Source organism: Simochromis diagramma, unplaced genomic scaffold (genome assembly GCF_900408965.1).
Source record: "Simochromis diagramma unplaced genomic scaffold, fSimDia1.1 OVJJ01000302.1, whole genome shotgun sequence".
NCBI lineage: Eukaryota > Metazoa > Chordata > Actinopteri > Cichliformes > Cichlidae > Simochromis > Simochromis diagramma.
The window spans coordinates 5736067-5857962 of record NW_024386792.1 but is presented as its reverse complement, the minus strand read 5'-3'; the positions used below and the strand labels follow the sequence as shown (position 1 = coordinate 5857962).

At 41.2% G+C, this 121896-nt stretch overlaps 5 protein-coding genes across 14 annotated transcripts; 3 read left to right on the top strand and 2 right to left on the bottom strand.

Annotated features, from left to right (window-relative positions):
* Window positions 1-6368: 6368 nt before the first annotated feature.
* Window positions 6369-27092, bottom strand: papss1 (3'-phosphoadenosine 5'-phosphosulfate synthase 1). Of its 3 annotated transcripts, XM_040024026.1 has the most exons (13): window positions 26826-27092; window positions 24267-24381; window positions 23933-24168; window positions 23594-23732; window positions 22060-22178; window positions 21634-21747; window positions 21400-21511; window positions 19194-19399; window positions 15258-15393; window positions 14578-14846; window positions 11457-11686; window positions 8779-8780; window positions 6369-7388 (listed from the first exon to the last, which is right to left on the bottom strand). In XM_040024026.1, the coding sequence occupies exons 1-13, from the start codon at window positions 26883-26885 to the stop codon at window positions 7282-7284; spliced, it is 1845 nt and encodes a 614-aa protein (XP_039879960.1). In that variant the 5' UTR covers window positions 26886-27092; the 3' UTR covers window positions 6369-7281. The 3 variants fall into 3 exon arrangements, with proteins under 3 accessions (XP_039879960.1, XP_039879958.1, XP_039879961.1); XM_040024024.1 differs by lacking the exon at window positions 8779-8780; XM_040024027.1 differs by lacking the exon at window positions 8779-8780 and having other exon boundaries at window positions 7291-7388; window positions 11453-11686; window positions 26826-27091.
* Window positions 27093-27457: 365 nt separating this feature from the next.
* On the top strand, window positions 27458-40085 carry sgms2a (sphingomyelin synthase 2a). Of its 2 annotated transcripts, none has more exons than XM_040024021.1 (6): window positions 27458-27713; window positions 33341-33844; window positions 34493-34610; window positions 36746-36899; window positions 37892-38058; window positions 39370-40085. In XM_040024021.1, the coding sequence occupies exons 2-6, from the start codon at window positions 33396-33398 to the stop codon at window positions 39553-39555; spliced, it is 1074 nt and encodes a 357-aa protein (XP_039879955.1). In that variant the 5' UTR covers window positions 27458-27713; window positions 33341-33395; the 3' UTR covers window positions 39556-40085. The 2 variants fall into 2 exon arrangements, with proteins under 2 accessions (XP_039879955.1, XP_039879954.1); XM_040024020.1 differs by having other exon boundaries at window positions 27459-27717.
* A 713-nt stretch (window positions 40086-40798) lies between these two features.
* Window positions 40799-45447, top strand: LOC120728819 (cytochrome P450 2U1). The gene is made up of 5 exons (XM_040024019.1): window positions 40799-41300; window positions 41988-42638; window positions 43128-43289; window positions 43447-43614; window positions 43696-45447. Exons 1-5 carry the CDS (start codon window positions 40904-40906, stop codon window positions 43893-43895), a joined length of 1578 nt encoding a protein of 525 aa, XP_039879953.1. The 5' UTR covers window positions 40799-40903; the 3' UTR covers window positions 43896-45447.
* A 732-nt stretch (window positions 45448-46179) lies between these two features.
* Window positions 46180-54184, top strand: hadh (hydroxyacyl-CoA dehydrogenase). Of its 2 annotated transcripts, XM_040024023.1 has the most exons (8): window positions 46401-46517; window positions 47269-47397; window positions 47495-47652; window positions 49132-49258; window positions 49668-49757; window positions 53308-53380; window positions 53480-53596; window positions 53697-53815. In XM_040024023.1, exons 1-8 carry the CDS (start codon window positions 46401-46403, stop codon window positions 53813-53815), a joined length of 930 nt encoding a protein of 309 aa, XP_039879957.1. The 2 variants fall into 2 exon arrangements, with proteins under 2 accessions (XP_039879956.1, XP_039879957.1); XM_040024022.1 differs by having other exon boundaries at window positions 46180-46517; window positions 53308-53596; window positions 53697-54184.
* Window positions 54185-61535: 7351 nt separating this feature from the next.
* On the bottom strand, window positions 61536-106318 carry lef1 (lymphoid enhancer-binding factor 1). 6 transcript variants are annotated; one of them, XM_040024017.1, is made up of 11 exons: window positions 105062-106316; window positions 102993-103059; window positions 101679-101806; window positions 81876-82008; window positions 78906-78996; window positions 77660-77779; window positions 76719-76881; window positions 75751-75858; window positions 73876-73918; window positions 73249-73290; window positions 61536-64965 (listed from the first exon to the last, which is right to left on the bottom strand). In XM_040024017.1, exons 1-10 carry the CDS (start codon window positions 105257-105259, stop codon window positions 73256-73258), a joined length of 1086 nt encoding a protein of 361 aa, XP_039879951.1. In that variant the 5' UTR covers window positions 105260-106316; the 3' UTR covers window positions 61536-64965; window positions 73249-73255. The 6 variants fall into 6 exon arrangements, with proteins under 6 accessions (XP_039879951.1, XP_039879952.1, XP_039879949.1 ...); XM_040024018.1 differs by having other exon boundaries at window positions 73876-73915; XM_040024015.1 differs by having other exon boundaries at window positions 73876-73924; window positions 105062-106314.
* Between the last annotated feature and the right edge of the window lie 15578 nt (window positions 106319-121896).

Sequence of the window (121896 nt, the reverse complement as noted above, 5' to 3'; positions counted from 1 at the left end):
AAACGGACTCATGCTGAAGCAAGTGACAGGTTTAGTCATTTTAAAACATATCCAAAAAACAACTTAAAAACAGAGCGTTTCCCACTACCGATTCCAATCACGTCTGAGCCAATGTTTGTTAAAAATTTAAACACTTAACACTGAAAGACAGAAACCAGAGTAGTTGAGGTGACAGTCTGACACAGACAAGAGACAAACCTTAGAACTACATCACAGGCCACAAAATGAAATATCTGGATACAGAAATATAGAAATGGGATTCTTCAGTGTTAAGTGGTTTGGTTTTCCAAACAGCAGAATAACCATGTGTTCTAATGTGAACCAAGTCATGTCCCATCCAGCTTTGCAAGAAAAGGTTTAATTAATTTAGTTGAATAGAATTATTTGTGGCTACTTTTATGTGTTTCAGATGTTGCAATAATAAAAATACTTTGGTCCTTACCAGATCTTAAAGTTGGGTAAGTACAACAGCAACACATGACATATTACAGCACGTAGTTATTTATTTACCAGAAACTGAGCAAAAATGCAGAAGAAGTGTGTGAAAAACTAAATAGACTCTTACTGCCTCCATAGTCTATAATCAAATGCAGTCAGTTGGTCATCAGCAAGTGTGAGCTCTTGTAAAAAGCAGAGGTTTTGGCAGTTTGCTGGTCTCGAGCATACAGGGATGCCTGTATGCTCGATGCAAAGGAGGAAAGACATCAGTGATGATCTTAGAGAAACAATCTGGGAAGTGTTATAAGACTATTTCCAAATAAATTCGAAGTCCATCACTCTGTGAGAAAGAATATTCACACCATGTGGAAAAAATTCAGAACCAATCTTCCCAGGAGTGAACGTCCCAGCAAATTCACCCCAAGGTCAGACTGTGCAATGCTCAGAGAAACTGCAAAAACCCAAGAGCTGCATCTCAGACTCTACAGGCTTCAGTTTGCATGCTAAATGTTAAAGTTTGTGACAGATCAATGACAAAACGACTGAGCAAGTATGGCTTGTTTGGAAGGGTTCTTCCCTCTATAAAGAACATGACAGCACAGTTTGCAAACCTGCATCTGAACAAGACACTACACAGGCAAGACCATAGTGGAGATTTTTGGTTTCTGGTGAAACCATAACATAGCATATCAGCACATAACAGCCTCGTGCCAGCTGTCAAGCACGGTGGTGGAGGGGTGATAATCTGGGCCTGTTTTGCAGCCACTTGTAACTGAGCTCCAATAAACAGCTCTGTATATAAATTATTCTAGACTAAAATGTTAGGCCATCTGTCCAACAGCTAAAGTTTGGTTGAAACTGGGTCATGCAACAGGACAATGACCCCAGGCACAGGAGCTAATCTAACATAAACTAGCTAAACGAAAAATAATCAAGCTGCTAAAATGTCCCAGTTAAAGTCCAGACCTCAACCTGACTGAAATGGTGTGACATTAAGTCAGATGTGCATAAACAAATACCCACAAACCTCAATGAACTGAAGAAAAGCAGTACAGAGTGGGCCAAAATTCCTCGACAACCATGTGAGAGACTGATAAATTCTTACAGCACATTTCATTATTTGTTAAACAAATAATAAAATGGTGAAAATTGTTATGTGTTGTTTTACACCTGGTTAGATCTCAATTACTTTAGAAGCTGTTAAACGTCAGGTGACTTTTATTTATTTAATACCTCAGAAATGATAGAGTGTACTGTGTGCATTCACAGTGTTGGGGAGTAAATGGAATACATGTACTGGTGTCGTGCCAAACCAGGTATCCCCGACAGAATTTGTTTCCCCTGTGTCGGGAGCATGAACTGGCCTTTCAAAATCATAGACAAACTGTATCCCACATTTGTGATTTTTAGTTCATACACATTTCTTATAATGACTGACTACTCCAGAAATTTTGGAGATGTTAGCTCTTCATACAGTAAAGTTACAGTGGGATACAATTAATATCAAGCTGATCCTGCCACACTTTGTTCCCCCTGTCCAAAGACTTATTGCTCCTGAAATTTTGGAGGTTTTAGCTCAGTACAGTTCTGTACAGCTACAGAAGGATACAAATAATGATCAAAATGTCATTGGTTTATTTAAATAATCCCGTCCGATGTTGTGCCAAGGTCCCAACGCAGGGGAAACAAATTCTGTGGGGGACACATAATTTGGCACAACACCGGAACCCGATGTATTAGCCAGAGGTCCCTTTACTACGGTTCAGAGCCGCGGACCTGCTTTATATACACGCGGAACAGTTTTCTATACGAGATCGCTGCTCAAAGCAGCCTTACCTAATGTCCACCCTACTGTTACTCATTTTATATTAAGATTTAAAAATGTAGTTGGTATTGGTATGGCGAGTAACCTTCAGTAATAGTAATAAATCACACAGCAATAGTACAGTCATGTAGTTGTAAAAAGCATGACAGTATATTAAGCAATCCAAAGTATTCAGACTACATTACTCTCATTGAGTAATGTCACGGAATATGTTACGAAATAAATTTTGGGGCATGCATTCTGTAATCTGTAGTGGAATACATTTTAAAAGTAACCTTCCAAACACTGTGTATTCATTATGGCATCCTTGAACAGTGGGGCCCATGGTACGTTCCCACCATACAGATTAAACAGGTCAGTAATCCCAAGTGGAGGAGGAAGGAGACCACCACTATAGTAATCCCCATTAATAGTTATATAACCTGCCGTGCAGCCTACGTTATTGCACATATAGCATAAAAAGACTAAGTGAACTGGACATAAACAATGATTTAAAGAATCTTTACCTTGATTTTCCTGATTAGACTCAATCAACTGTGGCTTTACTGTTCCTGTTCATTGATCAAATTTTAATCTACCCTACCGTATTCATACAGTGGCTTAATTTAATAAACAAAACCTTTCTAGGAGCATCATAGTCCAGAAACATATTGCTCCTAAATACGAGAACAATGCAGGATGCTAACCACATGTGAGAACTTCCTAAAAACCCACTTCGTAAAACAATATGTGAGAGAGCTCACTCCACTGTCATCATCACCATCCAGATGGTCATTAAAAAAAAGTGATTTCTGCCGATGATGACCGACAGCACACAGTCAGAGCCATCACTAAGGAACACGACTCTTCTTGAATTTTAATAGCGCTGTATTGCTGTGTGACACTTTTCAAAGTAAAGCTTGTTTTTGTCAAAGCTGCCTTTGAATGAAACTCGAACCAGATGGATGTAAACTGGAGATGAATGCAGCTTGATTCTATATAAAAAACAGAACCTTTTGGTGGTATAGGATGACATGGTGATGATATTACTGCATGTATGTATGCACAGGAGAAAGACTACACTGGTACAGTCTCTTAAGGCAGAACCAGGAATTTATATGGTGTCAGTGTTCAGTTTTTAGGCAGTTGTTGACATATATCGAAAGTCTTAAAGACACAAAAAGTGATGAGAGTTTGTTTGTTGTGTTTTAACTGTGTAGGAAAAAGAGATTTGGAGGCTGACACTAACATAAACTGAATGAATTACAGTTTTCTTTAGTCATTTTTATTAGTTCCATCTGAAATACACTCACTTTATTAGATACACTTGTTCAGCTGCTTGTTAACGCAAATATCTCACCAGCCAGTCATGTGGCAGGAACTGGTTAAGCTCAATCAGAAGAAGGTGATAAAAGGTGAAAGTGACTTTGAATGTGGTATGGTTGTTGGTGCCAGATGGACTGGTCGGAGGATTTCAGAACCTGTTGATCTATACTGCCATTTTCCCACAGTAACCATGTGGAGTGTTTCCAGAGAAACACTGAAAAAGAGAAAACATCCAGTGAGCGGCAGTTCTCCGGGAGACAATACCTTGCTATTGCCAGAGGTTAGAGGAGAATGCCCAGACTGCTTCAAGCTGTTGCATCCAAGGTATGCAGAAGAGCATCTCTGAATGCACTACACATCAGACCTTGAAGCAGAACACCACACAAGGTATCACTCAGGAACATGGAGCTGATGCTACAATTCACACAAACCAAACGATGACAATAGAAATATGTTTACTGGTCTGAAGAGATATTTTCTTGGGACACTTTGGGCCCCCTAGTACCAATTGAGCATCAACGCTATAGCCTATCTGAGTGTTACTGCTGAGCGTGTCCAATCCTTCATCATTACAATGAACCCATCTTCTAATGGATGCTTCTACCAGGATAACACACCATGTCACAAAGCTCAAATCATCTCAAACTGCTTTCTTGAACATCATAAAGACTTCACTGTACTCTAATGGCCTCCACAGTCACCAGATCTTAATGCAGCAGAGCACCTTTGGGATGTGGTGAAACTGGAGATTCACATCATGAGAGAAACTATCAGCACATTTGCACTTCCTCGTACTGATTCCCTCCAAAACAGTACAAACAATTCAGTTGTCATCTTTGTCCCAGATCTTAGTTCTAAGCAATACATCAAACATGCAGCTAAGTCTGAATTTTAATCACTGTGAGAATATTGCCAGAGTACAACAGTTTCTCTCTTGAGCCAATGCAGAGACATTGTTACACATTTTTATTTCCTTAGGATTGATTCGACCCCAGCTACCCCAGTAGTCAGCTGCATGGGTTCTGACCAAGGCCATAAAGAGAGCACATGTAATACCAGCTTTAGAGTCTCTGCACTGGTTTCCTGTCGGAATAGATTTTAAGATTCTTATACCGGTTTTTAAGGCTCTTAATGGTTTTAATCCTGACTATTTATCAGAACTGCTTTTTAATTATGAGCTTATTAGAACCCCCAGGTCCCAAAAGTCAGAACTAAAACTTACGGTGAGACAACTTTCCATGATTATGGCCCACGTCTGTGCACCTAAGGACAGCAGACTAAAGCCAAACCAAAGACCCACATCTTTGAAACAGCTTTTATTTTAAATGATTTCCCCCTTTTACTTCTGCTCACACTTTTTATCTTGGTTTGTTTTTTTATCCTTTATTCTGCTTTTTTTTTTTTTTTTTTTTTAAACAATGTTTAATTTATACATTGTGCTTCCATATTTCATGTATTTGTTTAACATTTTTCCATTGGTGCTTTTTGGTCATTGATAGTGCTTCCTCATTTGAGTTTTTAATGTTTTGTATGTGTTGTTCTCAGAGTTTTTTCAGCAGTAATTTAAGAACATTTAGTGTTGTGAACTTTTATACATGTAAAATAGTTTTGGCATATTAAAAACTGCTGAAATGATACAACCATACATGATCACTACACTGCAAACATATTTCATATTTACACAGCAGTGAAAATGCTTACCTCGGTTCAAAAGAATATATTAAAGTATGCTTTAGCACATTAAACATAAGTGTACATATTGCAAAATCTACACCTCCTTTGAAGATGACACTAAATGTGTGGTTTAAAAAAAAAAGTTGTACAATAGTCCTTCAAGTCATACGAACAGCAAGTCACTCTGGCAGTTTGCCATGTAGTAACACACCTTCAAAAGGGTGAAAAATTTCAAAGCAAGATCTGATTATGGTGCAAGCAAGGTGAAAATGGACCCAGAAGTAAAATACACTGAGCATCCTACAACTGAGATAACATCAAGAGGTTATAGATACACACAGTAACAGACACCTGCATCACCCAGAGAGCACTGATCCTCTCCAGACAGTTAAAAGGACAACAGAAATCATAAGGCAATCTCCTTAAGAGAGGGGGAAAAAAAATCATTTGATCATTTTCTGTGTGAAAAAATAGCTCTGCTTTTGAAGTTGCCCCAAAGTCCCAGCTTGATTACCATTTGAGATTAAACAAGATCTGGTGAAAGGTGGAAAAATTTGCTGCTGACAGGTCTCTTCATTACATCTTGGAGCTGGGTTAGATGAAATATCCAGGGTCTCTCTGACAGATCTACTCTTCCCGGGTCTGGACTTAACCCTGCAGGTTCCACTTTCACTGCATCTGGGAGCCAGCTGCAGATCATTGTATACAGCGTGGAAGTGTGTTTAAGTTTGATTGGGGTCACTAGAAGGTCTGTCTTATTCAATATACAGCTCAATATACATAATGACCAACTGGGAGGTGAACTGACGTTCCAGCAGACAATGCTCACTAAGGTGGAGAAATGTAAATCTCCAGAGTTCATTGTTCATTCAGATGACCGAGTCGATTGAAAGTGAACGCATTTAGCTGCCAAAATATAAACAGCCACGGTGAGATAACAGTTAATTTCTAGAATAAACCAAATTCCTAGCTGTCAATTAAAAAAAAAAAAAGAAAAAAAAAAAAAGAAGAAGAAGAAATCTTTGAGAATATTTTATGTATATAAATCTCTTTGGTGTGCCTTAAGACGTGTTCCTTAATGTATCTAACAACTTAAGTTTAGAGAAAGAAAAAGGTACACAAATTGTTCTTTTGGCTAAAAATGATTTATTGGACAAGGAAAGATTACAAATCTGATCCCATGGTAAAGCACAATAAAATATTAGCAATACATGACATGGGAGAAAAAAAGTAAATAGATCTCAAAGCAGCAAAGCTACAAACACAACACACAAAAAAGCAAAATTAAAATGGAGTGATACGTTTTTCTACAAGTTTAAGAAAAACTGCACTATACGGTAAAAAAAACAAACAAAAAAAACATAACTGCTGATCTGTTTTTCACAATTTTCTTGACATACTGGACCATTTCAATGTAAAAATACAACCAGTGATAGAAGAGGCAGGTGTCCAACTTCAATGTGAACATGTGAACTGACTTTGAGGACCAAGGCACTCAATTTTTACTTTAAACACTTGTGTACAGTAACATTTGAGCCACTACCACACCTGCGTGTATGCATACAGTAAAGAAGGAACAGCGTTAAGTCGACTCTAGTGAGTTGAGTAACATTTTAAATACTAGGACAAATTGTAACAACTTCTCCCGAATATTTGAGTACTGGTCAACAGTGACTCTTCATCATCATCATTTGGATGTTTAAAAAACAACACTTTTAACCACTGATCAGAACTTACAGTTGTCATGTTAGTAAAGAATATCTACTTTGTTCTCTTGAACTTCTTAGTATACTGACCTGTGCTTCTACATTTCATAGTCAGAGGAGAGGTTTAGTTAAATAAAGCACATACAGCTAAAACACAGATAAGACTAAAACCATGACAGAAGCCAGAGTGAGTGAAGTTTGTGATAGAAATGAGTGAGTGGTCCCAAACCTCAGTAGAAACCACCACTGTGTTCCCATGTTTTTTGTCACGTTTTTCCTCCCCCCAGCTGAGACCTGACCTTTAGGCCTTCTCCAGTGACTTGTAGTACTCTTTCAACACGGCCCAGGCTTTGGGCGCCATGAAGCCGTCGGGAGGGTTCTCTCCCTCGCGAGCCATTTTACGCATGCGTGTGCCTGAGATGAAATCGTAATCTTGATGGCTGTAATTAAAAACAAAAAGACAGAGAGTGTGAGAGTCACACACAAAAAGCAGGGGAGCTTTGAATAACAGATCTACTTCAATCAGTGAAAAGATGCCGATCAACGGCACGCCCAACAGAGCCAGCTGCTCTTTTACAATCAGTTGGATCAAGGAGCAGGCCAGTTAACATTTCTGCAAACCAAAAATGAAGCTTTTATGACACTCTCTTGTGACACATCCCACCCTGTGAAATTTGACATGATGATTGTTTGCATATGAGAATATATTTATGAATGACATTTCATATGCTGACCATTTCTCACAGCATGACATTCCTGCAAAATCACTCTGTGGCAGGAGAGATAATGTCACACGATCCGGCAAGCACCAGCATGCCATAGCAGTGGTGGCTGGAAAAGGAGGCCAATGCAGCTGACTGTCAACATGTTGCGCTGTGATTTATGCGCCTGTGTTGTGCTGCTATCTGCCTCACGATAGCTGTTGCTGCAAACCATGACGAAGTGAGAGAATCTGCATTTCTTTAATCCTGGGTTTAAACTGCAAAAAGGCAGCTATGCTGGGGAAGCTTTGCAGAAAATACCAACATATAATCGCAGCTGCTTGATAACAGCAGTAACTGAGAAACGCTGGCTTTTATTTGGAGTCATATTTGTGTCCGCCTGGCCCATTGTGTTCATCGGCTAGACGATCTGATATTTGCAGTTAAGCCAGTTACAGTGAAAACAGTGGTTTTCTACAGTGAAAAAGCTCCATATGAGAGCAGAGAGAATGAATAAAAACAGCTGAAACCAGGAGGAGCTGGTGGGAACTCTCTTGACTAGTGTATGGACAAACGCCGTGCGTCCAGCGGGGGAAACATTTTGTATTTTATAATCAGATTTGATAGACCCTGTATTTGTGATCATGCAACATTCTTCAGTGATTTGATTTTAATTGAAGCATCTTCTGAGTGAACTCACAGACCTCAAATGCATTTCCCACTGTTGCAGGGCAAACTGTGCTTACTGAGGTTCTAGAGCTAGATGCTACATGAACAGTATTAACAGTGTTTCCCCTGAGACCGCTTTGAAGGGAAGCACTGCATAAAACCTGCAAAAAGCCTAAATAAACAGGTATGTCAGTAAGCTGGATATATAAGGAACTCTGGGTGTTAACCTAACTTGCATGTTTTGGACTTTTAGAGGAAAATGGAGTATCCTGAGAGAACCCACACAGAAAGATCCCAGTCGGCTGGTGGACTTAATTCAGAAACCCTTTTGTTGGTTTGTTCTTCCCATTCAAGAGCAAAAGGTTTAGTTTTTTTAAAACAACACTGTCAATAAAACGTTTTATGGTTTATATTATGATTTTGTTATTAGTTTAAACTTTTTTTTTCATTTCGTTTTGACTTCTATCTTTTTTAATTCAGTCAAGTTTCCAGAGTGCATTTTCCTGTTGCAGTTCAGTTTTTATTGTTTAGAAAAAGTTTGGTTTTAGTGTTGTTTTTATTAGTTTCAGCACTAGTTTTAGTTTTTTTTAATTATTATTGTTGCAGGTTATATGTCAGAGGCAAGATGTACATAAAAACTAACCGTTTTACCTCAATAATTTTATTGGAGTCTTCCAAGTTCACAAATCATTTTTAATCTTTTTCAGTAGTCAAGTTTTTATTTTTATTTTAGTTAGCTAAAATGATTTTTTTCTCTCCTAGTTTTAGTTTCAGTTAACTACAATAATCACGATTTGTGGCATCTTAAAATGACAGTTATTAAACTTTTACGGTTTGCAGTTTAATGCAACCTTGACTGATTCTAATACAGATTTAAATTATTACAATTAAAGAAAAATAGTCTTTGGTCCTGGAATCCAGAGCCTGCTTAAGCATTCCCGTATTTCAGTCCAAAGACTGTTATGCATGTTAGGGTGACTCTAAATTGGCTGTAGGTATGAACACTTGACAGACTGACAGCCAGTCCAGGGTGTAGTCCTTCTTTTGCCCGATCACAGTTGGGATAAGCTCGAGTCCCCTCAGGACCCTGGACAAGAGGTTAAGAAAATGGATGGATAATATAAAATAAGCATCACCACTTTTGGGTAACACACAATACAATCAAACTGTCAGACTCACTGTCTGCACAACAGAAATGTTTTCTAATATTGAGACTGAATTCTCCTCTCCAAACGTTTTTTTAAGTATCTTTCACACGTTCTGAGATCCTCTCCTTTATATTTTTATGATTGATGGTTTCTCGCTGCACATTTGAGGTCACATGAAAAGTTCTGAACAGCGTTGTGTGAAGCAGTCAGCCAAGGACAGTCTTCATCTTAGACCAGTGCCAAGTGTAGCCCAGGCTATCCTCATTTATAAATTACTCTGAGGGATAATCAAGACTTTAAACATCTTGTTAGCAGACATTCACACTTATCTGAAGTGGGCTCACATTCAGAGAGGGTCAAAGTTGTGCTATTTAAAACGCTAAATTGTTATCACACGAAAGCGCACATCTTGAGGCTCTGAAACATTAAGAAACAGTGAAAGTAAGGTAAAGGAGCTCCAGGCAAATTCTTCAGAGAACAAGTTATACAGTGTCAAATTAGAAACAGCCTTCTGTGGTCTGAGCCATTATGCTTCAGAGAAAGACTGAGGGGTGTTGTGATTAAAATGAGCGCCCATATTAAACCTAAAATGTGGCAAGGGCACCGTGCTTGAAAGAGTAGAAGATCATAAATCTAACTGAGTGACGACTGCAGATTTTAGAAGCTGAGTTGTGTTGAATGTCTGGCATTAGCATTAATATAAAAATGGACAAAATATAAAATATGAGGTAATATTTTGAAAATAAATAAATAAAATAAAGCCCGTTTGCTCGAGGCTTCAGAGAACAGTCAGCAGTATGGTTGCTGGAGGTTCCTGACAGTCATCAGGTAAAAATGCACTGTGTAAACAAATACACAGTGCTACTCCAAAAACCTCCTTGTCCTTGCACTGCTCGCTAACAGTTTGCTGCAGTCCCACATAGTTTGCATGGAAGATGCACACGTTTCTGCAAACACCCGCCAGCTACTCACTGAGCAGAAAGTGCAATTTTTCTGCAGACAGCGTCAAAGTCTGCAGCAAACTTTGACACGCTATGATGCGTACGGAATTGTTTCCATACATGTTCATTTAACAATATGTGGCAAGTTATTTTTTTCCCTTTGGTTTTTTTCTGTTTAGGTTATAATCTAAACTGTCAGATGCTTAAAATAATTCAAGCACACATTCCATTTTAACACAAAACCTCACATCCTATTTATATAATCAGACAACAGAAATTTTCTGTCAAGTAAATGTTTCACATGCAGAGCACCAAGCCAGTGGTGTCACTTCAAAGCCAACGATTGCTTAACGAAATCTGCTGATAACATTTTAAAACAAACTATTTCAAGGAGGCAGCGTACTTCGATTCACAGAAGAACTAGATGTGCCTGATCGGCACTTCACTTTGGACTTTACATCATAAACATGCATCATGGAAAACAAAGGCAATCTTTTGATTAGTGCTGCAATATTTAGTTTTAACGCTGCTGGCTGAACACAACCCAAGTTGCACAACCTGATGGAACAGGCTGCATCAGACTGCAGGAAAGCCAAATAAATTGCATGATTGTTGTTAGTCACAACGTGCAGTGTCCATATACAGACTGTAATTAATGGCAGGTCTCTGTAATTTTGAGCAACATCAAAGCCCGTAGTGTTGCACAAAAGCTTTTAACTGTATACGAATGAAAAACAATTGCTGTTATTCTTGGCTCAGCTTTTTAGGGCACAGAGAGAAGAAGAAAGCAAGAAAGAAAAATGAGGATTTTTTTTTTGCATACAAGACAGGCCTAATGAGTAATTAATTTAAGGAATATAATTTCTGTTTAGGCTGCTCACTCTAATTGGCCTAAATGTGAAGTATTACTCTAGACAAAATCTACAAATGTAATTTAATGTGAGTGAGCTCTGCCTGTGAACCATCTCTGTAATAAATTGATTTAAAACAAAGGAAACAAAATGGAAAAGTTTTTTCTTAAATGAAAAACCTTCAACAAAAGTACTCACTTTTTTGGATCATAAAAATCCATTGCCCTTTTGACCTTGTTGTAAGCAGCAACCTTAAATGGAACAATTTCGAGGGTGATGAGGCCCGGAGCCATGGTGAGCACCTTGGCTCCGTGAGTGGGCTCGTACAGGTCCTTTCCTGTGGCAGGGTGAGGCATGCCTGCAGGGTCACGACCAACAATGTAGAAATTGGCCCCGGCCACCATTCGTGCTCTGCAATGCCACTGAACCTGTGGACAGAGAGAACAAAGAAAATGCTATAGCTGTGAAACTAACACTGCTCCACTTGTGTGGGATTTATAAAGACACACAATATGTCTTTATGACAAGTGTGCAAGACTGTACTAAAACACAGCAATCTGGGTAATGAAAGCAGCAACAATGACACTGTTAATAGCTCAATCACACTAGAGTCAAAATAGCACGGCAACCTTTCTGCAACTAGGAAAAACTGTTGGTTGCCAGGTGATTCTGGCAACCACAATCCTCCATAGCAAGGTGCGGGACGACTGGTTGGAGGACTGCAACATGTCTCCAAATGGTCTCAATCTGACAGAGACTGACTGCATTCACTCTCATGCAGGCTGATGAAGGTTTGCAAATATCTGCATTTATAAATGCAGACAGACTGCCAACACATTTCAATCCGAGTCAGTCTACACCAGGGGTCAGCAACCTTTAACACCCCAAGACCCAGTTTCCACGCAAAAGAAAACAATGGGAGCCGCAAATATCTTCATTTTAGATGTCAGAAAGTAACACTGTATATACTGTTTTTTACTTTTATGCTTTGTGTGAACAACTAAGGTGTGTTGCTTATGAAATCCATGAAGTGCTACAGAGAAAGTTACATTTTATCTATGTAATTAATACATTTTGAACTCTTAATGAAATATAGCAAAAGGAAAGACACCCAGCTGAGCTAAAATGATCCATGTAGCAAACAAAAACTGTTATATCGCCTTTGGGCTTTTGGAGCCTTGACCTGACTTTTAAAAAAAATAATTGGAAAAAAGCACTATGCTGCTAAAAAAAAGAAAAATAGATATTTGCAAAATTCTGCCTAAATATGTATTTTACTTGGTTAATGTGTGTGGCGGGGCGTGGTCTGCAGCGCCGCTGCAGGGGAGGCGACGCACCTGAGCGGCACCCGCAATCACACCTTGCCGCCTTAATGTCTGTGCTCTCTATGCTGTTGTGTTGGTATGTGTCGGCTGTATGCGTACAGCAACCATGTGTGAAAAGTGGTCAATAAAGAGATGCTGAAAAGCGTGTTCATGCAAACATCGTCGAGTCTGCCGTGATATGTTTACAATGGGACTTCTGGTCCTGCACCTCTGCGCACAGCGTCTGCAAATCGGGGCTGTACGAAGTGACTTTCATCTTTACGCAGGACTGTAAGCTGTCATCTGTGAGGCGTGAGCGGTGTTTGTCTTTAACATAGTTCACGGTGGAGAAGAGCTGCTGACATAATATAGATCCGAAGATCCATAATTGGCCTACCTGGGGTTGAAAGTCTCAATAAATGCACGGTGTTTCGGCGGGTACACCGGCTTCCGCGAGTGTGACGCTTATTTCAAGCAATGAAAAAAATAATAGAATATAATTTTATATTTCAATATCACAATAATCTTCCAATTTAGAACTATAAGTTAAAAAAGAACTAACATAAATAAAATAAAATACAATACACTTCAGCTAAATACTTCTAATTTATTTTCCCAAACCACGCGGAGCCGCACTAAGGACTAAAGGTTGCCGACCCCTGGTTTACACCAATAGGCACAACTCGACTCTCTTTGCTTTCGGGTGCTCAACTCAACTAGCTGCAGATTTTGGTTATATTCTCATACAAAAGCAATGCTGCAGAGCACCATTTGGAGGAATTTCTAAATTATCATTTCAGAACTGTGAGGTTCTGGATTGACTCTGAACGTATCAAATGTCTGTGTATGTAGACAGCAACAATTGGTTGTTTTCACTGATTTATCATGCTTAATTGGTATATTATCATCACAAACAGATTGCATGTAATTGCCAACTTGACCCCATTCCCTAACTCACTGCACTGAAAGCAGACTGAGTGCAACACATTTTATTGCTGCCTTGATGCACCACAGTTACTTTGAAGGTGGCAACTGACTGCAAGTGATCACAAACCTGGTCCTTGTCTTCAAAGCAACCATTTCAAAGGTGATGGAACTGCACGTTTATTGCACACGGTCACATTAACTTTGGTTGTTCCATTGTTTTTTCCTAGAGTGTGACTGTAGCATAACAGGATATAATGTGCACATCTTCAGTGTCTACCAATTAGCAATAATTACTTTACCAAATATGTCAGATATATCTGGGAAAGTTTAAAAAAAAAATTATTTAAAAAAAAAAAAAAAAGCTACTTTTACCATTTTCACCTTTAGGCAGACATCAACTCCACACAAGTTCAGCCAGCCTGCAATAATTGCTCCCCTTAGGACTTGCTTTTCTCCTACGCTGTTGCTGTTTTTCCATTATCAATAACATCAGAAACTGGACTTTTTGCCTTGAAAATTACTATTACTACTGCCATTAGGTTTCTACATGTTCTACATGATTTTTAGATAAGACTGAGGTAACAGCAAGCCTTTAATGGGCTAAAGAATACTTTGAAAATTGTAATAATGAAGAGGAGGTTCTACATCTCTGTGGAAAACCAAGTCAGAAAAACTATACTCAGGTTGCAACCGTGCATAGTTTTCAAAAATCTCTCTTTCAGAATTAGAAACTGATTAAATTCGCAGGCTGAGATCCACCATCCTGCAATCTGCTCTCAATAATTTGTAACATATCTTTCTGATTATCATAAATGAGTGATTAAAAGATTCTCAGCTACGATCAGTCACACACAGAGGTTTGTGTATGGCATGAAAACGTTAAACAGAGCGCCTCAAGACAACTGTAAATTTCCTTTCCTGCCATTTTTCACTCTCAGAAATTTGCAAAGAAATCATGCGACAGCCCACTTCCTTTTCTGCCTGTTGTTATTATTCAGAGCTGCAGCCACGCTTTTGTTCTCTATCACTTTTGAAGCGAACCTGATGCCTTGTTTGAAGAAACCTCAAACATTCTTGATAATCATTACCTCAGTTGGCCCTGCATACATCATGGGTGAGGGAAAAATGGCAACAATGGTAGATTCTGGATTCAGAACGCCCTCCTCCAGCACAGCAGCATGCTGCTTCATTCTCCAAGGCAGTGGCACGTCATCATCTTTGGTCCAACCTCCTAGTGGGTGGAGCAGCAGAACAGGCCGACGGTAGCCTCGCTCGATCAGACGCTTGTGGGTGTCCTGCATCAGGAGAGCATGCCCGTTGTGGACAGGGTTACGCAGCTGAAAGGCAAATACAGCATCTAGACAGAGAAAAAGGAGGAAACAAGTTTGTTAAACGACAACCAAACACATCTGCAAAGCAAAAGCAAAGCAAACAAAAGAAAATCATTGACACACAGAAATCATCTAGCTGCTTCATGCACATGAACCACATACAGTCTGTGTATTATTGATGAAGTGTTGAATAACACTGTAGTCTTTTCTCTTGGGACCTTCCTACTGTGATGCTCTTATTTATTTACCAAATAAACAAACAAGTGAGTGGACTGAAGGCACCAGACTGCTTAAAGTTTTCCTCTCCTTTTAAAAGAGAAGGAAGGTAGCTGTTTATAAATACTGGGGCATTACCATCACTCTCCCTGGTTCAGAATGTCATCACTGGGTTAATTTAGCTCTGACAGAAAATAAACAAACAGATATTGTTCCAATACCTGCATTCATTTCTTTGAACTTCTGTTTGAGCTCAGTGGGTGTCAGTCTGTATTGGTCGAGACCGTCATTCCAACAGATCTTGTCCAGAACCTGCAGGTCACCACCGACCAGCCAGTCCCCGCTTTCCATCACCATCTGAAATAGGAGCCACAGTGATCGTGACGGTGAACGCAACACAAACATAAACCAGATTTAAGACACCGCTCTTTAAAAGTCTCACTCTGTTGGAACCACTCCAGGGTGAATTCAAATAAACCCCTGAGTTATTACCCAGTTGCAAAAGGACAAAATGAAATAAATCAAAGTCTTGGTGAGTTGTTAAACAACCAACAAAACTCTGCTGTGCTTTCCCCTAAGCATTTGTTAATTTCAATAACAGACAAAAACAGATTGCATTCCACAACGAAACCTGGGGATGAGCTCATGACCACAGCGCAGAGAAATTTTCCCCTCGTGAGATTCATCCAACAATGTCACCAAAGTGCTCAGGAAGGATCCAGGCAAAGGCTGCTATTGTTTCAGGCAATATCTTCCGCCTGCTTCCTGTGGCACTTTTGAGACTGTAGCTAGAGTTACTGAAAGCACTGGCCTGCACATTGTTAATGTGATACAAAGTGACAAATTTCAGACCAAGCAGCAAACGCATCACAGCTCCAGCATTTAGACTGTGAACTCAAATAAGACCAAAAATAAAAATGAAAACAATAAGTGGACAAAAAAAAACTGTCTGTCATTATTTTGTTGACATGTAATTTATCATCTGAATACGCTTTGATATCCATACTTTACAAACACACTGATTCCAGTTTGAGCTGGCAAGCTATATATAGAAATCTGAATCTTGTCAGCAGAGGAGTGTCTACGTGATGCGATCAATAACCACCTGCCCTCAAGTGCTCCAGCTTGTCTGCTGCTCACCCGATAAAAGTCACGACATACGCTTTACAGCACTGATAGCGCTGAACAATAGGATAGGCAAATCACCACCGATTTTGCCAACATAAGTCAACAGAAAACAAAACGTCTACACGGCTGTATGAAAGCAGGAGGTCTAAATCCGCGATGTTTACTCATTATAATTTCTCTATGACTTCACTTGTAAAAGGGGGCCCTAGCCAAATAAACCACACCATAGCTTCCAGTGCCGTGGATTTCATGTCTGAGTGACAGACAGGCAAACAGGAAGCGTGTGGATTAACAACATGTTCCGTGGAGCAGAAAAGAGCCTGGATCAGAACGTCGTAGTCATGAATGAAGGGGTGTGCTGACAGATTGGTTCTGGTGTTGGGAGTTAAACATTCACTCGTGTATACATACATACATTCTAATGAGTGAGAGCTTAATTAGAGCAGGCTGAACACATGATAAGTTAAAGTGGATAAAGAACGACGGTTCGGGAAACACAGAGCATGTGGCATGTGCCTAAATCCAGAAATGAGACATCAGGTGTTGACACTAAGGAGTCACAGTATCAATTCATGAAGCCTGCAGCTTCTAATACATCTCAAAACACATTACCATGCCAGACTCCATTATGAATAAAGTGAAAGAAGGAAATCTTTGAAAATTAAAAAAAAAAAAAACTGCCAATAGTGGTGCGATATTAAGAGAGATGTTAAGCCAGAGGTTAAAAGTAAGTCTGACCCAAGAGAGCAAAATCACTAGATACCACAAAGACTATTAATTTTGACTTAAACCTTTGCCAATAAGCAGACTGCACTAATCCACAAAACAGCCACTTTTAAAAGTTTACTAAGGTGAAATTAAAAACAAACTGTGTCACCAACACCAAAAAGTTCTGCTGCTTTCCATCAACCCATTGACACTTTAAGCCAGATCATCTCAGGACATTAGCACACCAGAGCGTCTACCTGAGCCCCACAGTGCTTGATAAGAGACACATGGAAACAATTCCTCGATCTACTTGGAGATGGGCTGGGTGAGCAAAAAGGTGGAAGCTGGCAAATGAGCAGTACAATCTCAAACACATTTAGTTGGAGGCTGAGCAAGAGACTCTGGATCCAACTATAACACCTGCAATATGAGGGTGTACCAAAAAGATCAAGTGATTACACTGGGCGTCCTGACAGACTGAGAAAAACTCCACTCCTCCGCCTATTCAGTCTTTCCATAAGCAATGCGCAAAGGCCAGCTGGGATCTGTGTTCTATCAGTGCCGAATCCAGGGAGGCAGTTTGCTTTCACATGCAGCATGTTTATCACACAGTACTCTGAGACAGACAGTCTGGAGCTCTGCAGATGGTCTTCAGTAGTTTCGCCAAGGCTCAGCTTCTATACCATTTCTAACATACTAGCCCATATTGTAAATTCAATCTTCCCAGCAGGAGAGAATTCATTTAAAAAAAATGTTTAAAAAGCCTGAACAGCCAAGGAATGATCTTTGCATTTGTGCCTTTTTTTTTCATAAAACATGTACTAAATGTTACGTGTATGCATTTAATAGTTGAGTGGTTCATGGGGTGTGAAATAGTTCTGGATTGAATTATGAAAGTCTCTTCATCTCTAATATGAATAGTTACACACTAAAGCTTACAGGATGGTTAGCCTACTATAGAGCTCTCAGTCAGAATGCCTAGATTTTGCAGCCTATCATTCAATCCAGACGGACAGGCTAAAAAAAGACTGCACGCTAATCTGAGCTCTGTTTTTGTTTGTTGATGGGATATTACTTTTGGCTGTGAGATAAGAAACTGTGGAAGTCAAGTGAACAGGGTGTGTATCCCACATTGTTCAGGCTACCCCTGCTGGAGAGCAAGTGCTAGCTGTCTATGGATATTTGGCTTATGTCTTCTTAAAACAAACCGAGGTCACCCTTGCTTTTCCTTGAAAGTGATGCCATCCCTTAGCTAAAGCACCTGGTAGTGACAACCCAAGCTTCATGGGGTAGCCTTTTTTCTTTTGACTGTGTGCAATATGAGGATACCTGCACGAATAGTACAGGTGCAGTCTATTGGCACAGGCCCTGGAAAATATCAACAGTTTTACAAATAGTGAATGCATTTACCGTGTGTATATTACACTATTTCACTTCCAAGGAAACAGTGTTGAGTGCCTGACGATGGAAGAAACTGAAGTTCCACAATAAATTTTGAGAACTGCTATAAACATCAAGAAGTAAATCGAATTAATCCTGGCTGCTATTGGAGGTGCGTTTCACCTGTCTCCACTGGCATTTATGAGACAGCCCCTGGACTTACTGACTGGGCTGTGCAATGCTGATGTGATACAAAGAGACAATTTTCTACAGACTAAGCAGCAAACACAGCAAAGCTCCCATGCCGAGACAGAAAGAACCAAAACAGAAAGGCCACAAATGAAAAGCTGAAGATGACAAAGAGAAAACCATGTTGCTTATTTTGTTGATATGTAATTTATCATGTGAATATGCTTTGATATCCATACTTTGCAAACACCCTGATTTCAATTTGGTCTGGCAAACCATACATACAAATCTGAATGTTGTCAGCAGCACGGGTGTCTACGTGAGGCGATCAATAACCACTTGGCTCTGTTATAAGACGTTTTCAGGATCATGTTGTGATTTGTTTTCCACACTCTAATTACTCCAACCTGTCCACTGCTGACCCGATAAGAGTCACGAATGATGCTTAACAGCCTTATTCTCTGGAGAGATCAACAGCATAGGAATGTCCGTATTGATTTTCCTAACAAAAGTGAATGGAAAACATGATGTCAATGTGGATAAATCAAAGGAGGGGGCCAACATATACATACGTATCCACTCTGTTTAACCCTCTTAACTGCCCCATAATTTCACATGTGAACACAGAGTTAGCCAAATAAACAGCCACTACAACACCACAATTCAAATGAATTCTAGACAGGAGATATCCCGCCCTTCTTCACTGAGCAAAAACTGGAAGGTTGAATGCACCACTCCTCACAGGCACTGACCTTGATGTAAGGGTGGTCCTTGCAGGTGGTTCCCCACTGCCGAGCACAGCGCTCTTCTTTTCGATGTTCGTAAAACTCGGGATTACGAAGGATGGCCACTCGCCTACCCTCGTAGACCAGGGCCATAGCTGTCGCGCCATCCAAACGCTCTTTATCTGAAGTTGACACTGGCAGCACGATAGGCACAGAGAGGTTGATCACGCCACCTATGGGGTGAAAAATGCTGATTCATGGAAAAAGAAAGAATCCAGAATCTGAAATAGCCTGAAAACATTTCAGATCATTTTTCTCGTCAAGGAGTTCAAGTGTGTCCTGGTCAACTGAATTGTTGATGAAATTATCAGTGTTAATAGTTTCCCGAGGGAGTTTTTCAGTAATTACAGGTGTTGTAGAAACCTTGTAAATGACTGATTTTACTTTGGGTTTTTGATAAATTTGGAACACAAATTCTAAAACTATTTTTAAATTGCCAGAAATGTAAATCGTATCTGCTTTAAATTTTTTTGAAAAGTCCAAAGACACTAAGATTAGGCAACACACAAAAGGCAGGTTAAAATGCCCAGAGACTGGGAATGTGCAACAAAATATCCCGACCATTCTTGTAAAGTATAACGTTGTACGGCTTCAGGCTAAATGTGGAATATATGTTTCAACCACTGAATACAGTGAGTCTTCAAGGCTGCAATTTAAGAAGCTGGAGAATAAATATCCTTACTCTACACTGGAGCCAGACCCCCTCTCACTCACGAGTTAATATGGTTAGTCACAGCAGTCTTTTGCGGCATTTATTTCACCATGCACATTGATGAAAATATTGAGACAGCACGTTTTTCACAGATCAGCTAAAAAATATAAAATAAAATAAAAATATAAATTAAAAAAATTAAAAAAAAAAAAAAATGTGGAACTGCGACTGCTGCTAGCCCCAACTCTCCCTGGACCCGCCTTTGGTCCCCTCTGTCACAAAGTAGAGCTTACAGATGGTTCCAATAAAATGCACACACAAGCCTGCCAAATGTCCAAACGAGGGAGACACAAAATGAATATATTGGGGTTTCTGTTTTGTCAACTACTTGATTAGCAGAACTTGCAGTTCTATGCTTCTTGACCAGTTGTAGCATAAATTGTGTGTAATCAATCCTCCAACTGTCAGACCTCTGGAACATGGTGACAATGGGAAATGGCTGTGTGTAGTGTTGATCAATGCACAAGCTTTGTCCTCCACATTCCAGTCCTCAGGACTAACAGCAAAGTGACTCATAACTTCTAATCTATACACAAACGTATACAGCATGCTTAAAATATGTGTAAAATATGAATATTGTGAGCATGCATAAATACATTTACTACCCACTTCATTACATACGCCTTGCTAGTACTGTTTGGATCCCCTTTCCACATTCACACACTGCCTCCACCAGTGTGTGAATGTGAGAGTGAATGAATAGTGGCATTGTAAAGCGCTTTGGGTGCCTTGAAAAGCGCTATATAAATCCAATCCATTATTATTATTATTATTTTGCCTTCAGAACTGCCCTAATTCTTCGTGGCACAGATTTAACAAGGTGCTGGAAACATTCCTCAAAGATTTTGTTGACATGATAACATCACGCCGTTGCTGCAGATTTGTCGACTGCACATCCATGATGCAAACTTCCTGTTCCACCTCATCCCAAAGATTTGGATTGAGATCTGGTGACTGCAGAGGACATTTGAGTAGTGATCTCACTGCCATGTTCAAGAAACCAGTTTGACTGGTCATAACAGGATGGTCAGCAACAACATTCAGGCTGTGGTGTTTAAATGATGGTGTTTGAATGATGCTCAGTTGTTACAAAGGGACCTAAAGTGTGCCAAGAAAACATCCCTCAGACCATTACAACACCACCACCCCTATGAACTGATGAGTAGACACTTTCATGTTGTTTATACAAAATTCTGAGCACATCTGCTTCAGGTTTCCACATGTTGTGCATTCAGAGATGCTCTTCTGCACACTTTGGTTGTAATGAGTAATTATTTAAATTACTGGTTCCCTCCTATCAGCTTCTGATCCAGAGAACTGCCACTCACTGGATATTTTCTCTATTTCAGTTCAAACAGAAAGCCCTTTTCTGTTTTGGGTAATTATTGTGTCAGCATTAAACTCCACCTAATGCCCAGCCACATGTTTAATGAGTTTCCTGTGAATATATAATAATCTTACCATCCAACAGGCAGTCAAAATGAAGACATTGCAAAAACTCTCTCTCTCTCATGAAACCATTGAGAGGAGTGGCCCAGCCTTCAGCCAGCACCTGTACCCACTGCATGTCCACCTGAGGATTAAACAGTCACATAGAGCAGAGAAAAGGTAAATCTATCAGAGGATACTCGGATAACAAAACGATTATCATTTAGCTTTACTTGTTAAAATGCTTTGTGATATTGAGATATTCACCTTCCCAATCTGTACAGCAGGAAGTGTCTCTGCATCAGCTTTGGCCAGATCCAGTTTGTTCTCTTGAACGTACAGCTCTTTCACTTCATACGAAGCATCGACAGGAACTATATCCTGCAAAGTTTAAAATCAGGATGTCAAATTAATAGGTATAAAGAAATTATTCCAAAACATCACACATAATGAAGATGCTGGTAAAGGAATTTGTATATGTATATATAACAAAGGGGAGATGCATTAGCATCAACATCCATACAAATGTGATACTTTCCTGCCATCTAGTGGCTCACAGAAAAACAACAGCACTGTAATGCATTAAGTCTGAATTTATAGGCTCCAGCTTAACCTGTGATGGTGGTGTAAAAGATGAGGGAGCTAATTGGTAGAAGAAAAATAGCATCAGCACCAGATATTTCCTCTCCTCACCCTCTCCTGAAGAAGGTCAACAAGCTGCTGTATGCACTCGTTCACGTTGCAGGAGTCGGTCTTCAGCACCAGCTCTGGTGCCTCTGGCTTCTCATACTCCGAGTCAATGCCAGTAAAACCTGATTACCAAAAAGAAAAAAGAAAAAAAAGCACAGTCTGAGCTCTGTTTTGTTTTTAAATAAAATATATTTACACCTAAGCAACAGGTTATTTTTTCCTATTTTTGTATTTTTATATGTTTGAGATGAACACAATATGAAATACAGAGCTCCAATTTAAAATTCATACTATTAAACACATCTGTGTGATAGTTTAGCTGTCAAACAGATCGATTAACCTGATAAGCTGAATCAGATCGTTTCTTATTTCGGTGTAATCAGAAGTGATAAGCCTCAGTACAAACAAAATGCAAAAGCAAGGAAATGAAGTAGATTGAACATATTTCACAAGCAGTAGTCAGACTGTTGAAATATGTTGCATGCTTGCTTGCCTCCTGAGCTAAAGAATAGTTGAGAGCACATTTTGACCCAACATTTTAGCTCTAAAAAGGTAAATGCATGAAGTGTTTCACACCAACCATACACATAACATACAATCATACAGACAGGTAAAAAATACATAAATGTAATATATAAATTCAAAAATTTATATCACTCAGTTAACATAAACCTCGTGAGCTACAAAAACAAGATAAACGAGATGTTCTCCAAGAGCGCAAAGCTCACGCTTGGTGCAGAACTTACTTTTAAAGGAACAGTATTGTATTTTCTAAACATGTATTCTTTGTTCATTTTAAATATACTTTAAGAATTTTGTAGCGCAGTAAAACTCTGTAAAGAGTAGCATGCTAGATGTTTACTGTATAAACATGTAAGTGTAGATCATAGATAATAGGTAATGATTTGTAAATAACTGGACATTAATAAGTTGAGCTTATAATAAGATGTTATACTACATTATGATATTTTATATTTTATACATTTTGGAGGTCAACTTGAAAGAAAGCCTGGTGTAAAATGTAAAAGTGAGACCAGAGGCCAAATGTGACATGATATTTGGGTGCAAATTATAATGTTATAATTACAATTCCCATATATCATTCCCTATATGCCGGTCTGTTGTCAATACAAACAATGGGAGTAAGAAACATAGGTTTCATAAATAGCTCTTTATACTATTATCATTTTGACCTTGAAGGAGAGGTCAGAGGTCAAATGTGACGTGATTATTTAAATCTTTATATGGTACTTTCTGTACCAGCCACACTTGTAAGTCACACAGTTTCTAAGTTATAAGTCTTTTTAAAAAGTTTTCTACCAATTAATCATTAAGTGGACCTTAACTTGAATTAATTTGAATTTAATTGACCAAAATTTATTGGACTCTTGACATGACGCAGCTCTACATCTGTACAAAGTTTTTTCTGAATTCATCCAAAATATTTCAGTGCCCATGTTTACAGACAGAAATACACGTATGCAAACGCAACCAAAAAAAAAAAAAAAAAACTTCCTTGGAAGTAATCATACTGTACCTGTTATCTCCCCTGCTCTTGCTCTCTTGTAAAGCCCCTTCACATCCCTCTGCTCACATACGTCCAGTGGGGCATCCACAAACACCTCAAAGAAAGGTAGCCCAGCAGCCTCATGGATCTTTCTGGCATTGAGGCGATCCTGATGGATGATAATAACATACAAAACTATGTATAAATAGGAAAGACAAAAAGTGAGAGCAAAACTTAGCTTGGTGTATTGATGATGGTGACAAATTAAGAGCCTAATTTACTGAAATACCACTGAGATCTAGGCACGCTTCTCATTGTCATCATCTCTTTGTCTCATTCAGCTAATGCCTTCTTTGAGGAGCTACTCACCCTGCTGTAGGGAGAGATGAAACTGGCGATGCAGACGAGCCCTGCATCAGCAAAAAGCCGGGCCACTTCAGCAATACGTCTAATGTTCTCTTCACGGTCCTCTGGGCTGAACCCCAGGTTTTTGTTAAGCCCCTGACGGATGTTGTCCCCATCAAGTGTGTAGCAAGGGATACCATGACACACAAGGTACTCCTCCAGAGCCATACTCACTGTGGTCTTCCCTGCACCAGACAAACCTTTACACAGAAGAAAAACAAAGGGTTAAACTAAGAAAACAATGACATCTTCATTAAGTCCAACTTAAAATCTCTACAAATAACATCTTTCAGCCTACCAGTCAGCCAAACAGTGCATCCTCTAAAGCCTCCTCTTGTGCCCACAACCTGCCCACGCTTGTTTCGGCTTACATGATGAGCTTGATAAGTGACATTAGTTGCCCGTTGCATTCCCTGAAATAATACAGATTTAATGTAAAGTCAGTGGAGTGAATACAAATTTTAAAGAAAAACTATTATTTGAATAATTTTCAACACCTTAGATTATGTCTTAGGCAGCATCATTAGAAAACATATCATAAATTTTCACTGCTATGCAGATGACACCCAGCTCGATCTGTCCATGAAGCCAGATAACACACACCAATTAGTTAAACTGCAGGAATGTCTTAAAGACATAAAGACCTGGATGTCCGCTAACTTTCTGCTTCTTAATTCAGACAAAACTGAGGTTATTGTACTCGGCCCTGAAAATCTTAAAAATATGGTGTCTAACCAGATTCTTATTCTGGATGGCATTACCTTGGCCTCCAGTAACACTGTGGGGAACCTTGGAGTCATTTTTGACCAGGACATGTCCTTCAATGCACATATTAAACAAATATGTAAGACTGCTTTCTTCCATTTGTGCAACATCTCTAAAGGTAGAAATATCCTGTCTCAGAGTGACGCAGAAAAACTAGTTCATGCATCTATTACTTCCAGGCTGGACTACTGCAATTCATTATTATTAGGATGTCCAAAAAACTCGCTGAAAAGCCTTCAGCTAATCCAAAATGCTGCAGCAAGAGTCCTGACAGGGACTAGAAAGAGAGAGCAGATTTCTCCTGTTTTGGCTTCCCTTCATTGGCTTCCTGTTAAATCCAGAATTGAATTCAAAATCCTGCTCCTCACATACAAGGTCTTAAATAATCAGGCCCCATCTTATCTTAATGACCTTGTATTACCATATCACCCTATTAGAGCACTTCGCTCTCGCACTGCAGGCCTACTTGTTGTTCCTAGAGTATTTAAAAGTAGAATGGGAGGGAGAGCCTTCAGTTTTCAGGCCCCTCTTCTGTGGAACCAGCTTCCAGTTTGGATTCGGGAGACAGACACTATCTCTGCTTTTAAGATTAGGCTTAAAACTTTCCTTTTTGCTAAAGCATATAGTTAGGGCTTAGTTATGCTGCAATAGATGTAGGCTGCTGGGGATTCCCATGATGCATTGAGTTTTTCCTTTCCAGTCACCTTTCTCACTCACTATGTGTTAATAGACCTCTCTGCATTGAATCATATGTGTTATTAACCTCTGTCTCTCTTCCACAGCATGTCTTTATCCTGTCTTCCTTCTCTCACCCCAACCGGTCGCAGCAGATGGCCCCGCCCCTCCCTGAGCCTGGTTCTGCCGGAGGTTTCTTCCTGTTAAAAGGGGAGTTTTTCCTTCCCACTGTCGCCAAAGTGCTTGCTCATAGGGGCTCATATGATTGTTGGGTTTTTCTCTGTATCTATGAAGCGCCTTGAGGCGACTTTTGTTGTGATTTGGCGCTATATAAATAAAATTTAATTGAACTGAATTGAATTGTCTGCAGAGCAGGAGGTAAGGATGATTTACATTATTAATCAATGCAAAAACTTTCCTAATTTACTAAAAACGGTGTGGTCTCAGAATCTCATCTCTGCTTTTCATGGATGATGTGGTTCTGTTGGCTTCATCGGGTGACTGTTCTTGTTTATCCATTATTATTGTTGCCACATGTTAAGCTGCAGCTACAGGATACACACTGCTAGTACCATGCTGTGACAGAGCTGCAACAGTGTGTGACATTCAAACCAGATAAACCTGCGACACACCTCCACCTCGCTTCATTTTGTCCACATTTCCTCTCAAAACTTCTTATTTCATCTTCAATACATCAGACATTTTTAAAGATGAAATATTCATGCTGCAATTCATTTCCCAGGTTGTCAATCAATCCAGTCCTTTTCAGCCACTTCAAATATCTCTACACGACTGTGACATTTTATACTTGTTGCAATTTCTGCTGCCCTTTTGGCTAGAAAGAAAGGTGTTAAGATTGTTCTTTCTGGCTCAAAATAACTTTATAGCATTCATGTTTGAGACATGTTTGACAGATTATAAATTATTTGCAGATTACAGATGACAGATTATTTAGGCAATTATTTAACAATTCAGAAGCTTTAATAGAAAATTTCGGGTTGTTGTGTTTTTCTGAAATTACATTGTGTGTTCAAATGTGGAAGACTGTGATGAATGACAATACTGTGCTGCAGCGTTATGTAGCAGAGAAATTACACAAAGAAGCACAGCACAGTCTGCCTGTACCACCAAGGTAATGTTATCACACCTGGAAATGCTGTAACTCAAATCAGTCAAAGCCCCTGCATTCATTACCGGGGGTGGTAGCAGCTGATTCGTGATTACTTTTATTACCCAAAGCTTTACCCGTAAGACTAGCTTTAGCTTGCAACTAACGTGTAACAAAAGTGTCGCTAACTAGCTTACTGAGCCTGGTTAGGCAGTTAGCTCAGAAGAAGCAACTTGTTTGTGGATGTGGACGGATATAATGAAACGGTGCGTTGAATTAACACATCTTGGGAGAGAGAAAAAAACTCACCCAGCTTTCAGCAGTGTTGGTTAGCTTCTGTTTCTTGTTCGAGTTGCCGAGAGTCTCCATGCCTGGCAGCAGTCAGCAGCTAATTCAAACGGTACCTCTTTAGAAAAACAACCAAAAAAAAAGCAAATACAACACCTAACCCGGTTTATTTACTTGTAGAGGTATCTGTTCGTGGGTCAGGTGCGTCTAGCGGATGGAGGAGACCGGAGCTGAGCAGCCTATCTAGCACAACAACCGGGAAGAGGTATTTTTCCAAGCTGCCACGTCACCATCGAAGAAGTGACGCGTTTCCTCCGTTATTGGTTGGTTCCAGAAAAACTGACCTGGTGTCAGTTCTGCTTCGTCATCGTCTCCTCTCGTGCAATAGCTGACTCGGAGACGTAACTGATCCGCAACCTGCAAGTGTGAAAATACATTTAAAAAACCGCTGTAAAAATAAATAAATAAAAGTAAATAGATGTTTTCGAGGAGTCATTTCAAATATTTATGTTTAAAAAAAATAAAATAAAATCTGTAGGTTATTATTACCAACCTGGTCATGTGTGTAATTATACAAATAACAGCGCTGGCAACTGGAAAAAAAGAGGGGTTTGTAATTAAAAAGGTAAACTTAATAAAAATAGAACAGCTATTTGCAGTTGCAATCAGCTACAGGGTGGTGCGTACGCTGATTACAGGACTGCTGGTGTGATTTGAAGGGGATGCTGGGCAGGAAGCTGCTTACTGAGGCTAAATCAGTGTGAGAAATACGCGCAGCATCAGGGAGGAGCGCTCCCTCAAAAGCGAGCGGCTCTGTGGCGTAATGTAACAGACCAGACCGAGAGGAGCGGCGAGCAGACAGCAACGGGGATTTAAGGAACTGCAACTCCGGGAAGAGGCCCGAGCAAGGCAGGTATGATGCTATGAACTGTGCAACATGTGAATCTAAATACAGAGAGATCGCATTCTCATCGTTAGCCTATATGCTGTCTTAGATGTGTTTAAAAGGCTACAGTAATTGTGATGTTAACAAGCTATGTGGTGTTGGAATAAATGAATATTGCTTTAGTGATGACATTTAACTTTTCCCCTTTTTCTTGTTTACAGCTTTAGAAATGTACTGTAGGTATGACTCCTAGTAAACGTACGTGGACTGTCTCTGATGTTGTATATAGTATAGATTTCATTTATTTGCATATATTAATGCAAAAAGTTATTTTCCGTAGATCGTTTTGCATAAGCTGGAAGGATCCGTTTTTATATGACGATGAAACATCAGGTGACATAGGCTGCAGTGAAAAAACCAAGTCCACACAATGCAAATTAGGCGGCCTATTTTTGAAGTATACAAAGTAGTTTTGGCCTCCTTGCACCCTTGGCCTTGCTTTAATTCTATTTTTAATAATTCACTTCTCTGTTCCAAGTTGCATTAGCTTTGATTTGAAACGACAAGGCTTAATTACAGGACGTGTAATGACCTGTTGCCCCACCCAGTAGCCTTGTGTTTTAACCTAGTGTTTCAAACTGTGTGTGGGGCCACTGTGCTACACCCCAAAAGTAAACTTCAAAAACCAGCTGTGCCGCACACATCACATGTGACAGACTGCCACCCTCTTATATATATGGGAAGCTTGGGAGACACTCAGTCCCAAACCTGACATTACTGCCAGTATCCACCCCAAATGTGGTCAGGCAAGCCAGAAAAGTACTCTGAGGCTATTTTTACATGTGCTCTGTGGAATAGGATGTGTTATACCAGAAGTAAAACAACAATGGCTTGTTCTGTTAGTAAGAAATTAATACTTACGTTTCTCGGTGAGCAAACTGAGATGTTAAACTAGTGCTGTTTAGTAGTCGTGAGATCTATTACAGGACAGAAATGTTTCAAACATTTGCTCTGTGATTAACATTATTGGGATACCATGTTTACTAGGAGTCAGGGAGAGAGATACAGCATAGTATCACAATATTTATCTTATTGGATAAAGTAAATACTGTCAAAGCTTAGCTTTAAGGACGTTATTTGCAGTTAACAAAAGGTGATAAATCACAATATAGGTTATTGCTATGCTCCGCATATTGCAAAATTTAAAAACAAATGGCAGTAATAAGATATCATGAGTGAAGTATTGTAAATATTAAATACTGTAGCGTTGGGTCTCTGGTGATTCCCACATCTAATGTTTACTGGTTACAAAGGAAGACACAAGAATAATATAGTTAATTAAACTACTGCCAGTATATGATCAAAGTGCATTGTCTCCAGCTCATTTCATACACACACATATATATCTATATCTTTATATGTATATGTATATATATATAGATAGATAGATAGATAGATAGATATGTACATGTTGTTAATAACTAATAGTTTACAATAACATCGTTTATTCTAAAGAAGCTTTCTTACATTTTTACAAACTTTCATTTTCCCTTCATTTTGATTGTATTTCTCTTACTTCCCAACAACAGTCATCTTAAAGTTTTTTGTACTATAAAGTAAAATCCCTACATTCCCCTGTGAGTAAGCAGTCAGCAATGGTGGGGAGGAAGAACTCCTTTTTAGCAGAAGCAAACTCAGAGAGGTGCAGCAATCTGCTGTGACAGGCTGAGGGGGAAGAGAGAAAAAAGAGGAGAAGAAATGTTCAGCACATCATTGGAAGTCCTCCAGCAGTCTTACCCTGTAAGAGCACAACTAAGGGATGGTTCAGGGTCACCTGATCCAGACTAAACTCTAAACTTTGTCAAGACTTTTTTAAGGCTAGTTTAAGAAGTAGAGAGGGTGTCTATCTACCCTATCTGAACCCATTTGATATTTACTTTACTTATTCTCTCTTACTTGATGTTACACATTTCAGCAACAGAGAACTCAGTTGTTTTTACTTTATTATTTTTAGTTAAATTAATTTAGCTAATAAGAGTTTATGTTACACATTTTGTTACTTCACACATTATGAATTTGTATATTGACCGTTGCAAAGCGAGTTTGTTTGGGGGCACAGGTACTTCTGAGGCTGAAGAAGCCCAGTTACCCATTAATGCATCAGTACTTACAATCAGATAAATATTAATATTAATAATTAACAATTTGGGACCATTTATCTGGAACAGCAAAGACTTGAGATATGAGAGTGAGTAAATACTTAAAGAGCTAGCATTTAAACATTAATTCAGTTTGCTCATAATATTTATCTTGTTTTATCTAGGCATGATGTTGAAGGCAGTATTTCTTTTACTTCCAGTATTGAATTTTTACTCTGAGTCTGTAGTATTTCTACTCTTTTTAAAGAGCAATGAATTATTGCTATTCCAGCTACCAGTACTAACTTATATTAATATTAATTATTGTTGCAGTGTTATTATTGTTGTTTTTGTTGCCATTATACATCAGCAAATACCTTGGGAGTTTCATCAGCAAGGGAAACTGGTATAAAAATAAAAACAAATAAAATATGTAGAGTTTGCTGTAGATACCCCCATGTGAATGATTAGCTTTTTTCCCATCATTGCAAGCCTATCTGGACATTTCTTTTTTATCATAGATTACTACTACACACAGATTATTACAAAATCTCAACTATATGAGATACTTCTTTAACACATTTTTGTGTTTATGTCCCGAAACAGTAAAGCTAAAACTCCAGAAATGCTTTACTTCTGAACACAGAGAAGCCTAGCTGGTTTTAGTAACTTCATAACATAAAGTTAACTCCCTGGTCTCGTCCCTTCCTACAAGGCAGGGCCGCCGCTTTCCTTTAATGAAGGCTAGCTACATGATGCACAGACAGAAATGATTGGACAGCAAGGCAAGCATATCATTATGACGGGCCCAAAATGGAGTTGAAAGCCTGGTTCCCCTGGAGTAAAATACAGCCTTTGAGGCAACTGAGTGACTTGTCTTGAAATAGCTTGGGTGAGTACTGGCGGCCAAGTTATCCATCATGGCTTGTGACCATGTGGAATAGTTTTTTGATGCCAGGTTTCCATCACCACCCATCCCATGAGTGTTCTGGTGCTCTCTGGCCAGTGGGAAAATACTGTCCTTGGCACACTGGGGAGGGAAGGGGACAGGAAAACGGGTCCGCTGACACCCGTGTGCAGTGTATATAGTGCAATCGTCTAGGAAACAGAAAACCACATAAAAACACGTGTCACAGATAACCCCCCCCCCCCCCTTTCATTCTCATAACAAGCAAACAAATAACAATAACAACAGCATTTAATATGTGTTTACATTGTTGTTTATTGACACCTGAGACTGCTTTAAACCAGAATGAATGAATGGTTCCTTAGGGTTTGTGCTCAACCACACTGCCTCTAAATGATACAGTGAATCACGTCTTGCATTATACCAAACCAAAAGATACATAAAGCCTTGTCACTAACATTACGATGGTCTTATAATGTTTGCTTTCTCGTGTTGACCTTGTCCAGAGTCTACATTTTAAGTTGCAGGTTATTTTTAGTGCAGTGTTTAGTGAATATTACCAGACAGGCTAAAGGTAGAGCTCACTTTACTTAGAAAATAAATGCAAGAAAGAGAGGACAAGGGAGGTAATGACTGATTGGGGGAAATTATAGTACTACTGTGGATAATTAACTTTACATGTAAAGTTCAATATAGTTTACCCATCCGCAGGAGCGATGATCGAGTCTCCTTGACCTCTCAGCAACTTTTAATCATCATTAGTTTGTGCAGTACAACCAGCCAAAGACAATGAAACTTATAACTTCCTTTCTGTACTTCACACATTACAATATCATGTGAAGTGTGACAGATCGTGAGCCAGATGAGTCAGTGTCTTTGACATTCTGGCTTCAATCAGGCGGTGAATTCATACATCGCGTGTCGCTAATGTGACTTGGTTATTTAAAAGTGAAAAATGCCGTTAAATGATTAAAAACACATTTAATGTTAATCCAGGACGATGACCACAGACTAAACTCGGTAGTTTGCATAACTGTGATGGACTCTGGACTCTTGTATTTGTGGACGCTGCTATCTTAGGTCCTGGGTAGCAGCCGAAATATTGTGAGGGAGAAAGAGGCGGAACTGAAAGAATTCCAAGCTGAAATATATGGGATCATTTTTTAAGAACCAAAGATGGTGGAAAAATATGACTTCCAGAGGGTGAAAGTTTTTTCAAGACATGCTGTTTTACGTTCCAGTTAACCACTGAAATGACAGTAAATTTAGCTGTAAGTGAATAGCTGTGTTTAAACTTTCAATTTGGATGCTTTGTTTTAATAGAGCTTACTTCTAGCGGGACTTTAATCCTTTGAATGTAAGCAGATGATGTTCTTTACTGAGACTTGCCAAATTCCACATTTATGCTAGCTTTACACCAGCTAGGGGCTGGAAAGCAGCTGTGATAGGTCAGGTAACATCTGCTTTTATAGAGCAGCATCCATTTGGCTAAATCCACAAAGAGAAGTAAAGCTTAGAATCACCAGTAGCAGGTGAGCTGACCAAAGCCTGTCCATGAAGATCACAAATCTAGTGGAGCTCATAATACAGATTTTTATGTGACTTATTTGTGCTGCACAGCAACACCAGAATTTAGGGTCCCCCCAACCTCCAACTGTTAAATCCCACTATAACCCTTTATTATAAACCATTAAAGCCTGTTAGACTTTGTGTTCTTCAGACCTCCATCAGTTACATAACACAGACTGAATCCTGTGTGGGTTAGTCAGAGGGCATTCTGCTCTAATGCTTTCTCTCCAGCAGTAATGTTTTCCTCAAAATTGATCTGAGGAAACTGATACTTTGGGTAGGCCTCCTGTATCCAGCCACGCTCTATTTCTATCCCATGTTTTATCCTACTGATAGGTTTCTAAGTAAACATAACATCATGTATGTATCCCAGATGACTTTTATTGTGATGCATTTCAGGGCTGATTGCAATAACCTCCACGTCCATTAAAGGAGCTGTTACCTTTTGGATGTCAAAGGATGAAAATGATCAGTGCTGTAGTGTACTCTCACAGTCATTAAGTGAAAATAGCCCAACAACAAACACTTCACTAACTCTTCTCCAGTTTTGCAAACAACAAGGTAATGTTTGGCCATACACTGACTGGAATGACCATAGCAGTTGCTCGCTGAGAAAAAAAAAATCTACAGCAGTGTAATGGAAAGACTTTAGAAGTACTAAAAAAAAAAGGATGATTGAATGTCCAAACAGAAAACTGCCCGAGTGCTTCTGGTGAATGTCCAATAAATGGAAAGTATAACTCGCAGCATTAACTCATACAACCACATTTGGCTTTGTGTCGCAAACTCCAAAATAGCTTTTCAAGATTAAAATGGACGTTTTATCCAGTGGAATCCAAGACTTTGTGTCAATAAAACATTCACGTCTTCATTGATTACTCCTAAAATAAGGAAGAGCAAAAATAAACGTAAACCCGAGTGTTTTCCAGCTCTCGTTACTTGTTTGTACTTTTCTGTCTTGTACAAATGACAGTTGCACACGCTTTCCAAACCTAACCGCTTGTCAGTGTAATCCTTTTGTTTTCTCTCATCACAGCTATAAAGCCTCAGCCCAGAGCCACATTGTCTGTGCATGGACAGTGCAGGCACCCATGGCATCACAGGAGCTCGTGGATGCGAGAGACTCAGCCGCTGATAATACGAACCCAGGAATGGAGGGTGCCGCGGTGCCCAACGGCGGTAAAACTTGCCCCGTCCATGCAGCGGGTGGAGAGGATACAAAGAGGAGCTTTCGGAAAGGCATAGGCAGGCATAATGATTACGTGAAGATCTCCCTGCCGGAGTCCAAGGTCAATCGTCTGCCTATGGAGTGGTGGAAGACAATAATCGCTTTCTTTTATGCTGGTTTTAATTTGGTCCTGACAACAGTTGTAATCACAGTGGTCCACGAGAGGGTTCCACCCAAAGAAAACAGCCCGCCCCTCCCTGATAAGTTCTTTGACTATGTTGACAGAGTCAAGTGGGCATTTACAGTAACAGAGATCAATGGGATGGTGCTGCTGACCATTTGGTTGATACAGCTGTTCTTCTTTAGATACAAGTAAGAACCAACAGCATTACCTGTATGTTGTTTTCTTTTAGTTGTTTTCTCTTTTCAATTTGTTCACGATTGCTGTGTATACTGTATGTGATAACCAACCCTTGAAACTTGTCAGTGATCTGCACGTCTGCATGTGTGATGAACTCAGGAAGTTCATCAGATTACTGAGCCTTCTGATCAAATCAAAATCATTTTCCGGCCGTTTCAACACTGGAGTTTCCTCTTGTATGGCTGTTCATTTAGAAAGCAGTCTTTGTGATTTAAAACTGAGTACAGGCTAAGTACCAGGCTATAATCATTTTAATGCAGCTGAAAAATGATGAATTTACATCATGTTGTCTTCTACATGAAATTACTTGTGGGAACTAAGACATAATTAAATTGACAGTGCAAGTAAAATCACAAATTTTACCGTCACGGCTTAACCTCAGTTCAATTGGCTGAACAGGAGCTATCATAGTTGATGCGTTGACTGATCATACGGAGTTAAATTGCCTCCAGTCATTAGCATTTTGTATACTTTGATAGATTTTTCATTTTTTATCAAATAAGTTTACCTTTTCACAATTAATACCAGTGACTGTAAAAACTGTACGTATCAGGCAGACGCCATCATTTATACCTCTGTGTCACACTCTCTTCTTGTAGGTCAATAGCGTGTAGACGGTTCTTCTTCCTCATTGGCACCCTGTATTTGTACCGCTGTGTCACTATGTATATTACCACCTTGCCTGTACCTGGCATGCACATGACCTGCGCTCCGAAGGTAAGAAGCATGCAAGCATCAGAGTGTTACTCGTCATTTCTCGCCTGTGCACTCTGATGCACTCTGGGACTAGTTGTCTTGCACAGCCACTCTGGAAAAGCAGCTATAAAATAAAGAAGTCATTTTAGGTTTTTATTGCCTTGAGACATCAACAATACTGAAGTGCATTAGTGTCTGAACAAAAACATCTGCTCCTGGCAGTCGTTTTGGTTGGATACTGCAAAAAGGTTTGCAGGTTAGACAATTTAGTAGTTGTTCTTTTCCTAAGAATTGGGAATGTTGTGGATTGAGGGTCAAAGCTGTCAGCTGTCTTTAGGAAGGGAAACATCCTGCATAATTTGAGCAGCAGGTCTAACAGAAAAATCTAATTTACATTTACATTTATTTAGGTGTGGTTGTTGGTACTTCCTGGCTTGTGTAGCCACTAGGTAACAAAAGCTCAACACTGCGCCTAGCATCCTGGAGCACTTCTGTTGTGTTTTTTGCGTGTTTTGGAGTTTGTACGTGCTTTGGAGTTTTTATGTGTTTTGGAGTTTTTACGTGTTTTGGAGTTTGTACGTGCTTTGTCTCTAGGGGCCACCGTAAATATACTTCTATTTATTCACTCCACATAAAATGTAATAAATATATCACATAATATAAAAACCAACTTTTTACATTTCAACTTTTAACTATTTACATTTTCAGCTTTTTCCTTTTAAACAAATTTAAAGTGAAACAACACAAAACACTGCAAACCACAACACAATTAAATATAAATTAAAATGTGAAAACAAAAAGAGCATGCATATTCTCTGTCATATGGGCCTGCATGAATAAACTTTCTGAATCCTTTATCATCTGCAACTGAAAATAGTTGTGGATGATTACTATACCTTTCTAATGTGACATTGTTGTCCCTGGCTCTCTCTCCCTCCGGCTCTGTTCCTGTGCTACTGCGAGTGTAACTACCGTCCCTCTGACCCTCTTCCCAGCGCAAAGCACAAGGCTCGCGTGCGGAGTGAAGTGGGGGAAAAAAGTGCGAGAGAGAGGGTGAGAGAAGGAAAAAAAAAAAACCCACGGCTCGCGTCGTTCACTTCAAAGAGTCAGCTCTAAGAGCCGTTTCGTTCGCGGGTTGGTTTTGGAGAATTTATCCAATATTTTATCTATCAGAAAATATACTCTCATTGTTAACTTTGTTGGGTACACCTAGCTAGGATCAGGTTGGACCCTGTTTTGCCTTTAGAACAGGCTTAGCTCTTCGAGGCACATATTCAACTGGAAACATTTCTCACAATTTTTCATCCACATGGACTAGATAACCTCACACAGATGCTGCAGATTTGTGAATCTTGTGTCCCACCACATCCCAAAGGTACTCTGCTGGATTGAGATCTGGTGACTGTGGAGCATGGTTGAGTGTAGTGAACTCACTATCACGTTCAAGAGATCAGTTTAAACGCCAAATTCTGAACTAACTGTCTGAGAAATTTAGACTTGCAGACCAGGCTAGATTTTTCCAATCTTCCGTAGTCTCCGTTTCCTGTTGTTACGAACAGGATGATCTACAGCACTACGAGAACAATGGTCTTTAGTGCAGTAGCCAATGAAGTTGTAGCGCATTCGGAGATGCTCATTTGCAGTCCTTTGGTTGTAGAAGGCAGTTATTTAAGTTACTATTAGCTAGAAGCAGTCTGGTCATTCTCCTCTGACCCCTTGCATCAACAAGGCATTTTCAAAAAAAATCCTATAGATAGTTGTGTTGAAAAGTTCCAGTGGGTCAGCAATTTCTAAAATACTCAGACCATGCCATTTGGTCCTATCAACCATATCATTTAATCACCTTTCTTCGCTATTCTGATGCTCAGTTTGAACTTCAGCAGGTTGTCTTAATCATGTCTACATGTCTAAATGCACTGGGTTGCCTCTATTTGATTAGAAGATTAAACATGGGTGTTAATGAGTAATTGAACATGTGTACCTAACATAGTGAATGGTGAACATATATTAATACTAATAATAACTCTCTTTTTCTAGATTCTCAAATGTGAAGATTAGCTTATTTTTCCATTTCACATTTATTCTCTAGTGAAAATAATTCCTCTGTCTCAATATTACCTCTGATCCCGTGTTTATCCCTCTCGTTACATCATCAGCTTCACGGAGACTCCCATGCGAAAATTCAACGAGTCCTGCGGCTGATTTCAGGTGGAGGGCTTTCCATTACAAACTCCCATCTCCTGTGTGGAGACTTTCTTTACAGTGGGCACACTGTGATGCTCACGCTCACCTATTTGTTCATTAAGGAGTGTAAGTACTCAAAGTAATGCTTGTTTGCTTCCGTGTGTGGGAGAATTTATGGGATTTCTCTGTGAATAATACATGAACTACATTGGACTCATTCAGTTTTTATGAAATAGAGCGCTTTCTTAGCAGGAGCTAACAGGCTACATATAACTGACAGTTGCTGATTTGTTGCTTGCTTTAGTGTTTTATTAAAAAGTTTGACCACAAAAACAATCAGTATATGTTTTATTTTAAAGCCGTGTATTTCTGGATATGTACTGTATTGGTAACTAAAGGTCGATAAAAATGTGTTTAGCCAAAAAAAAAAGGGGGGGGGGAGTCAAATGTTTCAAAATAGCATGTGTCTTAGTTTTTACTGTTACTAAGATTTTACTTATGGAAGCAAAATAAATAAAGTCATAATTTTAGCAGGACAATGAAAAGCTGTTCTGATATTAAAGTCACAAGAAAAAACTGCAACCATACTTTTCAGCACTTTGCAAGAGCAGATCAACATCATTACATTCAAAGACATTAGTGAGGAGGTGCAACAGTATACTAGATGTAAACAGTGGTATATTGGCATTTGTCCATTGCAATTTGCTTCCTAATGAACAAAAAGCTACCATGTCATCCATCTCAGTATATTATTCTGAATAGTAATCTCTCTTCAGGCTCTGGATGTGTATGATAATATGGTGATAAAGGCCCGTTATTTCATTCTACTGTAAGCAAAATATGCAACATGCTGTATCTTTGTGGTGTGATGATGTTAATTCAGCCTTGCAAAATGAAGCAAAGATGTTCTTTGGTGGGAGGAAAACAAAAGCTTCTCCCAAGTTAATTGCTTTAAATTCACGGAATATGAGAGATCTTTTTAACCGAATACTATCCATCACCCTTGGCTCTCTAATGTTTTCCTACATTATCTTTGATAAGACTTCAGTAAATTGAAAAAACAACATTTTACAAATAAATACTGACAGCAATCTTGTCTTTGCTGCTTCCCCCGAAAGACTCGCCGCGGTCCTTTTGGTGGTACCATCTCGTTTGCTGGCTCCTGAGTGCTGTGGGCGTGGTGTGCATCTTGGTGGCTCATGAGCACTACAGTGTGGATGTGGTTGTGGCATATTTTATCACCTCCCGTCTGTTCTGGTGGTACCACACCATGGCTAACTTACAGGTTTGATCAAAAGACACAGGACTCCTCAAGCATGGAGGACTGTTTTCCTAATGGCACTGGGTCCACTTTGTTGTGGGGGGCAGTGGGGAGCTATTAGTTATTACTGCTTTTGTTTATAGGAAATGATCTATATTATTATATATGCTTACAATTCCTCAAGTATTTTTAAACTGTGTCAAAAGCATCTGGGTGTAATTCTATGTCATTGCACCATTACAATGATACATTACACCCTCTAATGGACAAATTTTAAGCACTGTTGATGGAATTGATTAATATGCTTGGCACACTGACCACAATTTATTGTTGTTGTTTGGCTTAAGCATTATGCTTTCTCCCTTCAGGTCCTTCATTTATTTTATATATATATATATATATATATATATATATATATATATATATATATATATATATATATATATATATATATATATATGGAGCAATCCGAGTTACACAAATCAAACATTTTTATTCTGAAGGGCAGCCTTTAAAAAATCCCTTGTTATTTTATAATTCTTCAACAATAGTAGAGACTTGGAAAAAAATCTATCTGCTGATTTCTTGTTTCGAAGTTTATTCTAATATTTCTCGTTTGAACTCACACTCAACCCCCAACAATCTTAAAGACATCTATGGAAGCCCGTTTCCGCCACTAAAAAAACAAAAAAAAAACAAGTATCCATAACTCGATATTTCGAGTTATTTTCTTGAAATTTTAAGTTATTTTCTTGAAATTTCAAGTAAGCTCTGCCAATCAGTAATCTACGTGAATGAGGTCACTTTCTTGTTACACGGAAGCATATGGCGCAGAGTAACACGGACTCAAAACCGGATCGCAACAAATTGGCGCTTTCGCGAGTACGTTTGCTGATAGTAACGCCATGTGATTCAGCTAATAACACAAGGATTTCATCATTTTTGAAGCCACGCTGAAAATACTCAGCAATCTGTTCATTCATGACTGGATGTAATACTTAGCTTAGCTGTAGCATTTGTACCTGAGGGCTTCAGCTTCTGGGTAACAAATGACGTCATCCACGTAGATTACTGATTGGCAGCGCTAACTGGAAATTTCAAGTTACTTTTCTCAAAATTTTGAGTTAATAACTTGAAATTTCGAGTTAATAAGTCGAAATTTTGAGAAAATAACTCAACATTTCGAGAAAGTAACTCGAAATTTTGAGTTATGGATCCTTTTTTTTTTGTGGCGGAAACGGGCTTCATAGACATCAGACAATCTTCTGTCACAGACATTTGGGTGACATAATGATATTACTCTAATGTGAACTTTTTTTTCGGTCTTCTTTTCAGACCCTGAAGTGCTCACCCAATAACTACCTCACCAACACCTGGTGGAACCCACTCTTTAACTTCTTGGAGAGGAACGTCCAGACCGCAGTGCCGTGTTCATACAGTTGGCCCATAGCCTGGCCTCCTTCCTGCCTGAAGAATCCCTGTAAGAAGTACTCCATGGTACAGAGCACACGAGAGGAGTAATATGACCTGGATATGGCAGCAGTGTTGCTCGATAATCCACCGAGGTGGTATTCATTCATCAAAGTCTTGCCTACTGGGCAGAAACATTGATACCAAATGTGTAGATACGTATGTCTAAGAAGATAATCATACCATCTCTGTTTGTTGTCACTGTGATTTATTTATAAGTTCAAGTCCTGTAAGTTGTTCTTTTTTTTCCGTAAATGATAAAGTTGATTTTGCTCCTGGTCAATTTCTTTTGATAAATGGACAGTTTTATGATGCCTACTTGCAGTTTTGTTGCAGTATTTCATTTATATGTACATTTTGTCAGGGTTTCTCTCATTGTGATATTAATGTGCTCAAGTCACAAGGTGCCTTAGTTTGTTAAATGTCTATAGGTGTACCAAAGCTGCCATTATTGGTCTAGGTATATTTGGGGGGGGTTTCTCTATTATTATTAATTTTGTATTAATTTAAGTAGCATTGACTGTGTATCCCAGCTGTAGTCTTATCATTGTAACTTTGTATTAAAATGTACCCTTACCAAAGCATAAGAGTGTTGCTTTTATTTCACTGAACACTTCATCAGAGGAGATTGTTTAAAAACTCCAGGTTAACAGAAAATACTTCCTCTGGGCACATGAAAATTAAATCAAATCCACATTAAAAACAAAAACTCTCTTGCTTTTGCAAACATGAAAAATTTGAAGTTCAACTTTCTGACTGATGAAAAATTAAAAAGAAATAAAATTTTTACTGTCAGACAAAGGCTGCGAATACTTAAGTACATGTTGTGTTTTTATTGTTTAAATTATAATTTTTTTAATAAATTTGAATTACAAGAATTCCTTCTTTTACTTTTCATGATGAGGTAGTGTGTGTAGAATCTTGAGGTGGAAAATGAATTGAACTCACTATGGCATATGGCTGAAATATGAGACTATCCGGAGCTACTTTCTAGATGCCTTGTATATAAGTGTTGACAGCGCAGCTCTTTGTATACATTTGATTTACTGGTCAAAAAAGTGAAAAAGTATTTTTTCTTTTTTTTAAGTAAAAAAAAAAAAAAAATAAAGCCTGAAAATGGATAAAACCGAGAATTGTGCCACTTCCAAACCTGGAAGACAGAATTAATGGCTCTAAAGGCCAATGACCGCTGGCCGCCAATCAAAATAGGAGGAAGCACTGTCAGCCAATAGGAAGCCAGTAGCGGTACCACGTTGTTCTTGGCCTGCCACAACAACACAGGAAGAGCGTGAGCGTCTGTCTGTAAAACAAATAAATAGCAGCTTCGTGGTGTCCGAGTGCTCAGTCCTGGACATGTATTATCAACTAACAGTTTTGAGTTAATTTGAATGCTGACGTCATGATTTCGCTCTCAGGCCTGAACGACTCCGTGCTGTTAAACGCAAACGTTGCGGCTTTAATAATAATCGCGTTGGCGCTGGTTGCTCTTTATCAAAAACAGCGGAATTTAAGATATAAAAACATTCCGCCAGGTCCGAAGCCATGGCCAGTGGTCGGAAACTTCGGCGGCTTTCTCGTACCCTCTGGTATCCTCAGGAAACGGATCATAAACCCCACTGACGGTCTGGCAGAATTGGCTAAAGTTTATGGTAACATATACAGCCTTTTTGTAGGGAGTCAACTTATCGTGGTGCTCAATGGCTATGAAGCGGTCAGGGATGCCCTCTCAAACCATCCGGAGGTGTTCTCCGACAGGCCAGACATCCCTACCGTCACTATCCTGACTAAACGCAAAGGTAAGCAAGTTCTTGTATTAAATTAAGCAACTGTTATTGTAGGTTATCGGTTGAATAAGGCTATAACCGTGTAATAATAACCCATAAAAAATCTAGTAATCGGATAAGCGTTAGAATAGAGAGGTTTCACTGCCTTTGGTTAGTGTAATAAAAGTTTTTGTTTTTTGTTGGTTTTTCTTGACAGCTGGTACAGTGTTGGAAAGCCTCACTGTCACATTCATATGTGTATGTAAACTTCTGAGCACAACTGTAATGTCTCCCCCTCAGTGTTATTACATTATGCCTAACAAAAAGTAATTACACACTGTGAGATTGGGTGCTAGTTGCTTTATTCATAAAATGATAGAATATAGCTGATCAGTTGTCTTCAAATTGAAGTTTCTCTTTAACCTTTAGGATTCACTGGAAGTATATTGCATTTACTGCAAATCTACAATTAATATGCATGAATGCACATTTGAACTTGATAAGCCTGTAACTTAAACAGGCTCTATTTACCACATTAAATTCTCCAAGCAGGATTGAGGGTCAGTCTAAACAGTAGATTTGATAGTCTCCTCCATAACTTACGAGATGTAAGTTTTTAGGTATTCTACAATTTTAAGAGTCTAGTTAAGTAGCTAAAATAACAATGGCATACACGCTGACATAAGCTGTCCTTTTTTTCCTGGTATAACTGAACTTCAGGGATCGTCTTTGCACCTTACGGGTCAGTATGGCGAAAGCAGCGCAAGTTCTGCCACACCACACTCCGCAGCTTTGGTCTGGGGAAGCTAAGTCTGGAGCCTTGCATTAAGGAAGGCCTTGCTACAATCAAAACAGAGCTGCTGCGGCTGAATGAGGAGTGTGGTGGCGCTGGTGTGGACCCGAGTCCACTAATTGGCAACGCTGTGTCAAACGTCATCTGCACACTGATCCTGGGTCAGCGCTTCCACCACGAGGATCGCGAGTTCCGCACCATGCTGGACCTGATGGCGCGAGGACTGGAGATCTGCATGAACAGCCCGGCAGTCCTCATCAACGTTTTCCCGCTGCTCTACCGGTTGCCTTTTGGAGTTTTCAGAGAGTTGCGTCAGGTGGAAAGAGACATCACCGTGTTTCTTAAGAGGATTATTACAAAGCACCGTGCAACACTAGATGCCGACAATCCAAGGGATCTCACAGACATGTACTTGATGGAGATGCTGGCCCAGCAAGATGCTAGAGAGGAGGACAGCAGCTTCACAGAGGATTATCTCTTTTATATCATAGGAGACCTCTTCATTGCTGGCACTGACACCACCACCAATTCGGTTTTGTGGACTCTGCTTTATATGGTCATATACCCTGATATCCAAGGTAAAAATGGCAGCAATCAGTAAAGTCCATCCTTTGCAAAGTGCGTGTGTTTGTGAAATCAAATCATTTCATTTGGACTCCACAGCAGTTTTGGGAAAATCACATTTAGTGTCAGAAATACCACTTTAAATGTGATTTCACTGATTTGAAACACGTGGATTTTGATAAATGACAGTGGCAACATATGTAAGTATTGTGACTAAATTTTAGGTTGCCAAACAAACTTTTATGTGGGGGGAATTGGGAATCTTCTGCGGGAACCCACGTCTGGGACTCTTCTTGGTTTCAATACATGAACATGTCTGGCCTCCTTGTGTATTTAACTACTTCTCCAATTGTTGCACGTGCACATAGATTGGCACATGAAAATATGCATTTACTGCTGCATTTTACTTCAAGTTCTCCGGAATCAGACCGTTTTTTTTCCTGGCTTGATGTGATGTGGACTTCATCCTTAATCCTCCCTTTCTCCTGCTGTGTTGATTCAAGACAAGGTCCATGCAGAGATTGATGACGTAGTGGGCAAAGATCGGGTGCCATCTCTGACTGATAAGGGAAGTTTGCCTTTTACTGAAGCCACCATTATGGAAGTGCAGAGAATGACTGTGGCAGTTCCCCTGGCTATTCCTCACATGGCCTCACAAACAACAGGTAAACAGTAACTGTGACCCTTAATCTCCACATAACCTTCATACAGATCTGCACATAACTGTTCAAGCACCCTGGATCCACCCTAGCAGATGCCTGTTGCCAAATTTGTCTAATTCCCAAGCTCTAAACAAAGTGTTCTTCTTTTTTTATTTTTCAGAGTTTAGAGGCTACACTATTCCTAAAGGGACTGTAATTTTGCCCAACCTGTGGTCTGTCCATAGAGATCCCACTGTGTGGGATGATGCAGACAGTTTTAACCCAGAACGCTTCTTGGACAATGAGGGAAAGCTGCTCAGGAAAGAGTGCTTCATACCATTTGGGATTGGTATGCCTTCTTACTTATATGATCCATATGAGTGAAACATAAACACTGATCCATAAATTTGATTTCACTGTTGTGTCTCAGGTCGCAGGGTATGCATGGGTGAACAGCTGGCAAAGATGGAGCTGTTTCTGACGGTCACCAGCTTACTGCAGGCCTTCAAATTCAGGCTCCCAGAGGGAAAGCGTCCACCTCCCCTGCACGGACGGTTCGGACTGACACTCGCACCTTGCCCATTCACTGTGTGCGTGACTGCTCGCAACAGTGAAACTGACGTCCTGTAACAAGGAAACTCTGATGAAGGACTTCACAAAAAGTAGAAAATATTTTGATCTTATTCTCCTGGAGAGATCTAAATATTTAGGAAGTTTATAGACACATTTTTTTATTAGAGAAGGGTGCTCCTGTTTGACTGAAATCCCAGATAATTTATTTTTTCATTACCATCTGGATTATGTGGATGATTTAAGCTGTTGCTGAGTGAACAGAAATTTGAAAAGTAATAACTGATATTGAGACTGCAGTACTAAGTGATGGCTTATCTCATTTGAAAAAAAATATTTAAATAAGGTCAGTGTTGCGAGATGACTCTAATTTTAAAAGTCATAAGATAATAACTGTATTAATATTTATCCTTTTATTGTATGATTTGATTTGCATCATAGAAATTAGCAAGCATAAAGCAATGTGCAAAAGTCTTGAGCCACCCCCCATTTCATTCTATTTTGGTGGGGAAATGGATGCAAAGATTTAATTAGAGGTGTAAAAAGAAAGTACATGGAACAGCTGTTTATATGTAATAATGTAATATGTACAATTCTAGCATCCTTGAAAGTCAATAATTGACAGGACCACATTTATTCTTCAACACAGTCTGAACTCTCTTAGGCAGCTTTCTTGTTATTTCTTTAAGTAGTCTTCACCAGTCTTCTCCAGGCTCCTTGAACGACATTCAGAGCTCTTCTTTGGATGTTTTTGCCTTTTGTTCCATTCTCTGTAAAGTTGTATATCTTTTTTGACAACCTCATATTGGTGATGGTTTGAACTAATTATTTCAAATTTGTTACCACTGATTTTCAGTCCAGTTCTTGTGTGATTTGGCATATGTGAGCCTATTTCCTTTGTTTCTATTTCATAAGAATGGCTTCTCGACAACCAGCTTTCCACTGACAACATTTCTGATGAGACTATGGCAAACAGTGGATGAAATATGATGTGCCGCATCCATCTCTCCTGTGTCAGGTCTTAGCTGGATTTGTTTCCTGTTTCTTAAAAACATGACTTTCAGATACTGTTCATCAGATGTTTTTAGACCTGCTGCTTTATTTGTTTGTCAGTTTGTCCTCAGCGTGTTCATTTTCCTTATATTTTTTTTAAGAATACACTGCACGCCATGCTACGATATGTCAAGTTTTAAGCTAATGGCTCTTTGGGAATCACCTTATTGATGGAAAATACTATATCTAATGTCTGTCAAACTCTTTTACCCTTTCCATTTTTCATAGATTCAGCTAAAGAAATGGGGAAAAAAATATGTATTGTTAGTAACAGTGCCTAAACTTAGGAGAGAACCAATTTAAAATGTATTTTTAATAAGTCGTCTATTACATGTAGCTATAACACTGGTTCGTTGAATAAGTTAGATGCTGTTTTTTTATCATTTAATGATACATAGGTGAGTGTTAGGTGGCTTAACAAAAATAGAAAAACACACACACATACACACATTCCACTGAAAAAGGTCGGGTATAAGGACTGTTTGTTCGAAAACCACAAACTCTGGACTCAGGAAAACACAATGTGAGAGTTCATTACATATTAAATTGCTAGCTGGTGCCTTCTTCTTCGTTTGCATAAATTGAGAAATTTCACCCACAAACTGATAAACAACATGTAGAAATTAAGAATGAATGATACAGACCGAGATCGTTTCTAATGTAATCAAACCCAGAAGATGGCAGTAGTACAACTCCACGATTGCAAGTGGAACCGGCTGTGATCACGTGACCGTCAGCACTTCCGCTTACCGCACATCTCTTTGGAAGGATGCGTTAACACAGTCGCCATATTAGTCAGGGACAATTGCTATTACTGATTAACACAATATAATTTTCAATATTTTTTTTCTGACATAGCTTTAATTAAAATACACAATTTATTTTTATGGCATAATGCAGCTTTAAACTGAGGCACGTTTCCACCAAGAAAACATCCCTAATTTTTTTTTTTTATCTTGAATTAATATAGTTGAAATTTAAGTCAAAAGTTTAAAATTTTATGTCAAAATTTCGATTTACAAAGTTCCTTGGAATTACAGGGTCTCTAGCTAGTTGAATAGGATACCTAATTCGAAATTTTGAGTCATTAACTCGTCGAATTAAGTTGGGAAATAATTAACAAAAAAAATAACAAATAGAAAAAATAAATAAAAATGGATGGCGGACTGGCAGTTTTGTGTGCGTGTGTGTGTCACTTAACAGAAATGATCGTTACTTACTGTAATGGGTTACTCACCCTAATAAATCTAATTGAAGACTAAAATGTGCTTAGATACTCTATAGACTTGTGAAATGTATTAACTGTTGCTTAGGTTTCGCATTTCTTTTTTTTATTTTAAAAAAACAACCAGCAAACGCACAAAATTTTGACATCAAACTTCTGAAATCCACAGTCTGACCCCGGAGCAAGATGGCGGCGGTGCAGACGGATCTCACTAGTCCAGCTAGGGGGCTCCTGTGCACTGATATTAGTGTGTCCTTCACTTTGGACCCGAGCGGACACCGGTCAACATGGCTTTCGCAGCTTCTCAGATCGTCAGAGGCTTCTCGTCTTCAGCTGTCCGAAATGTTGTTATTAAAAATGTAACGATCATCGGAGGTGGACAGATGGGTGCTGGGATTGCACAAGTGAGTAAGCGAAAAAGGAGCAGTCTGGCCCGTGTTTAGCTAAGCTGCTAGTTAATTTCAATGGGTTAAGGCCAATTTGGCTGTCTGCGTTATACGTTCGTCATATTCGCATAGTGGCACTGTGCAGGTTGTCTAGCACTAGTTATTCAAAACTTGTTATTGTCCTCTTTTATCGCCACTTACGCTTACAGGACACTAGTGCATGCAGAGTAAACACACCGCTTTGAATTTCAGTTTGTTGAAAATATAAAAATCAAAGTGGACTTTGACTCTGTGCATTAGAGTTTTTTCCATTCTCTCATGTTTACTCTTAGCTGTGCTGTAAACACAACATCCTGCTTACGTGGAGTTATATAGCTTGAAATAAGGTACTGGGCTCAGAGCCACCTCTTGGCAAGATTGTTCATGAACTGTTTAGACAGATGCAACTTGGTGGAGAGCATGCAAAGACCCTGTTACGTTTTTGTTTGATCACTTTTCTTTTAGATTCTGTTTATGTAATTTGGTGATAGTTTTCCGGGATTTTTCATTTTTATGTTACACATCAAGGTCAGTAAAGTTACCATATAAAGGATCCTGGTGGCCATTAAGTGAACTTTATATTTGGGTGTAGTTGGCAGGTGTTCAAGTATGTCTGCCTAGCCTAGTCAAACTAACCCACAAAGAGTTTGAATGTGTCGGATTCAACCAAAACCGATCCCCCATTGGTGGCTGCGTTTGGAACAATCTTGAAATATTTTCTTTCTTTAAGGTTGCCGCATCAACGGGCCACTCTGTGACACTGGTGGACACGTCTGACGACATCCTCAAAAAGTCCATCAAATTAATTGAAGGGAGCCTTAAACGAGTGGCGAAGAAGAAGTTTTCCGATAAGCCAGAAGTGAGAGGCTGTAAATTTACTGACAAAATGAGCAGCAATATCAGCCACACCATGAAATTTGAGCAGTTTCTTAAAAATGTTGTTTGGTTTGTTTCAGGCAGGTGAAGAGTTCATCAAGAAAATTGTGCAGAAGGTGTCGACCTCGACAGATGCTGAATCTGCCGTTCAGGGCTCGGATCTTGTGGTGGAGGCCATTGTTGAAAATCTAAAGATCAAGCAGGATCTTTTCAGTAGGCTCGACAAGTTGGCACCATCGTAAGCTCTACTTCAGTTCTGTTTATTTGTGTAGAGTGTAAAGCTTTTAGCTCTTGGGTTAGATCACCTAACATACAATGATGTGCAAAAGTCTTGAGCCACCCCTCATTTCTTTATATGTTGCTTCCAAGGAGCCAGACTTTCCTGTCATTTATTGAACTCTCAGTCTGGTGTTCAACTAACCCTGTGAACCCACGATCAAGGAGACGTAGGGTTTTCAGATTCATACTATAAGGCCTTTGACCTCAAGATGGGAGAGGTCATGATTTGCATTTCAGCCAGTGGTGTTGGAGATATTGTCAAAATGAATTATGAATGCAGAAAAGTACCTGACTGGCACCAACTTCATTTTTCTGCATGGCAATGATCCCAAATACACTGCCGTGCAGTAAAAGCATACCTGGATAAAAAAAAATACACAGTGGAAGACTGTCATGGATCGGCCTCGTATTATTGTAGCAGTGTGGGATCATCTCAGCAGAGTACAGAACAAAAGGCAGCAAACCTCCAAAGATGAGTTTTGAGTTTCCTTCAAGAAGCCTGGAGAGCAATTCCTGAAGACTACTTAAAGAAATGACAAGTAGTGTATGCACGTATGAAGACTTTTGGTGGCACAAATGTACTTTCATGGCATTTATTTTTTAAATTAAATATATAGCCAGTTTGGATCTAGTTTCAACTCCCAAAGGCAATTACGCAAGCAAACTTGATGACACCTCCCACCCAGATCCAGCAAAACAAATTGGACCAGACTGATTTAAGATTGTGTGACCAGACTTTTTCATGATTGTGTGCTGCCTGTCTTTTCTATGCTGACTTATCTCTCAGAGTTCAGCATCAGCTTGCACACTCTGCCTGAATGTGAACACCTTTTGGCACAGTCAGAAAGACTTGTAGGATAGTGATCATTAAAGTGTTCACCATTAGCTTACCATGGCCAGTAAGGGGGGAATTATTCAGATGTATGCTTTAGGAAAAGCAGCAGTACCACCTTATAAAGATACACCCCACTATAAATAAAATGTTGTAAATATTATTAGCAGGTTTTAAATAAAGTATAAAAATTAAAAGAGAAAAATATTCTCCATTAGTGTAAGAAGCAGGAGTAACTTCACAGACAGCTGATTGTTTATCCACACTGTGTAATCAGTCAGAAAATACTTGTCTCCCAGCTTGCCAGGGTCTACTTTTGTTAAGAGGACTTGGAAATGCTCAAAAAATGACAAACTGTAGACTCCAATGGCTTGTAGTCAAGCCAGTGTCCAGAGACAGTACCCAGCTGTAGCCACAAGATGGCAGTAATTTACATAATGGACACCAACAGGCAACATGCCCAGACGTTGCTTGCCTTTCTTGTAGTGACCATGTTACAGATCAAGTAAGTTAAGTAAGTTGATTATGGCCTTGTTAAAGGCAATAAAAGGCATATTTCTGCTTTATCAACTGATGTCTGTGATATGTGTTGATTTCTTTCTTTAGGCACACCATCTTTGCCAGTAACACGTCCTCGCTGTCTATCCGTGACATCGCCAGCTCCACCAACAGGCAAGACAGATTCGGTGGCCTTCACTTCTTCAACCCAGTTGCTATGATGAAGCTGGTAGAGGTAGGGTCTTAAGAAAAGAATCATTATTAGCATGCTCATTTTCTTTATTTAACAAGATACAACACAAATAAACATCTTCAAATACCAGGAAGTAATATAACACATTTATACATATATATCATGTATAATTGGCTCATATTGCTGAAACCTGTTTGCAAGAACAATAAAAGAGTTACTAACAGGATCTGTCTGAGTTTTTTGTGTATTGTACATCATAATGCACGTAGTGGCATGCAGGCACACATGTCTTTATAGGATTACTATAAGTAGCCTATCCTATAGTTACGATAGTATAGTGATCTTTGTTTAACTTTACTATAGTTATAGAATTACTATAACTTGGGCAAACCCTGTATTATTAGAATTGTACTATTACAACAAAAGCTGCTAAAGTCTCCATCTTCCACAGGTGATTGGAACTCCAGCAACAAGCCAAGACACTTTGGATTCCCTCCTGGACTTCAGCAAAGTGCTTGGAAAAACACCAGTGTCCTGCAAGGTGAGGAGTTTTTGCCTATAGCTTAAGCAATAAAGTTGCTCATTTTGTATCAGTGGCTCACGTTAAGGTCTGGGATGTGTTGTATTAGATGGCTTGCACATGCTCAGTGTATTGGATTGCTGTGGCCGTCTGTGTTAAATCTTGAAGTCTTGGTACCAGATACTGCAGGTCTGCTTCAAAGGTCGGTTCTGAGCTGCTGTGTTGACACAAGAAACATAACCTGTTTTCACTACACTGCACTAAACCTTACCCAATATTACCCACAGAACTATGAGGTTTGATCATAAAATTCTTCAACTCCACCCATTTAAAAAAAGACAGTCAGACTGTCAGCACTAGTGTAACTTCATGCAGCTGCTGACGGAGAACATTTGGCCCACACAACCTGAGCTGTGGTGTGTGCCACTGTGTTTTCGCCACTCCAGAAGCAAAGCTTCGCTCACCACCCTCGTTGAACCAAATCCAGCATGCATAGCAGACACACAAGTGCAAGTGGTTACGATGAGGCCGACAGCAGCAGCTGGAAGTGGTGCAGAATTTATAGTTTCCCAAAATACTGTAAAGCAAAATGTGGTTAAAATTCAGTAAATAACAATAAGGGATTCAATCATGTCAAGCTATTTGCTAACATGCACACTGTAGTAATGTGCATGCCATCTGCTGCGACAGGTTGGGGTGAGAGAAGGAAAACAGGATAAAAGACATGCTGTGGAAGAGAGACAGAGGTTAATAACACATATGATTCAATGCAGAGAGGTCTGTTAACACATAGTGAGTGAGAAAGGTGACTGGAAAGGAAAAACTCAATGCATCATGGGAATCCCCCAGCAGCCTACATCTATTGCAGAATAACTAAGGGAGGATTCAGGGTCACCTGGTCCAGCCCTAACTATATGCTTTAGCAAAAAGGAAAGTTTTAAGCCTAATCTTGAAAGTAGAGATAGTGTCTGTCTCCCGAATCCAAACTGGAAGCTGGTTCCACAGAAGAGGAGCCTGAAAACTGAAGGCTCTCCCTCCCATTCTACTTTTAAATACTCTAGGAACAACAAGTAGGCCTGCAGAGCAAGAGCGAAGTGCTCTAATAGGGTGATATGGTACTACAAGGTCATTAAGATAAGATGGGGCCTGATTATTTAAGACCTTGTATGTGAGGAGCAGGATTTTGAATTCAATTCTGGATTTAACAGGAAGCCAATGAAGGGAAGCCAAAACAGGAGAAATCTGCTCTCTCTTTCTAGTCCCTGTCAGGACTCTTGCTGCAGCATTTTGGATTAGCTGAAGGCTTTTCAGAGAGTTTTTTTGGACATCCTGATAATAATGAATTACAGTAGTCCAGCCTGGAAGTAATAAATGCATGAACTAGTTTTTCTGCGTCACTCTGAGACAGGATATTTCTACCTTTAGAGATTTGTTTGACAACTACTCTTTCAAGGATTTTTGATATGAAAGGAAGGTTGGGGATTGGCCTATAATTAGCTAAGACTGCTGGGTCTAGAGATGCTCTTTGAGTAAAGGTTTAACTACAGCCAGCTTGAAGGCCTGTGGCACATAGCCGATTATTAGAGATAGGTTGATCATATTTAAGATCGAAGAATTAATTAATGGCAGGACTTCTTTGAGCAGTTTTGTAGGAATGGGGTCTAAAAGACACGGAGGCTTGGAGGAAGTAATTATTGAAGTTAACTCAGAAAGATCAATTGGAGAAAAAGAGTCTAACTTAACATCAATGGTACTAAGAGTAGCTGTAGATAATATTACATCTGTGGGATGATTATGGTTAATTTTTTCTCTAATGATTAAAATTTTATTTGTGAAGAAGTTCATGAAGTCATTACTAGTTAAGGTTAAAGGGATGGTTGGCTCAAAAGAGCTCTGACTGTTTGTCAGCCTGGCTACAGTGCTGAAGAGAAACCTGGGGTTGTTCTTATTTTCTTCAATCAGTGACGAATAGTAAGATGTTCTGGCTTTGCGGAGGGCTTTCTTATAAAGCAGCAAACTATTTCTCCAGGCTAAATGATGATCCTCTAAATTTGTGACACGCCATTTCCTCTCCAGCTTACGAGTCACCTGCTTTAGGCTACGTGTTTGAGAATTATACCACGGAGTCAGGTACTTCTGATTTGAGGCCTTAGTTTTCACAGGAGCTACAGTATCCAGAGTCATACGTAGTGAGGAGGTGAAATTATTAACAAGATAATAATTTGGTTGGTGGGGTAGTATTCAGATAGCTGCTCTGCTCTATGGGTACTGAAGATGATAACAGTGGGTGGATTATATTCTTAAACTTAGTTACAGCGCTTTCAGAAAGACATCTACTTTGATAAAGTCTACTCTCCACCGCTGTGTAATCAATTATTGTAAATGTAAATGTTATCAGGAAATGATCAGACAGGAGAGGGTTTTCAGGAAACACTGTTAAATGTTCAGTTTCTACGCCATATGTTAAAACAAGATCTAGAGTGTGATTAAAGTGGTGGGTGGGTTCTTTTACAGTTTGAGAGAAGCCAATTGAGTCTAATAACAGATTAAATGCCATGTTGAGGCTGTCATTTTTAGCATCTACATGGATGTTAAAATCACCCACAATAATTATTTTATCTGAGCTGAGAACTAAATCAGTCTGAGAAATCAGACAGAAACTCTGTGTAAGGCCCAGGTGGACGATAGATGATAACAAGTAAGACTGGTTTCTGAGTTTCACAGCTGGGGTGGACGAGGCTAAGCATCAGGCTTTCAAATGAATTAAAAGTCTGTCTTGGTCTTTCATTAATTAATAGGCTGGTGTGAAAAATTGCTGCCACACCGCCCCCTCGGCCTGTGCTTCGAGGTTTCTGGTAGTTAGAATGACTCGGGGGTGTTGATTCATTTAAACTAACATAATCATCCTGCTGCAACCAGGTTTCTGTAAGGCAGAGTAAATCGATTTGTTGATCAATTATTAAGTCATGTACTAACAGAGACTTGGAGGAGAGAGACCTAATATTTAATAATCCTCAATGTTTTACTCTTTGGTTCAGATGTGGACACTGTATTGTTCTTTCTTTGTAATTTTTTTATGTTTAAGTTGTTTGTTGCTGGTTTTTAGTTTGTTTTTTGTCTTTTTGGGAGCTGACACAGTCTCTGTGGAGATGGGTTTTTGGGGGGGTAGCAGGAGGAGAGAAGCTGCAGAGAGCCATGTAAGACTGCAACTCTGCTTCCTGGTCCCAACTCTGGATAGTCATATTTTGGGGGGTTTAATAAATTTGTCCATATTTCTAGAAATGAGAGCTGCTCCATCCAAAGTGGGATGGATGCCGTCTCTCCTAACAAGACCAGGATTCCTCCAGAAGGTTTGCCAATTATCTGTGAAGCCCACATCGTTTCTGGGACACCACTCAGACAGCCAGCAATTTAAGGAGAACATGCGGCTAAACATGTCGCTCCTGGTCTGATTGAGGAGGGGACCAGAGAAAACTACATTGTTTTGGCAGAGTACACATGTGAACAACTCTGCTTTCTGTCTTTAGTGTGGAACTAAAACCTTAATCATGTTGAACCTCTCTTCATTCAGGATACCTCTGGATTCATTGTAAACCGTCTACTTGTTCCATGCATGATGGAGGCCATCCGGTTGTATGAGAGAGGTGTGTGTACCTGCTGTTTCTACAGCTCCTTCAAGCATCCTTCAAGCTTTTCACTGATTCCTCTAACTTTGTTGGCATTCTGTTTTTCTAACCTCTCAGGCGATGCATCCAAAGAAGACATTGACATTGGTATGAAACTCGGCGCTGGTTATCCCATGGGGCCATTTGAACTTGCTGATTATGTAGGACTAGACATAGTAAAGGCTGTTATTGAAGGTGAGTAAAAATCCATAGACACTGTAGTTGTTTATGTGATTTTGATTTAAACATGTGACAGCCTGTGATGAGATGGGACCGTCTGTCTGTATGTCTTTAGCCTTCAAGACAAAGGATCCTAAGAACCCTCTCTTTGATTCGAGTGACCTGCTGAACAAGCTGGTTGCAGAGGGCAAACTTGGCATAAAGACAGGAGAGGGATTCTACAAGCACAAGTGATCTGCTGTGAATGTGTGCATTCATCACTGAAACTAGCTCAACAACTGATCAGACACTGGAATAGATAAGTGCCTTTGCCGTGTGCATTAAAGAGCAACTGTTTGCTAAGTCAGCCTGTCAGTTTCCTTTCAGTGTCCAGCGAATTTTAAAGCTGAATAAATAGATTTTTAAATACTTGCCGTCTGTTGTTATTTTTAGAGAGATATCGATGACTTATTGGATGTGCAGGTATCATATTTATGAGCATCAGTTAAAAAAAGGAAAACATTTTAATGGTAATAGAAGAATGATGATATTGTTAAGACAAAGACTAAAATGTAAGTGGTTGTGCCATACAAGGCAGCGCTCAAACTAAACTTTTGAAGTTGCTATGATGGATACTTTCATACTGGACTTTCAAGTCAACTCAAGTGGCTTTATTGTCATTTCAGCCACGTGGAGTGGTACGGTACGCAGTGAAGCGAGACAGCGTTCCTCCAAGACCACGGTGTTACATATAACAGACAATCGGCACAGGACTACGTAAAGTGCAAGTGTGCAAAAATTGCAAACTGCAAAAAAAAAAAAAAAAAGAAAACCGTGCAACACAGTCGTGAGTCATCAAAGTGAACAGCAGTGGGCTGAGCACACAGCCTTGAGGGGCTCCAGTGCTCAGTGTGGTGGTGTTCGTGATGCTGTTACCGATCCCAGCTGACTCAGGTTTCTCTGTCAGAACTTTTATGATGTATCCAAAAGACAAAAGGTTTAAATAAAGCTTTGTTTGCTAAAAAGTTCATAATATCATTTTAAAAGTTGATAGCATAAAAGTGTTGTTTTCACACGGTCTTTGACACTATTACTAGTGATTGCTGTGTGCACAGAACAATGAAATAAATTATAGAATGATTATTATAATAATTACAGTAACACTGCTTTTAATGTATTTTTTTTTTTTAGGTTTTGGGGTTTGTTTTAGTAACGGACATAAAGCCACTCAACCTTTGAGCAGAGTCTGACTCTGTCTGCCCTGACTGGTGCAGAATTCATATGAATTCATACTTTTGGATCCTCAATTCTCTTTTATGGACTGATTTACGTTTTTCACAGCAACTTTGGGAACAGAAACAGGTATCTGAGATGCTTTCAGACATTTGCTGTTATGACAGCGGCCAACTCTCATTAGAAATAAATGCTCATAATGTGCAACTTTGCTCTGCGCACACAGGAATTACATTATGCACACTGATGAAAGAAAGACATAGGACTTTTTAATTCTACTTTTGTTTTGGAAGTTGGATGAATAAAATATACTATTCACAGAGAGGAAATTTTGTGTGAAAGAACTAAATTATTTTTGAATAATTTCATAAAACGTGCCTGAAAGACAGCTTCAGGCTGGAGAACTATTCCTGAATACTGCTCGAAGAATAGAGGTGATCATACCAAGCAGTAAGTCAGCATTGGGTAAAATATAAAAAAAATCCTGTGTTGCTCAAGACTTTTGCACACTACTGTATAGTGTATAGGCTATTCCTACAACAAAACATATTCTGGGAGCGTGAGTCACTGATAAGTGGTGAGAAAGGTGTCAAGAAGAGAAGAAAGTTGTGAACACAGCACTTCAGTAGTAACTTTTTTCTTACAGCTAGTCCCAATCACTTGCGTTTTCTTCCTGTTGTGTTTTCACCACTAAACAGCTTTGAGTTGTACTATAGATTTATTTAATTATTTGATTTCACCAAATGTTTCATTGATCCCTAATCATGATCAGGATTTGTTTTTCAGACCACATTTCTTCGTCCAAGATAATGGTTCACTTGCAGGGTTTTTTGTTTCCAGGTAGGCTCTTTCTATTGTTGTTTACCCAGTAAGCAGCACTGGAAAATATGTACACAAGAATGAACTGGCAGTGTACAACTTATCATGTCTTTGCAGTTCCTGTTGCTTTCTTTTTTAAGAAAAAGGAAGCTATTTTTCCTCTTCTGTGTGTCCTCTGCATTCTACAGAATTTAATCTACATCATTTTTCAGTGCTTACTCTTGTGTTCTTATGCTTTGCCTAAAGTAAACACTCCACATGGTGCTTCAGTTGAGTCTTTGCATGCTATGTTTGCACAGCAACCTGCTTACATGGCGTTTTGTATATCTGCACAGTGCCTTCTGTCAACAAGGTTATGTAAAAACAACAAAGACAGATTTAATGTAAAGGAGCCATGAACTTATCATCAAGGTCACTTTTCTTCAAAGTTTTATGGTTAATGTTATATTAATATTTATGTTGATCACGTCTCCTTCCAAAAATAACAAGCAGCGATGGCTTTAAAATGATCTTGAACCGTTTTCTTTAAAGGTTGCCACATCAATGGGCCACTCTGTCACACTGGTTGACGCGGGTGACAGCATCCTCAAAAAGTCCATTAAAACAACTGAAGGCAGCCTCAAGAGTGGCGAGAAGAAGTTTAAGATAAGGCAGAGGTGCAGTTAACAGGCAACGTCACCACTTCATATTCTCTACTGTTCACTGGTTTCACCAGACTTAAGCTACTGTGCAGAGGTCTGGGGCAACAACTATAAAACAACATTACATTCACTTTTTACTCTTCAAAAAAAAAAGCAGTTCGAATCATCCACAATGCAGGTTATAGGGAACATACAAACTCACTATTTTTGCAGTCTGAAATATTGAAAATTGCTGATCTAGTGAAATTCCAAACAGCGCAAATTCTAGTCAAAGCAAAAAAAAATTCAGTGTATGTTTTCTTTCAAAGAAGTAAGTTATAATTTAAGGGGTTTTTGTGACTACAAAACAGGGAAGGTACGTGCTACAAGAAAAAGCTTTTGTGTTTCTGTTCATGGAGTGAAACTGTGGAACAGTCTGAATATCAAATCAAATCAAATCACTTTTATTGTCGCATCACATGTGCAGGTACATTGGTACAGCACATGTGAGTGAAATTCTTGTGTGCGAGCTTCACAAGCAACAGAGTTGTGCAAAATACAATAATGTAAACAAGCAAAATACAAGAATGGCTACATCTGAAACTAATAAATATATGTACAATATATAATAGTATATGCATTTCTGGATGTGTATACTAAATATTTTTCTACGTGTGTGTGTGTGTGTGTGTGTGTGTACACATATTTTACAAATTAAATAGAGTAAACAATAAATAAAATATATAAAATAAATAAAATAAAATATACAGAGTGAGACATGTGCAAAACAGTGGCATTACTGTACAGTATGGAGTGCATAATGTTAAAGTTCCAGTAGTGAAGCTGAGGTGTCTATGAAGTGTTCAGCAGTCTGATGGCCTGATGGAAAAAGCTGTCTCTCAGTCTGCTGGTACGGGACCGGATGCTGCAGAACCTCCTTCCTGATGGAAGTAGTCTGAACAGTTTATGGCTGGGGTGACTGGGGTCCTTGATGATCCTCCCCGCTTTCCTCAGGCACCGCTTCCTGTAGATGTCTTGGAGGGAGGGAAGCTCACCTCCAATTATCCGTTCAGAGCACCGCACTACTCGCTGGAGAGCTTTGCAGTTGTAGGCGGTGCTGTTGCCATACCAGGTGGTGATGCATCCAGTGAGGATGCTCTCAATGGCACAGTGATAGAAGGTCCTGAGGATGCGGGGGCTCATGCCGAATCTTTTCAGTCTCCTGAGAAAGAAGAGGCGCTGCTGCGCCTTTTTCACTGTTTTGTTTGTGTGTACTGACCACGTAAGATCCTCAGCCAGATGTACTCCAAGGAACCGGAAGCTGCTCACTCTCTCCACAGCAGCGCCGCTGATGGTGATGGGGGTGTGTACTTCTCTGCACCTCCGGAAGTCCACTATCAACTCCTTTATCTTTGCGACGTTGAGGGTGAGATGGTTGTCTTGACACCAGTGGGTCAGGGCGCTGACCTCCTCCCTGTAAGCCGTCTCATCACCATTGGTGATAAGACCCACCACTGTAGTGTCGTCCGCAAACTTCACAATGATGTTGGAGTTGTTAGTGGCTGTGCAGTCGTAGGTGTAGAGTGAGTATAGGAGAGGGCTCAGTACACACCCCTGTGGAGCACCAGTGTTCAGTGTGACGGGGGATGAGGTGATGCTGCCCAGTCTGACCACTTGGCGTCTGTCAGACAGGAAGCTAAGGATCCAGCTGCAGAGGGAGCTGCTCAGTCCTAGATCCTGCAGTTTCCTGTCCAGCTTCGAGGGAACGATGGTATTGAATGCTGAGCTGTAATCTACAAACAGCATTCTCACATACGTGTCTCTCTTCTCCAGGTGTGACAGGGCAGTGTGTAGTGTGGAACTAAAGCAATGTCCAAACATAAAACAGCTCAAAAAGAGTTATAAAAATATGATCTTCTCGAACTATAAAGAAAGGGAAAATATTGAAATTGAGTGAATGTCTCTATTTAAAAAATTTCATGATGTGATATTATAGTATATAGTATATATTGTATTCAGATATCTGTTCACTATTTTTATTACAGATTATATCAGTAAGGAAGCTGACTAAATATTAACTGATAACTTATGGCAAAGGGGTGGGATTAAATAAGTGTGTACTTCTTCCCACTCCCTTTCAACATGTAAATGAATCAGAACGGTAGAAATATTGAAATGTATTGATTTTGTATAGTATTTCTTTTTTTTTTATCTCTTATTTTCTTTACCAAATGTACCTGTATATTGTTTACATGTTTGAAATAAATTAACAAAGAAACAAACAAGCAAACATGAACAACCAGATCAGCAATCCTGTGAAATGTGTGCAATATCTGGATAACGTTGGGTTTGGTTTGTTTCGGGCAGGTGAAGAGTTCATCAAGAAATGTCGTTGCAGAAGGTGTCGAGCTCCACAGACGCTGCATCTGTGGTTCAGGGCTTGGATCTTGTGGTCGAGGCCGTTGCTGAAAATCTAAATATCAAGCTTTAGATCTTTCTAGAGATCTTTCATCATAAACTCTGTCTCGGTTCTTTTTGCTGTTGTAAGCTTCGGCTCTATTGAACACACAAGATATATGGACTGTTGCAAAGCTGCAGATGGGCCTGTTTTTGTTTTTTTAATTAACATCTCTATATTTCTATCTGTCTATCTTTGCTGCATGTTTAGTTTGAAAAGAAACACAATAACCCAGGAAACTCATTTTTTAGGTATACTCTTTCAGTTCTAGGAGGCAGGAATGTGTTGCATGCCATCCGTTGGAAAGAAAGTGCAACACAGACCGATGAGTCTGTGTGTCTCTGTGTCTGTGTGTTAGACGAAGTGTTACCTACAATTTACTAGCTGGGCTTACATCCTCATTTTAAGTTTGACAGTGTTTCAGTAGGTAAAGATAAATGCTTGGACAAGAATTGAGCTGCAGTTTGGGGAAGGCCTCGAAGGGGGCTGGCAGATCCCCCTGTACTAAAAAGGAGTGAAGAAGTTAAAGAATTGAGAACAAGGAGGGACGGAGGGTGGGGCACGTAAATGAGAATGAACAGCTTGCAGAACTGAGGGAACCTATATAGATGACAACCGGAAGGAGCGTGTTTGGAGGCGTGGTCCCACTCCTGAAATTCCAATACATAATCTCCAATAGTTAAAAGACATGATCATAAAGTGTAACTTTGGACCGTTACCATTTTAGTTCTGGCTACTTGCAAGTGCACTTCTGTGATTCTTTTCTTTTTTTTTCCCCACTGTCCTGTCTTAAAAGTTTTACAGACTGCAATCATCAATTTGCATGGCCTTTATGTTGAGGACTCAAAAAAAGTTGCCTCAAGGCTCTTTACACTGTAGGGTACGGACTCTAGAATATTAGAAAAAGAGTCCTAAGACTTAGACAATCCCCTACGAGCTAGCACTAGGTCACGTCAAAGGAAGAAATCCATATCTAGTATAATTTAGTGCATGAGGGGGAAATGAAGAAGAGCTTAAGAGAGAAAAGACAAAAGTTAGAGATGTGTAGTAGTGGTAATATGAGTAAGCTACTGAAGGCTCTCATTCTGTTTTTGGAAACTCCAGGAACCACAATGTAAGCCTGCAGTCTGAGAGTGAAGCACTCTATCTGGATAATTTGATACTGTGAGGTCTTTAAGGTGTGATAGGGTCTGATCATTGAAGATCTTCTCCATGACCTCAAAACACCTGGAAAATGCAGATATTTTGTAAGGGGGGTTGAGGGTTTTGGTTTTCTCCACACTGAAAAGACACTTCATTCACAACCCGCACCAGTTTTGGTTTCCTTATCCCTTCCTCACAAAAATGAAATCTGGTTTGAAGGGTTGACAATTTGGACCATGTGGTAAGATCCAGAAGACAAGTTATTGAAATGATGCTCTTACAGAGTGATAAATATAAAGTGGGCACAGTTTTAGATTTTTATGGATGAAGCTGAAGAATATTACGGTAGCACCTCATTTATGTGAGAACTTGACCCAGTTGGCCATTAATGGTTTTGACCCTGCCAGCGCTATATTGGAAAGTCTGTGTGATATTGGAAAGAATATAAATAATAAATAAACCCATTAACCATTTGATACCATTCTCCTCGCTGGTTACCCAGCTCACAGCTACGGCTCTCGAAAATCTTGTTGTTTATGTGGTTCAGGATTTAAAGCAGGTTGTTTATGATTCAGAAGGTCGGTGCTTTGATCCCCACCTCCTTAGTTTGTTGCAGAGTCCTTGGGAAAGATGCTGGGGAGTTTCTCTAAAAAGCAGCTTTCTGCCAGTGCAGGGGATCTGACAGATATTCCAGGATGGCGAAATGATTTGTGGGTTTGTAGTGCTGATCTCTTAAACTTAAGGCTAGGTTTGCGGCATAAGTTACCATGGAAATTTATCCCACTAACCACCTTCACAACCCTGAAAACCCAGTTAATCCTGAAGTTACCTTGCTAAGCACTTAATTCTCATTCATAGTACAGGCTTTAGGTGAAGGAGAAAGTGAAGGAGCAAATATTGTTAGTTTAGATTAAATCCACTGCAACATTATGCTATCCAATTTGTATCTGGATGTTTGTTTGCCTGTTTGTTTGTTGTTATTTTTTTACACTTGGAGAACATCACATATGCAAACAAACATATTAGATTTTTAAAAAATTAAAAAGGGATGGGGGGTATGGTTCTTCTAGTGAATTTAAATAATTCACTTGGTAAATAATTCACTCATCATTTAATTGCTTTGCTAAGAAATTTATTAGTGTTTTATAATACAGCAATTCCCATTCATACCTATAAATGTAAGTACAGTGGAACAGAGTGATAACTGTTTCCAAAGGAGAAATAAATGACAGTGTTTTTGAAAGAAATGGTTATCTACAGTGTGTTTTAAAAGAATCGAGGCACAAATTATGCTATCAGAATACAAAGTAAATGTTGGTAAATTCGACCAAAACTTGGGGGCTGTTTTACTGCTCCACCACAACCCAAAGGTGCTCTACTGGATTGAGATCTGGTGACTTCATTGTCATGTTGAAGGAACTAGCTTGAGATGATCTGGCCTATCATCATGTTGGAAATGGCCATCCAAAGATGGCTATACTAACAGTGTCAGCAGCAACACTCAGGGAGACTCTAGAATCGAATCACTTTTCTTCTGTATTTTGATGCTCGGTATGAGCGACGGTAGGGCAACTTGACCGTGTCTACATGGTTAAACGCACTGAGTTGCTGCCATGTGATTGGCTGATTATAAGTGTGCAGATCTGTGTTAATAAGCAGATGAACAGGTGTACCTAACAAAGTGGCCAGTGACTTTGTTATGGTTCAGCTGCCAGACTACACTGGCTACATCTTACACAGTTAACTGTTTTTAGGCTTTTAGTGATTACGTGGGTTTGCTGTCATTCCCTTATTTTTATTATTCACAAATGTATTTGTATTGTATTCATGTATTCTGTTATTCACATCTTTTGTTCTTGTAGCTATGTTTTGAAAAGTGCTGTACAAATAAAAGACTACTTTCGCATAAAACTGTGGACGTTTTTCTCCCTTTTAAACTCAAATTAATTGTGAGCACAAAATGAATACTTGGCAGATGCTGTCATAAAGCACTTGACACATTCTCAATCTTTTCCATGTCTTGTTAACCCAACACAAACACAAGGTGGTGCTGTTTCACTTGAAATGGTCCTTGATGAGACTGCAGGGTCACAATTCGGTTCTTTGGATTTAAGACATTTCAAATTAATCAAAGGGATCGATTTACTTTAAAAATGAATTTTATGTGAGTTTTAACTGAAGACTGTTAAATTCGATAACTGTGCAATTTTTACATCTGGAAACTTGTTACTCAACTGTAGTTTTTGTTCTTCTTTAAAGGCTCAGATACTCCAAGATTATATTTTCACAGCAGCACTGCTAGCACTACTACTTTAATATACAGTACTGTTCAAAAGACTTGTGTCTCATTTCTTTATATTTAGCTTCCAAGAATCTTCTAGCTTGTTTGTTTGTTTTTTTAAGTGCTCTTGAACAATAGTTCAGGCTTTCTGAAGGTCTTTCAAAGTTTTTCTTTGAACATTGGTGGCGTTTTCAGCCATTTTTGATCCAATCTTTGTACTTGGTCATTTTCGAAGCAATGTTTTTGTTTGTTTGTTAAGTGACTTAACACTGACTACTGAGTCATTCAACCATAAATGGCATCTTAAGTCAAGTGAATTTAAAATACTATTTTTAGGGACATAAAGCATCTTTTTGTGCTTGCTGGAAAAACACATAATTTGTTACCATTATTTTTAGTCAGATCTACAAAAAAAACAAAACAAAAAAAAAACAACAAAACACAAAGATGACAAAGTTTGACAAACAAGAAATTGAATTTTTGCACTAACAAGGTGATTTCTTAGCCAGAGAGCTGTTAGCCAAAAACCTGGCATATCACAGCCTGGTGTGCAGTGTGTCCTTCAAGGATTTGAGGAAGAACAGAAGAAGTGGCAGTGGCAAAAATACATACATACATAGATAAATAAAAAACTAGAGCAAATGAACGTCCACTTCCTTAAGAAACAGTTACTGTTACTGTTTGCTGAACCCTCTTTAGAAATGGTCTCAGTGGAAGAGCAGCTATTAGGGGAAATGGGAATAAAAGGCTGAGGTATGCCACATTATGAGGTCAGGAAAAAGGAACAGTTCAGCCAGTATTGAAGTATAAAGATGGCCATGCCACATATTGACTTTCAAGCTTGTTATAACTGTACAAACTGTGTTTAATTTATATACTACATTTCCATGTTTCTTTGCACAACTTTCAGTAAGTCTCTAGACCTCTTTCCCCATTTTCATATCACAATACAAAGAAATTAAGGAGTTGTTCAAGACTTACACAGCACTGCAATTCTGCATAAATTTAGTCCCAATATTGTTGCTTGTCAGCTTCTTTAAGCTTTTTAATAAGTTTCCTCCAACGCAAAAGCAAAGCGATGTCATGTTTTATCCGTGTCACACCACCGAGTGTCACTGCTGCCTGCGAGTACTAAAACTGCACACTCCAATGACGACACACAGAATGTTACATCTGGCACATCTAGCTCTGGTCTTTCCACCACACAAGTGATCAAATGAGCCAATGGTGCCTTTTTATTGTTTTTCTTTAAAAAAACAAAACAAAAAAACAAAACATGTTGAAACGGTTCAAATATGACCACTTGGGAAGCAAAGAAAAAAAATGCTATACCAAGATGACAGTGACCTAAAACATGAGACTTTAGGAAAAAAAAGGAATTAATCAAGTAATACTAAAAATAGAGCATTAAAATCAAGATGTTACAGAGATGTTTGCATGGAATAAACAACATGGCTAAAGACCACACTATTAGCTACCAGAGAGAAAAGACAAAAAGGTCCATTGCAATAAAAGACAGACTGTCAAGTGCTGGGGTAAATATATATTTCTGCTTCATATGTCATGTTTTAGAACAATAAAATATAGGCCTCTGAGCTGTCACTCTCGCCTTTGTCCTAATGTTGCCTGCAAAAATACCAAGAAAATTGACATAATCCTGACAGTTTAAAAAGTACACATACTGAGCATTATTTTACATCTGAGCAAGACTCGAGGTCACTATTTGTTACAAATAGTTATCAAAAGAAGCCTTAAGTTTCAATTTTCTGCAAGACGCTTCAACAAGAAAAATGGCTTTCCTGTGTCCAAAGCTTATTTCCATATATACCACTATATATATAAAAAAAAAAAAAAAAAAACCATATTAAACAAAGGGGAAAAATAATCACAGAAATATACACCAAGAAACTGAACAAGGGTTCAGGATACAAATAAAAGGCATTCAAAAATAATATTCAGTCTAAAATGAAAAGCAAATCCAAAATGTTGATCCTTTTTTTGCACCAACTGGTCGTCAGCAACGAACTAGAAATCTTGAGGGCGTTTCTTGGACAAGATGAGATCCCTCCATCTTCCTTAGTGCAGTCTAGAAAGAGGTGTTTGGTCAGTCAGGGATGGAGGGGTGGGGGGTGGTGGCAAACCCCCAAAATGGTCTCAAAAAAACCCAAAAAAACAACAACAACAACAACAACCAAAAAAAAAAACCCAGTGAGAGAAACACAAGGGGCGGGGAAGTAAATTACAGCCTAATGAACTACACAAAGGGGAAAAAGAGGTGGCAAAATAACTTAGAATAACTTAGTAGCAGGTGTTTTGACTGTTACGGGCAGTGCAGGGTGGGGGAGGGGGGCGTTTGTGCACACATCACAATTGCTGCTATTTTTCAGTGCAGTGCCACAGATTTGCAGTAAAGCCAACATTGAAAAGGAAAACTGACGAAACAAAAATAAAAAAATATATATATTAAAATGAAAATAACCACACAGATGTTAACTCGATGCTTTCAGAGTGAGACGGCACGGTTACGTGAGGGTGCTCCTACTATAATCATGATTGTCTCGGTCAGTTCGGTTCAGTGTCTCTACAGCAGGCGCCTTTAGGGAGGAAGTAGAGTCAAACAGTGATTCTGGTGACGGCGGTGGCATGTGATGGTGGCAAAGGAAAGCGGGTAGGGTTAGGCAGGGTATCGACGGGGGGGTTGTGGGGTGCTGTGGGGGTTTCTCTGAGAACTGGAGGCTTCGGTTTTGGAGATTTAAGGGTCTTCATGGGATCTAACAGGCCTCCATCTCTAGCAGAGGGCCTGAAGCTGCTGCCTTTGCTTTGCATGTGGAGAAACTGTTGCGTTTTCCTCCTAGAAGAAAAGGGAATAAAAGAAATGACTGCATCTGTACACGAAAACCCAAAACTGCTGCATTGTGAACACCACATGCCAAAACATGAGTTATTTCACACTGTTCATCAAAAACCAGACAAGACAAATCGAGATGACTCAGGGTGACTCCCATGTGTCTCACCATGCAAGCATGCTCCCCTTAGTTCAAGGGGGTGGGAACAAATTATCTGTCATCAGCATCTACATAATCAATCATTTGCTTTCAGTTCGTGGTGTCAAAGCTGGTTGAATGAAACTCTTTGCAGCAGTGTGGAGCCTCTGAGCTACAGAGGCCTTATAGGTCAGTGGCAGGATGTGGGCTGGTCTAGCTTTGATCTCATGTAACGTGGGGGTTGCCTTGACCCAGCTGGCAGTGCTGCACTCTTCTTTGCTCATTCCTCCTCTCATGCTCCCTCTCTTTCTCTCTCTCTCTCTCTCTCTCTCTCTCACGCTGAGGTTGAGCGCCCAATTGTGTTTCTTCTGGTTGACATTTATGCTGCCATTGCAGGTGGGCGACAGGAAAACAAGAAAAAGGGAATTCTGGGTCTGTCTGAACACCCACGCTTCTGGTCTTGGGACAACATAAGAGCGCATTCATGGTTCTATAGGTGGTAGACAAGCGTATCCCACATTAGAAAAATGCCAGCAGGTACTATTATTTGATCCCACGCTTGCAGCATATTTGTAATAGCTTCAAAGTGGCATTTATAAGCAAGTGTAGCCTATGACTGACCCCGGTCTACTGTGCCACATCAATCTGTTCTTGACAATAGGCGAGGAATCACAGGTTTATGCAGAATACAGTACTTAATACATTACTAGATATCTGTGACTGAAGAAGGATTAGTGTATTATATGGATCATTATTAACTTTTAATGTGCTGCTTCATCTAATTAGCTTCCACCACTGCAAGTCCTTTTGCTACAGTGTGTTTCTTCTACTTTACAGACAATTAACAGACTCAGAAAGTAGTACCTCTAGTAGCTCAGCTTAAAGAGTGTACTGTGAAGCAAGATTACCAAGTTAGCCAGATACACTGAGCCTAAAGACAGAAGTGGCTCTCTTTAAACCTGGATAAATCACCAAGCTAACTTATGCTAAACACATTACCTGGTCATGAGCAGGTCTGAAAATCAGTTGCATCGTGTTATTACTGGTTCTTTTATTAACAGCATGTTTTAGGTGTGATGTAGATTCTCTGCTGAGAGAATGTGTTTCATTGTGCGTGCAATTTGTTTAGCCATAACTTACGTAGAAAACACCAAATGATGTCCCAGCTGTAAAGTTACTGGAATTTGCCCGCATAAATGTTAGTTAGTTTCAGATTTGGTTTTTAATCTGGTGCCAGTGTATAAAGTTGCAGAGCTCCAAAAACGAACAGCTGTGATAAAATACATTAACTCGAGTAAATTTGGTTATTTTGGTTGCTCTGTGTGCTATCATCATAATCATCTGATAACATCTCCAATCTGAGTAGGGGACACTCATAGGGATCATTTTGTGGGGGGAAAAAAAAAAAGCATGGCATGGCATGTGGAACGCCCCCCTTTTTATGTGAGCGAGTATAGAGCCCGAAGCAGAGAACTGGGCTTAACAAAGAAAGCTGATAACCACTGCCATAAAGCCCATCACCTCTTACTGTGGATTTAGGCTTTGTCAAGCCAGCTAATGCAAAGAAAGCCTGACTGTGTTGAATTTTCTTTCAGTATACCCCTCTGTTAGGACAACCTATTAAGAGCACTTGTGTACTTTTAAAGACTATACATATTTAGTGCCCGTGTATTGCTAAAGCTGATATTAATCGACCGACCAGATGACAGTGAAGCTGATGACAGCTTGAATATTTATATTTGTGTCCAATCAAAGTTATAGCAGAACTTTATCACATAATATCAGTAGTCTTTTCTTCTCAATGTGAATAATCTTGAACATGTGACTTTGGGGAAAATGTATTCCATCTTTAACTGGAGTGTTAGAGAAAAAGCTTTGCCAAAACATAATATCCCCCTCACATCTCCAGTGTGTTGTGTTATTTACTAGTACTAGTAAAAACCAGTCATGTACAATATTTATAATTCCAAAAGCAACAGGATGTACTCATCACCCCAGCTGTGTCCCTATGAGCTCGGGTAAACCGCCACAGGGCCTGCAGTCTTAAGAGGCACGTGAGAACTGTGTCTATCATGTAAACTATGTCGCACAACAGGCACCTGACTCACAGATGCACTATCCTGCACAGGAGACTGCCATAGTTCATGTAGCTATGTTGTTAATTACCCAAACCTGCGTGGTTCAGGCAGAGGTCGACACGAGGGTGTAAAAATGTTGCGCGACTCCACTTCACAAGACCTTCATGAAATGAGCCCCGGTTCCCTGACGAGGGAAAATTGTTTGTCAAGCTGCAAAAGTGTTCTTTTCCCCTCTCGTGATCCAAGCTTGGGCTAACATAACAAAGTTAGCTTCAGTTATTGACAAGCCAAGGAGAGTTATTTTAGACCCAAGCAGCATCAAATAGAATCAGTGATCAAAGTGGAGAGGCATAGACAGAGGTGGATGGATGTCTCCTGTGACTAAAAAGATGGATGTTTTGTGAAGACGGTAGAGAAACGGAAGAGAAACGGTATTAGTTTGCTTCTCCCTCGTGGCAAAGCCGAGAGTGAAGTCAGGCGAGTGCTACTGCTGTTCGCTACATCTTAACACTTAAAACTGTCTTAAGCACACACAAACACGCGTCACCACGCTGACTGCTTCACCACATGTGGATAAAAGAGAACGGGACAGAGGCCACCTTTCCCAAAGAGAGCTGACCCGCGAGCGGCACAGGACAGAAACTGAAAGGAACACATGGCTCAGAGAAAAAGAGAGAGCTCCTGTCGCTTTTATTTACCTCCGCCGCCCTCCCTCTTTTCATCCTAGGATCTCAAAGCGGACCCGCACGCCCGGCCCTGCACCCAGTTTCCTGGGGAGCATTTTTCCTTCCCCCCACCGCAGACATGAAAAGCGCTGGCCTTCCTGCCTGGGGAAGAGTCCTGAGGGGTGGCGGGCGAGAAGTGTGTGTGTGTCTGCGTGTGTGTGAGTCTTTCAAAAAGAGTTGGTGCTAACAGCAGGGGTGTGTGCTTGCGTGGTGGTGGTTGGTTATAGGGGGCACCAGGCCAGTGTTTCACAAGGTCCAGCCGACACAAACACTTGGATTCAGGAGCAACTTGACCCCTCCTCTCTTCTCGCCTCCCTCCGTCTCCTCCTCCACCTCCGTCCACATTAGTGCTCAGGAATGTTGGCCAGTCTTTTTTGCAGGAAATGAAACGCTCCTCTGTTCAGAGGGTGAGTGAAGGTTTAGTCTCCCCCCTTTCTCTCTCTCTCACTCTCCCCCAATTCCTTTGCCTCTATGTGAGGGAGGGAGGGAGGAAGGAGTGGGACGAGCCCTTTGCCCGGCTTTTGAAGTGTGGGAGGTTAAGATAACTGGCACGGCCTCGCGCCTCAATCGCCGCTTTCACCTCTCGGGCCGAATCAAAGCACCCGCAGCTGGGACCCACACGCCTTATAGCCCCCTGACCTCCATCCCGTCACCCCACCCACCCCTATTCCCTTCAGCTCCCCTCAATCCCAGCACAAAAGCGCTGGGGTTTCTTTTCAGTACCATTAAGGAGGAAAACATAGCTGAATTGCTAAATTACTCTAAAAATAAGTCAAGTGGAGAGTGCAGACTCTACCATGAGAGGAAAGACCCTGTGGTTGGGAGATGTGTCCACTGATGCTACTGAGCAGGAATCACCTTTTTAGACTTTCCTTGTATTGCTCTCTGACAGGTCAAGAAACAAGTACAGTTGGATGATTTTAGGCTGTAAACAAGCCAGCAGTGCAGGCAGATTACCTAAGATGCTTTGTTTCTCAGGCCCAGACTTGAGCCTGGTGTGCTGAGTGTCTCGGCTATGACCTTGGCCTTGTATCGCACAACCAGCTTTGGTGGCAGCTTTTCAAAGAAGCCACAGCTCTATAAAAAGTGTTACAGTGATGCTCTTAACAGCAAAAAAAAAAATGTTGGAAGAAAGGGGAAAAACAGTAATAGACGGCCCATTAGAAGAAACACCTGGAAGAGATGGCAATGAAAGGAAATATCCATTAAAAAAAGGGGGGGGGGGGGGGAGTGAAAACATTGGTTTGTATTGGTTCCACAAGCATTATCAGAAACTAACAGTTTAAAAAGAAATATGAGAAGCGAAAAACGTTCCTGCATAAAATATTGGAGCGTGAGGAAGGGTGGGGTCTGGCTGTGGTCAAATGGGGGAATAGGAAGAGGGGGAGTCACCCAAAAGCCCAAACCTCAGGCATGTGTGGGTGAGACTAGGGGGGAGCACAGGAGGGTGTGGGGAGGAGTGGTGAGGTGTTGCCCACATCTGAGGAGGCATTGCTGGGGGTGAAGTCTGGCTGTGTGCCCCCGCACAGCTCAGTCTGAGCCACTGCAAACCGGGGGATGTCAGGGAGGAGGGTGGTGGTGGTGCGGCACATTCAAAGGGCCTGCACAATGACTGTTCCCTCTGCTGTGGTCTCGCTTCAAAGGGCCTCCACCGCCACTTATATTCAGCATCAGGACAGAGGAGTGGAGCAGGAAGAGGTGGAGTAGGGCGAAACGAGGCAGCGAAAACGAGTGGAAGAAGAGCTGGGATAGTCGTTTAGCCTCCTTTAATAATAAACACGACTTCCTTTTGACGCTCCGTCCTTTGCCTGCCTGCGCCGTGTTACCTGGGGTGCTTTCATTCTGATAACTCACAGATAAGCATCTCACAAGGGGAGGGTTTTATGGAGGTCACATATTTTTTGCCTCTTCCGAGAGGCTGCAATGCCTCGAGGAGCCCCCGGAGGGGGGATGATGGAGGGGGGTGGAGGAGAGGAAGAGAGGAAGTAGAGAAGTCATCACAAAAAAGCCATGAGACTGGACCCTCATGCTGTTACCGCAGCTGGCCAAACCACGACACAATAGGCCCATGACTCAATCAAAACAAATTCCAGGCCCCAGTCTAAACAACAGGAGAACTACAGCTTCATTTATTCCCATATGGAGCCTTCTACTCCGTCCCCTATCCCACCCCACCCGACCCCCCCAAGAGAAAAGAAAAAGGTGTGAAATAAGGCTGCCAAGCCAGGATAAGACAACTATGTCAGTGTGAAAGATTTTTTACATCTGAGCAAAAACCACACACTCAACTGAGGCTTCACATGCTAAGTGCTGAGAGAGTAGTTTTACTTCACAGTGTATGCTTTGTGGAGGTGGGGGGTGGAGGGGGGGAGACATTTCCGATTCCATTTCCTACCTAAAGTAACATTAGCTGGGGCGTCACTCTGATTTAAAATCTCTCCTCCACCTCCTACCCATAACTATCCCCCCACCATTTTTTTTTTTTTTTGGTACAGTTTTAAAAACATCCTCTGATCTCCCGCGTGCTGCTCAGAGCGAGACCCACAGTCAGTTTCGCAATCCGGATTCCTTCCCCAATTATCCCAGGTCACTAATAAGGCTGGGTGTGGAGGCACTGGGCTGTGCCGCAGTGGCCTAGAGGCTCGCTGCCAAATTGAAATGACTCTGGAAATGGAGGCAGACGCTGAATCTTGCCTAATTGCAGCCTGAGTGTGTGGCTGGCTGCTCAGATTTTGTGCAATGTGTTGAGAGTGATGAGGGTCTGAGAGAGGGAGAAGATGAGAGGCGACAAATAAAGACAGAGGGGAGGGGGGGCAGAAAATGAGGAACGGAGACTGAAGGATGAGTGGCGGTTGACTGAGATTGGGTAAACTCCGAACTCTGGAGAACGGGGTCTGCTGGGGGATTTTCTTCTGGGCCTTTTCTAGCCCTCGCTCTCCCCTAACGCGCTCGCTCCCTCCTCGCTCATCAAAGTCTTTTGACAGCTGACTTCTGGCTGCAGACATCAGAGGGAGCAGAGCTGGGGCACGACCGAGACAGACAAGAGGAGACGAGCGAGAGTGGCCACCAAAGCTCCTGCTTGAACAACACTTTCTTTTATGCTTCTGGAGCAGGGCGTGTGGTTCCAAATGACCTTTGATACACTCTGCAGATGTTCATAATGCATATCCAGGACCACCTGATTTACAAAATAAAAATATACCACCTCGTGCCTAGTTTGTGGCAACTCCCAAACAAACAAAAACTGTGAACTTGTATGCAGCTTTACGGCGACTCTGGGGGCCCTTGTTAGCCAGATTAAAAAGCCACCTTTGTTAGGAGTGTCTCCCCCATGTGAAAAAAATGTGCAGTGGCTGAAACGGGAGAAAGCCTTGGGGGCATGTAGGGGTCTCAGCCAGATAACTATCTCAAAGGCTGTGAATCAGAGGGCTTAGTCAGACAAAAGGCTAACAGCACGAGAGGAAGCAAGATGGACAGAACCAAAATAAAGAGGTGCAGAAACAGCGAAGGGGAGTTTAAAAAAAGTGCAAAAAGAGTAATTTCCACTTAGTGTAAAGAAAGGGGTGTGAGGGAAGGAGCGGCGAAAGAGACAGGCGGAAACTCTAATTTCACAATGTCAGACTAATGACTTCTCTAAGAGCTGCTGTACTGTGGTGAGAGCCAGCTGTGTGGTGGACCCACTGTTTGACATGCTAAAGATAACAAAGGGAACCGACATCATGCCATAAAATGCTGCTCTGAGGCTCAACTCCTGGCTTGCCAGGCCTTTAAAAAAGGCCATTTAATATGAAAATGCACAAAGTCAGTGCAGCACGTCACCAGAATATTCTTCATCACAACCGTCCAAATGTTGAACCTCCGTACAATAGATGTGTTCACAACAGAGTCCCCAAAATTAACTCGTTAACAGATTTCTTTGCAGATTCTGCATAACGGGGGAGAGACAGATGGGTTAGAGGCGCGGACAGATGAAAAGGAATAGACAAACGAGTTCATTTAAAGATGCTTTTTGGCGTCTACAGCAAGCTAACCTCAATCCAGCTCTTTGGGATCTGCATAAATTGAGGGCTTGGGGAGTTGTGGCAGTATCCTTGGTATTATGCATATTAGTTTAAGGCTGTCACTGAGAATCAGCAAGGGTGTCCATCCCGCTGCGGCTAGGCACTGCTAATTATTGGATCAGAGATAAAGTGCTTTTTAGCGCTTGCGCTCTGTTCTTTGAAAACTGGCTGTGGTCACCAAAAAAGGAGAGAGACAGAGAAAGAAAAGAAAAGCCCAATTTTGGGTTCGCAGAGCCACTGGGTCAGGAATCGATCAAGTGGAAAACCTTTGTGTGGTTAGGGGTGATTTTGACGTAAGACCAGATTTGTCACATCTGCCCGGCTTTTTCTGCTGCCAAAAGGAAGCGGAATAACAGGATGCTACCAGACTCTCAGGGAGGGAGAGACGGGGAAGGAGAGAAGCGACTCAAGGAGAGTCAGGAAGATCGAGAGGGGGGAATAGAGTTGCCTTTACCACATACTGGGACTAGTAATCCTCCTCTTAAGAAAAAGAAAAAAGGAAGAAAAAAGGACAGGTGACAATTCAGTGAGGCCTTTCTTGACATTTGGTGTGGATCGATATCTCTCTACGTATTGATAACGTGTTGAAAAAGCAAGGGAGCGAGAGACTACATTGTGCCTTTGTTATGAGAGCATTATAGACACCCTGAAAGCCCAGATACCATGAAATCTTATTAAAGGTATAGCATCTCATTAAGTTCCTGCCAGACAAGCTGCTGGATCCTGCCCTGCTTCACAAAGACGCAGAGAAAGACAACACATGTAGCCCATATGGGGCTGAGCTGATATCCTAGCCTCCACCAGAGCAAAAAAAAAAAGTTTCAGATGTATTATTTATGCCATGTTTAGAAAACACTGAGTTCATGAGCTGCATGATTTATTAAGCAATATTTTTAGTTTATTTGGACACTTTTACCCCCGAATAGCATACGAGTTCTCATCCAACCAGCTCACAAAGACACTGAACTGACCAGTACATACATACGCTTGCATGCAGAAAATTTAATGTATATTGTGTTGAGGCCATTGAGCAAACCACACACACGCACACACAAACACACACACCACAATCCCTCTTCAGGCCTTAACACAGCTGACACAATGACTATGGCAAGGTTAGGGTGGACCTTTTTAGGATTAGTCTGTGAGCACATACTCTCTCAAAGTCAGTGTTTAGCAGTTTTTTTAAAGAACAAAAAGAAGGATAAAGAAAAAGCTTGACATATATCAAACTGGACCAGACAGAGAGGGCATAGAGGTGGGGGGGGGGGGGGGGGTTGTCTTACCATATTCTCAGATGTACGCCGTTTTCATTCTCTGGCCTGTACCTGCAGAAAATTGCATCTTTTTTAAAAAAAGGGTATCCGGACGGCAAAAGATCATAACCGTCCATCTGGCCTATACAGTTGTACAGACCAAAAGGAAGTACTGACATTTTACTTAAGAAGTAATTCTCAGTGGATTACAGTTGCAGTGCTAAGGAAGAGGCTCAGAAGCGCAGCTAAACAAGGTCAGCAGAAAGACACACTGTAGAGCAGCAGGCAAACAAATAATGCAAAGCCCAGAAATCCGTAAGCAGTCGTATAGAATGGACAGACTAATCCCAAAGTAGGTGTAATATGAGAAGACAGGGATAGAGACATATAAATGAAGGGGTGTACACAAGTCAAGTCTGAGGCTAGACTGAGCATAGTGAGTGGGTTAATTTGGTTAGTCTGACTCTACTAGCTGTCAGTCAATGAGAGGTTAGTGGTTTGTTTCACAGGGCGAACATTACTGCAAATGCGGCAATTTGCTGTAAAACACGACCCCACAGAAAGATGGTGGAAGTGATTCCCAACTGCACAATGAAACCAACAAACAACGGCGTTTCCCAAATGAGCGAGGAGGCAGGAGTTGGAAGCGTCTCTTACCTGTGGCCGATTCCTGCATCTTCTCCCTCTTCCGCTTCTTCTTCTTTCCCTAAAAAATATACAGAGGAACGCATAAAGTGTGGCTCCAGCACTCACGCTCACTAGACCACTCTTGATATCCTGCTGCTGACTGCCATGTTCACTCATCCCCTGCTGGGCATCCAACCAGCATCAACCCAGACTCTGGACTCCACCACAAACTGCGACACTGAGGGACGGGCCGATGGAGAGCCGGATCTCGTATCGAGTGTGCTCTACCTCCTCTCGACCGCTTTTCCATAGTTTGCAGGCCTGTTGAAGTGTGGCCATTCCCGGCCGAGTGAAAGTTCTGCTGTTTTGACAGCTCCGTATCTAGCTTTGAAGTCCCCCCCCCCCCTCGTATTTTTTAAATGCCAAACATTAACATGAAGTGCAATTAAAAACGCTCACTGCAATTAGGCTGTGAAGAGTAGCACTCGTTTTTCCAGTGAGGTGGTGGGAGTGCGTAAGGATTTTTTAGCTTATGCTAAATCCCCAGGGGGGAGACTATAGGTATAGATAGCAGTGTAGAGTCGTTCTAGTCAAATATGAGCAGCACTTTGGTTTCCTGCTGCAAAGTCTGCTAATCCACTTATTCATGAGCTAATCTGCCTTCTACTGCCGCGGCAGACAGGGAAGAAGAGAAGCTGAGTGAGTGTGTGTGAGAGAAAGGGTGGGGAGAGATAGGAGGGGGTGCACGGCAAAACTATGAATGATACGCGATTTTTCCACGCCAGTGTGTTACCTATTTTGGGTGTTTCCAGGCACGATGCTCTGTCTGTAATACTGTGATTGTGGGAGCGGTCACAGAATAACTAATTCCACAAGGATACACCATCTACTTTGTACTACCCATTATCGTTACCTTCGTCGTGTGCCACATAGAAAACCATTCCTCTAACCCCCTTCTAAACATCAAAACTACTGAGAAAACAGGAAATTCAACAGGATCCGGCCCAAATGTCACCAATGCAGCGATGATGCGCATCTTTAACTCTGCTGTGCTTCACTGGGAGCAGAGCTATGAACAATCCCCCGCCCCACACACACACCCCACCTCAGCGAGGCATTTTGGCAGTGGAGCCGTGGAGGCAGAAGGAGGAGGGATGCTGTCGGTGTCCGAGGGGAGGCAGATAAACACCACAAAGCACTTTGGTGGTGGAGTGAATGTGAGTGCTGGAGCCACACTTTTAAATAAAGGCTGGTGCTCTCTCTCTCTCCCAAACACACACACTCACAAAGATTCATACACGTCACACGTCACTCAATAACACATTTAGACTCTCATCCAGCAGCACGTAAGTACACATAAATGCTGTAACAGTAAACACAGGCTTCATCCTAAAAATCCAGCTGAACCGCCCAGATTCACAAACAAAAAACAAAAAACAAAACAAACAAAAAAACGGGCAGCTGGGGGAGCAGAGGTTGCTACTGCTGAACGCTGCATGTATAATCCAGCCTCCTCGACTCAGTCTAACAGTTGCTTTCTACATCCGAAGCCGATATGGAACATCAAAGAGCGCCGTAACCATTACCAGGCAATTTTCACTCACAATGGCAATAATAGTGTCCGTGATACTACAATCCATTTTAGTGTGGATGGCACTATAACAGTGAATCACAGTGTTATGAATTACACATTAGGCTGAAACAAAGGGTCTACAAATGGACCCCATTAGCATGGAGGAGGACTGGTGCAAATTAGTGTGTTGGTGTGTGTGTGTGTGTGTCATTCCTGTGTGGCATTTTAAGAACAAGTCATGCAACGCTGACATAAAGAAACATGAATCAACACAAACACATTCACACATGCACGCACACGCACCTCTGTCAGTCTGTTCTGTTGATACTCACATAGTTGTCTCGAGCGGACCAGCCTGGGTAGAGCTGCATGTGGAGCTGCCGTTCCTTGCGGGCTAACTCGTAATACTTAGCTTGCTCTTCTCGAGATAAAGCATGCCACTGTTTCAGTACAAAGGAGATTAAGGGGGAGGAAAAAAAAAATAGCATACAGTCAATTACTGGCATGCACTTGCATGTTCTCTGCATAGAGGCGTGCGCTGGTGTTTTGGTATAGAAGGGGGAAAAAACTTTTCAACTTCCACATGTGTATAAAAGAAAAAAAAAAGCGGGGGGGATGAAAGACACAAAGAAGAAGGGGGGGGGGGACATGATGAAGAGATTAACATGCGCAAGAGTGAGAGAAAGAGAGAAAAAAGTAGGGGAGAGGGGGGTGGAGACAAGAAGGGGGGGGGGGGGGGGGGGGGACTTTGATTTCTTATGAAAACACTGCTTCCAATTTAGCAGTGCTTTTTATTCAAACTATGTCAGCAAGCAATTACCCTACGCAGGCCACAAACTAGGCTTTGCTGTGGCTGGCTGCCTCAACCGCCAGGCCTATTCGTTAAGGCTTTTAACATGGCTCTGTGGTTCCATTCTTTTCCCAATCCTCAAAAGGAACAAATTTTGTCATTTCCAACCGTGCCATTATACAGGCATATTTTATTAAAGCCAATCTGATTAAATGTCAGTTAGACAGGCAGCCTGTGTCTGTGCTGTTGAAAGACAGAGAGAGGTGGGTGTGGGGCTTTAGGGGGAAAGGGGAAGTAATTGGCTTGAGCATCATCAGGGCAATAATCACAACCAGTTTATAAAGACTGCTAATAATGGGGAGAAATCATTGCACTTTTTCAGCTAATCAAGCAGCCTCCTCAGAGAACATGACATAAACTATGATCTCACCGCGATTCAGCAAAGATAAACTCGGGGGAAAAAAAGAAAGAAAGCTAGAGATCGGCGTATAGGTATACTGCGCGACCCACCCTTCGTCCCAGGATCTGATTGATGGCGGCGCTCTCCTTCAGCGTGCACTCGGCAACCACGTTCGCACGCATCTCTTTCATGTAGAGCATGAAGGCGTTTAGCGGCTTTTTGATGTGCGGTCTTTTGGGCTCCTGCTCCTTTCTCTGTTCGTGCTGCGGCTTCCTGTAGAGAAACGGAATACGACAACAAAGTGGAGGAGGTGAGAAAGAGAAAACACTAAAAAAGTTAGAAAATAAGCAAAATAAATTCAAGTCCAAAGCAACGGGAGAAGGAAATTATGGTGCCGCCGTGGCGACAAAAGCAGCGAGGGTCTGGCTGCACTCAACCAATGGCGAGGCAGCGTGAGAGGGGCTGCCACGCCATGGGCCCCGGCCTCTTTAATCATGTGCAGTTGTACAGTTGCAGCCCTTCATGCAGAGAGATTACTTCACCAGTAATGGCAACCAAACTTTCTTGTCCGCAGCACACTGGTGAATACTTAAAACCAAATGCTCTCGCGCTAAAAGAAAACACTGCTCGACTTACTTTCTAACAACCTTTTTGATACCAGTACAGTCTTGGTAGGAGGATGTCCATGAATAATGGAAATATCAGTGATAACCACTTCAGGGCTCTCACAGCACTTCCCACTGCACACACTGGGGATGTGAATTCTTAGCACTAATCTAGGACCTGTATCTGTTGTCAGCTAAGAGTGTTGTGATCCCAGAGGCCAAATGAAGCATAGGCCTGTTATCAGCAGAGCGTGGGCCCTCGCCATTTATCTGCTCACATCAAGAGAAAGAGAACAAGGCGTTGGGAGAGGGTTTGCTGAGCATCGCCCTCCTGTAGCGAGTGGAGGAGAACACAAATACCTGGAAGTTTGTTGTGTCAAAAAATGCTGATAGAGGAGTGACAGCACAAGCTTTAAGGTAATATTTTTTGTGTTTGCAGGACTCACATGTGCATGATGTCACCGTCATGAGGCGGCTCCTGTTTGACCTGTGGGTTGACAATGGCCGGGTGAGGGATTCCTGTGGCGTGAGGACCTGGGGGACCTGGCACCATGTGGTGCGGGAACCTGCAATAACAGGACATTTTGATTATTAAAGACTAAGAAGAGGATCAGAGGAGTGGAAAATATCTTCCAAATGGCATTAAAGTGAGAAAAAAAGACTGGGAACTGTTTTATATGACTTTAGAAATTGTCACACACGCCATATGCAGTCATGCGTATGGCGTGTGTGACAATTGCACGACTATAGCCAATGATTGGTTGCGCCTCAAGAACAAGCAGTCGGAGTCTCTTTCACCGTGTTTTTACGCTTGTCATATTTCAGAATTTGTGATTAGATCTCACTTTTTAACTTTTCTATCAATAGTTTATAATATTGTTAGATTTTAACAACATGGTTATAGCTTCTCTTTAATGAATGAATAAATAAATTAAAGTGAAGTGTCAAACAACATGGTTCTAAAGTGCAAATGCACCACTCCCTCAGTCTAACAGACTTGTTGCTAGGTATAGACTCTGCCTAGGAAACCAAAAATCAGTGGGTGTAGAAAAACAGGAATTTGTTTTTAAATAAAACAGCCGCCTGTCCTTAGCCTAACTCCTTAAATCAAAAGTGGGTTAGTCAGATTTACAAGGGCATGAGGAGGAAAGGTGGTGGAGACTTCTGGTCATGTGTGATCAAGTGTCCTGCTCGTGGACGTTACATCTGTCTTCACTCAGTGTTTGCCCTCAAGCCAGCAGAGTAAGAGATAGTGGGGAAAGTGAGAGAGATATGTTTGGGGGGATAGGAAAAAAAAAGCACAGGAAGTAAAAAGGATGCAGTGGAACAGGGCTAAAGAAAAGCACTTGAAGTAAGTCTCAGAAAGAAAGAAAGAGAGAGAAGCGCTTCCAGAAAGCTTTGATAATGGTTAAGCAGCCATATGGCTATGCAGGGGCACGAATGTGGTGATGTGTTTGACATGTGCTGGGCACACAGTCGAGTGGTGTGGCTGTGGCCACAGCAGCGCAGCACAAACCACCGGAGGCGGACCTCCCAGAGGAAGCTGCTGTTCCAGGCCAGTACTTCTCTATTGAGTACACAAAGCCGGTACAGTGTCACTGTCCATAAGACGTAAAAACGCTGCATAGTTTCTGGTCCCTTTTTGCATGAATCAGTCGTACAGGCTTTTGCTTTAATCTGCCTGTGACTCACCATCCCAGCTGTGATGTGAGCTGCCCCACTCCTCCAGGAGACAAGGAGTAGAAGTTGGGCATGTCTGGTCCGGGGTGATGCCTGGGCATTCCTGGTCAAAGAAAAGAAAAAAGAAAAAAGCAACACACAACTATTAGATAGGCAGAATGCAGATAAGGAGGAAACAGTGCAAGCAGCAGGATAGCAAAAATAAAATAAAATAAAAAATATCCCTTACGGACATATTTTAGCGATTATTCAAGAAGTGTGTGTGTGTGTGTGTGTGTGTGTGTGTGTGTGTGTGTGTGTGTGTGTGTGTGTGTGTGTGTGTATAAAGTTGGGATTATCATCGGGTTTGCATATTCCTCAGTCATACATTCTGGTTAAAGTCATGAACTGCCAGTTTCGGAGCAGGGCACACACCGGGGCATCAGCATGGCTTCTTGACCTCACATTATCAACCCGTGAAAGGGGCGGATAATATTTTCCCCGCTTAAGCTCGACTCCTTCCAGTGTGTTTCAGCATCTTTAAGCTGGATAATTGAGGCTTCATCTTTATGACAGAGGCTGTGGCTCTCCCTGTAGACACAGGATTGACACAGACTAGCTGTCTGTGGATCTCCAGGACTAAGCTCCTCTATCTCCAGCTCGCCTGCTCTTGTTGGGCTTCAAGGTCAAGGGGTATCTTTCTGTGAGAAGACTTAGTGAGAAATGGGCTGCGGGGCGACGAACGTTTAACATCTGTAAGGTCTCATGGTTTTTTGTCTTAACACACATTTTTCCCCCCTTCTTATTTCACAGTTGTGCAAGTAACAATAAAAGTCGGAAGATATCAGCAAATACTGTTTATACACAGGCAACTGGAATGTGCCTACATGTGTGCTCACGCAGACACACACACAAAGAAAAGAGGGCAAATGCCTCCAGATTAACACCATCTTCTAATCCCTGCTGGAGCCAGCCTTTTCTCCCTGCCTCTATCTTTTCTCTTCCTCCTTCTCTCTCTCTCCAGGCTGGGGTCTGAAGGGGGCCTCCCTCCTCAGAGAGGCTGGCCGAGTGGGAGGCTTATATCTCCAAAGCCAGTGTAGCAACGCTGGATTCATAGCACGGATAGCGCTACTCCCCTGCCTACTAATCCACCACCTAACACTCCTTTAGGGCTCTCCTGAGGGCAGAAGAGAAGCAGGCGATGGCTGAAGCAGCAGGGGAAGAAGAGAGCGCCCCAGCGTGTTAACCTTGTCACTCACACCCCTAAGGTGCCTAATTACTCACTCCCCCCTTTTCAGTTCCCGTTGACATCCCGACAAAGCTTCACGCTCCCGTTTCCACTCTGAACATGTGACACCGATGTGACTGTCACCATAAAAAAACAAAACAAACAAACAAAAAAGAGGATTAAAAAAAGTATTCACTAATCAAATTCATGTTATATGTCTTTACCCCCCCACCCCACCCCAGACACACCTCCCACCCCACCCCAGACACACCTCCCACTACCCTCCCCTCCGCTCGACCTTCCATCCCTCATTGCAGGCCTTGTGCATATTAGGGCTCATAATGAGAAAATCCATGATTGTTTTTCATAATTAACGAGCAGATCAAAGTCTGAGCCCACTAAGGAGTGCAGAGCGGCAAATGGTCGATATGTGTGAGAGAGAGAGACAGAGAGAGAGAGGAAGAAAAAAAGAGAATAAGAGAGATTTCGTTTTAAGCATTTTGGCTTAGCTCTTCTGATATCCACACACATGAATATGCCTAGGGAAATCATTTGCTGCTAATTCTGCAACCGGATCGCTTGGACATGGATTTCTGTTGGGCTGCGGGTGCAAAAAGATCAAATAGTACGAAAAAAAAAAAGAAGGAGAAGAAGGACCTCCAGGGCTCCTTTCAGCTCTTGATTGTCAGAGACCCAACGTGAACACTGAAACGGGTGTGAAGCGTTTTTCCTCAGACTGTACAACGTGACAACACAACTGTTAAATCTTCCGTGCCTTCGTTATTTCCTTCTGCTACCTGTTTATCCTCTCCTGCCTCGACAAAACATGTCAGACGTGTGATTTTTCTGACATATGTGGAGCACTGTTTCGTTAAATGTCCCCGCTCCCTTCATCTCTGCTACTCTGTGTACTCCTGTGCTCATTTCCACATTGTTATTTATAGCTGGTCCCTCAGAACCTCCGAGCCTCAACATCATCATCGTCATCATCATCATCGCCCACATCTTGTCTGATCCCTCCTCCTCTTTTTTTTTTTTTTTCAACTGCCAGCCGCAGGAGAAGAAAGCAGAGAAAAGAGACAAGGTGCGGGACAAAACTGCGGATGGGCCACGTCTTTTTTTGTTTCCTTTCTTCCTTGCATTAGCGAGAAGCTGCCAAAGTCTCCAGCTGTGCAGGGCTGAGGAGCTCGCTCCCAAACGGCTCAGGAGCTCCTCCGCAGCTGTCAGAGCTGCAGCTTGATGTTATAACTGAGAGGCAAAGAGTGCAGAGGGAGAGGGCAGCAGAGCTCAGCGTGCCATCCCACAGGCTGCTTCAAATGAGCTCACACTTTGAGATGATAGGAAGGATGACTGTACTGCGACACTTTTTCCCCCCCTCTCTCTCCTGATTCCCGTCTATCCAGACATTTATGCAAAAAAACTAAATGCAGTCAGGGTTCATCGATGCCTCCATATCAAGCTGCCATGTAAGCGAATACGGTGCAAAAATCCATTTCAATGTCACATTTTATTGCATTAAGAAGTACTGGTGACCTATAATGTGTCTGTGACGACTTTCTTTATTGTATCCTTCTACAGTTTTCACTCTTTCAGTCAGTAAAAACTTGCTGACAACAAAGTGTTCAGTGCCACAGCAAACCCCGTTTTTTGTGTTCACTTTTACATAGATATATATAAAGAAACGACCCCTTTTAGTTCCACACAGTGTGATAAAAGGATTTCAAATGTGGGATAAGAACAGCAGATACTGCTGTGGCATTTCTTTGGTGTCTTACCTTGTTTGTTGTTGGCATCCTGGGGGTGATGGCCAGAATGGGACACTGGAGCGAAGTGTTCGTCACTGTACGTGATCAGGGGGGTGAGCGGGTGGACTGCATGAGACGGCTGCACCACGGGGACTTTGTTGGACTGTGGAGAAAAATGCAAGAAGATTTACTTTTTTATTTTTTAAATGCTGTGAAAAGCCGATGCCTTTTGTGTTATTCCATCTGAAAAAGGGGCCCTGATCCCTCACACATGATTCATAGAGTACAGGTGGTCTTGCTCTGCAGCAGCACAGTGCCTTCTTGACTTTCATTGTATGGTCAAGAAGTTACTATAAATATATATTTTTAAAAAACATTTCTTGAATTTCTTCTCTCTTTACTAGGCTGGGCACAGCAGCTCAAAACTTTGTTTAGCCTAGGTCAGCAGGTTTGAAAATCCCCACATCCCCCGAAGGAGAAAAAAAAAAAAAAGAAACAAGTCAAAAGAGGTGCGCGAGCATGTCTGAGACAGAAAAGGGGAGAAAGATGCAAACAGAGGTGGAGCGAATAGAAGCGAGCAAGCGATAGAGCAAAGGGAAGGGAGAGAAAAGAGAGACTTGCAGGGTAGAGTCAGAGCAGAGGTCTTAGGCGGGAGATCAAAGGCAGTCATTAGCTGGTGAATAAGGGGAGTTCATTACAGACCAAGAGCCGGGGGAAGAAGAGATGAGGGATGGAGGAGGAGGAGAAAGGTGGGTGGGGTGGGGTGCGGGTGGGGGTTCTGGCTATGGGGAGAGAGCGTGAGTGAGACAGATGTCTGCAGCGGTACTTAATGCAGGGGTAATCACGTCAACAGTGGCCTGGCCACAGACCCCTCATCCCAGGCTGACTCAGAGAGACGGAGAGCGAGAGAAAGAGAGAGAGCTTCCTCTGGAAAACTAAAATAGATCGAACCAGGCCCGAAAAACCCCCAACCCCCAGCCAACAGTGCTTACATGCTTCAGCTGCACTGAACACATGGTAATGCTTAGCCATGCTAAATCTACTATTTACAGTCTGAGCCCAGAGCTGAGCTGAAGTCAAAATATCACCTCCACAGGATATATGGCTAATCGGGAGAGACGGCGGTGCACCGATGGGTGAGACGCCACTTACACCGGGCGGCTCCCAATGAGCTCTCCCGAGTTTTTAGGAAACTCGAATCGATTTTATTCCCAGAAACAGTCACATGATTAGCAGCGTTGTTAAAGATACCCATCTAAATTTAGGATAAGAATCAAATTATGACAGGATGATAATAATAAATGGACTGTTCTTTATTAGCCCTCGCTTTGTTGTCTAGTGACATGTGTGCCAAAGTGACATTCCTGCAGTGCTAAGTGGTGACTGGTGCCCCGCCTCACCCACTTACACACACACAGAAAAACTCCTCGGACACAGGGGTGGCTGGAATGTCTGAGTTTTTCTGAACCTCTCGCAGACTGGCACCAGCTTCAACTTAAGAACCCCCTCCGTCCTCCCTCCATCTCACCACCTTCTGGGAATGTCCTCAAAGAGCAGTACGTGTGGTATGTGTGTGCACGTGTCCAGCTGCATGAACCATCATTCTCATCAGGGTCCCAAATCATGCCGGGAATCTCATCTCCTCAGGCCAATTCAGTTCCCGGTTTGGAGACGGGGTGTTACGGCACCATAAAGCACAGGTTGCACTGCACATGTGGTAAAGTTTGTTCTCACACAAGAGAGAAGCCCTGCCTGAAAACTAAGCCAAGGATGTAGAGGTGTAATTTTCTCACACCACCCCAGGTGTGTTGCATTCCCTGGTCAACAAAGAGCCAAAGGTTAGTGTCCAGCCTCATCCTTAAGAAGGTTAGGCTTATTAGCAAGGCTGCTAAGCCTAAAAAGAGGGGACTAACTAGGCCTACAGTGGCTGAGACATGCCTCCACCAGGGGCTAAATGACAGCATTCTCACACATATTATTTTACGCCTCTCCACTCCCATTTGTTACGGTGTGGGAATGAGATAAGAACCTGGAATGCTATCGTTAAAACCTGCTATGCTCCCCAATATTGAAAGAAAAGCCAGCTGGAAACAAAAAAAAAAGTTCTCATGTTTGTGCGTACACATAGAACTACAATAAAAAAAAAAACCCCATTTAAAACAATATTTTAAAGCAGGGCGACTAACTTCTTAGCACCTAAGAAAGCTTGAGTTTTACTGCCACAGTGGAAAAGCCCTCTTTTGTGCTCTTCCCAGTTACAGCTGTCAAATCCTATTTTTCTCAACTTCTTAATAAACTGCTTCCATTGTGGGGAAGAAAAAAAAAAAGATCCACCAGGGAAAAACCTGCAGGCCTATGTGACCAATAGCAAATTTATGCCCGTTTAGGGTGCACACTTACGCAAATTGCATGGCCTAACTGTAGTTTACTTTTGAAAAGGAAAGGAAATAAATTGTCCGTCAGGCTTCCAACAGCTTCATTATACTCTAGATATACATAAAATTTGATTGTGCAAACCGTATCAGGGTCAAGCCAAATCCTGGTTTAGATGGTTTTTTATTTGATTACATGCAAAGAGGTATTGCTGGGGCAACATTTTACCACCATAAATTAAAAAAGAAAAAAGAAAAAACAACATTAAAAACTGACACCATTAACAATTTACTGAAAAAAGGAGCTGGAGACACCCAACTCCTGACAACAGCCATGAGGGTCATGCCATGTCCTAATCTGATTCCTTCTCATACCCTACATACCCAGCCCTACTGGCTGCAGCAGTAGCAACACTGTTGCAATGGGGGCATCCATATTGGAGGTCCCTTTTATTGTACAGGAGAAATAATAGGCTTAAGATCTTTCTATTCATATTTTTCAGGCAGAGTGAAAGAAGAGAGGCGGCGAGGATTGAAAAGAAAAACGTTCCATTTGGAATTTCATATCCAGGCTTGGCCGGCCCTTTTAAAAAAAAAAAAAAAAAAACCCTTCAGATGTGGTTTTAAGAGAAATTCATTGTGCGGAACTGGAGCTGGCAGGAAGCCCTCCATGGAGGAGACACTCCAGTGTGTTTCAGCAAGGGGAGCCAGTGACTTGGCGTGCCATCTGAAATTGGGGGTGGGGAAGAAAAATGGGACGTTTCACTTTTGTTTTGTTTTTGTTGGGGTTGTTTTTTTTGTCCCCCACCCTCCTGCCTTGATTTTTCTGACGACACGCCGACGTCTGTGATCTTGTATTCTGTCATATTCCACCAACATCGTGTCACGGTCGGTAAAACAAGAATTTGCACGTTTATACATGTGTCTACGTGGTGTACGGAACAGCCATCCCTGCAATATTGCCTTTTTAAAGCATCTCTCTCCCCTCACAGCACAGCTTTTGTACTCCACTCAATTATACCACTTCTGCAGAGTGGAGTGGAAAAAAGGGAAAGCAGGAATTTTATAATAATCACTTCCCACTTCTGTAATTTATATGCAATGAGGACTCTCTGCGCCTGCAGCTACAATCAAGTGTGTAGAAACCGTGTGAGGTGTTTCACAAACAGCTGGGGAGATGTCAGCTCAAACGGCGGCTATGGATTCTCATGCTGCTAAGTCTATTCGCTGAGAAGCCCTCCTCACCACAAAACCCAACCTCACCTCGCAGGATTTTCTGCACTCTGGAGGGAAAGGGTTTACAGGTGAGGGCCGAGGATGTGAATGAAACAAAGAGAAAATGCAACATGGGACTGGCCTGTAATTATAAGACCCATCAACAAAGATTTGCAGGAAAATCTTCACTTAAAAAGTTTTTTAAAAGAAGAACATATGATTCTCAGCATAAGTGAATCACAGGTCCTCCACACCCTCCTTTGACTGTTTAAGTACATCTTTAGCTACTGTTTCCATTGATAATGGGCTCAAAGAAGAAGACGAGATTACAGACACAAAGGCTCTGTAAATGTCAGTAGTTGGGAGTATGAAGCGAGGGTGTGTCCACTACTGAAATCCTACAGAGTCGCCCTCATAACCAGGTGTTCACTCTCAGGTGTGTTTGTGCGCAAGCTGTGCAACCTTTACCCAACAAAAGTGAGCAAACATTCTCCTGTAGTAGCTTTACAGCATGGGAATGAAAAGGCACTGTACCTCCCCCTTATACCAAAAAAAGGAAAAAAAAAAATCAGCAGAGACCAACCTGAGGAAGCTTAAGTAAATAACCAATTACCATTCGCAGAGCAGGTTGAACCCCACCAGCTTTGAGAGGAGCGCTAAAAATGGGATGTTTTATTGGCAGGATGGCCCCTTGGCCAAGGGGCTTAATGTAACGAAACCCAATTAATGGAGAAGAAAGCCGGGCCGGCGGCAAGTGAAGGAGCGCCACGTGCCGAGGGTAATGAGACGAACAAGCGAAGCTAACCACAGGGACAGCAGCAGAGGAGGCTACGAATAATAAGAAAAGCATACCCCAGAGAGAAGTATACATCTGTGATGCCCTCCCAAATGTCTCCTTGCCCTCTCCTCATTATTCCAATCAAAAAATTCAGGTATTCTCTCTTAGCGCTATTGAGGGTTCCTGTAGTTGAAGACATGCAGTGAGACTGAAGGCAGTAGCCAGTTACTAAAAATAAAGAGGAGGTATATAAAGAGCAACCCAAACTTGCAGCTGAGTGGAGTTTAGTGCAAAAAATAGCCACGCTCCATATGTTCAATTTCATGGCTTTAGTGGCCAAGCTTCAGTGTAAATTATCAGGCAAGGAAACTTGTCATGCTGCCCTCTAAATACCGACACTGCACCCACAGACATGACAGCTATAGCTGATGTCAAACACTTTAAGTAACCCCACCTACACACACACACACACACACACACACGCGCGCACACACGACGTGCGTTAAAATATTTCAAGCTACATGAAGGTTGTGTTAACCACACATTTAATAACTTAAATACACAAACACTGCACGTGAACACAAAAGAGCTGTTAACAGCCAAGTGTCTCTTTCCTCACCGCGTCAGAATAGGACGAGATGGATTACCCATCATCCCTCAGCTGGCATGAAGAGCGTGCGCTCCGAGCAAACCAATCGCGGCTGGCTCTCGCGCTGACATTCTCAACGAGCAAAGATGATAATTTGTGTGAAATGTGCCTGCCTTACATGAAAAGACTTTATCCGCTTTTTAAAGTGTTCAACTCTTAATTTCTATATGTCGCGGTGCTATTTAAAAAAAAAAAAAAAAAAAAAAAAAAACAGAGTGGAAAAGGAACAGAACATTAGAAACGATCCAGGTGCCATTTTCCTCCTTACACATTAAGCCACAAAAGGTAGAAGGAGGGAAGTGAGGTGACGACAGGGAATCTGTTTTTAAAGAGCTCTGGCTCTAAAAAGGTGCGCACAGGAGGTGAAGAGGGTTTGAATAGGGCCATGTAATCTATTCCATGTTGTGAAACTATGTTTTACTAAATAAGTGTTACGGTACCTGTAGTCCAAATTCCTTCCTGTAACTGAAGCAAAATCAGGGTTTTATTTTATAGGGTTTTAACAGATAAATAAAGAATGAGACTCTTTGTATTGCATTTTTTCTCTGAACAACAACAAGCAATGTGCTAAAACCTTTTCAGACATGACATATGTAACATCAATCATGTTCTTCACAGGTTCATTCAGACGTGACTGCGATGCAAGATATTCCAGAATAGGTATCAAGCCTTGGGTAAGTACATCACGCAGCTTGTAGTCGATGAGGTCAGAGCTGTATTGCTACAACAATGGCAGGCAAATGACGAAAGCGTTCTCTTATTTATGCTGTGTAGAGCAATCTTTTATTTAAAGAAGCTCACAAAGGCACAAAGCCATTACCCACTACTGTGACTTCTGTCATATTTAAAGCGATACATCAGGTGTGTGTAGATCTGATCTGGTCAGATTGCTGCGGTGAAAGAAGAATAAAAAAAGCACACTGAGACATGTCATGCTTGAGATGAGAGGTAAAGATGGCAACTCTGTTTAAGACTATCAGCCCGAATTCCCACTGGGAACAAATTTGAACTATGAAGGCCTCAGTTACACCTCTACCTCTTGGAACCCATTTAATGCAACAAGATAGTATTGGGTGTACTCGATAAAGTATAACGTCCATATTCGCTTGATTACCAACTGGTATGTGTTTTTAACAAATATTGGACAACAATGGAAAAATGAAGCGCAGAGGAACAGCTTATATAGACCATTGTTAGCAGCAGACATCGACTGTCCAGGGACCACAATCAGCCAATGTCATATATGTCTGATTACGAACCGGCTCTCACCATGTATGCAGAACACACACACAGTGGTATCGGCACAGCTCACTCACAGGCACGTGCCATGCGCAGTCACATGTCGTAAGCGAGTGGATATGGTCATTTGAGATTTTTTCAGTGTGAGTGAAAAGGACCATGAAAACGTATGTAACAGCACACTTAAACATTTAACTCAACCTCACTCACTTCAGACGGACATTTTCAAGAAGCTAACAGAGGGAAAGCGGCTAAAGCTAAAGCTATCCAGAGCTCAGAGCCTCGGTATGAGCAACAGATCAAAGCAAATAAAGGAGAAAAAAACTGCAGACAGTAAAAAGTAAAAAAAGAAAAGAAAAAAAGAAACGAAAACAAATGTAACAACAAACCTAAACACTAAACTCACACAGAATATCAACTCAAAGGGTTGATATCCTGTTCAGACTTATTTGGTGATCCTGGAAAACAATTTCAGTAACATTTCTTTTGTTATACAAATCTCTTGCACCTGCTTTTATTTAAGGTAAAAATAGATAGGTAAAGGTGAGCATACAGCAACACATTTTCTTTATCTGTAACTCTTTCCTGCAACAGAGCGCCTTATTTTTAGTTGTTTAAATGAGAAAAGATCCTGCAATTTACTGCAGCTTTGAGTAAAGTTTAATCATTTATTTGACTATAAAGAAGAAAAGTAGATCTTTGTTTGGCTATGCTGTTAATTATAGTTCTTAGAGAGAAAGCTGGTACGCAAGGCCTCACTTAAAAAATAAAAAATAAATATGTATTCACTGAGAAATTGGAATCAATGCATCTCTAGATAGTAGTAGCAGGCTGTAGATTTTTGAATACATTTACTGATACAGAGGAAAAACTATATATAAGTCACCACACTCATCCTATAGATAATTTAAGTAGTCATTTGAATTTTTACATAAGATGCTCCTGTGTCAAGCCAATGCTCTCAGTGTGTTCATATGATGCACTGTGTGGAAGCTGAGCAGAGATCGGCTTCTCCATTCTTCTGTGCCTGTGTGTGTGGTGGTGGTGGTGGGGGGTTGGGCTGCTGCTCTGGCAGAGCCCCGGGCGAACTGCAGGATGTTCACCTTGCGGCGGGGCACAGGGCTCATTATCACAGCGGGACCTGGTCACATCAAAGGACTAAGGAAAGGGCAAACATTCTGCTGAAGTGCCACTGTCAGCAGGCCTGCAAGCGCACTTGCAAACACATACACAAAAAGACAGCCCGCACACACACTCGAGCACACACTAGGCATCTATCCCCTCACAAAGAACATGGCAGCTTTTCTAAAACCATCACTTGCTTCGAAACTCTAGAGATGCGCTACCTTAAAATCCAATCAGCTAGTATAGCAATGGATTTGTGTAATGAATGTGGGAAAAAAAAAGTGTTGATGATGCATCTACCTGATCAGCTGTGCACTTAAAAACCACACATGGTGAACGAAGATCTTGGAGCCCTGTGTTTGAATACAACAAAAATGTTTGGAGTCCTCCCCCCACACCCCTCTGAATCAATCAGCATCCCTCCCTCTGCAACTATTTATAGAAACCCCACTGCTGCATTAACACACTGCATGATTTATCATTAGAAACAGGCTCTGGTCTGCTGAGTAGCTACATTCATGCCAGGCAACGCGTTGGTGCCAACATCCACATTCAACAACAACACTCGAAGGCCCCAAGACATGTACACAAATAAAATCGCAGCACAAGCTAACTCTGTGCGGCTAGTGGGCTAAAACCTTAGCCTCCGTACAATACGACAGTAGGCGAGAAAGGGAGGAGAGAAAACGAGGTGCAGAATGGGAGGAAAAGTGCTGATGAGTTGCCTTATGCAGGAGGCTTCATAGATCCGTTGAACAAGAGCGGATTTGCCTGCTACACCTAGATAGTGTTTCCCCCCCTCAGCTTTCGCCCAGGTATTCTGGGCATGAATGGCTGTCAGTTTGGATTTGGGAGCTCAGCGTTGAGGGGGGAAAATAGAGTCTGGTGGGGGTCTTTGTGTGTATCTACTTGTGGAGACGGGCGCGAGAGACAGTGCTCTTCTCGCTAAGCCCCAGCTAGCAGAGAAGAGCACAGAAAGGAGCGGCGATGCAGGATTTCACATTGCAGACAGGAGGAGGTTAACATTAGCCTTGCGAACTAGCCAAAGAGAGATGGGCGAAGTCAGGCGGTGGCCGGGCGTAGAGGCGCTGCTGTGTTTTTGCTGGGAAGGTTTTCAGTGGCACACACACCAGGAAAAATGTGGATGGGGAGGCGATTTGAATGTGAGCCGCTTCTGCCTGAGCTGAACAGAGTACTGACCTAGTTTTCCTTCTGTATTTCACTCAGACTGATGCACACCCACCCACATGGTGCGTAAGAAAAGAAAGAATAAAAATATTGATGGCTTAGTGAGTAACACTGATGACTTAATGGAACAAAGAAGAAAATTAACAGGAAAAAAGAGGTATGGATTCAGTTTCTAGTAAGAGGGTTCAGTGAGGTTATGTAATCTTTAAAGAGCAGACCACAAGAAACCCTTTTTGCCTCGGGTGCCACGACACCTGTGATCAGGCATCGATTTGAACTTCTGACCCCGCCACCACATCATCATCACTACCTTTTTCACCTTAGTGCACCTTTGCTCTTGAAGACGTGCGCGATCCAACTATTTCCCATCCTGTTTTTCATTATGTCACAACCTGTGCGACTCTTGTGGAACAGGGTATAAGGGTTCGTGCCGCAGAGCTAGGGGGAGCATTCACGGCTGTGGATCCCATTGCAAACCTTTCCTCTCATTCGCATTATGGGCCGTGCAACAATACCAGCAGCCCACTGTTTGGGTGTGATTCCACGTTTTAAGGGATTAACTGGTAAAGACTACCAAAAACTGCCTTTCAGGGTGGAATTAGTCATTAATCAAAACCACACATTTTAGGGTTTTTTTTCCTCCTAGCTGGGTGCACACGCCCCTGCTAAGATCTGAATGGCAAGCACAAAGCTATTCAAATCTGATCCCCTCCGAACAAATGGCTTTTCTCCATCCCCACAGAAGCCGGGAACACTTAAAGAACCTCTCCAAGGATCTGAACGGTCACAAGAAAACTCCACCCCATCAATTAGCTTTGTGGCAGGGTTTAGTGGGCTTTAATACAAACAAAACAATGACCATGTACAACATGGCAATGGACAACGTCTGCTTATCCCTTGATATGCCTAAAGAAATGGTAATGGGGAATTTCTGAGGCACAAAAGGGACTTCTTAGGCTCAGGGCATATGGTTACAGCGACATAGAGCATGCTCGTGCACCTGATGCCTCAAATCTGGATGATTAGTCATATAATGAGCACAACAAGGTTGTAATTCAGCTCTTAGCTGGATTTATTAATACTGGGCTTCTCACATGCTTAATATAATCTCATTTGTCTCATTAGAATGAGCTGCAACTTTGTTTTTATTTGATCAACAAACTATAAAATATGAATAACTAGCAAGAGTGACTTCATGTTTTCATTTACTTAACAGACAACTTTTGCACTGTAATGGGTTTAAAGAAGAGTCTTTTTATTTGTTTTAGACTGACAAATAAATAAATGAAACTAACCAAAGTGTAGCAAGTGCTAAAAGGTTTCAAACACAGGTAAAAGTGAATTGATGCAATTTAAATAAGCTGTTCTCACTCATTGTTAACAAACAAAGTAATGCAGGGACAAATTTGGATAACTGCTGTTAAACTAACTCAAATAAAAGTCAAATGCCACTTTTCCACTGCACTGTTGCCTCTGCGTGGAAGTGCCACGGCTTACGAAAGGAGTGGAAATGCAGAATTGACGTGCGGGGGTGGGGTGTGCTCTTGTACCCCCACCGAACCCCCCATCCCCATCTTTCATCTTGAGACAGGGGTACAGTGGGGGTGGATTGATTTGATGTTTTGATGCATTGTTTGATGACGGGCAGCTCAAAGTGGAGGATGCCTCTGTGATGTCTGTCCATTGGAGGACATGAAAAGCGTCACCTGGCCCCTGAGCTGAGGGTTATGGTTGATAGTGGATTTAAGGGCTCCCGCCGAGCTGGACGGTGGCTCCGTTCTTGCCACATAATCCACTCAGCGTGACCTTTTATATTTTTAGAGTCAGTACCACTTCCCCGTCAGCCGGCCTGGTTGAAACGATCGCAGCCATTAGGGTCCTGATCAACTACATTGTGTAACTGTACGTGTAATTTATTTAATGCGCGCATCCCATGAGGAAAATAAGAGCTTTCCATCACTGCCAAGCTGTCCAATGATCAAAAGAAACATGGAGCACAAGGCGAGCTCATCAGATGAACAAACACATTCTTGCTAGATATCTTTGTGGGTTTCATCATCCTGCATCAAGTGACTGCTGGGGGAAAAAAACAAAGCCTTGTTCTCATCCCTGTGACATCAGCGCTTGCAGACAGAGTGCAAAGGAGGATTCAAAGCAAGGGCGATCATATATTTCCAATTAACCGCCCCCCGCCTCCAAAAAAAGTGAATCTGCAATTTTTCCTTCTGCCCTCCACCCAGCATCTAATTAATGGTTTCTAAAACCTCACAGGTTATTAAGGGAAATAGGAACATCTTAATGCAGGTTAGGCAGTACTAGTTGCAAGGTTGGAACTCGGAGCCCGCCCTAGATTTGACTAAACTAGGAGCAAGCATAATTGGTAGAAATCTCCTCGCTGAGCCAAATGAAAAAGCAAAAGGGCGTAAATTGTTACACCGCTGTGTGTTAAGACACTGAAACTGTTGCAGAGATCAGACGAACTGCAGCAGCAGGAAAAGAACAGCATTCATTGCTTCGCTGTTTTCCTCTGTGACTTGGGGCCACTGAGTTTTTCTCCAGCCATAGTAAATTGGGCGCCTGGGGCAGGAGCCTTGGCCGAGCTTGCATTTCGGCGGAGCTCACTGTGGAGGGCATGAGGGATAGAGATATGGCACTGAAGCGGGGGGTGGTGTAGGGCGGGGGAGGACTCCGAAGCATAGCAGAGGTGACATCACGCACATGTTTTAACACAAAAAGGGACCTGGCTCGTTAGCGCACTAACTAGCGAGCTCCATGGCAATCAGCGCTCCTCATTCTCTCCGTTCCCCTCTGTCCACGTCGTCATAAATACGGCTACATCTGCAAGTGTAATCACTCCATTGTGCTCTGATTTTCTGCTCTGCTGGGCAGCAGCATGGCAGCCTGATTTTCAGCACCCACCCCCCCTACTCGGTCCCCTCCTCTCTCCCCTCAAGTGCCCTCGCCTGTTCCTGGCTACTCCTTTGCCGGTGAGGCCGGTGTGTCTCACAGATTACAGAGCTCTGGTCGCTCAGGTAACAAGAGTCACTAATCTGGCTGGGGTTGAATTACACATAATTGCCTCGGCACCGTGATTGATTTCAGCCCTGGAAAGGAAAAGACGACCCCCCCTACCCCCCCGCATCCCCCATCCCCAGCCAAACACCCCCCACCACCACCACCTCCCTGCCTGCCTGCCCGCCTCTCTCCAGTGCTCACGAGCGGCAGCCAAGACTCTCCATCTAGTAGGAGGCAGGAGGCTTTGAAGAGATCAAAGCCAAGGCCGGGAGCAGTTGCGCGCCCTGGGAATACGGGAGAGAGGCTTTCTGCTCCTCAGCCCTATTTTCTAGCGTCATGTTGGATTGCAGCTGTATTGCATTTCGCCAGTTTTCTTAATGCTCTTGGTTTTGACTTTGACATCAGTGATCCCCCCTCGGTTTCTTCAAAAACAAGGGGGGGAGGAGAGAGGGAAAGAAAAAAATAAGAACCTGAACAAGAGAAGGGGGGGGGGGGGGGGGGGGGGGGGCAAAGAGGAAAGAAAGGGGGTAAAGAGATCTACAGACTGATTTTTATTTTCACAACTCCATAATTGGCTAGTTCAAAGGAGATGGGGGGAGACTGTAGCATTTGTTTTCAATTCCACTGCCGATATGAAAGGAGCGACAAACTTTTATGGGTTTCCCAAAAATTAAAGACAGGCTCTTTTTTTCCCCCCTCCTCTGTTTCACAGTCAAAGAGCAGGGTGTTTTTTATGACCAAGACCACACAAAATGAACTGATAGCAAAGCCCTCCTCTTTGTCCTCCCACAGAAAACTCAATAGTTCACGTGTGTGTGTGTGTGTGTGTGTGTGTGTGTGTGTGTGTGTGTGTGTGTGTGTGTGTGTGTGTGTGTGTGTGTGTGTGCCGTCTGACAGCACTTTAGTGTGCGTCAGAAACAGTTAAGACGAAATGAAAGTGGTTTGATGTCTAGCTCGGAAAACACAAAAGGAGGCACGAAGAAAAAGAGCGCAAGCTATATCCATCTATTCATTTAATAGCTCGGCTAATAAAGCCTGGTGGCAAGAAGGCACCCTTTGTACTGTAACTATGTCGGCCCTATACCAACCTCCTACACTGGGGACCATTAATATTTCAGCGCTGTCAGATACACATTGCATGTGTGAGCCTCTTTAGCACTCACACCCACAGCAGAAAGAAATAATGAGCTTCTGAAAAATATGAAACAGCAAAAAAAAAAAAAAGGGAGGGGAGAGGAGGGCAAGAGCACGCCCGGGACTGACCAACTTCATACAACAGAGCAGCTATTGATCATAGCTCTGTTTCTTAGCTGGACAAAGTGAGGGCTGTTTGAGCTTCTCTGAAGTCTGGACGCAGCCGGCAGGATTTGTAGCCATGTTTCACTCCTGTGATCCTATTGTTCCCCTTCCTGCAGTTTACTAGTTGGAACACTGTTCGCCTACACCAACTAGACCCTACAAGCTGTCGGGATGAAGTCAATAAAGCTATTCATGTGTGTGTTTTTTAACTCATTTTTTATGGCTATATCAGGCAACAGTGAGGTACTGTGATCAGTTTTTTTAAAGGAACTTCTGCCAAGCTTCAATCAGTGCTTTAAAGACTCAACTTGTGCCGTAGGGTTTTATAAATCGCACTTTTTTATGTAACAAACAAGCAGCTCTAAAGTTGGTTTTGGTGACTGATTCGAAAATGTTATTTCATTTCGAGCTCATTCAGGCCGACACGGAGTTCCAAAAACCGTTCCCAGAGACTTCTCCCACTAACCCCTTTTAACTATGCAGTCATAACCAAAAGTGACAACAGTTGCAAAACAACTTGACGAGAAAAAGAAGAAAGAAAGAAAAAAAACTCTTGCACACATGCACACACACTGCCCTCTAGTCTACATTTCTGATCCACCCTTACAGGAAATCCACACCCAGACCATTCAAACAGAACTGGGCATGAGGGACAACCTTGGCGAGGCCCTCCATTGACCCCAGGAGATCAGAGGCAGACTGCTAGTGAAGAGTGAAGCCCTCTGAGCAGGTGCTGAGGTCTTGAGCTGTAGTCTGGCTATGGAAGCCTGGCTGGTTGGCTCCAGGCGAGACTGCCTGATTGGTTAAGCTTCATCCGATTCAGCGGGACGAACGGGAGCGAAGAAAGTGTCATCATCTATGAGTGCTTTGCTTTGAGCAAGAACACGTGCCCAAAATAAACATAAACAGGGTGTGTCAAGAGCGTGCCTGCATGTGACGCTCACGACCTTGACGCTCCCAGATTGCCTCTCTTGACACAGACGCCTTTTCAGGGTTCTGAAGAGTTAACAATTTCACCTTTGTCATTGGTGGGCTTTGTCCAAATAGAAACAGAACGAAGTCACATGTTTGCTATTATATCTACTGATCGCTCAGCCCACTCTTTTTTTTTCAAATTAAACAGATGCAGTGCAGTGCTGATCTTTTCTAGACATTAACAAACAGGGGTTAATGTGAGAAGGCAAATGCCCAGCACAGCCACATGGGTCATTGTACGCTTTCGTAACCCGTCAGCTCCCCAGCACTAAGTCTGTGTGATGTGTGTGATTGTGCGATTGATTGTGCCAGTGTGAGAGTAGTGCAGGTAAACACTGTGTAGTGGTGATCCTGTACCCTGCCTCCTGCGTGCTAGTCAGGCAGCATAAAACGTGTTTATTTTGGTTGTCATACAAGTCCTTAAAAAAAAGCAACCCACAGCTTTATTTGAGAATTTAAACAAACAGAAACAGGAGACTTAACAAATCAACCAGCAGGCTGCTGCGTTACCAAGAAATATAAATCATCCAGAAACTTCAACCTTGATTGTCTTCTTTTTGGTTTTCATCTTGAAAAAAAGAAGGCTATATCTCTTGGTCCAACAGACGATTGCGCTGCTGCGCTTCATTTAACGTGATGAAAACATAGATAAGGTGATTGCAACCACATGGCATCATTAGCGCCGTGCATATGGAACGAATGTGTCAACCACCATCGCCATATGAGCTGAGAACAGGAAGAAACCTTGGCAATTAAATGGCACAGTTTATAAAAACACTATGACACTACGGAGAAAAAAAAAAGCGCTTTTTCTGTGTGAGGTCCCTGCTGTGGTTCTTGATGTGTTCACACATATTTCACTGCGTGATGGATCTGCACAGCAGATGACATCAATGTCAGCGTGGCTCTGATGCATACGCTGCCAGATTGGTGCTAAAAAAAAAATCTGTCTTCTGACAGTTGTTGTGTTTTCTATACTTTCACACTAAATATGCAACCATGCACAGCATCACACTAAAGCCAGTGTACTGAAAATTAGATGAGCTGACAGTGAGATAATCATATGGAGGTCAGCTGCTTAAAAGGCAAAAATGCTACATTGAGCTCTAGTAAATTTCACAAAGCATGACCAGTCTGTTGTGAGACTTAAAGAAAACTACTCAAGGTGCCATAAGCTGCCAACTAGAACATTATTTGTGGACATGGAAGGCTGCTGGTAAATGTAGTGTTCTCTTTAACAGGGATCTTCCACGGTAGTGCTGAGGGCATGAGCTTAGGACACACATGGCACTGAGGGATACCAGAGCGGTCCTACCAAATCCCGTTAGGTAAGCCTGGGTTAGTGATTCCACGCTGCGAGACACTGGCTAGCAGATCCGTCACGTTCCCACTACATCAAAGGAAAGTGCAGCGCTGCACTCCCTTCGCCCCCTCTTTCTCGCCACGAGGATCTTGCAGTTGAGGGTCCAAAGGGAAAAAGGAGTGAACGGCAATAGAGAGGGAGATCTCTAAACCCCCCTCCTCCCCTCAACCGCAGCAACAAAACCCAGTGATTCTATCCAGTTCTCTCTTCAAACTGATGCCCAAGACTCACGAGACTGCTCTCACAGTTGGAGATCGCAAACACATCTTCAAACTAAAAGGTGGAAAAACCTGGTACTCTACGTCTGCACTATCAACATGTTAAAACTAAGAGCATGCAGCAGCATTTTTTATCTTGTCAAGCACGCATTAATACGTTTATTAAAAAGGGAATATGGCAGAATGCCGTGGGCTCACTGGTTCTAGGGATTTGTTTAAACTTAAAAAAAAAAAAAAAAAAGAGCGTGTAGAACGGGAGTTTTTGCAAATGGGAGGGTGTTTATGTGACAACAGCAGCATGCTTTGAGAAATGATTTTGGGTCATTTAAAAATATGCGCTGCCCATCACATGCACTGCGATCTTTTTTTAGAAGCTGTCGTTTCTAAATCTCAGCTTTGGTTTGTGAGACTAAAGAAGAACAGATTCAATGATAAGCAAGCGCCGAATGCGTCGTCTTTCACACATCAAACCTGGCGCGATGACATCCGTGCTGCTTTGAAGATCAGACTTTATATTATGATCATTCTGACCAAAACTGCAAAAAAAAAAAAAAATCTTATTTGTCAAGGTACAGATGCAGACACTGAGCAAATGAAGGTCCTTACTGCTCTTGACAGTCCTTCTAGTTTTTACACAGCAAAGGTTTAAAATAGCACAAATACAAATTATTCCAGGCAGAAAAACACTTTTCGCCTTATCAGATGATTCTGTAAGTGCTCAGGAAGGCTGTTCACGGGAGGAAAAAAAAAAAATCCTGATGTGGGCAACAGCAAATAAAAATGTGTGTAAGCTTCTGTCTCCTTAAGTCAAGGCTTCTCAGAGTGGAGACATTGGGTAACTAGTGAGCTGGTTATCCCTAGGCAAAAGGATACAAAAAAATATTGTGCTACAAGTTAAACAGTTGTACTGTAAATTAAAAAAATAAATACATTCAGATCAGGGGTATAAAACAAGCATACTGTGTGATTTACTCCCATCCACATCATCCTTGGGTCAGCAGAAACTGATAAGATTGTATCCTCTAGACTTGCGACATGTCACAAGTCAAGCGTTAGAATGAAGAGCCTCTTTGAAAAAGGCCTCACATGCAGTATATTCCTTTAAAACATGTCCACTTGTTCATATCAAAGAGTCCACTGAGCTTAAAAAGTTAATCAAAAGCTGTAAATCAGCCAAATTTGTCGACAAAAAAGCTTGCCACCACCCCACTAACCTGGTTTTCTGTATGCCTATAATCACACCCAAGGTAATGAGCAACCGTCCAATATGGACAAATGTGATAATCACTTTAAAATACACACTTCAAATTAGACAGCAGTTCCCACTAGCATTTACCAGAAACTCAAGTTTCTGTTGCTTTATGATCACCAAGGTATAGATTACAGTCCTTACACTTTTACGCATTGAACTGTAAACTGTAAATCTTCAAAAGCTGCAAGTTCACTTAACAAATAAATGACTCCTTAAGTTGGCTAGCTTTGTTTTAAACCCACACGTATGGGGAACTGGCATCATCACACATCAAATTCTAAGCTCTTGTGCCGGAGTCAGCTTATCAAGCTGGAAGTCCTAAAATCTGCTGACAATCAGCAACTCCCAACAGCTCTGTCGTGACTGGACGGCATGTGCAGGAATGTCATGGTCAATGGAAATCAATCTAAACTACTGGGATTGGGGGCGGTGATGGGGCTGGGGATGGAAGAGAATGAAAGAGAGAATGTGCCTTTGATCTCAGTGAAAACCGATCCCAGGCCTGCAGATACTGTGGCTGCGGTGGCCAGCAGCAGAGGCAGCAAGCTGACATCAGTGAGAAAGCCAGAGGACTCATGTTCCGTGATCCCTCCACCAAGCCTTGGCTCTTTTTATTGGATAAGTGAGAGAAACGTATATAAAATGACTACCGTTTTATTGAAGACAGGGAAGGAGGAAAATTGAAAAAAAAAAAAAAAGCAGCCATGGTAAATGAAATGAAAGCGTGGCTTTAGAAGTTTTGGCAGCAAGTATACTGCCTAACTGCCTGGCCTAATTCATCTGCAGTGAAGGGTAATTTCCTCTCACACAGTCAGCTGGTCTCCATACAGACTTCTATGAGTTTTTCTTTTAGCTTTGTGCTATACAATAAAACAATAGCTAAAATCAACCAGAAAACAAGCCAAAAAATAGAATTTGGAAGGTAACATACCCCGCTTGTGCACTATCCTGCTTGTAAACTGAAAAAAATCCCCCCCAATCCACGATGTCATATACTTTCACCTTCTGCAACTTTGGCAGGGAGGAAGCATTGCAATTTTAACATCATTCTATGATAGAGTTGCGTGTGAATGAAGATCCTTTACACACAGCATGTGGCATCTGCCCCCGACAATCACATCTGCTTCCAAAAACTGATTCTTACAACAACACAGAGCTCACATTTCACAACTTTACCCTGATGAAACCGACTCGCACGCACTGCAAAAGCACAACAACCGAGCGTTTCCCGTATAGAGACGCCACACCGTAGACAAGACTGAAGCTGGCTGCAGAGACGTGAGCAGAGCAGGGCCAGACCGGACAGCTGCTCGTGCGCCCTGTGTTTTATGTCTGTCTTGAGGAGAAATTTGCAAACGGGACAGACACAGGAAGCCGCCAGTCAGAGACCTGCAGCTGGCCTGAAATTAATACCGTCACAGGGGCGATATCTGCAACACACGCCACCCCTAACACGGTACTATAAGCTCTTCTGCAGGGTAGCCCCAGAGACATGATGTTGGCTCCCTCAGTTCTGCTGGGCTAATTAAAGGGTTTACTTGAGTCATGTAGGCATGCATCACTTCAGATTTTAACAAGATGAGAAATAGTGTACATCTCACAGAGACCGTTCACAAAGTATGGCTGGCGTTTGGTTTTCAGTGGTCACGTATAGCTGTCAAGAGGGCGGATATCAGCACGACACAACGGCGAGACAAATATCAAACATCACAAACACTGAAAGAGAATATTTTCGTGGTGTTATCCTGATGATGAAATAAGGTTTATGCCTCTAACGAGAAAGCCGAGAAATCTGATTTTTTTTCCTTAAATCCTCTTAATCGACTCTTGGAAGTATTCTGGGCTGAGCTGAATTTTTTAGCAGGAATTATTTTCTCGCAACTAAATGGTTTGAATTTTATTTTAAAGCCACCAATTAGGTCACTCTGTAAAATGATTTACCTGCTGATATCCAACTCTGAGTCAATTTTACCCAAAAGCTTAAAGATGGAAATCTCTGTAATAAATCTTTCAACGCTCCATGAGAGACACCACAAAAAGCGTCCCACATTGGCAAAGGACCTTTTATTTATCTCACAAAGAGCAGCAAATATCTTTTTAGTTGTGTTGATACATCTCCTAAATTTAACACACACGCACACACACACACAAATACCAAATGCAAGCTATTGGTGTTGAAAGCGAAAACTCAAAAACCACAGATTTCACTTAATTGACAATATGAAGTTCTCAAATTGCAGTGGTTAAAAACAGAAACCAGCAGTCACAGCTACAAAAACATCAATGAGGTTATTTTTAGCTGATACATCATAAATGGTAAATACTAAAAAAAAAAAAAAGGGTCCTGAAAACTCTAATCTTGTTGTAAGGTGACACTTTTGATTAAGTCTTGCACTCCTCTACAAGCGTCTGATACATACATTTGATTTATTTCTGGGATCACTGTGAAAATGTCATGAGTAAAAAAACAAAAAAACAACTACAACAACAACAAAATACCAGCCTGTCCTGCTGCCTCTTGGCAACCTTTTGACAGTCTGCGGGTAGGTAAAGCAATAGCTCCTTCAGTCTGACCACACTCTTTGTTACATTAGCAGGATACGTGACATTACTGTAACTTAATTTAGGATCAGTTTTGCTTTTTAGTTTCTCTTGTCAGGAGAAATTTTGTCCCGAGCCTGGACTAAATCTGAGCAGGTGCAAAGTTGGCAGTTAAATCTCTGCTGGTGTTTTAAAGTTACCCATCATGTTTGTTTTTGCCTTCCTTCCCACTAGCACTAATTAATTAAACAGAAGTTCCAAACTATTACTAACAACTACTATCATTTAACAGTATTTAAAAAAACTAAATTAAAAAAAAAAAGCTTTAACCCATCCAAAAAAACGAATTTCTCTCTAAAAATGCACTGCGTTTGTATTCATTTCATCACTCAGGACTGTCAATTATTTACTTTTCTCATAACTAAATAATTTTTTATATTCTTACAACGTAAAATTAGAAAATTCCTCTTTGTCTCACAGGCAAATGATATGCTGACTAACACACGTCAAGCTTAAGTTTGCATTTCACATCATGAAATAATACAAGTTAAACTACAATACTGACTTCTGTAGAGGGAAAAAAAAAAAAAGAGCTGGTACTGACCGTTCTGGGCATGGGCGGCGAGAGGGAGCCATTGTTCATGTAGGAATCAGTGTTCATGTTGCTCATCATGATGTAACCTGGGTAGCCCGGGTACGGATGGCCTTTACTGTACATGTCTTGATGCTTTCCTAATAAAAACATTGTTTAAAAAACAAAAAACAAACAAAGTAAACGCGTGTCGGTCGCTGTGTTTTTGCACAGAGAGCACAAACACCAGTAAAAGATTAATTAGCCAAAGATTCAATAGCTTTAATTACAGTCATATCTTCGAAATGGCTGATTTTAATCAACAAACTCGATAAGCAGCAACAACAAAGCCGAGCACAAAGTTGGCTTGGCTGTTTTGATGTAGTAATGATATCGCTGTCGATTGATTTAACCCCTGCCCTATTTTGCCACGGCCTTTTGTTTGTGCCTTTTCTTTCCGCCTCACAGAGGCGGGTCATATTATGCAGCGGAACAATGGAGCCCCTCTGTGCCAATTAGCACCAATTAGAAGAACATACAGACTGTGTCAAAACAGGAGACGCCCCAACTGTTCCTCTATGCCTTTGACCTGAGAGGGGGGGGGAGCTTTGCACAAGAGGCTTCAATACAGCATCACTCGCCACTCGAATGTGCGCGGCGTAATAAGGCCTGGAGGGGCTGGGGCTGTTTCTGGTATACAATGTGACGGCAACATAGATCTTGTTGTGAAGAAAGCCAGTGTTTGATTTGAAGGGGATCCCATTCAGGAGTGAAAGGGGAACAAAGAGGAGGCATACTCCTCTTCAAAGCCCTAATAATGACCTGCAGCAGCGGGGTCAGACTACAATAGCCAGAGAGCAACAAGCCCCAAGAGGACGCAACATGTTGCATGCGACAATGCAACCGGAGAGCTGAGGGATACGACAGGAATATTTGAGGAAACACGACACGAAACAGCCAGACAAAAGTTTTGCTTTTGGGTTGTGCTCAACTTGAGGCTGCTGCCATAAGTGCATGTTTTTGCTCCTTCTTCTTTTATGTCCATTTGTGCAGGTACCCTCATCTACCAGGGAGGTAACAGGTAGCTGTGTTTATGAAAGTACAGCATGCCCTAACTAGACTTAGGATGAGCAGGAACAGGGGCTCTGATAAGAGAAGTACCAACAGTTTCATCACTTCTGCGTGGTGAAAACGAGGGGCCACTACTTCCACCTTATCTTCTAAAGCAAAAGCAAACCACATTTAAAAAGGAAAAAGAAAAAAAATGGACTTTTATTGCAAATAAATGTAGTGCTGATTGTCCTATAACACATGCTGATTTAACAAGCTCCAGATTGTGTCTCTTACCATCTTCCGGATGGTCTCTGTGTTTTTCATGATATGAATCTTGCGGTATTTGGGACTGTCTAGCTGCCTGTAAAAAAAGAAAGAAATAAAATTAAAAGACAGAGAGAGGGAGGGAGGGGGGAGGGGGGGGGAGAGGAAGAATCAATTAGAAAGGCATTCAAACACAGTTACACACATGCTGATGTGGTCAGACAGCCACAAACATTGCTGGGACAAACATCGTCCCTTTGCCTGTCACCAAAGGAGAGAAAGCTTACACACACACACACACACACACACACACACACACACACACACACACACACACACACACACCACTATCTATAGAAGAGTGATGGAGCAGCCTGCATCAAAGCTTCAGAAGAACCACTTAATTAAGCTTCATGTCTTTAAGGAGCTTACAAATTAGCTTGTTTTCAGTACCATAGGTCCACTCTCATTTTCATCTTCCAGTCTGAGCCTCCTTCTCAATTCAAATAGTGTGTTTGTGTCATAAATGAAATAGCTGTGTGCAAAGGGAAATAAAATCGCTCCATAAAAAAAAAGAAAAGGGAAACAGTGCCGACTATTTTCTGCTTATGAAAAAAAAAAAGAAAAAAAATCCTCTGCACTTTGAACACCCATTTCCTTTCTCTTTTCGAATCCGAATTGGGAAGGGGACCTCTTTTTTAGAGTTCAGACCCCTCAGGATGGCTTCAAGCTGAGCGAGGGAACTTCACTGGATTCCTAATTAACATTCAGCCTCTGTCTCGTGTGTCCCTAGGACATTCGGCGGGGAATGCGTACAGTTTCGTTCAGGATGTAGCCATGTAGAATTTTTTTTTTTAAATTAGAAAAGAAAGAAAGAAAATGGATTAACACCACGGTTAATAGCAAAACAGCCAACTTAAATGATGGGGATGCTGCAGCCTGCATCCTAAGGCTTGATGGATGCAGGGGAAAAGAAGAAATCACTGATGGTTCACGCTCTGTCACTTCTCCCCTGCTTAGAAAAAAAAAATGCCATCTTGCAAGTGCGATATATAAAGCACGACTGCAATAATTTTTCATCATTAAAAATTAATCTAGAAGAATTTTTCCACTGAGATTTTCAATCCATTTAACATTCACCACAAATTCAGCACATCCACACATGCAAGGATTTCTTCTCATGCACCCATCTGGCCTCTCAGCATCCTTTCAGTTTAATCAAATGGAACAAAGCAAATGCAGAAAAATGTTTATTATACAACCCCCCCCCCCTCCAATTCCAACCTTAAAAACTGAAAAGAATAATTTATAGGCACAGTTTTAAAAGGGGCAATAAAATTAATAAGCAGAATGAGCCGGAGTGTGTGAAGATCACATCTTGAAAACGAAATAAAAGACTGCATCCTTTCATCCAGGCAGAATTTTAAAAATTGTGAATGTTAAGGAAATTCACAATATTGCTGGCAAACAGGTTTTAAGCCATGTGTGCTAAATGGATTCATGTGCTGGTGTTTAAGCTGCTGTGGGTGTACCACTGCCAGCACAGCCACCGAGCCCTGCTTGTCACAGGCAGCTTCGCAAGGCCCTCGTTCTCACATCTCATACAATATCTTTTGCATTTAGCTCAATCTGCAATTTCATTCATTTAAAGAAAAATATAACAGTAACAGAACATTACAATTTAGACCTGCATTTATTACAGTTAATAGACTGCTGAGTGTTTGCCTGTGACATCTTTGTTTTTTTCTAGTTTAAGGAATCAGAGCCATATCAGTGGCACAGCTCAAGTTACATTTTCAATTAAAAGGAAAATAAAATGGAAATTGTGAATTAATAATGATAATAAATAATAAAGCTCTAATAATGATTTGTCTATAAAACTAAGCAAAGGGAGAGGAGGCGTTTTTGCTCACAAGACATTCAGGTAAACTAAAGCTGAGTAAAAAAAAAAAACTAGATTATTAATTAGAGGGGATCAACTTTTGTTTTAAAGGCTCCTGCGGGATTTTTAGTTGTATTTTTATTAACCTTCCCTCTATGCTGGGGAGCTCTCACAGGATGCCCACCACCACATCAGTGAACCCACAGCAGTTACTCACGTCGTGGCTGTTGCTGTTGGGGCTGCTTTCCGACTCGTTGACCAGAGATGACTTGATGTCTGCCAGGTCCCCTTCCTCTTCCGAGTGGCTCAGCTCGGCGAAGATCTGCTCCTTCTGCGGGTCCCCCTCGTCTTTGAACGGGATCATTTCATCTGTGGCGCAAAGCTCCGGGTCTCCGCCGCCTGATAACTGGGGCATTTTTTCACAAAGTGTTTCGCTTCCCCGAGAAAACCGAAGACAACAACGCGTGCCACCACTGTCCCGAAACTACACAGAAATAGAGAGGGGGAAAGATGAAAAAGGAAAAATAAAAAAAACTCCCACCGAAACGGAGTGGGGACCGTTGCCTTCCCCCCCTCCACCTCCTCCCCTGTGTCACACCGGAGAGTCACCCGGAGAGGAAGCGGCGTGCGAGCACACTGCCGGTGTGTTTTTACTGAAGCAACAGGAGGCGCGAGGCTGCTGCCGGCGTCCTTTTGTTGTTGTTTTTTCCCCTCTTTTCTGTTCTTTTTCCGTCGCGAGAGTTTAACTAAGCTTGAAACTCACACACTAAAAAAAAGTGAGATGCAAAGCGGTCGGAATGAGAAGTCCAGTGCACGCCTCAATGTCATGAGGAAAACATAAAAAGGGGGAACAAACCACGAGTTAAAATCTCATCACCATCTTTTTTCTCCCCTCTCGCTTTCTTTCTTTTTTTCTGTTTGAAGTCAGCACGCGACGACCGCCGCGTTCCCGTAAAAACGACTCAACGTGAAAAAGTACATTTAGAAAAGTGAGAGAAGATATTTCCTCGGTGGTCCCGGAGACGAAGCTGCGAGCGTCCTTCAGTGTGCGTGTGGAGAGGTTGGAGGGAGGGGGAAAGTAAGACGAGGAAAAGGGAAAAGAAATTAAGTGATGGATGTGTAAATGGAAGAAAACGCAGTTGTTGTTGGGGTTTTTTAAAACAAGCAAATACTTGGGCGACAAGCAACGCAGCGAGACGCCGTGATGCTTAAAAATACATCCTCGAAGCTGCTCGGAGGAGGAGGGATAAAAGCAAAAACAAAAAGAAGAAGAAAATCACAGAAAACAATCAAAAAAAGAAGGCAAGAGTGGAAAAACGCCGTGGACCCGACTTCCCACTGCTCCCGCACCGCTTCCACAGCGTAATGTAACCAGTGTGTGTATGTGTGTGTTGGTAATGTAGCCGTGCTCCCTCCTCCTCCTCCTTTTTCTCTCTCTTCAGTCACTGGGAGGAAAGAGAGATGAAAGGGAAGCCGAGGCTCTGATTGACACCGCACCGATTGACACTCCTCCTGAGAGAGAGATTTATACACAGCTCACAACAAATGGGCAGACAGGAGGGGAGGAAAAGGAGAATGAGCGGAGAGGCTGGAACTTGCTGTGGATGTGATGGGTTAAAATAATGAGGAGAAATAAAAAATGATAATTGAAATATAGAGGGAAAAATATTGGACAAGCTTAAGCCCGTTTTGTTGGTGCTGCATGTGATTTAATCAATCTGCAAGAAGTGGCAATGGCCTGTTTTGGAAACAGAAACAAAAAAAATGATAAGCTGAAGGAAGTTTAGAGGAAGAAAAACACACAACGTATTCTCCAAGTGTTGGAAAAAATATTACACACACACACACACACACACACACACACACCTACACACACGTATGTATGTATCAGGTGTATGTCTATACGGGGACATAGGCCTGTTATTTATTCAGCTTCCTTTAAACTACCTTGCGGTATATCGTGGGCATATTTGTGGCTACATGGTGCTTTCCGTGTTTTCTACTTACATCAAACAAATAAGAACGTATTCAGAAGGTGTCTTCGCCCCCCAAAATGGACAGATTAAAAGAAAATGTCATATTGTACTCACAGGTTACCTGCCTATATTTAAAGTCCCCTTTTCATATTAATTCATTATTAGCACATGTGCAATGAAATTAACAAAAATATAGAAAACAGTTTAAAGGCCAGCCATTAGTCTGTTTGCTACTTTTACCACTGAAAAAACCCGTGAATATCAAGCCGCAGACAAGCGGATAAATATTTATAAGAAAAAAAAAAGAGTACTTTAATGCCGATGTATTTAATGAGAAAATACAGTTGTTGCTTTGTTGTTTTAAGAAAAAAGAAAGTAAACAAAACAGGCAGTGGAAGTGGCTGAGTTTCTGCATCTGTCTGAGCACTAAGAGATTGCGTGAGAATCAAAGTTGGGATGGGGAGGCAGATCTTTATAAAGCGCGGAGGTGGGGTTAGCGGGGCGGAGCCGCGGCTGCCTTTGATCTTGCGGCGGCTGGCTCTTTCATCCCCGACTCCCCCCCACACCGCGCTTCCACCGCCACCTCCCTCCCTCTCTCCCTTCCTCCCTCTTCCACCCCTTCCCCTCCTCCCCCTCCTGCTCTCCCTCGCCTTTGTATGACTAAATTTGGTCTGAGTGTGGAGTCGGGCCAACATTTCCACGTGTGCGTTCATCCCAGCTGAGAGTGAGAGAGAGAGAGAGAGAGCGAGAGCGAAGGGGTTCTCTTCCGGGTAAGGAGACAGCGAGGAAAAAAAAAGATCAAAGGCTTTTGGGTTTTGGAAGCCGAGTGTGGATTCAAAAGAGCCGAGACTGGCTGCATTCCAGAGTATAGCGGAAAGCGCGCTGCTGCTGCTGTCGCCGCACGCGCGCCGCGCGTACGCACACACATTCACGCACAAGTCGGCTACGCACGACCGCAGCAGACGCACACTAACACGCGCACAAAAACACAGCAGTGAAAAAGAGAGTTAATTAGAAAGATTTCACACAGGCAGACAAGAACAAGCAAAGCTTTCATTTAAAAGACCCTTTAACAGTATTTTTTCTTGTTTCCAGCCAAAAACTGTGATAGCCTACAAGGTAGGGAAAAAAAAGAAATCTTCTCCTCTCGGTAGGAACTGTCGGTTCTACTTCATTACATTGTATTTAATTTAATTATCCGGCACTATTTTTTTCCTGGCGCGATCTCAAATGATGCTACAGCACCACCACCACCACCCTAAAGCCATGCTAACAGAAGCAACCTAACCGTTTTTACACTTGTATAAATATATATTTCTTTTTTTCTCTCCTGCATGTGTTCTGCATTCACCTTGGATATGGTTTTAAATGATAAAATTGGTAGAAAGGGAACAATCTGGGAAGAGGAGGGGGCGACTTTTGGTTGCATTAAGGCCTATTAAGATACTAAAAAAGAGAGTACAGGCCTGCAGGGCCTCTGAAGTGGAAAGATCCCACAGTGTTAAAAAAAAAAAGGGAAACAGATTAAATATAAATCACAAGCATAAATGACTCATGTTTATTCTTTGGTTTTTGGTTTATTGGCATTCAAATACGTGGTAAAATGCAACATATAAACCTTAATCCTAATGCTCTGTTTTCAGCATCAGTGAGACACAGTAGGCCCCAGTTTAACAGTCTAAAAACACACTCAACAGATTCATACTTTGTTTCCCATTTGATTACAATTATATACAAACATGATTTAAACTGATTGCAGTGTGGATTTAATGGACACTTTGGTGCCAGTGCCAGATGTAAGACTGGCAGGGAGATGGTGACAGTTCTTCACAGCAAAACTCTTCCCAAAGAATAAATGAATTTTTGTATATTAATATGTGATTATACCCTATGCAATGTATAAAATGCATAAAACAAACAATTATATAAAACCATAACAACGCTTTACTTTTTTTAAATCAAAAGGTGTCTTGCAAAGGGTAATTTTGACCTTCTTAAACTAAATATGCAAATAAACAGAGACAATCAGCAATAGATCAAAGATTTTTACAGAGATAATTTCTTTACTTTTTTTTTCTAAAATGATTTTTGCATATACAGCACAGCATCTGTGGAACCCTTATCAGCAAGGGTTCCACAGATAAATCAGCAACAAAGCCGTCCAGACCAAGAAGATATTTACTATGATCGAAGATAAATTAACACTAATAAGAAAAACTAATAATATCTGCACAATTGAATCACAAAAATAAAACAGATTTTTCCATTATGACAGACTGAATTTTTTTCAATAAAATTATGAAACATAGTGGATCAGTGACAGAAGTAGTTATGGAAACATAAAAACATTTATCAGTAAAACAATTGAAGGCCAACTATCAAATACCTGTGTATACTTTTATGTTATATTGTTATTGCAAATGTTTCATAATGCTACATATTAGCTTGGTTTGGCCTCAGCTGAATTGTGTTTCCAGCTGGGTTTGGGTTTTTATTGTTTATTGTAATTTAATATTCTGGTCTTGGAAAGAAAGCTAGTTTGTGAAAACCATGAGTGAGGGAGAGATCCATTATTAAATACCCACTGCTACATGATGAGAGACCCCTGCAGGAAGTCCATCTTCCTGATTAGCAACCCTGAGACGAGAGGTTATTTGTTCACTAGGTGACATACATACATACATATATACATATATATATACATAGATAGATAGATAGACAGACACACAACAAACAAATAACATACAGCTTTTGTTTGCTGTGTAATAATTCTAGTTTGGGACTTGATGACAAGGCAACCAGCGACAGCCTCTCTAATGAACTGCTGTCAGAACCACCTAACACACCTTCCCTTGACATGAAACTGCATTATATATTCCAGCTTGGCTCTATGCATCACGGCCCTCGTTGTTAAAACAAGCAGGACAGTTGAAGTGGGAAGAAAAGAGAGAGAGAGAAGGAAGAAGGGGAGGAAAAAACAGAGCTACATTAGCATTTCTCTCCTAATGAGTTCATAAGAGTGACCCCTCTGGATCTCACATGAAAAGGAAGATTTCCTGCTGCGTTGTGACCTGAATTCAGTTGTCTCTCACTTTAGATACTCCATTTTGCATGTTATATAAAAGCAGAAATATATCTATACACACGGCATAATTCATCACCAGCGGATTCTGATTTCTTTTCTCCCTCCTTTAAGACTGGTAGTCTATCTCAAGGAAGAAATAAATATTTTAATGGTCTGCACATTGTGGTAAGACCCAAAGTGTTGATGAATTTAATAATGCATATTTAGCTTATTTTGTTTCATATGATGTTTTTCCTCCTCTTGTAAAGTTGGGACAGGATCTCGGTTTCGCATACAGTATGAATTGTGTCAAACAAAATGCTCTTTGTTGGAACAACATTCAGTCAAGGTCCTCTTTAGATCTATTATTGTCTCATCTTTTATCTGTTCTATTTTCATTGCGATGCATAACACTTCAAACAAAAATTACCCTAATTATCTCTTGTTCCCACACTGTGCTGTGTATGTGTGCTGTGTCTGTGTGTGTGAAATCAGCCTAGTCGGTGTTATCATTTGTCCTTATCAGTTACTTAAATGACTTGCCGGGTGATTTCAATGCTGAAATCATTACTCTGCCTTCTATTCCACCTGCTAGTCATACATAACAACTTCCTTCATGTAAAAAAAAAAAAAATTACAGCCCTTACACTCGCAGCCACCTTCAAGAAAACGACAGGAAACAAACATTAAATTATGATGAAAAGGCTTGCAATTAAAGCCGAGAAAAGACACCATTTATCAAACGTGCAAATCAAACCTGGGGGAGGTCCGGGTTGAGTGATTATTGGTTCAGCCCTTTGGTGGAAGATGAGTCACCTTCTTGAAGGGAAGGAAAGTGTCTTGGGGGTAAGGTGAAGGAAGCGAGAGGCAGGCCTGTGATCTGTTGATTTATGGCAATGTTGTCAGAAGTTTGTCTCAGACAAACTGTCATTAAAATGAAATTATCTCCTTGATGGAAAGGAAGGGGAATTTGTCAGGTTATGTAGATGTATTTTGTTTTGAAGCTTCAATTTTAGAACTGTGGCTGTTGCAGTCTTAGTTGTTTGTTTTGGGGTTTTTTGTTTGTTTTGTTTGATCGGGGGGCCAGCAGGGTGTTAGGTTTATTTCTATGGCCACAAAAAGATTTACGGTTGTGTTTTGTTTTGTTTTTTTCTTTTTGTTTGTGAGAAAAAGCATATTTGAGCATATTTGGATATGTGTTATTAGCTATATACTGTGTGGATTCATTGCAAAGACACAAGTACTGGCTACATTTTACTTTAAAAAAATAAAAGTGAAATTGTAGACTTGCTAAAACACAAAATTCTTAGGTAGGGTTTCAATGAATGAAATAACTGAGGTGAAGCCGAGCAGAGAGCTTGTCATGAGTAGGGAAGCTCACACACTTCCGGGGAAGTCTCAAGTGGCAATTTGAGGAGCTGCCGGCTTCTTATTTTTAGCCCTGAAAGATGCGGCTTAAAGTGTCCAAAATGTTCGCATGCTAACATTTGTTACTCTAAGTGCTATAGCCGAAACATAACACTGACCTGATAAAGGCTAAAAATGATACAATGCATTATTTCTGCCTTTACTGCCTCTTACTAATTACCAATGCACAGACTTTCCTATTGTCTTACTGGCACAGATAAAAACTGATTCACACCAACTGGCATGTGACTCCACCCTCCCATACTTACCAGTCAGTGATGCTGACAGAAGCACTGAGCACAACTTCTCAGAGAAAGGAACAGTTTAGGGATCACCTTTCCTCTGGGACTTGACTCACATTCTCCGAGCTTCAAAAAAGCAGAGCGCTTGCGTGCCGCCATGAATCACTGGACAACACTGAACAAACACACACATGCACAGACAGAATCTCTATTTTGTCTCTGGCAGTCCTCACTGACGCAGCACACGGCATGTGCACATAATGCAGCGAGACTCAAAGGTGCTACCTCACTGCAGCCAAGAGAGTAATCCTCTGGGGCATATAACATAACAGGCAGTCTTTCTTCTCTCTGTGTGCACATGCAGCCCTGTTGCGCTATCGCACCCGAGGGCTAATTTACAGGTTAACACTTGGCTGACCCATGTGTCTTGAAGAAAACCATTGGGTGAGGGTTTTTACCTGCACACTTCACCCAGCTGGGAATGCCACCTTCTCTCCAATGAACTCTGTTTGCAGGAATCTTTAGAAATCTGCTTAGCTTGCCTGTTGGCACCCGCAGCTTTTGTTTAACTTGGTATGTGCAGAATGAATCAGATATGCCACTATACGATTTTGGATCTTTTTATAAGAAAATCAGCTTTTTTTCTAAGTGAAGGTTTCCTTCAGTTACACTCTGTGAAAGGGAAAGGTCTAGACTGCTGTAATTGATCAGGTTGTAGAGGCATGAGAAAATCCCCCCTTTTTTCTGCATGTCCAGAGGTTGGTCGAGCATCACCACCAGCTGTCCTGCACTATGTGCTGCTGTGTTGTGCTGCATTCTTTGTGTCCAAAGGGGAAGTGGTCCACTCCTCAGCACACACAGATACTCCCTTCACCCCGCCGTGTGTTATTGGAGAAAGCAATGAGCACTGCTTCAAGGCCTGCTGTGCCTGGGTCAAGGGTCAGAGCTGACCTGCTAAGAGGTCACAGGGCCCCTATCCAGTCTGTAATCAAGCACGCAGCACACCTCGCTGACCCCACGCCTCCGTCTGTGCCCATCGCCCAGCCTCAGCGCATCTCGGCTGCCTGAGATCAAACAGAGCAGCAGTACCTCTGGCCCTGTGTTATCAGCCTGGGTGTCTCATCACATCAACACGCAGGGCTAAACAGTAAACACTGTCTCTCTGGTTTGCCTCACTGTGTGTGTGTGTGTGTGTGTCCAAGCTGGTGTACATGTTAGTATAGAAGCTCGACCACATGTGATGGTTATCTAAAGCAGCAGGTTTGGTTAAGATTAAGATTTTTTTTAAACTAATTCTAGCTTACATTTTAAACTTAAATTTTTTTTGGGATTTTTCTCATTTCATTCAAATACTCAGAGAAACCTAAACGTGTTAAAACAAAAACAGGAGTAAAAACATGCAATGATTGATTTTTGCCACTTGGGGCACTAGAACAAACTTTACAAGCTAGAGGTAAAAGGGTTTCCCTTATCAAGTAAATACAGGGCCAGTATTGCAGATACAAATACAGATATCAATACTTATGTATGGGGGGAGCAGTGTGTCATGCTTTAGTAGATGACTCATCATTAATTTGCCAAAATTATCAATATTTGGATTGGTTCAACCACCTCTACTATACATTTCTCTTCTAGCCATTGACATGTTTTGTGAGTATTCCTACTTGTCAGCTCAGCTTACTAGCAAAAAAAGCTTAAAAACAGCCTAAAAGTTGCATTAGAGTGAAATGCTCTACCAACAGGGTAAAGGTCATACATCTAAGTGTATCTTTAAACCAAAATAAAGCTTTTCGAGGGTTAAAGGTGGATCTCATGGAACAGCTGTGTGCAGGCAGGAATGGTGGACCCAAAATGCAGACTCACGGAAATGAAACGTGAAGTCAAAAGTGTAACAAAACTAGGAATACAAAATAAGCTTACGCACACAGCAAGACAAGAGTAGATCACAACACAGAGAAACACAGGGCTTAAATACACAGAGGGAACAATCAGGGAATGGGTTACAGGAGGGAAACACAGCTGGGGCAAATCAGACCTAATGAGACAAAGGAAGCAAAACCAGACGCATTTACATGAGACACGGACTTTCAAAGTAAAACAGGAAACATAACACAGACTGAACTTACAGACACAGACTCACAGACAGGCACTACAACAGAGGGAACAGAGACGTGGGACCAGGGCAGACACTGACCGGACACGGGGATATAGCAGACAGGGGAGACAGCAACAAAGGATTACAGACAGAAAACAGAAAGCACAAATCTGACAAAGAAACCAAAAGACTAGAAATGATAAATAAAGGCAAAAATCAAAAAATCAAATCAGGCACCCCAACAGTGGACCGGCAAGAGTGTGGGGTCCCAGCAAACACTTTGGTGTTGTATAATTATCAGCTAACTGTTTTGTTTTTTTCTCACTATTTTCAGTGTCTAGTTGTGGTTGACAAATAGATAAAAATGGAAGTTGAAATGAGAGATTGCTGACTGCTCTTGAGTGTTAGTTGATGATCTTGTTAGATTTTGTAGAAAGAGCAGATTTTTTTTTCATTTTATCGATTAAAATAAAGTGAAATAAACAAAACATTCCTAATTGAGAGAAGAACATAAAAAAAAAAAACTCCACAACTCAAGCTCCTAATATGCAACCCACTGTATGTATTCTGTTGATGGCTTTAGCTATATAGTTTAAATTTTATTTGCTTTTAATGTTTATGTAAAGCATTGAGTTGTCTTGTAAATTAAATGTGCTATATAAACAAACCTGTCTTGCCCGAATGTCTCATCTTCTGCTCTGGGTCCCATTTCTCATAATAAGAAAACTGGCTACAGTTATTCCGTGTGTATACATCAGATTTTGCTTTTTTTTTTTTTGCCATCGCTTGCTTTGAGATAACAAAACCGTTTCAACCATATTTTCTTGGTTTTGACCTTATTACTTTTTCCCACTGATGAGTCAAATCCAAATGTCAGTTGAACCTACTAATTCTGCAAGCTAAAGCATTTTGACTGTACAGAATTATACTGCCGGCAAACATATGATTAACATTAAGAGCTTACAAGACATAAAGTTCAAAAACACTCCTCAGCTGTCACAAAACCTGTGTTTTTGTTAGCATTTCAGACTTTAGCTGAATATTGTGAGGCCAACCATTATCATTACCAGCTTTCATGAATTTTAGAGTCCATGTCTGTCCTAGACCTGAAAAGATAAATCTCATGTAATCGGCTCAAAAAAGCCTAAAGTACTGACTTTAATTAATTTGATTACGTGTACATTTTGGCTACATCAGTACGATGTAAAACATAACATTTAATAGAATCTGGTCAAATGAAATTAACTTGACTGCCATTCAGATTATATGAAGTATATTTTCATTAATCATTATCTTTTTCAATATTTCAGTTGCATTTTATTCAAAATCATTGATTCATGTTTATGAAGGCCAAGAATCTTGTTCTTTTGAGTACATGAGCAAATCTCTTCACCGTATCCTCAGCTAGTTAATAATATTTCTGGCCGCCCTTGGTAACATTGACCAGCGTTTCAGTCCTTTTTTTCCCTTTGGTGCTCACTGATCTGGCCATAAACTGAAGCAGTGAGCTCAGAAGAAACTACAAAGCATGTATGAGTTGTGCAGTAACAGTCATCGGGTTGTGTACACATAGTTTAAGCCATTCGGTCTTGTAGTTTTTCTTGTTTGAAGGGTAAATAAAGGAAGCGTGTCACATATAGGCTATGTTTAACCTGTGTGTTATGTGTAACTTGCAGTGTACAGTGCAAGAGTTAAACAAGCATGTGGATTCACGAGCATTAGTTTACCTGTGAGGGGGGGTTTTGTCCATCATTATGGCTTTGACAGGCGACATCTCATAGCGTTATGAGATGATGTCAATCTCCTTATATTAAATCATTTTTAACACATCTTTTTTTAAAGGTTCTTTATCATATAAATTCAAAACACTTTAAACTTTGGATTGTTTATGGATGCTCCAAGTAGCACATTTATGACTTATCTGGGTTGACTTCAGTTTCAGTTTACATCATCTGTGGGCACAGGTTAGGCATTTCAGCAATCAGATGAAAGATCACAATGAGTGTAAGGGCCCACAGCTGAAGGGGGCCTGTGGAAACAAGCTATGCAAGCAATAGTTAACCAGATTGGTAGCTGATTTCCTGTGTGCAGTAGACTACACCATCAGGATATTAACTGTTAAAACCACCGGGGTGTGATACCTAGTCGTGCTGATTGATTTCTCCTTGTCTCACAAAGGAACAGTCCATAATTCCCAGGAGTTGTTACTAGAGAGGAAAACATTTCCAGACGCAGGCACATGCTGCCAATTTGACAGGTTTAGCTGGGCACCTTGGCTCTGCTCCTTTGTTGTATTTAGAAAGCATTAGGTGAGTGAGTATGGGGGTTTTTTTTCTTTCTTTTTATAAATAGGCTGTTAGACTCTTTCAGAGTGGGGAAATAACTCGTTTTCTTTTCTTTGTTTAAGGACTTCCCCCCCACACATTTCCCAACACGAAGAAATTATTGCAAATGAGTCATTTCTTCTTGGCAGGCCTCAGGCTAGGAGGGGAAAAAAAGAATAGCTGTAATCTTGAGAAGACAAATGTGATTTACTTAGCCTGTCACCACTTTTAATTACCTTTGATAAAAAGCGGTGATTATAGATTTTGGAATCTAAAAAGTACATTTTTGGAAATTGTATTGTCTTCTACGAGGCACAGAAGCTATTTTCTTCTCTTGCATGCAAACACCAGTAGAAAAGTTCTGTGTGGAAATTGCACACGTGTCGGAAAAGATTTTGGAAAATGTGCATTGAGGTTTATGTTTATGTCCATGCATGACTTCATGTGTTGGTAAATGAGTGTGTTATTGTTCTTGCCAGTCTGTGAGGGAAGATCAAAGGCAGGCCTTGTCTCTCAGTAACTGGCCTTCGTTTGTGCACTGACTCTAAACTGAAAATGTCATATTTTCCCCTCCCTGGTTCTCTGAGCCACAACATGTGGTTGCAGGTAATATTTCTGAAGTTCAATACATCCATATGCGCTTATCCTCAGATGAAGCATCTACTATTAATCTGCAGCTTGTTTTGTCTTGTTGCTAATTTTATTGCAGCTTAAATATGAGGCCAAGAGAGCGTTTGAACTCTTGGCCTCAGTCTCACCCAAATTGTGGCCCAATTTGAGCCAAGTTTGAAACAGTAAAAATCCCAAAGGATGTATAGTAAAGTGGCTGTGCCAAACTCCTTCTTGCCCTGCCATCTGCTTCATAAAGTCTAGTCACGAAAAGGCCTTTGAGAGTAAGATTTAGTGCCACCACACCTTAAAGACATTTCACAAAGTAAAGCTTAGCCAAAATGTTCTGTAAACATTTGAAAGATGTTTCCAGATTTCCTTGCATGTAATTAAAATGTATCAGGAAGGTATTTATTTCAGCAGCTCTGGCTGATTTTTTTTTTCCAGTGTTTCCACCACTGCTAATGCCATTTGCCTTCTTCTGATTCCCGGCTTTGACTTGAAATGATTCTCATAAACAAGATTGTCTCTTGTGCATTTCTGTTTTCGTCTTCATCCAGTTCCACCCCCTGCCTAAATGTTTGAAAACACCGGCCCCGCTAGGGTCACCGTTTCAGATACGAAGACAAAGAGGATGAAGCATGTGAGCGAGAAAGCCCACATAATGATTTAGGAGAGATAATCCTCTGACGACGACACTCCCAATGTGTGAAAGAAATCCCTCCCATTTCACATAAAACATGTGAATGTATTTCCTCTCTCTAGACTGCCACTAGTCCAGGTTCAGACTTAAAAGGCATTCCCAACCCCTGAATCGAGCCCTTGGGCCCAATTTTTATATTGTTCCTTGCTTTATTCCAACACATTGAAAGGCAATTCTCATGTTATGAGAATTCCCCAGTTTAAAGATAAAATAATTGATATGGAAAAATCCAATTCCTCCCACTCCTACCTACAAGGAATTTTAGCCAACATAAGATGATATGATTAATTATGAAATGCTCTCATTTTTATCAGTAATGGCAGAAAAAGTCACTTCGTGTACAGTGCCATGAAAAAATGTTTTCCCTCTTCTTGATTTCTTTTTTCTTCTCTACTCTTTTAGACTTTGACTAGGCCACTCGAAAAGCTTCTTTTTTTGTTTGGGGTTTTTTTCTGAGCCATTCGGACTTGCTGGTGTGTTTCAGATCATGGTCCTGCTGCACAGCTCAAGTTCTGTTGAGCTTCAGGGCATGATTTTGTGGTAGAGAACAGAATTCATGGTTCTATCAATTACAGTAAGTCGTCACTGTCCCGAAGCAGCAAAGCAGCCCAAGACCCTCACACTGCCACCACCATGTTAGATGCTGGTATGATGTTCCTTTTCTGAAACCCAGATGTACGGGACACAAACCTTACAAAACGCTTAAAGTTTGTCTCATCAGTCCACAGAGGATTTCCCCAAAAAATTAGTCTTTGTAACCTTTTACAGACTGACAGATATCAATGAGTTTGTTTCTCAGCTGTTTCTTTGGATTGCAGCCTGATGTGTTGCTCTTTGAGATCTTTTAACCTGCTTCACTTTTGCAGACAGGTTCCATTTAAGTGATTACTTCAGCAGATCTGGCAGTAATCAGGCCTGAGTGTGGCTAATGAAAATGTACTCTGCTTTCCGAAAAATGCGGTTATTCACAGTTAACTAATTTCACTTATTTCGGTTGAATTAACAAGAGCCAGGTAGGTTCATTTAAAACTTTGTCTAAGAGTAAAATTTGTTTGATGATCTGAAACATGCAAGTGTGACAAATATGCAAAAAGCTAAGAAATCAGGAAGCAGGCAAATACTTTTCCTGTGTGTGCTGTCCAGGTTTGTGTAGAAACATATGTATTTTTATCCTGCCTCAGTCACATATCCTTGAAACCAAAATGGTGCTTGTCCTGGTATTTAATGGGATACAACAGCTGATTATTTACTTTCTAGTCAAGAGTTAGATGGAAAAAATCAATAGAACTCTGAAGACTTTCCATTAGATGCAAAGCAGAGCCTCTCCAAAAGTAGCACAGCACGTAGCCCGAATAAAAAGGCATTTTGTGGGTGTGTTTGGTTGGGTTTTTTTTACACTGCTTTTTATATGCGTTAAACAAAGGAGATATAATGTAGTAAATATTTAGGTTTAGATACATGCAACATCCTGATATTTAGACATAGCCAGCCCACCTTAAGCGAAGGCAGACATCTCAAACATGGACCAATTGAGGGTTCAAGCCAGTCCTCTCGGTTCAAAAACTGCAAAGAAGAATGGTGTCTTTTTTAAAAAACTTTTTTACTGTCCAGGAATCACTTTATAAAAGTGATTGTCTGAACCTCTAATCCCATACTGACAGATACATTACTCATGGCCTACCTTACCAACTTGAAGCAGGATCTTTAAAATAAGCAGCTGCGCCATCGTGTTTCTTTGATTTGCACAGCGGTGTTTCTTTGTAACAGCATTACACTGAACGTGGAGAAACATGATCAAATTGCACCTCCTTCTTCTTTTTCTCATGTCTTCTCATACTGTTCACGATCTGTTTTCTAAATGGATGCTCCATTAAATTTACACCAGAAACGAGAAAAATTTGACCTATTTTTTCCCGTTTTTATTAGGTTTTGCTGTTCCACTTATCTAACTCTCCTGCAGAAAGCAAATACATACATTTCCCCCAAAAAGGAGACACCGGCAGAGACATAACAATATCCAGTTAGTGAGACTTTAAGCCAAGATTTCAAACCTATCTTGAGATCGCTGACCTGAGTGTTGTTGTTGACCCTTTGAGCCTCGTCTCAAAGGCTCAGTGTGGACCTACATGACCAAACACCTAAGAGAAGTGAAACATTTTAATGAGTCCCTGAAAGAGAGAAAGCGAAAGGCTTTCATGCAACCAGCCAAACTGCATGAATGGAGACATTATTAGTTTTAGTCTGCAGCCAACACTATGTATAACTGGACAGTGCTGGCAACCCAGCATGAGTGTTGGAGCAGTGAATATGTGTTTTAGGCACCCTGAGTGCTGCTTGGCTTCGGTGAATTAGCAAATCTGGCCAGATGCTCAGCGTGATCTGTCATAGGGGATCGGGCTGGATCACAGTGGGTGAAAACGAAATGAATCTCGCTCCAGTACAACATCGCACAAGTGTTTCTTCTCAATGATTCAAGAAATGCTTAAATAAGAAGAACAAACCAAAGGAAACTATGTGTATTGCGGTTGTTTTATGATGTGAGAATGATGGGTGGGGAATCCTTTGTTCTTTCAAAATGTAATGATTTTTCTGAAAAAAATAAATTCTGCCGTCATCAAGACCAGTAGTGAAATTCTCCTGGAAAGTCCAATTAAAATATACAGTTTTGATGTATAATTAAAATTGCTTAATATATAATATAACCTTAGAGTTAAGCATTATAATTTTATGAGGCCTAAGTTTAATCCTCTAGCATTCAAAATCAAGATTTCTTTTTTAAAAGGAATGAAACACAAAGCCTTTGAATGTTTTTGATTTTGCGTGTTCATACTACGTGATCTGCTGTGATGATTTACATCATGCCGTAAACATTAAGACTGAAAAGAGATCAGATGTTTATAGGTACATCTGGTAAGAATAAACCATTTAGAAACAAAAGGGATTTATTCAGAATATAAGCAATTATGAAAAGACAGGGGAAAAAAACAAAGGCCCTCTACCTACACTTACTATTTAGAGCAGATGACACTGCTTTAGCATACATTACACATGCTTATTATCTTCCCTAATCACGCTTTTTGTGCGCCTTATTGCGGTGTTGCTTAAGACGGAGAGAGCAGGGGGCTCCTTTGTGTCAGAGCTAATGATGTCCCTTTGTGATAAGGCTGGGTGTGAGGGTTGAGGACACTGGTATAGACTCCGAAGAGTTGTTGTATGAGTCTTAGTGTGACTGGCAGCTGCAGTAATCCGCCCTTTGTGTCTTCAGCAGGGCCCCACTGAGCTCCCCTGACAGGGACCGATGTAGCCAGCTCCACCAGACAGCCCAGATGGGCTGAGTGACACAGGAGGAAAAGGAGAAGGAGGGTGGGGTGCTGAAAGCATCGAGATAGCGAGGCAGAGAGAATAAGAAAGTCCAAAAAAAGGAGAGGGAAGGAAAGGAGAGAAAGGACAGAATTAGGGTCAAAGAAAATCTAAAGCAGAGGGAGTCAGTTCCTGAGAGCTTTGTGACAGCTCTCTTCCTGCTAGGACAGGATAGGCTCAGTGGCTTTGGATCAGGGCTTGGTTTGTTTGCCCAAAATGTGTTTTTTGTTCCTTTATGGTCACCCTGAAGCATGCCAATGTAATCCTTCTGATTGGTGGAGGCATTCTGGGTAAGCACAATTAAAATCCACTGTCGCACACTATTAGAGCAATGTGCACACTCTCGGCCTCTCTTACTGTCACAGACAAGTGTTTATTTACACTAAGTGGCCTGTCATAACGTCTGACAGGGCCAAAAGTTTTTCTGTAGCTACTTGTGGTTTGTATTTGTCTCATCTCATTAGTATCAGTGATGTGCCGCGTGGGTTTCCTCGATGACTGCATGACTAAATGAAGAACTGCATAGTAAGCTCCGGTAATACTTTTCACGTCTGCCGTGACCACATCCTGTCTCACAGCATCATAAGAGATCACTGACCGAGTTTTGCTTCGCTCTTGGCATAATGGAGTGGGGTTTAAAGTTCTGAGAGTACCATCAAAATCTGCCATGATTTCACGCAAACCTGGAAATATTCACAAAGTCTGAGTATTTAAAAACAGAAACATGTAAAATGAAGAAGCAACATTTAAGTATCTCCTTAGGGAAAAATGTTACATTCAAACAAAAGGCCAGATCTTCTTGTTCAAGTCAAACAACTTGCAGCCATTGTTCTTCTGTTGTAACTCTGGCTATGCCTCAAGTTTCCAGCAGACCATTGCAGATCTATATCAGTGTGAAACATGGTGGTGGGAATATTACAACTATAACTCTACCAAACTGACTGTTTCCTCACCAACATGATGTACTTCATAGATATGGAATGCCTCTGATTTGCATGTTGGTGGAGAAGAATTCATACTGCGACTTTACACAAATCTACCTGAAGACTGAGGCTACGTCCACACTAGCCCAGATAAATTTGAAAACGTTCACACTAGCGTTTTCAGTCGTTTTCACAGAGTTGTGCATCCACATTGAAACAGCCAAAAACGCTTACGTTCCAGTACCGCACATGCGTGAAACGCAAGAAGTTTTGACCTGCCTCATTTCTGCCTGCCGTTTATTTACCTTCCGGCTCTCTGAAAACAAAATGTCGAGGAAAAGCACCGAGT

Bases quoted from the DNA above. Each gene is read 5' to 3' on its own strand.
- lef1 (XM_040024012.1), bottom strand. From the start codon at position 105,259: ATGCCCCAGTTATCAGGCGGCGGAGACCCGGAGCTTTGCGCCACAGAT. The intron at 101,807-102,992 runs GTAAGAGACACA...TGTTTTTATTAG, and splicing joins CAGAGACCATCCGGAAGATG to GAAAGCATCAAGACATGTAC. The intron at 75,859-76,718 runs GTGGGTCGCGCA...GTACTGAAACAG, and splicing joins ATCAGATCCTGGGACGAAGG to TGGCATGCTTTATCTCGAGA.
- papss1 (XM_040024024.1), bottom strand. From the start codon at position 26,885: ATGGAGACTCTCGGCAACTCGAACAAGAAACAGAAGCTAACCAACACT. The intron at 23,733-23,932 runs GTGAGTAGCTCC...ATCATCCATCAG, and splicing joins TCATCTCTCCCTACAGCAGG to GATCGCCTCAATGCCAGAAA. The intron at 21,748-22,059 runs GTGAGGAGAGGA...TAAACTTTGCAG, and splicing joins TTGACCTTCTTCAGGAGAGG to GATATAGTTCCTGTCGATGC.
- hadh (XM_040024022.1), top strand. From the start codon at position 46,401: ATGGCTTTCGCAGCTTCTCAGATCGTCAGAGGCTTCTCGTCTTCAGCT. The intron at 46,518-47,268 runs GTGAGTAAGCGA...TCTTTCTTTAAG, and splicing joins TGGGTGCTGGGATTGCACAA to GTTGCCGCATCAACGGGCCA. The intron at 49,758-53,307 runs GTGAGGAGTTTT...CTCTTCATTCAG, and splicing joins AAACACCAGTGTCCTGCAAG to GATACCTCTGGATTCATTGT.
- sgms2a (XM_040024021.1), top strand. From the start codon at position 33,396: ATGGCATCACAGGAGCTCGTGGATGCGAGAGACTCAGCCGCTGATAAT. The intron at 36,900-37,891 runs GTAAGTACTCAA...TTCCCCCGAAAG, and splicing joins CTATTTGTTCATTAAGGAGT to ACTCGCCGCGGTCCTTTTGG. The intron at 38,059-39,369 runs GTTTGATCAAAA...TCTTCTTTTCAG, and splicing joins ACACCATGGCTAACTTACAG to ACCCTGAAGTGCTCACCCAA.
- LOC120728819 (XM_040024019.1), top strand. From the start codon at position 40,904: ATGATTTCGCTCTCAGGCCTGAACGACTCCGTGCTGTTAAACGCAAAC. The intron at 41,301-41,987 runs GTAAGCAAGTTC...ACTGAACTTCAG, and splicing joins TATCCTGACTAAACGCAAAG to GGATCGTCTTTGCACCTTAC. The intron at 43,615-43,695 runs GTATGCCTTCTT...GTTGTGTCTCAG, and splicing joins CTTCATACCATTTGGGATTG to GTCGCAGGGTATGCATGGGT.